This window comes from Zalophus californianus, chromosome 3, assembly GCF_009762305.2.
Source record: "Zalophus californianus isolate mZalCal1 chromosome 3, mZalCal1.pri.v2, whole genome shotgun sequence".
NCBI lineage: Eukaryota > Metazoa > Chordata > Mammalia > Carnivora > Otariidae > Zalophus > Zalophus californianus.
The window spans coordinates 149,001,275-149,138,139 of NC_045597.1; the positions used below are offsets into that span (position 1 = coordinate 149,001,275).

Sequence of the window (136,865 nt, forward strand, 5' to 3'; positions counted from 1 at the left end):
CATTTGTATTTTACTGATGTTCTATGATGTGGAGCATCTTTTCATACGCTTTTGTCATCTGTAGATCTTCTTTGGTGAAGTGTCTGTTAAGGTCTTTAACCCATTTTTTTTTTTAAGATTTTATTTATTTATTTGAGAGAGAGAATGAGAGATAGAGAGCACGAGAGGGAAGAGGGTCAGAGGGAGAAGCAGACTCCCTGCCAAGCAGGGAGCCCGATGCGGGACTCGATACCGGGACTCCAGGATCATGACCTGAGCCGAAGGCAGTCGCCCAACCAACTGAGCCACCCAGGCGCCCGTAACCCAATTTTTTTTTTAACAGGGCTGTTATTTTTCACTTTCAAATGTTCTTTATATATTTTAGATTACAGTCCCTTATCAGATGTGTCTTTTGGAATATTTTCTACCAGTTCATGGCTTGTCTTCTAATCTCTTGACATTATCTTTTGTAGAGCAGAAATTTTTAATTTTAATGAAGTCCAGCTTATCAGTTGTTTCTTTCATGGATCATGCCTGAGGCCAGGACTTTAATTCTTTTGAGGTAAGAGAATCTAAACTTTTCTAGAAAACTTTATCTGAGAGGATGTGGGCCTTAAATTCTAGAAGTCATCTTGAAACCCTGTGAGATTAAAAAATAAAGGCAAAAAATGTTGGGCAGTAGAATCAGGAATAAAGAGAGACTGTTTTCTAGACAGTATGAGGCCCTGAGTCCATCTATACTGAGGTAAAATACCTTTGGCCTTTCTAATTTTGTGATCAAATATATCCCCATTTTGTTTCAGACTTTAGGGACCAGAATTTTTTTTGGATGAGGAGTTTTGGCCAGCATTTTTGGATGAGGAGAAATTATTCATTGTCCTAATGCTCTATTTTATTATATTAGATGACTAAATGCCTGCACACCTCTCTCTCTCTCTCTCTTTGGTGAAATGAATTACCATGTATTACTACTCCCTTAAAAAATGATGTGAGTAATTCTAGCCAAGACACCAGCCATGTGATTGTAGTTCAGAGATTGGTCCTAAGGGACTGACAGGATTTGCTCTGTTCCATAGAACAGAATACAGGAAAAGCAATTTAGGTGTGTTCATGCTAAAGTTCTTGAGAAAGAACTGAAAGTCAAAAGTTGGAAACAATATTCAAATACTAACTTACTTTTTTAAAAGTAAACAAAAATATGAGCAGTTGATAAAAGAACTCAAGATTTTTCCTAAATAGGTGATTTCTTTAATGTCATTTTCTTCCTTATTCTGGTATGGAAATGGGCCAGGACACCTTCAATAGTCAAGATTGGAAGTCCCTTATAAAATGTATAGTTACATGACACATATTTAAATATACATGCCATAATTATATAATTGTATGAGATGATTGATAGAAATACATATGGAATGGAGCATGGATGGTAAAACAAGGTATATTAATTTGTTTGACAAATAAGATATCCTAGTATATGAATGCACATTTGTAACTGAAAGGAGATTATTAACAAATTCCAGTAAAGAAGGTAAAAGTCAACTGGAGCTTATGGAACAATTATTTTGTCTTAGGACTCAATCTTTGTAATGACTGAAGAACACTAAAATTTTTAAAGTATAAAAAACTTCATAACAGTCACATTTTATTATTCAGGATAATATTATAATGTAAAAACTAAAATCATTTGAGCAATTTTCAGTATGATCTGTTGATTTTGAACGTAGAATAAACAAAGTAGGTAAATATAAATGCTGTATAATGTAATTCTACATAAAATTCACAGTTAGATGTATTTGATTATGTAAAACAAAGCAAGACCATACCACCAGAAAGCTTCTTATCTAAAAACAGAGTAAAAATAATATTCTCATGATTTAAACATTGCAAACTATCTTAGTGTGAGTCTTTCTTGATTAAATAATGAGCCCATGAATGGTTTTTGGAGAAGACATTCAACTCAATGTGTTATTTATATGTTGTTGGTGGCAACTAATCACTTGCCCTAAGGAGACATTACCCTTTATTTAAAGGTGTTGCTATCCATGTATAAATGACAACAATGCATATTTCACAGGGATTTCGACTTCTAAAAGTCTCAAATTCCACAGCAAAGATCCAGTGTAAGGCAATTACTTATGTATATATTGTGTATATTATTATATTTGAAATCAAGATATAAAATTTTAAGTCAAGATATTGACACTATTTTATAATGATGTAAGTTTTATGCCATAGGATGAAAATGATTTGTAATTCTACCTTAGGACTTCATATTCAGCCTCAAAACATAGTGATTTTATAGCTCACATCAGCTGGACCCTGAATTCATGTGGATAGTTGGGAAGAGATCATATTTTTAGGTAGGAAATCAGCATGAATAAGCTGAGTAATTAAAGATGTATTCAGTGAACAATGTAGACCTTTTTACCTAAATTGACCTAGTCAAGAAAGAGAGCACTAGTTAAGTCCAAAAATATATATATCAAAATAAAATTGTGGTGAATAGGGTGGGGTTAATTACCAACTAGTGTGTCCTTAATGGATTTTGAGTGGTAGAGAAATATATTGAATTCTTAGGAATTAAATCAATAATGATGTGAAGAATGCAATAGGGGCAAAAAGCCTGGAGTTGAAGTTTATGAAAAAGGAAGCAATAGTGTTTAGAGACTGATTAGATATGTATATGAAGAAAAATAAGTCAAATTGGGTTCAAACTTTCAAGGCTGAGGAACAGGCAAAATTATAATACTATTGCTAGAGAAAATTCATAAAGCTAAACTAAGTGGATGAAGTGATTAGTTGTTTCTAGATGATAAGTTCAAATTTAAATGCACAGTTAGAGATGAACACTATAGAAACTAGAATGTCCAGGAGGCTGTTGAGAGCCTGCAATAGCGGAGCAGAGGAGGAAAGGTATAGATCTGGAGAAAGGTGAATTAACTCCAAGGAAAGGTTAAGTCACTGAGAGTGAATAACACATAGATTTTCTAGTAGAATCTTCCTCTTCTACAGCAGTAACATGACTTTTTTTCCCCCCCGCCTTAAACATGACTTACTGGATTGTACTATGTGCAAAGCCTAATGAAAAATGAGTAGATTTCGGTATGTTTAAATATTCTTACTATTTTGGGTAAGAGAAAATTTTGTTAAACAACAAAATTGGGAAGTACATAAACAATTTCCTTTTTTTTTTTAAAGCTGACATCTTTAAAATTTACTCGAATGAATTTTGTTGTTTCACAGGATTTACAGTCCCTTCTAGGATTAGATGTTGCATTCAAGAGATTATTATAGTCAGAAGGGGTTGTTATTGCTATGTAATAATAAACGAGGAATCCTCAAACTCATGGTTACAAACAACTCATAGTTCTATGAGTTGCCTGGGCTCAGCTCGGTGGTTCTTGCTTAGAGTTTCCCATGCTTCTATGGGCAGATGACATCAACATCTGTGCATCTGAAGGCTCCACCAGGCTCCTTCACAAGGCTGGCAGGTGAGGTTTTCTGGGTGCTCAGGTGGTCCGCGGAACAAAGTGAACCTCACCTCTCTATGTGGCTCAACGATTTCCTTTTGATTGCCATTGAAAACTTCCCTTTCTGGGTGCCTGGGTGGCTCAGTCGTTAGGCATCTGCCTTCAGCTTGGGTCATGATCTTGGGGTCCTGGGATCGAGTCCCATGCCGGGCTCCCTGTTCAGTGGGGAGTCTGCTTCTCCCTCTGCCCCTCCCCCCGCTCATGATCTCTCTCTCTCTCTCTCTCTCTCTCTCATAAATCGTAAAAACAAAAACTTCCTTTTCCACCAAGCTTCTTCTTACCATGATCTGTACTTAACACACAACTATTCAGCCATTTTTACTAATATAATGGGTCATAAGCAAATAAAAATAGTTTAATCAATCAAAATCAGGCACATGATATAGTTGACTCTCTTTGTTCAGATAATGGTTTGGCTCAGGACTGATATGAGGTACTGGTTTATAAAAAAGGAGAAAAAGTATGTCCAGGGAGGGAAGCACATGATGGAATTGTATTATTACCAGCTCTAGTTAAATGTATAATTGAGTGATCCTTACAGAAAGAAGTGCTTGTCACCATTTTAGATGTGAAATCCAAAAAGTGCTTGATCTTTAAGAGCTGTATTTTTTAATCTGTGCATAGGCTATAAAGGAGATCATCATCTACATGATCAAAACAAATAAATGACAACATATTCTCAGATGATCACCAAATGAAAAAATGGACTGATTTGATGTGGCCAGTAATATGATAATTTGTAGTCAATGGGAAATAGAAAGGGATTGAGAGAATAAGTAAATTCATAGTAATCAGCCCTTGAATATGCACTTTGATTAGATAAAGAAATTCTGATACAAATTATTAATAGTGGTTAATATGTACATAGAAAATTCATGGAAATATTCATTAAAAGGATTTCAAGAAAGAAAAAATAAGAATTATAGTGAAAAGTTTCATCCAAAATATTTAGAACTGATGTAATAATGTAACAAATTTATATTTTTTTAACAAAAATTTTTTCATATACTATTTTCACTGTCTGCTTCTTTCTTTTTCTTTTGGTTTTAATTAATCCTCCTTTTGATATCCTTTGGATGAAACCTACAGAAGGAAGAGAAACAAATTTATTATGTATAATAAAGTAATAATAAATAAATAAATAAAATAATAAATAAAGTAATAATAAATAAAGTAATAAAACATTTTATCTAAATTTTCTCAAATTATCTTTTAATATATAGAACCAAAAATTGGCTTAAAAGCCTTTAATTTGTCTTTATGCAGAACAACCTATTTCTAAGGAAGTCATTTCACATATATAAGAATTAGCAAAAATGGATAAGCATGTTTCTGATTTTTTATTACTCTTCACTTAGAAATTCATGCTCATTTTATTAAAGCAAACGTGGCTGAATATGGTTGGTGGAGTTATATGTGATTTTCATTTATATATTAATGCTCTCTAAACATGCATCATTTTTATAGTCAGAAGAAAATTAGTAACTACATTTAAATGTTGTGCATAATAAGATGCTTAAAAATATTTTGGTATAATTTAAAATGAAAGCTTAGTATGTAAATATTAAAATAAAATGTTTTGTTTCAAGCAGATTAGTTTTCTGTGAAAGACACATTATGAGGAATTGTAGTTAACATCTCCAGCAATATCATCTAAATGTAGTTGAAATGGGGACATATATTACCTAAATTATAATATTTTGTTTCTTATTATAAATAGAACTAATTTTATAATTTTCTCATATTAAAATTTGTTCATAATTTCAATGCAATTGTTATCTTAAACACTAGTGAATTAATGGGAAGAATGTCCTTTATACCTTTCTTACAAGTCCTAAGACATGCTTTTTTAGAAGTAAAATTATTTTCATTCCCTCCACATCCACTGTACTTAAATGGGCGACATTTCCCAATGACTGAATTGTAGTAGAATCGGCTCTCATTGGCTTGACACAATCCTCTGTCTGCTGGAGTCAGACACCAGGAAGGACCGTGAAATTCTAAGAACATCAAGAAAACATGGTAAATCATGTATGATAGTTAATCTAAAACTTTCATATTTATTGATTATTTATTCTCTTATAGTATATTTATGTAAAACAGTAATCTGCATGAATAAAAGTAGTACTCAGTGAAATTCATGTATTTCAACTCCAGGAAAATGCTTTACTAATCTCCAACTGTCCACTACAGTAAGACCTATCTCTAATAAAAAAGTAGATACATTTGTTAAAGAGAAGTACTATGGTGACTCTTCATAATGAAAAAAATAGTTGTACATAATAGACAAACCACTATTCAAAAATTGAGCTTATAAAAATTTGTTAACCATATTCACTTTAACAAATTATCAATGTTTACACATCCTTTTTGTTCATGAATGTTCAACTTCGGGAGGAAAAAGTCCTCATGAGCAATCCTTATTCATTGAATGACATCACTGAAGCTGAGGAAGAGTAGTTGTTGTTTTGTTTTTTGACTAAAGTTCTAAATGATGTAACATAGTCACAATTTAAAACACAGGAATTCAGGTGTAAGAAATTCTAACTTTAAGCTTCAGAGAAGGATCCCTGAAGAGATGGTTTGATTTAGTAATAAAGTTTTCTTGTGAATTGAAGCATCAGTTCTCGATGAGTTAGATGTTTTTGCAAAGGAAGGAATATTGCTAAAGCCAGTAAGATAGAACATTTACAGGTTTAAACCAGGCAGACAAGCTGGTCTGTCGATGGGACCAACCACTTTAGAAACCAAAGAAAGAAAATACAACCAGGATAATAAAAGTATCGCTCATTTTCTTAAGGCAAAGCAGAGAAATAGTGTCAGTACAATGGTAGTTTTTAGCTCTTTGGGAATTCCTGTGAGGGGAAGCTGGTACTCTAGCAGCAGACTTAAACCGCTTAATATTAGTAAACCAATACTGCAGGCAAGTTAGTAGATGGTGAGAAATCAATATAAGAAAACTTTAGTGGCTTTGCCAAATTGTGAGCTGTGGCACAGCAAATGCAGACAAAGATGGTATACTAAATATACAAAATCAGCAGAAAATAGAACTTTGAGGAATCCAACCAATGAAGGCAAATAGGTTGGGCAGAAAGCTTAAACTGGTCTGATGGCAAGCGAACCCTAGATGAAAGACTCTAAAAGAAATAAAATGAAACAATTTGAGGGGAAAATGCAGAAATTATTTGATCTAATCTGAATTAATGAACAATAATCCTAATAAGACATGAAAAAATAAGAATCTGCATTTACCTCCTGCCTTCTTGATAATTTAAATGATTAGAGTGTCTTGATATAATGGCTCATATAATAAGAGAAATTCTGGAAAATAGGAGTGGGAATACTATAGAAAGAATATATAAGACATTTTAGAAAGATAAAAATTCTGTGTCAAAATTCAAGAACTGTAATCACCTAAAGAATATTATTTAGGTCTTTGATTAGATCTACAAACACTAATTTTTTTAAAAGATGACCTTTGGATCTGTAAAACTAAAACATTCAAAATCATGTAGTCTAATTTATCTTCTATGTCATCCTATTTGGGGGTTATAGTGCATGATTAGTGCCATCAGAAATCAAAATTAAAGTGTTATTTGGTGAGAATGTATGCTTAACTTTCTAGAAACTGTTGAAGTCTCCTGTCTCCAATAATGGTTTATGTAAGAGGAGTTTTCTAACAGTATAGTAGAGATATACTGTAATTGAGCCCTACTATTGTGCAAACTTTTCCAATGTCTATGCTCTGGATTCTCATTAACCCAGAACCTAGAATATGAGATGGTTATCGGTTGCTACCACTTCTGTCTCCATGAGCTTCCAAAGTCATCACCTGTATTCAGAAACAAAAGAAATACTCCTCAAGCAATTAGTGTAATTTGAGAAACAGAGAAAATTGCTCTTTTTTTTAATTCTCAGCAAGCACCCACAGATGCTTCATAGCTGATATAGGAGTATGATGATATGATTTATACCTCAATTTCACTTTTGCATTTTGTATACAAAATTTATTAGCCCACAGTAAGTTGAAGATAATATATATAGATGTACCTGTAAGTTGTACACTTCTTTACAAATGTTTATTATGTCTTAATAGCAACATTCTACCTAAATTTCCTTATTCCAGGACAGAGAGAATTTTCTGATAACATGAAATAAATTCATCCTTCTTTTCCCTTAAACTGTAGTAAACCTGGCCCCATAACAAAATCAAGGCTATTTCAAAATGCAAACAAGCGAGACTGGTACATCTGGGGCTACAATACCTAGACTGAAGATAACAATGGAGGAGGCTCTGAAACCATGGAGGATATACTACAGGTTTGATGGGGAGAGGTACCCTAGCTTCTGTCTTCCTTTGGTCACTGAGTCTTCCAACAATGTCTGCCACTCACCAAATCTACTCAACAGCTAAGGGAAAGAGTACAATATATGTATGGGACAGTGCAAGATGAAGGCAGGGGGATTAGTTTGAAGGCAAGATAGTTGACAGCACAGATGCCGTTAGAGAGTTTCATAGCTGTTCATCTATTTCACTTTGTTTGCCCTGATTTTAATCACTACCTGCATAGATTATCAAATACAACTCACTTTTGACCCAGATAATTATTGTGGTTCCTAACATTAAAAATACAAGTATTTTGATAGTGAGTTAAAATTTGAAATTAATTACTAAGAATGTTGTATTACAGTTAACTTGTAAAAGTTTTTAATACAGTAATTATCAGTTGTGGAGTTTTTATAAGGCCATTATTCTTCGGAAGATTAATTATACTTGTATGTAAACTAATTCATTTCTCCTAAAATCATTTGAACTCTAAGTAGTTAAGACTATCATTGGATCAGGGCACCTGGGTGGCTCAGTTGGTTATTCAACTCTGGATTTCCACTCAGGTCATAATCTTGGGGTTGTGAGATCGAGCCCCATGTTGAGCTCTACACTGGGCATGGAGGCTGCTTGGGATTTTCTTTCTCCCTCTCCCTCTCCCCCTCCCCATTCCCTTCTCTCTCTCCCTCTCTAAAAAAAAAAAAGACTGTCATTAGATTGCTTTAACATAGACAACAACAATATGATTAAAATAATGAAGCAGATAGTTTCTCAAGGACATTTTAGCTCTAACATTTTTTTGAGCCCTTGGTTATCATCCAGTTCTCTCTCTAACGGTGAGGAAATTGAAGTTCTTGCACCTCATGAGGAGATAAGCTTGACTGTTTTCAGTGAACATATGTATTCTAGATAAACATAGGCACTCACCTATTCAAAATCCAGACAATGATATCTACAATGAAAGAAGATATAAAGGTTTTGAAGTAGTTACACAATGAATTTTTTTTGTCCAGATTTAATTATTCACAGGTATTTAAGGTAGAATAAAGACACTAACCTGACTTCTATTTATTTTTCAAAGGGAATTTAATAACCAAAGCTATTCTGTCTTGATCTCACCATTAATAACAAGTTGGATAGCTTCCATTTAGAGGGTTTATGATAGGTTTCAGAATTCAGGATCCACTTATATTCTGCCAGGAACTGCCATGATCTAGTATGACTGCTAAACTGTAAGGTGGCACTCCAAAATCAGTTTTATATTTAAAGTGGTTTATATAAATTTTCTCTGAAACTTATACTGTAAACTTTAAATTTTATAGTCCCTTTAAATCCTTACCATGGTGTCTTTCTGTTCCCATTTTATATAATATTTAGGCTTTTATTTTACCAAACAATTTAGGATTTATGAATTACCCCATCACTTGCTGAGAAATTTTTTGTCTTCTGAGATTGTTTTAGGGATTGAATAATAAATCTTTCCTTTGAATAACACATTCTTTTTTCCCATAATTTTCTAGTAAAGAAAAATATAAATATTTTAACTTTCTAATTATAACTTATTGTAAGACACTGAATTAATACAAAAGTATAACAAATATAAAACAAAAGTTCTCAAAAATTTGACCCCTGACCCTTAATCATTATCAATGCTTTGTTGTATATTTTCCTCCAAATTGTTTGCCTAGGCAAACATATATTAGCATACTACTGTTTCTTTTTATACTTGATAACATTTTGTGAATGTTTCCATGTTTGTTCATATATATTTCATTTTTAATATGTACAGTTTTCATTTCTTCAATTGACTACAGTACATTTAGTCAACCCATTATGCATGTGGATGTAGATTATTTTTTTCAATTCCAGATTAATGGCTCACGAGCATCCTTGTACACTAGTTCAGATATTTCTAAAGACCTTTCTAAAATTAGAATTGTGTAAAAGCTATACTCAATTTATAATTTGGTGGATGCTGCTGAATCTTCCACCAAAAGCTTATATAAATTTATACTTCACAATGATGTTTAAAAGTACCTAACCAATTACTTAATAAAATGTGCACCTTACTGCAATGAATTTATTTGTATTCACTTTTCTTCTCTCCTCATACCCACAAAAGTAGATGATTACTATAGAGATGTTTTTATTAGGTAGGGAGCTTAGCAGTTCTCAAGGTTGCAACTCCCCAAAACAGATACTTTTATGCTGACCTTCTTCTATACTGTTAGGGATTCTCTACTAGCTACTTTCAGTCTGTATTTTATTTACTTCATGATGTGGTAGAGAACAAAGATAGCAAAGAAATATGAAAAGGAAATATGCTAGAATGTTGACAGTGATTGTCTCTGTGGAATGCAAGTATGGCCAATTGTCTTTCTTTTCTATTTTTTTCAATTTATCTGCTATTATAATATTCAAATTATAAAATAAAATATGTAATGTTAGAAATAGGATTATATAATCAAAATATTTTTTAATTCATCCCAGAGTCCTGGGGTCATAAGGAAAAGGCTGGAGATTGGAATTTGTTTGTGGTTAGAAATGGAGAGTAAACCTATCACCTGTAAGTATACTATTTACAGATAGTAAATCTATACTATAGGAAAAGCAGTATCTCCATTCACTAACATGGGAGAGTTGGTGTGAAATGGGCAGAAACTGACATTCCATATTAAAGGAAAAAACTGGGAATGGGAAAATGAGTACTGTGGAACTTTTTTCTTTTGTCTATGTGTACAGTAACTTAGCTGAGGTTGAAATGTAAAAAGCAGGCTTCTAGAACATTTGAAACTGGAAGGTCATGGGGGAATAGACTGTAAGACCCTTTGCCCCAACAGGGAAGCCTCCACAGATTAAAAAAGAAGAGAAGTTGTGTAGATATCTATTGGGTTGGATTTCTTTGCCTGGATACCGTCTGCTCCATGGGCAGAGTTCACAAAGTTATCTTTATTCAGGGATTTTTCTAAATAAAGCCATAAAGCAAGCAATCCATGGTAAAACTATAAACTAGGAAGCTGTTATCAGTATAATTTATCCTAAGATAATTGTCTCATAATTAGAAAACTTTTTCCTTAAGCCATCTGCGAAATTGAAAACCCTGTAAGATTTTAGTAAAAGGTGAAAATTAACTTATTTAGTCCCTTGATCAGCTTTTAAGGAAGAATGAAATTTTAACAAGTGGAAGAGATAGAGGGGGAAATGGGTGAAGGAAAGCACAAAAGTGAGAATATTCCTAGTGTGGGGCACTTTGCAAACTCCAAGCTACCTGAAAAGCAGAGTGCATGGAGAGTATAGTGGGATGCAGGGTTGGGAGAGTAGATATAGACAAAATTAAGAAGGTTTCTGATTACTAATATACCTAGATTTTATGATATAGACATTAATGAACAACCGAAAGTATTGAAGAATGAAAAAGACAGTTCTGCTCTTTCGTGATACATGAAGAAAGCTCAGCCAGGCATGTGTAGGCTGAATCCTGCAGAAGACTTGCAATAAAGGAGAATATAAGATGACCCTAACTGAAGCAGGTATAGTGGAAATGAATAAAATTAAGTACCACATTGACTGTGAGCAGGGAGAGAGGTAGAGAGAAGACAATTCTGGTATTTTTAGACTGATTGACTTAGAAGATGGAATATTTTTAATATACTATGAAATAGAATTATAGTATGAAATATAAGTTTTATAATTTAAAATTTGATCATGGCTTTCTTTCATTGTAGCTTTACTTAGAAAAATCCCTGAATAAAGATAGAATTGTGAACTATGCCCATGTGTTAGCCAGCATCTGAACAAATAAATCCAAGATGTTCGATAAAAGAACACAGGTTTAGAAAAAGACAATTTTAATTTTGACACCCTTCAATGGAAGTACAGTATCATGACTCTGTCCCCCCCACAACACTTGAGCAGCTGTCTTCGCATATAGTGTAGGCAACGAAGTCCTCCTTGTGTCTCTCCCTCACCGCATGTCACAGCCATGCTGTAAAGAACAACACCATCTTTCTTATTTATTATTCACAGACTCCCAGTCCCTGTGACAATTCCCATCATAGAGAAGCTACTCTGTATTTGTTGAACTGAACTGGCATTAAGAAGTATAATGGATTTGTGCCTCAGGTCATAAGATAAAATTAGAAACACAGGTTTATAAATCCTCTGAGTAGAGAATACAATCCAAATACACAAAATATGTATTGATGTTTTATAATTATGTTTGAATTTTAGAAGGGTTTTATTTTATTTCAAATAATCATAGTATTAAGTGCATCGAATGAAGATACTTCAGGTCAAGGTTACAGGCTTTAGTTATATTTAAAAATGACCACCAATAAAATGTATACAAATAATACCCCTGATTATTTTTTCCTGCTATAAATTTCCATTGACACTGGGTAATCATTAAAGCCTTCAAATATTAATACTTTTCAGCCCTTATTGTATGCTAAACATAGGGATAAGAATTTTATATATGTCATCATAATCATCAAAAATTTTATGAGCTATTACTTTCCACATATACCAAATGAGGAACATGAGGCCAAGAGTTATGTCATTCTTTCAAGGCCACAAAAAGAGTTGGCAGATAGCAGGACTGGAATTTAAACCCACATCTTTCCTCCCATAAGCCAGTGCTCTTCACCATTATGACGCATCCTCTGAAAACTACTAGAAAATAAAAATAACAGAAAAGATAATTTAATAATTATCAGATAAAGAGAAAGCTGTCACAACTTTCCTTTTATATCCAGTGTCCAAATTCTCTCTTCTTTGAAGCTCAGGTTCAGAATGTCTTCTATATTTCTTACCCTAAGTTACATGCATGAAGTTGGAGTTCATCAAGTTTGAACAGGAAAAAGATATCTAATCCAAATAGGCCATCAAATGAAGAAACTGGAAACAAGTCTTGGGAGTAAGAGTGCTGAGCCAAACAGTATTCAAAGAGCCCAAATATTTGAAGTATTACTGTGTTTGTATATTCAACCTGGACCGATTCTAGAAATAATAGACCAAAGTTCCAGGTGTTTGTATATTCTGCGATCATATTTGCATTGGCCAGTCAGCTATCCATTTAATAGCAATAAGATGTGACAGAAGACTAGAAACCACATTCTACCATGTCCCTAGAAAAGATAGAGGTGGGATTTTCCTAATACATTTTATAATAATGCTTTTCAAACCTATTCCTGCAAAGATTGGTCATTATTCAAATAGAAGTAAGGTAGAGAATTACAACATAGAGTAGCACAGGCTTTTCTAACCTATCCCTCATTCCTAACCTGCTTTATAGCAGTAAATACCAAATTCATATAAAAATAGGGATGTGCCATCTAAAATCAGACACACAGATCAATGGAATAAAAAAGCCCAGAAATAAACCCAAACTTATATGGTCAATTTATCTATGACAAAGTAGGAAAGAATATACAATGGGGAAAAGACAGTCTTTTCAATAAATGGTTTGGGAAAACTGGTCAGCTACATGCAAAAGAATAAAAATGCACCACTTTCTTTACCATATATAAAAATAAACTCAAAATGGATTAAAGACCTAAATGTAAGACCTGAAACCATAAACTCCTAAAAGAAAACATAGGCTGTAAACTCTTGGACATTGGTCTTACCAATATTGTAGGAGTTTGTCTCCTCAGGCAAAAGCAGCAAAAAGCAAAAATAAACAAGTGGGACTACATCAAACTAAAAAGCTTCTGCACAGAGAAGGAAACAGTCAACAAAACTGAAAGGCAACCTCCCATTACTGAATGGGAGATGCTATTTGCAAATGATGTATCTGAAAAGTGGTTAATATCCAAAATATATAAAGAACTTGTACAATTCAATACCAAAATAACAATTCAATTAAAAAATGAGCCGATGACCGAAATGAACCGAATAGACAATTTTCCAGAGAAGACCTACAGATGGCTAACAAATATATGAAAAGAGGCTTAACATTATTAATCCTCAAGGAAATGCAAATCAAAACCACAATGAGCTATCACCTTATACCTGTCAGAATACCTAGTATCAAAAAGACAAGAAATAACAGGTGTCGGTAAGAATGTGGAGGAAAAGGAACCTTCGTGTGCTGTCGATGGGAGTGTATATTGAGGCAGCCACTTTGGAAAACAATATGGATGTTCCTCAAAAAATTAAAAATAGAAATACCATATGATCCAATAATTCCACTACTGAGTATCCAAAGAAAGTAAACACACTAATTTGAAAAGATATATACACCCCTATGTTCACTGCAGTGTTATTTATAATAGCCAAGATATGGGAGCAGCCCAAATGTCCATCAATAGATGAATAGATAAAGATGTGTTGTGTACACACACACACACACACACACACATACACCCAATGGAATACAGTTCAGCCATAAAAAAGAATGAGATCTTGCCATTTGTGAGACCATGGTTGAATCTAGAGGGTATTATACCAAATGAAATAAGTCAGAAAAAGACAAATTCCATGTGATTTCACTTATATTGGAATCTAAAAAACAAAACAAGAAACCTTATAAATACAGAGAACAAAATTGTGGTTGCAAGAGGGCAAGGGGATGGAGGAATACTCAAAATATGTAAAGATGATCAAGAGGTATAAAGTTCCATTTATAAATAAGTCATGAAGGTGTAAAGTACAACATAGGGAGTATAACCAATATTGTAATGACTTTGTATGGTGACAGATGGTAACTAGATTTATGGTGATCATTCTATAATACATATAAATGTCAAATCACTATAATTGGACCCCTGAAACTAACAGAATATTGTAAGTTAACTGTACTTCAATTAAAAAGTGCCATCAAATTAGTATTGTTAATGCATTTGTTTGTAGCTTGTATTCATTTGTGAATAAGTTTTGATTGATAGTTGTATAATGATCAGATATATAATGAGATACAGTATTTTACTTGTTCATATACAATTAGTGTCATACAAAATAATTTGATTTACAAATTAGAAGTCTGTGGGTTTTTTCTTTTAAAAGTATCTGTATATTCAAATTTCAGAAACACTTCTCTGGAGGAATCTCATGATTGGGGCAAAAAAATGTATCCTTGTTAAAAGCAGAGATGGTCCAGGAAGAAAAGGATTAGCAAAAGTAGTCAGTGGTCACTGGAGGTGACCGTATCTGGCTGGCAGCAGTTTTGGCAGAGGGGAAGTGCTATATTTTTGTTTCTCACCAGCTCTGGTGTCAGGAAGTAGAAGGTCTTAGGGATCCTCTCCACAAGTTACCTATTTTTAGAAAGCCAGCTTGTCAGAAAATCAGTGTATGAGGCACCAGATTCACCATTCAGGCATATTTAAATTAGGAGGGAATACCTATGCTTCTGGGTCTGAACACATTATGAAAAATAGGATGCTCTGCTAGGACTATTTAAGTGGATTTTTGATGAAGTGGGGTTTTTCAGAATTGTTGACAGTGCTAGTGATTAACTGTGGAACTCTTTAGATTATGGGGGATATTTTCTTTGCAGAAACTTTCCGTGGTCAAAATGTGTAAGCAAATCTTCAACAAGAGGCCAAATAGGTGACAATGTTTTCTTGCAAATCTATAAATTAATTGTATCAGTGATGGTGTCTGACTTTCAGGCAATTTATGTAACATCCCTTGCAAAAGGCCAATGATAACCAAAAATTTGTTATAAGATATATATGTATATATGTGCGTGTTTATGTTTTATGTTTATGTTTTTCTTTTCTCTCCATTTTTTTAACATGTATATGGAATCCGACCAGTAGGTTATACATTGAATACAGTCAGGAGAGAGAGAGAGCCTCAAGTACCCAAATGGTTTGCAGAATGATACTCAATCATTTTCCCTTGACTTAGTGGCTTCCAGGAAGCAATAAGGACTACGTCAAATATATAGGTGTTCCTTTTCTCTGTCAGAGACCGAGACTGAGTTGCCAGTAGGCTTTTGAAGTCTATCAGAAAATTTTGTTTTTCCAAAATATCATGTAGCTGATGTAGTCCCAAGGCAGCTATTAAGAGTTGACATAGAGAAGTAAAGGCGCTATGAGAACCAAGGAAAGAAATCACTTTTTTAAAAAAGATTTATTTGAGAGAGAGAGCAAGCAAGCATGAGGGAAGGGGCAAATGGAAAGGGAGAGAGAATCTCAAGCAGACTCCCCGCTGAGTGCAGAGCATGATGCAGGGCTCAATCTCACAACCCTGAGTTCATGACCTGAGCCGAAATCAGGAGTTGGATGCTTAACTGTCTGAGCACCCTGGGCACTCCAAATCAGTTTTTTAATCAATGGGTCAGGTCCATTCAAAAAGCCCAGAATCATATGAAACTGATGAATCATAAAATTAACCCCTGAAATTAAAAATATACTATATGTTAACTAAATTGCATTTAAATAAACAATTACAGATAAATAAATAATTCCTTAAAAAAAAGCCCAGAATCAGTATGAACACTTGAGAACATTAATTTTTCTTTGATAGACTTTTACCAATGAGCTCCATTGAGAGGACTATATTAACTATGTGCACATAAATATTAAAACTTTATTAATTGTATGCTATCAGAGGCATCACATATACGATATAAAGCAGAAATATTAACATGTGCATAAAATGCTACTTTATCCTAAAATGGACATGGATGCATGAATGCAGAAGGTGGTCAGAAGGACTTGGTAAGTATGATCAACATTCTTCCAACTATCATTTGTTCTTTATAACTGTGGATCACAGAATTAATAAATAAAAAATGTGAGCCACCTGGCCTATGCATAACACTGATCTGAATACAAAGAAGGGAAGATCTGCAAAACATAAAACATTGGTCTCTTTCCTCAAAAAACTTGTAATCTAGTCAGTGAGGCAGAGCTAAAACAACATCAACTAATATAAGCATTAAGGGAATCAAAATAGGAAGCCAGGAGAAAGGAAGAGGAAGAAGACTTCCTTGTGGGGGTGAAAAGGCAGCTTACAAGAGGAGGGCCAGTGAATTTTAGGAAGGAGAAACCAAACAAAACATCGGGAGCCATGAGAATGGATAATTTATGTTTATTAATAACAGAGTAAATAAGTTCTACCTAATGACAATGTCTATTTGGAAGGGACAGAAAAATCTTGTATTTAGTGAGACAAAAATCTGGACTAGTTAGAGGGCCAACAGATAATGCAGACAAATCTAAGACAAGTGGATGAGGCTAAATTAACACAGAAAGAATGTATCTGTTAAGTTTTTAATTTATTTTTCTGTAAAGCAAGAGAAATATGTAAACTTGATTGATTAAAGATACTCTGAGCCTAATATAATGGATATATGAAATTAGGACAGCAATGTCAAAAACGTTATATCTAATAATTGTCACATATGACTCTCTTATTCTGTCTTTTTCTGTCTCTCCATATACACACGTAAGCACATATACATACATATATATGCATGTGTCTATATACATACATATAGCAAATGTTTTCTTTAACGTGTCTGATATATAACCATATATTAATATATATATTATGTCTGATCTCATTGATATCTATCTGACGTCTATGACACCTGGTTTGCCTAAGCCAGTATTAGTCCAAGCTCATTTTTTTGGTAGATCATGTCCCAACATGTATGTGATTTTTTAAAAATTGAAATACTTTTAAAATCTATCCACTAAAATGACAGACCCAGTTTTCTGTGTGTGTGTGTGTGTGTGTGTGTGTATTTAAGATAGATCTTTTTTTTTTTGGCATCCCCCTTTCATTTTCATTCGTGTCCCTGTTTTGATGACATAAGATGGTGGAGATACTCGAAACACGAAGGATTGCTAGTCTGAACAAGACAGGTAGACAGAAAATGGAGAGAGGACAGGAATGAATATTTCATTAGAAAAAGCAATAGAAGGACTGACTAGAAGGAGGGGATGATCAGAGGAGAGTACCAAGTGCTCCAGCTGAAATAGCTGGAAAATGGTGGCAGAACTCTGGAAGTTTGGAAAGCTGGAACTTTTGAAAAGACAAAGGAAAGTTACATAAAGTTCTTTTGGCTTCAGAGCCCCATAATACTTCTACATGACAATATTCTCAACTTGTTTCTACTAAACACATTTGAACTGTGTAAGTTTCCACAGACCTGTGTTTAGGTCTATTGTCATTTCTCTTTTAAAGGTTAATTATAGTTTTGTGACTGTATGTGTACTGAAGCACTTAGCTGAATAAGTAGAGATTGTATGAGTGTCTGAAATATCAACTTCTGCGAAGAAGAACTTACAAAGAGTTGTTTTGCAGGTTAGAAACTAAGGCCTGGGAAGTTAGGGGTATTGCTCTGAATCCCACAGGTAGTGATAATGAGTAATATTTCTATAGCATGGAATAGGTATCAGGCACCATGCTAAGTGAGCCATGTATATTGACTGATTTTACCTCACAACAAAACCTTTAAGGTGAGTACTATATTATTACCATCCTCATTTTACAGTGGGAAAATAAGGTTCAGAGAGGTTAAGAAGTAACTCAAGGCTGCGCAGCTAATAAGTGGAAGTACTGGGATTTGAGCCCAACTCTTCAGGCTCAGAGTCTTTTATCTACTATACTGTAGTGCTAGTCACAAGGGAAAAGTCAAGAAAAACTAATTGTGGTAGTTTTTCATTCTGAAGATTGTGTACAGAACTACACATGTTTAGAGGGATTGTTTTAGAATGATTTCTCTCACACATGTAGTGAGAACAAACATTTACTTTACCTACATGGATATACTCATTAATTCAGCCAATCCAAACTCAAATACTTTGCTCTCATTTGTACATATGGATGTGCTTACAAAAGATTTTATAAAAATCTCTTTAAGGAAGGGCAAGCCTCAATCTTTGAGATACCTATATAGCCTACTAATAAGGAAATCTGGAAATAAACAGAAAAATTAAACTTAGATAGCACTTGGTAAGCATTCAAATATCTTCAGTCAAGAGGGCTCACTGGAAAAAAATTCTCAAGCTTATATGTAATATCATGGTAGTTAAGAATAAACAGTGAACAAAACTTCTAAAAGGTTTCTTTCCTATTATCGTGAAGAGAAACATTAAAATTATATTTACAAATATTCTCCTTCGTAACAATAGCATAATCCAGCTATATTTTTGGAATATTCAAATACTCTAAGGATTGTTATTTAATGGAAAGAATTTTAAATGAATGCTATCCTATTTTTATTGTGGGGCATGTTATTATTCCTATGCACTGAATCAAAATTAAAACGATTTATATCTTTTCAAAAGAAACTAATGCAGAGAAGCTTATACATTTGCTAAAACCTTGAACCACAAGGTTTTACATAAACATAGAACCATATTTTCTTAAATTATAGTAAAATATATTAATATAATTGCAAGCTCTGACAGATGTAATTATTTTTGAGCTGGAATATCAACAGTGTCTTCATAGACCTCAGCAAAAGCCTTTGGTGGAGTAGAAAAGGGATAGTCTGGGTATAGGAAAAGTAGGGGCACAATTGCCTTCTGACATTATGCTACTTGGATGAGGTCGAGTAGGGCTCATCTAGGTCTTAGTGAAGAGGGATGGCTGCATTTCCACCTTCTGCATCTTGGATGGGGTGGACGAGGAATCGAGTAGATCTTAAAAAGAGTGAAGGCACAGCTTCATTGTCCCCCTTTTCATGTTAGCCACTCTTCGTATCAAACTTCCTATAGTAGCTATTGCAACATTATTTCATGCTTTAACTTAGGAATGTTACAAAACAAAAGAGTGAGAAATGAATACTCCTAGAAAAAGAAGAAAAGGGGTCAAATTGGCTAGAGAAATTTAGGTTTTGAGGCAAATATATACAATAAAAAAATAATTCTCTAGACAAAGAAAGGAGGTTTTCCCTAATTTTAAATGCACTTACTATGAAAGAATTAAATGTCTATTGTTTTCAATAAAAATCCTCTTAGTCTTATTTTCTTTTAGATTCATGTTGTGAATTTTTACTGTTTCCTTAGTTAATAATTTACTGTTATAACCATTAGTTTGTTTTTTATACTTTTCATTGTGCAACTACATAAAAATGTAGGACATTTATAAGACAGTATTTAAAACTCATTTACTTTCTCACACATATTTTGTCTCCTCCTTTCTATTTTGGCAGTGTGCATGCCAAAAATCATGATTTTTATACTTGATAAAACTTTAAGGCAAAACTTTCTTCTTACTCCATTCATTATAATAAAAAATGAATATAGATCTCTATCTGAATTAGTGAAGCAATCCAAACAAAAAATATTGAAACATATTGAAAACTGATTTCATGCATTTATTAGTAGATATATTGTATCACATGTCTCTTTAAACCCATTAAGTTTGTCATTCTAAACTTTCACATCTTTCACACAATAAGATTTAGCATGCTTTTCAACATGTGATACTTAACTGGATAAAACAAAATGTCACTGAAAGACACAGGGCTGAAAGGACACAAAGAAACAATGCAATGAAATTACTTAATTTCACAGATAATAAATCAGAACTACAAAGCTATTTATTATCATTATTACAAACAAAGTAGTGTTTAAAAACTAGACTCAAATTCATCTGGTACTGAATTCATTGCTCTAATTATAGAATCCAGTCTAAGGACCTGAAGGCATTTCAATATACTGTTTTCAAACTCCCTCTGAAATTCTGCATGCCATTCATGACATCTCAAGTGCTATTAGAACACTGCTCGAATACCTACAATTTAGGGACTCTCATTCCTATGGTACCCACTGATTTTTTAAGACCTCACATTAAAAAATAAACACTTTACAGAAAGAAACTTATACTTTAGATTTCATGAATTAATCCTGATTCTTTGACAGGGTTAAGGGAAATAAGGAAGGGTAGGGATGTGGGGAGGAGGGAGGTGAGGGATGTACAGAACTTAATTTTTCTTTCACATGATAGTGCTACAAGTACTGAGAGCATATATAATGTTCCCTCTTTGGGTCTCACATCACCTTACACTTTCCAGGCCTTCTGTAAACATGTTTCCAGTTCTCTTTGTGGCTTCTAAGGTATGGCATTCAGAGCTGAAGCAAAGCCCGCAGACATGATCAGGTCAGTGTGGCACTGAACTTCATTCCAGATAGGGAATAGTCAACATGTGCAGCTTTAAATCCATCTGGGCAGAACTTCTGTCTGCTGTTTGCTTGCTTGCTTATTTGTTTGTGTAAAGAGAGATGCTCAAAGACTTTCTGATTCTGATTCCCACTGGATTCTGACACACAGCTGCTGTGGAGAACCCCTGCTCTGCGCACTGTCTCTTTTTACCCCAGGGCTACAATTTTAATAGCTACAGAACTCCTTCAACTCATGTCAACTTTACATTTGAAACTTTCACTTGGACTGCTTTGAAGCAAAATCTCCAATTCGTGAATGAGCACATGTGATTTTTAAAATTTAGGTTGGACCTTATATTTATCCTGTTAACTTTCAGCTCTCTCAGTTTTTAACTGCCCAGATATTTGTAGTTTCCGGTTATGTTTTCCAATATTTTTACTATTTTCCAGCTCTGCATTTTTTGTGCATTTTACTATTTTCCAGCTCTGCATATTTTCTGTATGTTTGTTAAATTTGATAAATACATTGACAGGGTATAGCCCAGAAAAGAATTTTGCAGAAATCCAAAAGACAGTTCTCTTCAGAGTGACATAACCTTTGGTGATGGTTATTCAACAAATTCCTAATCTGTCCTGTGACTAAACACCTGAGACCTTGCCCAATGCCATGCTCAGTTAAAGAGCACTTTACTGCCTTTGACTCAATGCTGCCATTATAATAATTTACCATCAGACATTGATGCTGTTAATTCTGAGCATTATTTTATAAGATAAATTTGGCATAGAGTTAAATATCATAGGAAAGTTTTCATATATATAATCAGAAGGCTCCTTCAAAGCATACTTTAAAATAGAGGAAAATTATCACGCTTATGGGATTGAAAGACAAACATTTTGAATCTCAGTATTTCAACACACCCATTATAAGAGAACAAGAGCTATATATATATATTTAAAGCAAGGTTCTAATATACATTCCACTTCTATTGTTACCAAAATATTTTTCTGGGAGCAATTTAAAAAAAAAGAGAGATTCTTACCCAGAAAGCTGGGAACCTTGGTAGGCTGGGAAGTGACAGAATCATTATTCACAGAATCAGGCGGGGACACAGTATTCGTAACATTAAGCGTTGTCAGACTATTCACAGGACTAAATGGTATTGTATTACCCGTAGACTCAGGCAGTACTGTATTATTCACAGCTTGTTCCAACTGAAGATCATTCACTGGAAAAAAAAATACAGCCAATTAAAATACAACATTGTCCTAAGTTCATAATTATACACACAAAGCAAACACAGTGGTTGTGTTAAGAAGAGTAGACATCGGGGTGCCTGCGTGGCTCAGTTGTTAAGTCTCTGTCTTCGGCTCAGGTCCTGGGATCGAGCCCCTCATCAGGCTCCCTGCTCAGTGGGGAGCCTGCTTCTCCCTCTCCTGCTCCCCCTGCTTGTGTTCCCTCTCTCACTGTTTCTCTGTCAAATAAATAAATAAAATCTTTAAAAAAGAAGAAGAAGAGTAGACATCTATGGACACCAAAGTGGCTCAGTCCATTGAGACTTCTGATTTTGGTCCATGATCTCATGGGTCTTGAGATGGAGCCCCCCACTGGGCTCTGCACTCAGTGGGGAGTTGGTTTCAAGATTCTCTCCCTCTGCCCCTCCCCCAGCTCATGCACACATGTATGTACGCACACGCAATCTCTCTCAAAGAAAAAAATCTTTAAAAAGGAGTCTTCTAGAAATTTTATTCACATTGCTATGTTAAATTAATGAACAGTAAATCTTTATACATATTGTTAGTAAGATCATATTTCTGTGAGTAACTTTGTAGTTCTTGGCCAAAAAAAGGTAACAGTTAAAGTTTAAGGCATCCTTTAATAAATTTCATGGTCAGGTAAAACTGATTGATTTTAGGTGGTAGGTTCCAAAGAACTATTTGTCCTCAAATTGTTGTAAACCTAAGGGATTTCAGCAGCCCTATTCTTATGCTTACATTGTACTAAAATTCTCAGGAAAGAAAATTAAATAATGTAACCTAAAATAAGTCTCTGGAAATAAGTTCCCCTCTACATTTCTTAATTTTCTGTTCCTTTTTTTAAGTTAACACAGCGACTAATTTTTATCAGACTTAGTGGATGCTACTGTATCTTCATCTGTATGGGTGAAACAAAAATCTAGGTAAACTTGAACATCCTTTAAGTTGCCTTATTTTTTAAAGAATGCCAGTAAATGAAGTAAAATGAGATGGGAAATAAACTTACCTAAACTCTCACAGGTTTGCTTGCATTGATCCAGTGATTCAAAGTTGTTTTGATTGCCAAGGCACCCACCATACTTGAAATCTTCACATTTCTTTGACTCATTGTTATAAAAATACCTAGTTATATAACCTCGACAGACTCCACTGTCTTCCCCCAAAAAGCAGTAATCTGGCTTTTCTGGAAATTATAAAAATGTCAGAAAGCAATATACTTTTTTGTGAATAATTGAATTATGCTGATTAAATATGCGAAATAACTAAGTTGAAATTATTTAAGGAGTAAACATGAAAAGTTAAAGATACAAGGTAAAAACGGAACTTTATCCACAACTGCACAATATTAAAATTGCCCACTATGTCTGTTGTGACATTTAGAATAAGGAAGATGTATCTATTGTCACAGATTGTTGATACTGGAATTTCAAGTTCTAAATTTCTCATCATAAATTAATAGGGCACCTAACTATCAACTATTTCAGGAATTGGAAGAGTAAAAGATGTTATTTTACCTTTGGTTTGGAAGAAATATTCAAAAATTCATAATATTCCAAAATGTTATGGCAAAATTTTGGCTCAGTTATTCTTTTTAGGTGTACATGCATTGACATTTAGGAAAGAAATAGGAATATTTCATATTTTTCAGGTATAGGCTCCCATTAGGGAAAGAAGTGTAATGTGTTGCTTCATTACAATGGTTTCAATTTTAAAAATATTGGAGTAGAAGCTTTGAGGTGTATGGAAGCTTTCATGTCTATTCTTAGAAGTTCCTGAATTCTTATTCTGGAATCTGTATTAGGTTAGGCATGACATCCTCCGCCACTGTGTCTCTTGTTTTTCTTCTTTCTGGCATTGGAGTGACTCCAACAGTGCAAAGGCAGAAAGGAAATACATGTTCAGGGATTGGAGAGGCTTTTGAAAAAAAATCTAATGCCCTTTCTTTGATAGTGCTCCAAACCAGATTAAACACAGCTGTCACAGAAGTTGGGCCACTGTGATCTACATTACAGGCCTTGTCTACAGGCATCCTCTGTAAAGAAGAGAATTAAACTTATTTTCAAAATTATGATCGCAAGATATATGGGGCTTAAATTGGCGAAAGTTCCAATTTCCCCACTTTTTCCCTGCAACTGTATTATCAGGGTGGCAAAAATGAACTGTAGTATCCTTTTCCATTTTAAAGCAACCTGTTCTACCTCAGGGAAGCATCACTTGGGAGGTTACTATAAAAAAAGCATATATTTAATGGTAATGATTTCTGCAACAGTTGCAAATCTTCGGAAAGGCTGATCTCCTATGAGAGCATTGTTTTATTAATAAAACATCCCATTTTAATGTAGTGTAAAATATCTACTATAACTTCTCAAAGTACCAATTTGAGAGTTTTGTTTATTGTTTATTGCCTCTTGTTTCTCACGGTGAATATTACTATTATCCCCATAGCAACAATTTGTGGTTAAGTGTAATTTATGGGACAAGGAAAAAAACTAATTCTTTAAATTTTTGTAATACTTTTTTATAAGAGAATGAGGAAAAAATTTAATTGCTATTATTTTCATTTGTTTTGGCCTTAGTATGTACTTCTTATGAAATTTTAAATCATCTTAACAGAGAATATAAGAATTCTATGTTTAACAAAAAAGAGTAGGTAAAATATACTGCATATAAAGAATAGAAAATAATAAATTATGCTGAGAAGTATAATTAAGAAATTATGCAACTAGAAGCTGCTATTATTTATGAGGCCCTGTTCTAGGACATAAATTTATTTTAGGACAAAGTTGAAATTGCACACTTGTAAAGTAATTCCGCTTGGGCCTACAGTTTAAAATAAGGTTACAAATCAAGAAATTCATGCCCTATATTCCTCAGATAAAGTAACATTTGTACTAAATCTGCATACACAATCCTTGCTCTAGACTGATGCTTGGTTAAAACAAGAACACGGATTTTAAGCTACAAACTTCCACAAACCACATTCAGTTTTACTATTAACTGTTATTTGAGGCTGCATACTTGACAATTGTCTTAACCCAAACTATTTCAAAGAGGTTGTCTTTGTAACTGGTCCAATGTTGATACTAAAAAGCATATCACAAAGTTAACTTGAAGTGGATACGTCCAGAGGTCTTTATTCTGAATGGGTTTTGGCATCTGAACATTGTTTAACACATGTGAATAGTATTGATTAGCTTTATTCTCTCATTTCCATATATAATATCAGTTAAGAATGAAGAGAAGAGGAACTCCTAACTAGGACACTACATTATCTACCTTACTGCTCTCTGACCACCTGCTAAGCCAGGTGACTTTCCAACCTACCTCCCTGACTCTTGACAAATGTATTCATTCAAGTTGCCTCTTGATCTTTGCTCTTCCTTTGACACAGCAAATCCCTCATCCTTGGGTCTCCTACTTACTGTCATATCTCCTATAAATGCTGAAGTTGAACTCTACAGACTGGGGATTCTGGAGGCTTGGTGATCTCACTGAGCAAACAAGGTAATGAACTCAATAGGTTATAATCAAAATTGAGGAGATGTTATTTTGCTCTTGAATACTACCACTATTCTAAGATTAAGAAATCTATAAACCTACACAGAATGGAGAATAATTTTTACTTTGTATCTAAGGAAATGTCATATTTTTTTCTTAATCAAGTTAGCACCAATCTGACAAAACTCATAAAAAATGTAGATTTAGAACTTGTTAAAGGTAAAAGAGCTCTATTTCCCTGAATGTGCTCATTTTATAGTCAAGGAAATAGGAGTTCAAATAGAAGTGATTCCTCTAGTTCATAGCAGAGGTATGCCCCTTTGCATGCCATATTCTTTTTCCTCACACCTAGTAATTTATACTGTGCTTTATAATTTATAAGATTGTTTTTCATACACTGTCAGTTTTTGACTGGAGCCAATTAACTTTGGTAAAAATAAAATATTGCATTTTTGGAGAAATATCAATTAATATGAATTAGAAGAAAAAGAATGATTGAATTCCAAATCATTAAATATACATTAAATAGCATAATTTTATAGTAAATTTTATCTGCATACATTTTTTCCTAATTTCACATTTTTGAAAAAATACCCTAACATTTAAATGTTGGTATTTCCTTTCACAAAGATATCATCTTTTACTTGGTGGATAAAACCCTCTATTGGTAAATATTCTGTATTCTTGGATACTATAGATAATGAATTTCATTTAATTGAAACACTGAACATTTCTGTAAAGATTAATTCAATTTTATAGAAAGCTATTTTAAAATTTGTAAATAAATACATTCACTGATAGTGTTTGTACAATCTTTGCCACTGAATTTATTTTATAAATTTTGATTCAGTCTAGTAAGTCTTAAGTTTATCAGTCACAAAAGCATTCAACTCTTTCTCACACAATTAAATCAAAGTCAAAAAAATTAAAATACACTTTGAATTTTGTAACTCTTTCATTTCCCAAGTTAAATAATTTGATCCCTTTGTTCAGCATTTTCTCATTCAAATGTAGATGATGTAAATGGTAATTGGACCAAGTCAGCTTCTAGACCTTTACTAAAAGGAGTATCTTTCTTGATCTACTGATATATTTTTTCATGTGCTAATGTAACATATTAATCAGAAAACTATTTTTAGCTAAAACCAATAAATAATTTAAATCACAAAATAAAAGCTAAGTACACACACTAATGTTGACAAGAGCAATCACTTAGTGTTAAATATCTCCACTTCTGCATATAGGCTTTGACAACTCAAAGACATATATCAATTCAGGGAAATACTGGATATAACTTGCTAAAGATACACAATGCTGAGATTATCAAGGGAGTAGAGATCTGAGAACTAACAGCATCTAAATTACTGTTCAACAGATGTTAAAATAGCATGTGCATGGCTGTGGAATTTGACTGATCTAATACTAAATATCATTCTGCATTAGAATGAGAGTAAATATAGTGTTTGAAGACTCCCATACCAAATATCATATATGTTATTTTAAATTTTTCATTATATCCACTGAAATAAAACACCATTTCAAAGATTGTATGGATTTATGATGGAGTCCATATCAAAGGAAACTAAGAATTGAATTTCTAAGTGTCTTGCATAAATTCTAATTAGCATATAAATGAATGTTTACCTTTTTCTAATGTTGTCTCTATCTTGGCCTTTGGATAAACTGCAAGAAAAAACAGTATGTGCATCAATTATCAAAATTTATATAAATAAATTATATATAAATTTCAATTTAACAAACTAGGATGATGTATTTATTATCATTAAAATTATTCTTATACATAATACCAATAAATAGTTTAAATTTCTTATTTTCTCTAAAGATTAAATAATTTTAATTTTTATAGATATGAGGCCATCTGCACTTTAACATAATAATGTCTCAAAACTGGTGTTGAAAGTTTCTAACACATTAACAAAAATAAGAATTCATGGTGAACTACATTTGCTATTCAAAACACCTATGACTGAAAAGCATTAAGATAATGTGAAATATGAAAGTAATTCAAGCAGCATACTTTGCATATCAAAACATAATTTCTATAGAGACTTGGTAGTAGGGGTGGAAGAAACCAGAATTATCTCCTTTCCTGATTCCTTGCCCTGCTGCATTGTTTCAACCCAATCACAAGTTTTATTAGTATTTCCAAGTACAGAAGAGAAATGAAGCAAAAGGTATCTGTGACATATTTTTTGGTTCAACCTCAAAGAATTAATGGAATTTCTCCACTCAAAAACTAGAATGCTACTTGTCTTTCACCCACTATATTCAAGTACAGATGCTAAGTTCTAATTTAAATGATAGGTAATGAAATTCAAATCAATATAATAAGTGAAGTTTTAATTTGCTCATGTAAACATTAGGAAGGCTGAGTGATGTATGTTGTATAATCATGTTCTGCAGAGAAAAGCTGTGGTCAATGCAGTTTATAATTAGTTGTATGGCCAGAGAGACAGGGGGTTGGGGGAATGAGTTGGCTTATATGCCCCTTTCAGCCAAAAGTCAGCAGCTAGGTTATTCTTCGGAATATAAAATATCTTTGAAAGAGAAGGTAATGAGGCCTTTTTTTTTAAAGATTTTCCTATATTTTATTAAATAGTCTTTTTAAAAAGATATATATATATATATATATAATTGTATTTTAAATATTAAGAAAACCTCAGGAGTCTTTCTCATTGTAAATAACCAACTGTCAATGTGGTTTCAATTAGATAGTGGATTGTCATAATAAGCTTATATTGAAATATTTTAATATACAATTAATTTGTTACAGTTTTAATTTATAAGGGCAAAGAAAATATATACAGATAAATATTACATCAGACTAGAGTGCTAAATAATCATTTTTACTGTTTTGCCTACTGACAGTAGCCATTGGATGGGAACAGAAATGCTTGATTTCAATGTTCATGCAATATTAAAAGAGATAACTTGTTTTCTGATTCCATTCCAAATTGGATTAATTTAGCTGGCATGCATGTGAACTAACTCAAATATGTGTTTTGGCACACTGGAATTTAAATGTATTTGTAATAACAATGATTATCTTTGAGGATTCTGAAAATAACATGGACACCCTATTTAACTGGTATTTATGCCAACTAATTACAGTCTGAAAAAATAAGTAAGTTTTACAGCAAATTATCCAAATTATCTTTTCCTAGATTTATTTAAAACATAACATTTATTAATGATGTCTTCAGGAGTAATGAGAGTATGTTTCACTAATTCCCATTTTAGTAATTTCTTGAAACCCAACATATATGAATTCACATTTTAAATATTTTATGATGAATATTATAATGTAATTAATATACAACAAATTAATTTGTAATTTTATGACACATTTTAGTAATTGTAATTTTACCCTTATTCTTTCTTTATCTTTTTCTCTTATATTGGAGAGCAGAGGGTAAGAGTTTAAGATTAACTTTTAATGATTCTGATTTGTTGAAGTCAGCCTAGAAAATATTCTAAGCAGGTGGGAAAATGACTGTATGGGCAGAATATTCTCATTACTAAATGGGTCTTCACGGTTCCAAACAAATAAAACATGAAATGACAAATTTAAAATATAAAGAGAATGGAAAAAGTATTAACATGCTCTTTAATTCTCTATGGGGAAAATTCTCAAATCCCCATGAAAAGCCAACAAGTCACAAGTAGCCCAACCAATAAAATAGCAATTAATATAAACAGCATACTTTCTAGAACCTTTATACCTGTTTCAGGATTTGATGAAATTCTATGAAATTAATTGTACTACTTTTAACCATGCTGTAGAGGCTGATTGCTAGAAAGCTGAATGAGAATTTGATAATTTGATCTCTTTAGTCTAATTCTTTAATTTCCCACACTACATTACCATCTATTTTTCAAAAAATAACAATCAAAGATCATGTTGTTTAGGCTATAGGAAAAAAGCAACTAACCCAAAAGACAAACATTTTGAAAGACATGTATTTGAAGCCATTTTACAAACTTAACTTCTATTTTTTAAAAAAAATTATTAACCTTATTTCCATGTCTCTATTATTACATAGGTAAATACACCAAAAAATATACATATTTGGAAAAAATTAATAAAACAACTTTATGTGCAAAAGGAGAGCTGTGCCTACATAGCAAACTAAACACATTCATAGTTCCTATTCTCTGAAATATTTGGCTTGCTTTTATTCTCAAGCATGGTAGTTTACAAGATTGAGTTCTCACTGGTCTTCCCAAATAATACAAAACTTCAGCTTTCAAGCCTTAATATATAAGATATCAATCATATTTTGATTTTATGTCTCCTATGCTTATACCATCTCCCCTTTACCTAGGAAAAGCACTTAAGAAGTGATATGAATTTTGGGGGTGCCTGGGTGACTCAGTCTGTTAAATATCCAACTCTTGATTTCAGCTAGGGTCATGATCTCAGGGTCCGGAGATGGAGCCCCTTGTCCTGCTGGGCACGGAGCCTGCTTGAGATTCTCTCTCCCTCTCCCTCTGCCCCTCCTCTCCCCCTCGGTCACACACACTCTCTCCCTAAAAAAAAAAAAAAAAAAAAGCTGATACGAATTTCTATAATGAAACATTTAGTAAAATTCTGTCAACAGAATATTAAGTAATTAACACATATTAAACAAAAAAACAACCAAAAATTTTTCAAAATAATTACATTGATCTTGGCTGACTGTAAAATAATTAGGTTCTCAGCATAAATAGGGCCACTGATTTCACTGGCTGCTTCCATAATATTCATACCTTATCATGGTAACTAAGCAGCATGTTTTAGACATGTGTAAAAATTTAAACTGCTATGAACATAATGAAAAAATATGTAATTTAGCAGATAGACATATTAACAGGCATGGCAGGATAAAATGACATTTGATGTCATCATTTTCTAAAGTTTCTAAGTGCTTTCAAGCCTACAGTCACATTATTTACTTGAAAGGATCTTTCCCTTGAACAAGAAATATAAATATTAGTATACATAACATTAATGATTTTGGTCTATGTGATTATCACATCCTCAATGTGCACAGTAAGAAACTGAGCTTCAGAAAGTAACAACATTCAGGATTGAAACAAAACAAGCTTTTATCCCATTTATTTTTATTAAACTGTTGTTCTATTCATAACATAATGTGTCCATCTTCATAGAACATCAGTTAACTCTGATGGTGTAGTCTATTTTTGACTATTCTATTCCACTAATTTCTGTCTGTCCTTATTCTCACATTATTCTGCTCAATTTCGGCAGCTGTGCTATAAATCTTGAAATCGGGTAAAGTCTGGGGCACCTGTGTGGCTCAGGCTATTAGCATCTGACTCTTGGTTTCTGTTCAGGTTATGATCTCAGGGGTGTGCGACTGAGGCCCACATTGGCTCTGAGCTCAGCTCAGAGTCTGCTTGAGGTTCTTTCTCTCTACCCCACCTCCCCCCAACCCCTCCCTCTCCCTGCTCACTCACATGTGTGCATGTGCTCTCTCTCTCTCTTTTTCTAAAATAAAAAAAATCTTTTTTTAAAAAAAGGAAATCAGATAAAGTCCTCCAAATTTGCTCTTTTATTCAGAATTGTTTTAGTCATCCTAGGTCCTTTGTATTGCATATCATTTTTAGAGTTGACTAATTAATATATAAACAAAAATGTGCTGGAATTTGATTGGTATAGAATAAAATTTCCAGATCCATTTGGGGAGAATTTACATCTCAACTAAAGTGAATCTTTCAATCTATTGTTTTATATCTCTGTTCATTAAAGTCTTCTTTATTTGCCAATGAATTTTTAACAATGTTTTATGGATTCCATTGTAAATGTTATGCACTTTTTTATTTAAATCTATCACTAAGAATTTCATGTTCCATTATTTTAAATGAAATTGTCTTTTTAAGAATTTTGTCTAATTTTCTATTTGTTCATTGCCAGCATGTATGTAAATATTTACATTGTCCTTTTATCCAGTGAGACTTCTAGTCATCTGCAAGTTCCTAAAATTTTTCATATATATAATTGGGTTTTCTCTCAGTCATGTGGATGCTCTGGGAGATGTTCCATTTACAAATCCCTATAATTATTTTCGCTAACTTATGGAATTTCACCAAATGCATGCAGTTTTGTTGTTCAGTGACAAACTCAAAGGGACTCTTGTTCTGACTTTTTAGCTTTTTCTCTACATATGTCCATTCTCTCCCACATATTATGCCCCAAAACCCATTGATCTCAGTCTCCTAATCTCCAGTTTCCATATTCTCTACCAGGGAGACCACCATCTTGTGCTTGGGTTCCCCGCCTTTGGCTATGGTTCAGAAGTGCCTTCAGGCAGAAAGCTGGGGAGACTGGACTCACCTCACATGTTTCCCTTCTCTAAGGGATCACAGTCCTGCACTGCCTTTTGATCCATGTCTGCCAACAGTTGCTTCATATATTTTGTCTAATTTTCTAATCATTTATATTATGAGAGAAAGTTCTGTTTCAGCGCTTCCATCATAGCTGAAGATGGAATTTTCTCTTTAGGTGATATTTTAAAAGCCTAGCAATCCTTTTTCTATATGCTAGTTATATCCTTAACAGTAATTTACTATACATAACACTCATATATTCAAACAATAAGTGGCTCTTGAAGATGTAATAAGGAAATGGAAGCCAAAGACTCATATTTATATGCTAGGTAGTAATGAAGTTTAGAAGCTTATAAGCAAGGAGGTCACTGAAGAACCAAATAATTATATTTGATTAATTTCTAAAGAAAAGGGTAACTTTTATATGATGGTGAAATAAAAGAAACAGGTATGTATTGTGGGAAAGAGGCCCACTAATGAAAATGTTAGGCTGCTAAAGAAGAAAGTGAGAATTACGAAGAATGAGGCAACCAGGCCTCTAGCCAAGGTGCTGAACGTGAGTGCTATTCAACTCAACACAAAAGGATACTTGGCCCAGTATGGATGAGAAGGAGGTATAATGAATGGAAAATGACCAGGCAATCACCAAAACCAAAACCTCCCACCAGAGGACCACTGAACTGCTTAATCTGTGTTAGTAACATTTCCAGCACTTGTATGGAGAAGAAAGAAGGAAATAAGTGCTCAAGGTCAAAGAAATATATTCACATCAATCCTTTTCTGTCAGCTCTGGAATATACAAAAAAAGCACCTCACAGAGTCACACAGGGGAGAAGTTCTCTCTTTTCACCACAGTGAGATTTTCCGACAGGCCAAGAGCATCATGATGCCAAGGCTATTTTGCAAAAGTTGTTTGGGAAAGCATTATCAAAGTGAGAATGCAGAGCTGTCTGTTTTGCAAAAAGCAAGACACCTAGTGTTACTAACTAAAAATACCATCTCTATAGGCTACCATTTAATTCAACTAGCTCTAATAACATGCCATGGGGAAATGTGGGACTAGACACTGGGAAGATAAAGACAATTCAGATTCTTCTATCCCTTAAGTAGCTCACAATTCAGAAGAATTAAACAGACAAAAGCATTCAAAATTTTTACCAGCAATTATCTGGAATTTATCTCAGTGAGACGAGATAAAACCACATTATAGTTTGTAAAATTCAGGGGAAAATGTTGTATTAGGAGGATTAAAGCAAAATAAAAGTGTCCCATAAAGCTTACCAACAATATAATATGATATACTTTTAACCATTATAAATTAGTAAAAATTAGTAAAAAAATGAAAAGTTGGGCTCGGCAAAGTCTACATGGCTCAGTAAGGTTCATATTTTCTTTTCTTCAATATTCCAAAGCCCTAAAGAGAATGACTTAATTTTCATATATATGTTTCTGCTCTCTGATGCAGTTTAGAATTTTCTAATTAGTAGCTACGAGAGCCTCAAAGTGGATTCTCAGATTCATTACTTTGACAGGAGATAAGATCACCACACTGATAAAGGGAAGACTAAGTCAATATGACTAACCGTTTCTTTCCTGCCAACTCATACCTGCCCAGGAGGCTGAATTATACCCAATTCACCGCAGATATAAAGTCAGTGAACTTAAAGGTTTTTCTTCTTTCTTTATTATGGAGAAAAATATAGGATAACAAATGGGGCTTAATATAATTTATAATAACTGATGAAAAATGAAAAATAGTAGTTGAACATGAATGCCAAAATGTGAAAAAAATATTCCTTGGAATGTTCAAATAGTTCTAACTTCTTTTCCTAAAATTATCAAATCTATAATTAGATCTAATAACCCTAAACTTTTTTTAAAAGTTAAAGGAGCTTAAGGCTCCTGGGTGATTAGTGTCTCCAGAAACCTACCTCTCATACATTTTTCTTCGCACTCTTCCAGACTTCCAAATCGATTCTGATTTCCTTCACATCCCCCATATATAAATTCTTCACACTGTTGAGTGTGAATGTTGAAAAAAAATTGTGTAATCATTGCTCTGCATGGGCCATTATCCGCTTTCAAAGCACAAAATGAATGTAAAAGTTTCAGTGGTGGCAACTCAACATCTACAAGGTAAAAATAAAAGATATAGAACCTTTCATCCACACAGTAATAGTTTATTTCCTTTTCAGTATGTCCTAATTTTTCTTAAAAAGCACAAGAGAAATAACACAGGCTGAAGAAACCATGACAAGTTATTAAAAATTATCAAAAAGTTAAAGTTTATAAACACACCAAATGAAACAGATTTTATCGACAATTAAACTTTAGGAGTAGAATAATTTTCTAGACTCATGTTAGGGATTTGGTTTAAACATACACCAGTTGACCAGTATGGAAATGCATAGTCGTTGTAAGGTAACCAATGTGTTGACGTTACGAGTAGGTAAAGACATCTTTTTAAATTCAGGTTTTGGGGCGCCTAGGTGGCTCAGTCGCTGAGCGTCTGCCTTTGACTCAGGTCACGGTCCCGGGGTGCTGGGATCGAGCCCCGCATCGGGCTTCCTGCTCCGCGGGAAGCCTGCTTCTCCCTCTCCCATCCCCCTGCTTGTGTTCCCTCTCTCGCTGTGTCTCTCTCTGTCAAATAAATAAATAAAAATCTTAATAAAATAAATTCAGTAGTTTTTAAGGGCAGACATTAATGGACAGCTCTTTGATTTGCTCTCCCTAATACACAGTTATGTCATTTTTACACATAAACAACTTTTTAAAAGCAGCAGTACACACATATTCATATGTATGTTTTTGTGTGTGTGTGTATATATATATATATATATATATATACACACACATCACACTATATTAAGCCATTCCCAAATTATGGAAATGTTGGTGTTTGGTATTACATATATATCATGGTCCATTCTTTTACTTACCATGGTTTGTTTTTAACAATGTTGAGAAAACTTAATGCTGTCTGTATTTTAAAATAGAATGAGGCAATTCTTTTGATCTTGAGTGAGAATTTTTTTCCCTCAATATCCAATCACTTATTTTAGTCACAGAGGAATTTCATATCTTGGGAAGGGACTTGTATATACAGAAAACTCAAAAATTTTAAATTTTATGAAGTCTAATATTAATAGAGGCTTAATTTTAAGTAAGTTGCATTTGTTTATAGAATCTATCAGTAAGATAGACACTGAAAATTGTGGTTGGTACTATCAAAATAACAAAGAACAAATAATGTCATTAATACTCCTTGAGTATTGTCTATAATATCTTTTCCAAGACTTTCAGTATTCACTATGATCACTTCTGAGGGACCTAAGCCAATTTGCCCTGTAGAGGGCAGCAATATGCTGCTAAATTAAAAATGATTAAGTCTAGGTATCTTCCAAGAAAGGGTTTTAATGCACTATAAAATAATTTACTTTGAAAAAAGATGGATAGATGTCATCATTTAAAAATATATAAAACCTTTTAAAAGCATTAAGTAAAAGAACAAGTGTGAATATATAACCATCAAGAAGGAAATCAATTTTGTTTTTTGTTTTTTTTTTTTTAAAGATTTTATTTATTTATTTGAGAGAGAGAGAATGAAGGATAGCACAAGAGGGAAGAGGGTCAGAGGGAGAAGCAGGCTCCCCGCTGAGCAGGGAGCCTGATGCGGGACTCGATCCCGGGACTCCAGGATCATGACCTGAGCCGAAGGCAGTCGCTTAACCAACTGAGCCACCCAGGCACCCCGAGAAGGGAATCAATTTTGAATGTCCCATGGTTTCAAAACTTCTGTGAATTTTTTGAAAGAAAAGATATACATATCATAAAAGTTGGATTAGATAATTTTATCAAATCTCTTCTACCCTCCAGCTTTTGTTACCTTAATGATCTATATCGAATTAATGTCAAGTAGTAGCCACATTTCAGTAGTGTTAAAACTCTTTATGATAAAATAATTGGAATGTTATTTTTTATTTTCTCTATGGGTCTAAAAAGATAAGTAAGTCCTGAAATCTTAGAAGGGTAAAAATATAGCTTTCTATACATAAATTATTATTATGCTGTTTCATTCATTTGACAGTAATTATTTATGAACGTATGAATTTTATCTCAACCACTCTTCCACTTTTAAACTTAAAATCAAAGTTTAATTTATAAAATGCCATATCACCATTTTGATTTCTTTGATAACTGAATTGACAATTTTTTTCAATTGAAATAAGTTGAGCTTACAGAAATGATATAACAGTAAAATTTCAGACCCAAATTTGATAAGATAGAATAACATAAAACAGAGATTTGTTTATTATGACAAACAGGCCTTCATCTACAAAAGACATGGATATTTTTAACACCAAACACAATTTTCATGAATTGGCTAATTAGCAAGTTAGCTAATTATTACTGGTCAAACCTTTAATGTTGAATTTTATGCACCTGCGCACTTGCTGTTTTCAGCTTCCTGTGGGGTTATGTACAATCAAAAAAATATAATTTGGATGTTTATCTATGTGATTTTTTAAAATAATTTTTACACCAATTATATAGTGTCCCTAAAGCCAATCAATCTCTATAATATATATGTAAATAATTTACCAAAATGAGTAAATAATTATTCATTGACATATATAAAATTTTCTCATTTCTTTGCTTTTTAATTATGTACCTAATATTTTATGCTGATGAACTTATTTGAATATGATTGGCTTTAAAATGTCTCTCAAGGCATATCAAAAGTTTCTGGCACCTAATAATATGGATACTTCAGAATTATAATTTTCCTTAAATGTTCTTGGACTTCCCTGAAATTCTTAATTTTCTTAAATTATATACACAAGTACTTTTCTTTATGTAAATTCATTATATATATTATATATATTATAGCACTTACATAATACATTACATATAAAATAGCATTTTAGAGAGTTGGTAAAAATATCTTCCATAGATAAATAGGTGCATATAAACAAAAAAGTGATTTATGAAAAAACATGTGTTTTCCATTCATCACTGAAATTACAATTGTCAGTTTGAAATAAAAAATAACTAAAAACCTTTTCTGAGTAGTAGTACACTTGTGAATAATGATAAATGCTGCTTATATTCTCTTTTTTAAAGATTTAGAATACTCTCACTGACACTCTGACTTGTTAAGAGTTGTGAGAAGCTAGAAGACTTTGCACTTAAGACCCTAAGCAGTGCATTTTACTGAGAACAGACCCACGACAAGCATCATTGCATTAGCACGATATGTTTGTACACTCTAGACACATTTTTATGCGACCGAAAAAAATTTGACCTGTCAGTTCTATAAGTATCTGATCTTAGAATCAGATCTCAGAATCTCAGAAGTCACATACATAATTTTGAGATATGAGCTAGGAATAATAATATTCTGATATTCTGAATCTTATGGCTATATACCATTACTTCAGAAATTCCTATAGCACTCAGATAATATGATGGTCCCTGATTCCCATATTAATGTGACTTCAGATCTTTATAGACACAGTACCTCAGAGAGGAGCCTGTAGTCTAATTCTCTACCTGTAGAGCCCAGGGGGCTTTACCTAATACCTGAGTTGCTATAGATATTTAGGAGAACTAGTTCTTATAAATGGTAATTTACATAAAGTTCTTTTTCATTGATGATGCCTCTGATTTCGACTTTTGATATATTTGATAGTCCTTTTCATCATGCCAAACTTTTACATTTTCTCCATTAAGCATATACCACACCGAGTTCAACTTGCTATTTAAGAATTGTGCCACAAGGTGGTGGCCATCAGCCACAGAAATGAAACCTGGTTCCCCATATTTGTCCTTGTAGTAGTTAATACTAGCTAATATTGTTTACTAATTACTGTGCTCCAGACTTTTTGTAATTATATTATTTAGTAATCACAACAATCTTCTGAATGAGGTATTCTCTCCATTTACAAATTATAAAACAGCACTGTAGAAATTAATTGCTCTGTTCAAACCTGAAGTTTTGTACGCCACATAGTTTTATACCAGATACCTCACACAATCTTAATAATTGAGTGATATTGTCACAGTCTGTATGACTGAGATTCCTAGATTGGCATTTAGGTAAAGCACATAGATTTAATTCTAAAATTTACACTCAATACATTTTTTTCTCAAATTCACCTTATAAAAACTAAAAATGTTTCAGCTATGAAAGTAGGTGATTTTATAGCAGCTTCCCAAGTGAAACACTAAGAACTAATTTTAAACTATAGTTTATTAATTTATTATCAAATTATTCATCTTTACCGTTCGCATTTTAGTGTCTTTCTTAGCTGAATCACATATTAGAATATTCTTTCATGCAGTCAGCTTATGACCCACCCTTGGCAGAGCGTCCCTGAAGTGGAGGGGTGATGAGATGTGGTCTCTCAGATGTAGTACCGTGCCACTCCACCCAAAAGGGATGGGAGTCTGTCTTGGTTTTCATTTTTTACCTTGGATAAATCTTTTTGAATGTTAACAATTGTGTGTTGATCACGGGTCAGGCACGGTGGGGTCACGGCAGATATGATAGTAAATTCGGTGGCAGTAGCCCTGTCCTTTCCCTTTCATGTAGCATGCAGACACTGAAGACTTATAAACATTCAAGTTCAAGGTGCGGTGTTTGTGCATAATAAGATAGCTAAGCTAGTCTGGAGAGTCAGGGATAGCTTTCCTGAGACTTGAAACGGAGACTGAAGGATCTACCTAACCCCATGTAACTAGAAAACATATACAGGACAATGTAATAGGGAATTTAATCTGATGCATCCAGATGAACAGAATTATGGTTTTTTATTGTATCATTTTTGTAATTGCTTTCTTGCATTTTATGTCTCACAATCTGAGCATTACAATCTCACTCTCCCGTCCCCCTGTCCTGGGACACTGGATAGTAGGCTCATGATAATATATGGGGACATGTCATGTCCCCGACTGTTAGAGTCCTCATTCTCCTGGAACTTGTTTGGGAACCAAGAACTTTAAACTTACTATTTAAGAGCTACATGCTGTTTGATTCTCTCATGAAAAGATTTGATTTCTCTGGCAGGGAAGAACATAGCCATACACTCTTTGCCTTCTCCGTGCTGGAAAATGTGCCAGGTGCTTTTATGCAGTTTATATAACAACCACATGAACGTAGTTATTTGCATCACTTACATATCGATTAAGAAACTGGGAATCAGAGGGTTTACATAACTCATCTAATTTTGCAAAGCTACTGTGTGGCAAACCCCACACGCAAACTTAGATCTGCCTGATTCTAAATCTTACGAAAGACACATGCCTTTCTCTAAATGCTCCCTGCTAATCTTCTCTATCATTCTAAAGGGATTTTTAAAAAGAGCTTATCACTACTGTTTTTTATTATCAAAAATTTTATTATATTTCATTCTCCCTGCTGGTTAGACTGATTAAGAAAAAGCCTACTATTGCCTTGTGAGAAAAATGATAAAATCGTGTATGTTTTTCTCTAAGATGATAGTACACCATTCGATGAAATGGTATACTTCTATAAAAAGATGGCATGACCTTGGCACAGTGTGATAAATGGTATCTTCAAAACTGAATTGATTCTGATGTGGGATCATGCTATTTTAAGATTGAAAACAAAACAAAACCAAAAAACCCCAAAACTGGCTAAGACTGTGCAGCCAGTCAGTTAGGTGATCTTCAAGTCTAGCTTTCAGATAAAAATGTTTTCTTAGCCGGCTTTGTTTGTTCTGAATTTATCGAGAGATTTTAAACTCCAGCTTAATTATTAATGGGTTAACTCTGGTTTCTTGGCTGACTGTATCAGCAGCAACAATGTCAGGAAACTTCTAATTACCTGACATGCATTTTCTCAGCCTAAATGAGGGACATCAGATTAGGTGAATATTGGGGATCCTTTCTCCTCCCACTTTCCAAGATGGGTTGCCTGTTTTTTCTCTGTGGGGACTTTACTCTCTACATTTCTTCTCTTCTCAGCTTCCAGAATATTAGAAACCATCTCTTTTGATAAATGAGACAAATGAAGAATTAGAGCTTATTTCATAATGCCCAAATTCTCATTCGCACGTTATAGTATTTACTTTATTAGTGTTTCATCTTTAGGAAGTTTTTATAACAATAGTTTTTCCAGCGACAATTTAATAGTCTCACCTGTGAAACTGTGAGATTCTTCAGAACTTGGTCTGAGTCATCACTACTTCCCTAGTACCTACCAATTTCAAGCACGTAAGATATATTTATTCAATCTTTATCGAAGGGAAGTACATTGAACAAAATCCCTTTCAAGGGTGCTTAGATATATGAAATAAGAATGTATTTATGGAAGTCTTTGGTACACTATCAACATACATACCAATAGAAGCTATCACTTTGTTCATACTGTCTCACTATTACCAATGACTTGAGATTTCTATCAATAATTTACTAATTTTCCACAAAATATTACTTTTAAGAAAGAAATACATAGTGACAATCACTGTACAATCTTCTCCTTGTTCTGTTGCTGATTGTTAATATTTTATTTTGAGATATGGAGCTTTATGAGATTAGAACTAACCTGTATTAAGCCAGATCTCCTAATGTCCTGTTTTACAAGATTCTCACACTGGACTCATACGGGAAGTTCTTGAGAATAAGGCAAAAAAGGAGAGAATACTATAGTTTCCTTTCCCTTCTCATACTTTTCCCAGCCAAAGGATGGCATCAATGTTCATGGCTGTTTCTACAACACTTTGTTCCTTGCAATTGTCCAGAGATACCTCATTGTTTAACCTTATAGCCTGGAAAAAAAAGAAGTCTTCCTTTCTAAAGTGACTTTTTTTTGGTCTAAATTTTTTTTGGGGGGGGACAAATTACATGTAAGACATGTAAGTCGCTTCTGTAAAAGCTAATTTTCCCATGCAATGGAGAAAAATACATTACATTTTGGGATTAAAATTGAGATCTTTAGCCAAAAAATATGAATGCTTCTAATATTTTACCTGTAATATCTGTATATTCTTCCACTTCAAGGACAGCACTAAGAAGGGCAGAGGCACAATTAAGCAGAAGATACACAGACACCCAAAAAATCTGTTCTTTCTTCATTGTATAAACCATCTCTGAAATACAAACCCAGATACATTTAATCAAGAGTTAATGTCAAATTATCTATAGACTAGCAGGAATCTTATGCACACCTCCAAATGTAAATTTCTATGACAATCTGTACTGTCTGCAAATTCCACGAGTCCTATTTAAAACATGTGCATGTAGCATTTAATATTGTAGACACACATATGTTCAGTGCATATGTCTAATAATATTCAAGTATGCAGCTCATGTTTCAACCTTGAAAATACAAATTAAAATGGCAACAATTGATCATCATGCCTAAGTATGTATTAAGATCCATTTTCATATACAATTCTATTTGCCACATCTTTCCCACAGCTATTCTTCTTTCTCAGTCAGAATTATATTTTAATATTCCTGGCATTTTTCTATTATTTCATTAATGCAACTTTCAGTTCCTGATTTCTCTTTCCCATGGCTTGAGTCCTTCTCTTCAAAAAGAAAGACATTTTCCAAATTTTTGTCTTTGTTTCCTGTAAAATATGTTTGTTTGTATAACCAATTTCTTAACCAGATTTTCTATGAGATAGCAGACAGAACTGCTGAAAAAAGAAGTCTTTAGCATTCTAGCAAGTCCTTTACCCCAGTCTTCCACCCTCAATTTAGGCAGGTATCTGATTCAAAAGAGTTTCACAGAAAAGTGACTTTAAGTGATAAACCGACATATTTACACTCTAAAGGAAACAGATTTCAGCAGGAGAGTGAGACTTCCTTTTTCAAAATGATTTAGAGATCCACAGTAAAAAATAATGGAAAAACCACATTGAATTTTTTTTAAGGCTCTTTCTACTTTGGATTCAAGGGTGGGTGTTCATATAGCATAGGAAGAGAAAAAGAAGGAACATATGCACATGTTCAGCCACTGATGTTATAAGTCAGGAAGGAAAGAGAAATCTTATCAATAAGGATTCACAAATGCAAGAAGAGATATTCCATCTAAAATAATTTAGAGAATTCTCTGTTTACTCCTATAATGAATCATAGCTGCCATATACACCATTAAGGTATATGTAGTTTTATAATAAATAATAAAGTAATGCCATTTTGCTTTAAGCTTCATTAAAATCACTAGTGAAATGTACAACCTATTTTTTCACAACACTTTGTAAATGTTAACATGTATTTGATTTTTCTGTCAGTAGCCATGTTATATGCCTCTGTGTCATATCATAAACTATTTGAATCTACAAGTATATATGTATATATATGAATGCATATATATGTATATAGTTTTGAAGAGTCGATCAGCTAAACTTCTAGTCTTTATCTTATTTTTGAAAATGTAGTTTTTGGGGTGCCTGGGTGGCTCAGTCGGTTAAGTGTCTGCCTTTGGCTTGGGCCCTGATGTCCTGGGATCGAGCTGAGCGTCGGGCTCCCTGCTCAGCGGGGAGTCTGCTTCTTCCTCTCCCTCTGTCCCTCTCTCTGCTCCTGCTCTCTCTCTCTTTCAAATAAATAAATGAAATCTTTAAAAAAAGAAAATGTATTTTTCGGGGCGCCTGGGTGGCTCAGTCATTAAGTGTCTGCCTTCGGCTCAGGTCATGATCCCAGGGTCCTGGGATAGAGCCCCGCATCAGGTACCCTGCTCCACGGGAAGCCTGCTTCCTCTCCCATTCCCCCTGCTTGTGTTCCCTCTCTCACTGTGTCTCTGTCTGTCAAATAAATAAATAAAATCTTAAAAAAAAAGAAAATGTATTTTTCAAGGACTCTTCTATTTCCATTAGTTTCTTTGAGATATATGGCCCTGTTATATTTTGAGTGCAAAATATAGCTTATTTTTCTATCCCATCATTTAGGAAACAGACTGAAGTTGGGTGCCTAAAGACCTTGATAAGAATTTGGGCTGTAAACCCACCAAGTTACTTTCTTTAAAACAATTGGCCTATAGTGTTGCCTAATTTTAGTAGTTTAGACTTTCCTTGGTTGCAAGGATCAGAAGCCAGCTCAGACAGTTTGCTTATTCATTCTAGAGAAGATGGAACAAGCTAGGATTAGAAAGGGAGGTTTGTGGTTGGATCTGAGCGTCGGGGAGCTGAATGCCGTTAGAAGTCTCTCGTAGCTATTGCACTCCTCAACAAGCGTTAATCTCCTTCAGTGCAGCCCAGCTTTCCCTATGTAGGAGGATGCGTAGCACTGATATTTCCAGGGTTTTAAATCTTAAAAGATCCTTCCATCAAAACAGTATGACTGCTTCTCTTTATGGACTAGTGTCAAATAGCTTGAGAATAGCACTGATGGTTTCAATTTGTAGGAAATGCCCCCTTCACTTTTGGACCAATACATTTGAGGTGAAAATCTGTTAGGAGACTAGCATAGATCTGGAGGAGCTGAAATGGACTTTCTTAAGGTTGGGGAATGGGATAATGTGGTAACATTGCAAATTTCTACATAAGTATATGGTCTTAGGATGGAGTGGACAAGTGTGGCTCCCAGGAGGAGTGGATTATTGCTTCCGGAAAAAGGAAGGGTGTCGGGCAGATAAAATGAAGAGTATGCACTGTAGCAAGCCAGAGCTAATTAATGGCTGATCCAGAGCTTGAATTCAAGTTAGAATAACCTCCCAGAGTGAAAGATTGATTTTGGCACATCACTGAGAAAACAGTACAACTTCTTATGATACTGATAAAACTGTAATCTGCAAAGATCAATTAGAGTGAACTGACTTAATTACAGATCATTGTAATTAGTTTCCTTTTTAAAATTTCCAAATGCATCACTGAGTTACACTGCAAAATGGCAAACAAGACAACAAACCCAAACTGAAGCTACGCATTGGTTAACTCACTCTGCTTTTCTGCACTCTATTTCTTGAATAGCTGACTACATTAAAAATATCTACTACCCTACCTGGTATCATATAGAAAAATTGATTCAAAGAAATTCAAAGATCTGAATGTGAAAGATAAAACATTAAATCTTGTAAAAGAAACATTAGGAGAATATGTTCATGATGAGGTTGGCAAAGTTTCTGAATCAGGATACAGACAGCACCAATTATAAAGTAAAATACTGTTAATTTGATTTCATTAAAATCAACTCCTGCTCATCAAGATAAGCACCATTAAGACACTGAAAAGGCAAGTTGTGAGAAAGTGTTTGAAACTCATGTATCTGAAGATTACACATTGAAAATGTATGAGGAATTACAAATAAATATCCAACTAAAATAGGTTAAAGATTGACCGGGCACTTCTCGGAAGATTATAGGCAAATGGCAAATAAGCATATTTAAGAGATAGTCAATATAATTAGTCATCATAAAAATTAAAATTAACACCATTGTGAGATAGTATAACAAAATTTAATAAAAACTGACAATATAAAATGTTGATGACTTGAACCTTCACCATTGTTGGGATTATGCTATCTGAATTATTTGTGTTCCCCAAATTCTTATATAGAATCCTAACTCCCAAAAGTGATGGTATTAGGAGGTAGGGTCTTTCAGAGATGATTAGGTCTTAGAGTATAAGATTCATGTTCTTATAAAAGAGACCCCACAAAGATCCCTCATCCGTTCCACCGTGTGAGGACTCAGCGAGAAAGTGCGAGCTATGAACAAGGAAGAGGGCCCTCACTCTTGCTAATCCCTTTTAATTTCCAATTCAATATCAGAATTTATTTAAGCAAGAATATATTATATAAATGTGCCAGTGACTAGTTGTGTGTAATAATATGTTAGACAGTAAGAGAGATTAAGAAATCTAGAGGAAGCCTTGACCCTTAAGAATTTATATGTAACCAACTGAGTTAAATAAAAATGCAATGTTAAATACCTAGATAAATTGTCAGGGTATATTTGCATATGCCAGGCACATAGTAGTGGAAAATAAACATATGTTAAGTTATTTAACTTGGATAAAAATAGAATTTATATTTTGGGACAACAAACTAAAAATCCTAAACTTAGCTCTGCCAGCAACCTGTTAAGTAACTTTTGGAAATTTATATTTTTATTTTTTTAAAGATTTTATTTATTTATTTATTTGACAGAGAGTGAGAGAGCACAAGCAGGGGGGGCAGCAGAGGGGAAGGAGAAGCAGGCTCCCAGGGAGCCTGATGCGATGCGGGGCTTGATCCCAGGACCCTGAGATCATGACCTGAGCCAAACACACTTAACCAACTGAGCCACCCAGGCGCCCCTATATTTTTAGACCAATTTATAAAACACATGACTTTGACTACATTGTTGTTAAGTTCCATTCCAGTTCTAAAAATTTATGAATTTTAATTAACACATTTTATGTACTCCACAGAATAATTTACAGTTATGTTGTTTAACTTACATTTTCCATTCACTCTAATGCTAAGCTGCAGTGTTAATTTTATCCTTAGGTCAAGATGTGTTCTCAGAATATAAGTTCAGCAAGATGTTATTAGCTGCTACATTAAAAAAAAAAAGTGTCCATAGGCTAATATATATTTATGTCTGAATTAAAAACCTTATATGAGTTTCTCAACTGTAGGATGTTTATAGGAGCCTTATTATGGTAATGTGCAATTGTATCTTCTATGGGAGAAGAGAGTAAATGCATTTCCAAACTTATATGACAAGGGGCTATTTTCCCATAAAATATTTTTGGAAAATACCTTGACAAATAATGTTACATTTAAGGAAAAGTCAGTAGATATTCTGAACTAGAGAAATATTAAAAAGCACGATGTGATCTGTGCTTTAATAAAATCCAGCATGTATGGCAAGATGTAGAGAGGGCAAAATTTAAGTGGAATTGGCAGCTACAGTGTTGCAGAGGATCAGATTGAAATTATGAGCAGGAAACTATCAGTGGAACTACAGAGAAAAGGGCAGGTTTGATAGACTTTTTGAGTTAAGTATTGATAAAATTGAGTAACTGAGTAAATACAGGATATAAAGAACAGAGAATTCAAGTATATCCTGAGTGAATTATTGTGTTAGTCATACAAATAGGTAAATTAATATAAGTATTGATTGGTGTGCATATTAGGGAGGAATTCAGTCTGGACAGATTGTATTTGAGGTTATGTTTTCTAAGTGGACCTGTATAAAGAGTTAAAGATGTAAGACAAGAGCTGGGAAATGTTTTGCTATATCATTATCATCATTGTGAGGCAGGGTCATTTCACCAAGGGAAAGGATGCCAATAAATCATTTCCAGCTCCCCCTTCAACTTTATTTCCTATCGTCTTTCCTGTAATCATTTGGCTTTATGGACACTGCCTACTAATCCCTTGGCTTCAATGAAACTGCTAATTCTTGAACAAACCATACTCATTCTAGGTGTGGTACTTTGAAACTACTATTTCTTGTCATGGGAATACTCTTCTACAAGATAATGGAATAGCAGACTCCTTCTTTTAGTTAGGACCCTGTCCAGAAAGCCTCTCCTCCAAAAGATTTTCTTGGAGCACCATATTTAAAAAGTAACCACCACCTGTTCCTCATCATGTTCTATACCAATAACCTGGCTTTTCTTTTTTAAGGTTCTTTGCCTTTTCATTACTGAATTGTAGAAGTTCTTTATCTATTATGGGTATAAATTCCTTGCCAAATATATACATAATAAATACTTTATCTTGGTTTATGGTTTATCTCTTCTTTTTCATATAAGTGTCTTGATGAGCGCAAGTTTTTATTTCTAGTAAATTTGATTCTTAAAAGTAATTCAATAGTTCAGTAGCTATTAGTATATCTACAAGTTGTACAAACATTGCCCCAGTCACTTTTAGAATATTTTCATTATCCTATAAGGAAACTCCCCACCCTTTAGTCATCACCTCCTTGCTTCCCAATCTCCCCATTCCACATCCCTAGGTAACCATTAATCTAATTTCTGTCTCTATATATCACCTAATTCTCGACAGTTTATATAAATGAAATAATCCACTAAATGGCCTTTTGTGTCTAGTTTCTTTCATTACCATAGTGTTTTCAAGGTTCATCCATGCTACAGCATATATCAGTACGTCATTTCTTTTTATTGCTGAAAATATCCTATTGTATAGAGATGCCATAATTTATCCATTTATTAGTTAATGAGCATTTGTGTTTTTCCCACTTTTTGGGTATTATGAATAATGTTATGAACATTTGTATACAAGTTTTTGTGCAGACATATGTTTTCATTTCTCTTGGGTATATAACTAAGAGCGAAATTATTGTATCATATAATAATTCTGCTTAATCTTTTAAGAAACTGCCAGATTGTTTTTCAAAGCAGCTGTACCATTTCACATTCCTACTAGTAATGTTTTGCTTTGTTTTCTGAATAGCACTTAGCACCATTTACATATTTATTTTTGTACATGTTCACTCTCTCCATCACTAAAGCATTTTCCATTCTTAGCGTAGACACTTTATATTACATTCACAGTTCTATGTTTAGTACCCGAAATAATGACTAAGTAATACTTGGTGAATAAATGAATTAAATAAGATATATTTTGTGAGCTAAAATTAGGTTACGGTATGGATCTTTGGATATATCCATGTAGTTTTATTTATTTCTGCCAGTCCCACCAAAAAATAAAGAGATTAGAAGGAAATGTGATGGAGTGCTCATCCATCCATATTTCTTTTTTTTTTTAATTTATCTATTTGACAGAGAGAGAGAGATAGTGAGAGCAGGAACACAAGCAGGGGGAGTGGGAGAGGGAGAAGCAGGCTTCCCACCAAGCAGGGACCCCGATGTGGGGCTCGATCCCAGAACCCTGGGATCATGACCTGAGCCGAAGGCAGATGCTTAACCACTGAGCCACCCAGGCGCCCCCAATCTAAGTAATGTCCCATGCTGTATTCCCAAGTAATATCTTTCCTTCTTCCCTTCCACCTTCTTTTCTCTTTCTCTTCTGTTTTTCCTTCCTTCCTTCCTTGTTCCTTCTGCCCTCCGCTGCCACCCCCTTCCTTGTATTTTACCAGAACCTATCTCATTGGGTATGAGGATTAAAAGGAATTAGATTAGATTAGATTATAAAGGAATTAGAATGGTGACTAGTTCAGTAAATTGTAGCTATTACAATTTATATCTGTAATTCTTGACAACGTGTTGGGTACACTGTAAAAATGGCAGCTCAGTATGCATGGAGTTTATCCTTTCTTGAGAATATTATCTCAGACTCTTTGAAGGTCTAAAAAATAACTGAAAATATAGCACTGATTTGGGAAGAGTTTAGGGACAAACTGAGAGACATTTTTGTTCTAATTTGGTTAGGTATGGAAGCCAAGAATTGCTGAGCTACAAGTTATAAGGTGAGCAGTATAGATCTTAAGGTAAAGCGAATATTCTTCTAAGGATCACAGTCAATTGGAGCTAGAAATATGTTGGCAATTTGGCTTTGGTGACTGAAAGAGAACTCAAAGGCAATGGCAATGGATATTGACGAGGATGGGAACTTATAGCAAGATTCAAAGAGCAAAAAGCTCACAAAGAATGGAAGAGATGAATAGTAGGCTGGAATTACAGCATTAGATTTCTAGTACCTCATTTTGGGAAAGGCATAAAACAACATGTGGACAGTCACTGATCTATCATTAAAAACTCCTGTTATTTTGTCATTTTTTTAAAGATTTATTTATTTGAGAGAGAGAGAGAGCACACAAAGGGAGAGGCAGAGGGAAAAGCAGACTGCCCCCAGAGTGGGCAGCCCAATGCGGGGCTCGATCCCAGGACCCCAGGATCATGACCTGAGCCAAAGGCAGACGCTTAACCAACTGAGCCACCCAGATGCCCCTTATTTTATCATCTTTAAATTAATCTGGAAAAATTACATATCATGTTTACTTATATATCATCAGCATAATGCTTAGGAAATTAAACTTCCTAGTTCAAATTTTCTTTTTCACATATTGTTGAACTTCTTTTTTGAAGTTTTACTATTAATTCCTGAGATCAATGCATACTTTGCCATGTCTAAAAGAAAGAAATTTAATTTTGGCTGCTTTTTTGTGGTGTACCAGTGAAAGACAGGAGAGACAAAACGTGACAACCAGAAAATAGAAAAAAAATAGCTTGAAGAATAATTCCAATTTTCTGCTCAGCAGTGCCTAATGTTATCCTCCTGGTGTTTATTACTGCCATCCACTCAATTTGGCTTATCCCTGGGGGAGCTACCCTTCTGCCCACTAAAATCTTGAAGACTGTTTTTATCTTTAACCTATGTGCTTCCTTGGCTGTTTCTCATTTTGGGTGAGTTTGTTGCACACTAACACTAAGGATAATGAATGAAGAAAGATAAAAATAGGATAAAACTTATGGTGAGAAAGAGGAAAGATAAAAACCCTATAGAGATTCTAATAATTTTCTCTTTTCTCTTTATGTTTTGAAGTTCATTTTTCATAAGTAGTATTTTCAATGGAAAATTTCCAAATATTCATAATGACTAGGGTCCAGAAATGGATTTTTGTTAAAAATTATTCTTAATACGCTTCCAACTCTTGTTCCTGAATGCAGAGTTTCTGAACTTGTATCATCTCAGTGAGAAGTTTGAGAGCCAGACTTTTCTCAGGAAAAGAGTATTTTTTGATTAAATACATTGTGGGAATGCAAATGTTTGGGCAGTTTCCCAAGAGAGGTCTAAGGCTGTGTAACTGCACATTTGTCACATACCAAATTCTAACAAGTCAGTTCAGAGCCTTCTTTAACTCTTTATTAACTTCCCTCCAGGTCTCACATTCTTGGGACACTGAGTCATCATTATAAGCAATATGTTGGCATTAGGATTATTTACCTATGAAATAAGATTAAAATAAAGATAAAATGTCATGAGGTTCTAACTATATGGAATATATACCACATTTATTTTAAGAAATGATATTAGAAGTACAAAGATATATCATTATAAAACATTATTTTTTGTAATGTTTTATCATTTTTTTGAAGTGGTTTCTTATCTATTAGGTTTCTGTATCTTGACAATAATGCTGTACAGCCAATGGGACAGATACACTGGATTTATGTTAGAGATACATGATTTATTTTCCAACATCATATGCCTAGATGGCTAGTAAGTGACAGAGGCAGGACTTGATCCTGGACCTTCCCAAAGCTTCCTTAAAATAAGCAAGACTTATGGGATAGACACTAAATCCAATTCAGGAAAATATAATTCAATATATTAATTACTTATATCTGTCTGTATTTGTCTTTGAAATATTATCTTTATTGTGAATCAGAGACTATAAGTAGGCAATATCACCAAAGGAACTACAGGATAAAAATCAGTTTCTCTCATTTGCTAATCTTATAAGCACAATTCATTAACCAAAATAAGTTTTTACTGTGGTCATTATTATAATTTTTGATTTAGTGAGTTGCATAAATGTTTTCTATTCCTGGTTTAAACCCTATACTTCATTAGTGATTATATTTATTACTATATAAATATTTCTACATCATTCTATCCATATATATGGTAAGTTTGTTTTTGACCCAAGTCTTAGCTTTTGACCCAAGCACATTCTTGAAGGGCATTATGGGAAGTTGGTTTTTGACCCAAGCCTTAGCTTTTGACCCAGGCACATTCTTGAAGGACATAGGTCAAAGCCTTAAAAAACCTGGGTTAGGGGGAAATCTATCCCTTACACTTGAGAAGAGGACACAGAAGTTCACCCAGCAGTCAAAGACTGAATGAATAGAACAAGTCTACACAAAGGAACATCTAAAAAAGGTGCCTGAAAATCTATAAAGTATCATATTTTCTTTTTTCCCCAAACTTTAGAGGAAATAGAAGCCATATCTATAAACATAAAAAAAATCTTGACCAAAGACCAAATTTGAAGGAGCATGTGGATGGTGAAGTCAGTTGAGCTTCTGACTCTTGGTTTTGGCTCAGGTCATGAACTCAGGGTCCTGGGTTCAAGCCCCATGTCAGGATCTACTGCTCAGCAAGGAATCCACTTGGCCTTCTCCCTCTGTCCCTCTGCCCCTCCTCTCTCTCTCTCAAATAAATAAATACAATCTTTAAAAAGAGAGAGAGAGAAAGAGAGAGAGAGAGGTGTGTATGATATATATTATTATTGGAAGTGGAGGTGGGGAGAAGTGGCCTGATTTGTGAGGAAAATAAAAAGTAAATTCAAGATAATTTGATGATTAAAATTACATGGACGGTGAGGAAGAGAGAAGAATCAAGGACAGCTACAGTTCCTGATTTAACAAAGGGGTCAATGGATGGTTCCAGGCAATGAGTTGAGGAGCCTAAGAAAAGGAGCGTGTTGCTTTAGGAAGGTGATAAATTCCATGTGAGGCAGTTTGAGTTTGAAGTATTTGTAAGACATTCATTGGAGCCATGAAATAAGAAACCCAATATGTAGATGCGGAGCTCAGGGCAGATATCTCTGCTAGAGATAGAAATGTGAGAATCAAAGTATAAATGATAATTACTTCTGTGGAGTGGATGAAATTGATTTAACAAGTACTTGTATAGCATTTGCTATGGAGCAGGCATTCTTCTTCTAAGTGTTTTTATAAACTTTAATTTATGTAATCTGTGACTCTATGAGGTGAGTGTGAAGATTGGAAAGGAACACCTAGAACTAAAGTCCAAAGGATGAGGATGAGGAAAAAAGATCTGAGAAGATGACCAAGAAATAGCCAGGGAAGCAAGAGGAAACCTGGCAAGCTATAGTGGCATGAACGTTAAGGGAAGTGGACACTTGAAGAAATTGTTGCAAGTTGACAACATCTAAAGCACAAAAGGTTCAAAGGAAGGCAAGAGCTAAAAAAACATGCGTGGGGTTTAGTGACAATGACATTGTCAGCACCCTTGCAAAATTACAAGATTTAGTACGGTGGTGTGGGCAGCAGCAGGTAAACTATTGAAGGAACTGGAACAGAGGCTGTGAAAACAGCAAGTTAGGATATCATTTTATAAGTGCATCCTGAAAAATAAGAGAGAGCATTTTAAGGGAAACTTTTGTGGATGGTATAGTTTTATGTTTCTGCCATTAGAGAGAGGGAGACAAAAGCTAAAACAAAAATAAAATGAATAGAGAGACACCGGGGTGGCTCAGTTGGTTATGCGCCCAACTCTTGATTTCACCTCAAGTCATGATCTCAGAGTCCTAGTATTGAGTCCTACATCAGGCTCCATGCTCAGTGGGGAGTCGGCTAGGGATTCTCTCTCTCCCTCTCCCTCCCCCCACTCCCACACATTCTCTCTCTTTCTAAAATAAATAAATAAATTTTTGAAAAAAATAAAAATAAAATGAATAGAGGATCCTGGGCAACAGGTGAAGAGGGTCTAACTTTGGCATGAAGAAAAGAGTATATTCCATTAAAATAAGAGGTTTTCTTTTTTCTGAGGGGGCGGATAGAGGGATATGATACATTTTCAGGTATGTGCATGTACATGTGTGTGTTTTGTGAGAGAGTTGTTGAAGAGCAAGTAGAAAGTAGATCTTCTTGCTGTGACTCAATATTCTAGATGAATAAGAGGCTGAGATTGTTCAAAATGTCAAGAAGCAGTGGACTTTTAAAAATGTGAGGGTTTGATATTTTCTCTAGATGAAATAAAAGGAGATGTTGAAAATTTCTTATTAAAAGATTTATGGGCTTCTGGAATCCAAAATTATAAATTCATAATAATTTGTGCCTTCGAAAATCAGTGCTCCTTCTCTCCAGATATAAAAATTAAGCTTTTGAAGGATTCAGAGTTGGATTTTATCAATTGGACAGACATAAAAGACAAAAAGGGCAAGACTTTGAGGAGTGTTGGCAAGAGGAAATATATAAGTGGTTTATTATTTAATCATCAAATAATTTTTCCTGCATGTGTACATGCTTTGTTCAAAAATGTAGATGATATGTTAAGCAAGCAATATCACACACTTGGAAATTTAAATATATGAAAATGGCTAAATGCAAACTCATGCTTATTTTAGCACAAAGATGTTACATTTTTAATGTAGATATGCAACATCATGACAATTATTAGATATGGCAGCACATCCATCTACCAGATATAGTATTACACAAAGTTAAATTGGTAATGATAATGAGTAGAAGATAAAGTGGGGAATAATCATGATAATGTGAATTTTAAAAGCTGAATACAAAAATATATGTCTATTTTAAGGTTAACTAAGTAAAAATTGTTCATTCAGAAAAATATGTTTTAATAAGGGAAGATACATTAGGCCAGTGAGATTATGGATCTATTTTTGAACTTTTTTTTAAAGATTTATTTATTTATTTTAGAGAAATAGAAACAGAGCATGGGCATGAGCAGGGGGAGGGTCTGTTGGAGAGGGAGAGAAGCAGACTCCCAGCAGAGCAAGGTGCCTGACTCAACGTGGGGCTTGATCTCACGACCCAGAGATCATGACCTGAGTTGAAATCAAGAGTGGAATGCTCAACTGAATGAGCCACCCACGCACCCCATATTTTTGAACTTTTCAAACTGTTGTTTCAGTTATCTTGTTTGTTTGCATACTGAACAACCATTCTTTACCACTTTTGGTTGATACTAGTGACCTGAATATGTTCATAAATCCAGTTCTCAGGGAAAGATAGCCTATGTCTGCCCCAGTAAAAAATGTATAAATAATGAACTCTTCATTAATCCACATTAATCGGTGATTCCATTTCCCTCACAGTGATTGGTTTAATTATTTCTGTATGATAAATCTCTGGCCAATAATATGAGAAAGAAAGTATGCTATTTTCCAGGGCTGGGGATGGGGTACTTTTCCAAAGATCCTTGCTCTAAATGGAGCCACATGGGAAAGGCCACATGATGTCCCTGTTCACTTGTCTTTATGTGATGCCTATGGCTGAAGCAACCGTCTTGTAATATTGAGAATTCCCTTAATAAAAACTACCTGCTAGGATTGTCTGGGTGGCTCTGTTGGTTAGGTGTCTGCCTTCGGCTCAGGTCATGATCCCAGAGTCCTGTGATTGAGCCCCACTTCAAGCTTCCTGCTCAGCGGGGAGGCTGCTTCTCCCTCTCCCTCTGCCCTGCCCCCTGGCTTGTGCTCTCTCTCTCTCTCTCTCTCTCTCAAATAAATAAATAAAATCTTAAGAAAAAACTACCTGCTATAAATGATGGAAATAAAATGACAGAAGAACCTAGATTTGCCAACAAGTCTTGAAGCATATTACCTCTGTGCTTTATAGTAATAAGACAATATAATGAGATAAGTAGCCTCATTATTTAAGCTAGTGGTGCTGTGGTTTTGTCCTACCACCAGCCAAATGTAACCTAACCGGCAGTTATTTTTCTTGTTTTTACTATTTCACCAGTTTCACAAACTGTTTATTAATCGATTTGTTTCAATTGCTTTTGATTGAAGGATGCTTAGGAGATGAGAAAATAATATCACTACTACAAAGCCCAGGTCAGAATTCCCTTTTCTTATCATTAAAACTGTTTTGACATTAAAATAATGCCTGATGTTTTGCTATAAAAGAGTCAAATTTTTAAAGTTTTTTTAAAAACAGTTTTAGTGTCTTTTATTTTTTTATTTTTTAAAATAATCTCTCCACCCAACGTGGGACTCAAACTCACCACCCTGAGATTAAGAGTTGCGTGGTCTCCTCAGTCTACTGACTGAGCCAGCCAGGAACCCCTAAAAGAGTCAAATTTTTAGATTATGTGTTAGAAGTATATGCAGAGTAAAGATAAATTATGGGAAACAATGAAGCAAAACATTCTGATTTGGTAAGTAAATTCATATTAGAAACAGAGTGGTTCAAAAATAAAACAAAATCAAAACAACATCAAAAAACCTCCTGAAAAATTGCAGGCTATTGACTCCACTTATGTTTACCTAAAGATTGGCCAATCTTCTAGGAATGTGGCTCTTATTACAGGAAGTCATATTTCCGGAGAATTGTGTAATGTGAAATTCCCTAATGTTAGTTAATAGGTCAAATCATAACACTTATCTGTATTTTAGATTGTGACAGTCTCATTGATAAAAAGCTTTGCTACTCTCTTTCTTTTACACGGAGGAACAGTTGTCAGATATGATTTTATAAAGTTTCTTCTAGGAATAACACATTAAAAGCTGTTCACCATGTAGGCCTAACTTCTTGTCATTTATAATGTAAGAAATAAAAGTAAAGATAATCCCATAGAAAGGAAATGGTGACACCAGGGAGAAAGAGTGAATATCTTCACGTTACAAACAAATAGCATACATGTGTAAACGATTTATCTAAAAAAAATAAACAAAAACCGAAGTGGAGAGCATGGAGATACAACTATATACAGTTAGAGATAAAAGAAACCATAAGGATAAGCATTTTTTAATAACACTGAATCCCAGAGACAGATTTTTTCCCAAAGTCTTGTATTTGCAAATTGGCAGAACTTCAATTCAAACATAGGAATTGTGACCATTCAAGGAAAAGGCAACTTCACTTTCTATTCTCACAAGAAAGACCCACTATTCTTGCAAATATCTTCCTCTTTTTTTCCCCTAACGTGTTTTTCAGATTATTTACAATCTCTAGAAAATAACATTCATCAAATTTTAACTAGGGGATTTTTATTCTCTGTTTGGGGCCTAAGTCCTGTAAGTAAAATAAGTCAAGAAGAAACTCATCAGTTAAAATAATTAAAAAAAATTTTAGGGGCACCTGGGTGGCTCAGTTGGTTAAGTGTCTGCCTTCAGCTCAGGTCTTAATCCCAGGGTCCTGGGATCAAGCCCCACATTGGGGGGGGGGTCCCTGCTCAGCAGGGAGCCTGCTTCTCCCTCTCCTTCTGCCTGCCGCTCCCCCTGCTTGTGCTCTCTCTCTCCCCCCAGCAAATAAATAAAATCTTTAAAATTTTTTTTAATTTTGTGTGTATATTTTTAAAAAGGAAAAACAATGTCCCTCTAAACAATAATAGGAAATATTACTTCTTATTACTAGTTAAGAGAGAAGAGAGACTCAGGAAGTAGAGAAGGAAAATTGAGAAGTGATGGGAGGAAAGGGGGAGAATAAAGAGATAATTAAAAGTTATGAATAGGGAAAATGTAAATATGTAAAAATATTTCTAAAAACCTTAAAGTCTGAAGAGAATGTGATAGAGATCTCTTAATACTAAAACTACAGCAGTCAAAGGGAAACCAGGTAGAAACACATAATAAAGGAAATAATGCCAACTACCAAAGATTCTTCATGATATATTTACCCATAATCACCAAAAGTCTTTTAGAAAAATATTCATGGAATAATTTCTCTAGGTTTTTTTTTAAAGATTTTATTTATTTATTTGAGAGAGAGAGAGTGAGAGAGATAGAGAGCATGAGAGGGAGGAGGGTCAGATGGAGAAGCAGACTCCCTGCTGAGCAGGGAGCCCGATGCAGGACTCGATCCCGGGACTCCAGGATCATGACCTGAGCCAAAGGCAGTCGCTTAACCAACTGAGCCACCCAGGCGCCCATTTCTCTAGGTTTTACAGTTAAATTTGTAAGACATTTTTTTCAAAAGAAGGTGGCATTCATTTCTTTGAGTTCATCTTTCCTCATCACAGTGACACTGATTCCCATACTAACTCAGTTTAGTTAAAAGCAAAGCTTGTCATGACATACTGCTTTCATTTCCTTTCTTTAAAGGGAAAAAGCACATAAAGTTAATGTTCTATATCTAAACCAAAATCGAGGTTTCTGAGAATTCAATTCTGTTCAACTACTAATGCTAATAGCTCCAAAAAAAGTAAATGGAAAAAACACAAACGAATACCATAACCTTAGGTGTGAGGAGACAGAAAAGAACTAAATATATTAACTGTGGCTTTCTCTATTAGTAGTAGTATCCATATTAAAGAAGAGAACAATATAGAAAAATCTATGGTTGCTTCTATTTTTCCTACTGTTTGTATTTGTTTTTCTAGGTACCCATTTTAGAGTAAGATAGGAAAATGGCATTACAGACCTTGCTTCTCTATGTCTGTTTATCTATTATCTTTTGTTATATAACTAATTTATTAATTCTAACAAATCTATCATCTTTTGGCTATACAAATCATTTATTAATTCTTTTTTTTAAGATTTTATTTATTTATTTAGAGAGACAGAGAGAGCGTGAGTGGGGAGGAGCAGAGGGAAAGCGAGAGAGAATCTCAAGCAGACTCCACACTGAGCACAGAGCCTGACATGGGGCTTCACCTCACGACACTGAGATCACGACCTGAGCCAAAATCAAGAATCAGACGCTTAACCAACTGAGCCAACCTGGTGCCCCAATTATTTATTAAATCTAATGATTCTATTAACTCATATTAAATGTGACATCTATGGGCAGGGGGGTTATGAACTTTGGAAAGACATAGAAAGACAGTTGCAACCATTCAAATTAGAACTGTAATTCACAGCTAATGGAAATCAGGTTGATATGACCTTTTCTTATTTCAAGAATCAAAGTCAGGTCAATTTTCTTATTTCCCTTCAAAGTCTGTTGCAGTCCCAGATTTTTTCTCTGTTTAGACAAATATATTAGAGTCTTCTCAATTTTCTGCTTCTGGTGATCTCAATTTATATGAGAAAAGGAGGGCAAAATCTTAACCCACTTATAATGTAGGGGCCCAGAGCAGACTGCCCCAAGATGGGCCACTTTGGCATGATTCTGAGCTGAAGGCAGTCAACACCCTAAGAGCTCAAGAAAAACTTTTGTCCCTCCCTTAACTACATAGAAGAATCTAAATTGGGGGTCTTTCCCAGAATAAAGGTTATTAGCAGAGATAAATTTTATTTTGAGCAATCTATCTATATGACAGGACAAATAACTAATTACCAAACATCTGTTCTTCTTCTTATTGCTCTGTGAATTGTATTCCTTTCCTCTGAAGTCTGAGACCTCTACCCCCTTCTTCTTAGTTCAGAATGACATATAAACCTCATTTTGCCCTGACCATCTTTGGAATTTCCATGTCTGTGTGGATTCCCCATAAGTATGATATTAAATTTGATTTCTCCTGTTAATCTGTCTCATTCTAAGTCCAGCTAGAAGGGCCTTTGAAGAGGACAGAAAGCAAGTATCTTTTGTTCTGATGGAAAAGTGTTATAGTTCCAAAAATTATCTAAAGTTTTTATCCTTAGGTATAATAAACATGATGAACCAATAATGATAAATTTTCTCATTCTTCAGTGGGTTAAATTGCTGGTGAAATAAGTCCTAATGTGAAAAAATCCTGTAATTTATGATTGTGCTCTAATGAAAAGTATCTGGAAGAGTATGAGCTTAGTTCAAGATTGGAACTGCAGGGGCACGTGGGTGGCTCAGTTTGTTAAGCGTCTGCTTTCTGCTCAGGTCATGATCCCAGGATCCTGAGATAGAGTCCCACATAGGGCTCCCTGCTCAGTGGGGAGTCTGCTTCTCCTTCTCCCTCTGCCCCTCCACACCGTTCATGATGTTTCTCTCTCTCTCAAATAAACTAAATATTTTTAAAAAATTAAAAAGTAAAAAAAGATTAGAACTGCTGTTGGTGGTGACTGTACCCATATGTTTAGATGACATCCTGAGTTCAACGTCCCTGAATCATTGCTATAAAGGAACAGGGAGCCCCCAGGGAGCTGAGTCATGGACTTCCAGGAATCATTAGCATGTTGATCTTCAGCTACTTCCATTCAAGACTATAAAATGTCAGACCCATAAAAGAATGAGAACTGTGGGCCAGAGAATGAAAGGCAATGGTGCCACTTCCTTTTTTACTCAGAGCATCCAACACATAGTTTTTTTTTTTTTCTTGGCTCCTTACAATGAATGCTCATTATTTTACATTTTTATAAAGATGAGTTAGTTTGTCCAAATTGTCATTTCTTTTTTCCTATCCAAATTCAATCTAATACATCCTCATATAATCAGGAATCAGATAATATCTTCTTGTAAATGCCCTACTTAATTCCTTTTATTGTAATTTTCTAAGAATGGAGAACAGAGTTTTGATTTTTTGGTAAGCTACTTTAAATCTTAATAATTAAATTCATTTATACATTATTAAAATGTATGACATTGCATACTTTTTGTATCATGCAAAGGATCTAATATATAAAAAGCATATAGTGGGACACCTGGGTGGTTTAGGTGGTTAAGCATCTGCCTTCAGCTCAGGTCATGATCCCAGGGTCCTGGGATAAGTCCTACATCAAGCTCCTTGCTCAGCTGGGAGCCTGCTTCTCTCTCTGCGTGCTGCTCCCCCTGCTTGTGCTCTCTAACTCTCTCTCTCTCTCTGACAAATAAATAAATAAAATCTAAAAAATAAATAAATAAAAAACATATAGTTAATGTTTAGCTTTGACGATATTAAAAATTGAATGTGCTTATTCAAGTGTAATGATAGAACTGAAAGTGATCTTAAAATGATTTAATTTCTTCTTTAGCTCCTCAAAAAGATCTTTTCGCAAAGATTTCTTTTTCATGGGATAACTTTATATGGCTTATCTCACACCAAAACTTCATAAAGAGGGGCACCTGGCTGTCTCAGGTGATAGTCCATGCCACTCTTGATATCAGGGTTGTGAGTTTGAGCCCTGTTGGCTATAGAGATTGCTTAAAAATAAAAATCTTAAAAAAAACTTTATAAAGATAACTTCTTTATTTTGCCTTCTCCGGGACATATTACTACTTGATACTCCTTTTGATCCTAACTCTGTATACTGTTTTCTTTAGATATCTAATCACATCTCAGATATATCCTTCATGGTGATATGTAGGCTCCTGAGGGAAACTACAGACTTCTTTCTAAAACACAAATACACATGTACACAGATATTTTTTTCACACACATTTATGAAGACCATCCATGGATGTTCACTCATTCATGTCTTTTTAAGTGAGGCATCCAGTAACTATTACAAAGATAGATGGTCACTTGTATCTCCTTCCTGAATATGGAGATGATAATATGGAATGCAGTAAGTGGTAATGGGAAGGGTAATGTTGATAAAACAATGAAATGGCAAATAATTGTTTCAGGGACCTTTAACTTTTTAAAGGGCTTTAATTAATTAATGCAAACCTAAAATGGCTTTAAAGAAGCTGACCACAAATAGGAAAACAAAACAAAACAAAACTCTCTTGCCATGTGATTTGAGGCTAATCTAAATTCTCCTTGATTAAACATCTTTCCTCAGTTGATACATTCATCAGGATTTCCCTAAGAGAAAACATACAAAACAAACAAAAAGAGGTTAATCCTGGGAAGTCTGGAACCAGATGGAATAAAATTATTGGCACCAAAAGAAGGGCCTAGCCATTTCTAGGAAAGACTGCCTCTCTCACAATTTTTTGATAAACTACATTAACATCAGGATGTGGATATATAATGATTTCTCATTGTGTACCAGTTTCCTTTTCTCATAGACTGAACAACCTTGCTAAATGAGATTAAAACCACAGAACTCAAACAAGATATGTAGAAACTCAAATAATGTATGTGATCTTGTACATGATTATAAAATCAAATTATAATGCTAAATATAAATATAGTCTACAATATTTATCATTTGGGATTATGTTTGCTTCAACTGGTATAAATAACTGAGCTGTGAGGTAACTTTAAACATCCTAATTAATATACATATAATCGGAGTCATGGAAAGAGAGCAGTGTGCCTAAGAAGGAAATGTGCATCAGATGGAAATGTGGATCTATACAAAGGAATGAAGATGCCAGAGAATGTAACTACATGGGCAAATATAAAAGATTTTTTTAACATTTAAATTTGTTTAAAGGATAATTACCTCACCAATTTTGATAAATATATCATACTAATATGTTAGTAAAAGGAGTTTGGAGCATATGGCTAGTCTTTCTAGCTTCATAAATTTTCTGTAAATCTAAATGTATTTAATTTAAAAGTTTATTTTAAAATGATAACTCACTGAAACCAGAATAATGACATTGTAGTGTGTTACTAATAACATATATGGAAACAAAATGTATGACAACAATAGCACAAAGGCCAGGGAAGGAAAAGTAGAAGTATACTCTTTGAAATTTCTTATACTGTAAGAGAAATGGCTCAATATCTCTCGAAAGTAGACTGGGATATATCAAAGCTGTATATTCTAAGCCCCCAAACAACCACTAAAGTAAAAAGAATGATAGCAAATAAACCAACGGGGATAAAATATTATCATACATAGTACTAAATTGAAAAGAAGACCCCAAATAAGTAAAAAAGAAAACAAAAATAGATAGGACCAATAGAACAATAGCTTAATGAGAGACTTAAATTCAAACATATCAATTATCACATCAAATGTAAATGTTTTACTTTAAAGGCAAATATTGTCTGGGGTGCCTGGGTGGCTCAGTCAGTTAAGCATCCCACTCTTGATTTCGGCTGGGGTTGTGATCTCAGGGTCATGGAATCAAGCCTTGTCTTGGACTCTACACTTAGGGAAGTCCGCCTCTCTCTCTTTCTCTTTCTCTCTCCCTCTCCCCCTTCCCCTGCTGGAGCACATGCACACTCTCTCAAATAAAGAAAATCTTAAAAAATAATAATAATAAAGGCAAATATTGCCTGATTGAATAAAACATCAAGCTATCTGTTACCTAAAAGCTCATTTTATATACAAACACACAAGTTAAAAGTTCAAAGACCTTGATATAGACTGCTAAAAGAATAGATAAGGTACAAATTACTCATGTCAAGAAATAGAGGTTTCACATCATTGTAGATTCTAGTATAAGTAAATATTATAAACAACTTTATGCCTATAAATTTGAAAACTTAGATAAAAGAACCAATTTCTTAAAAGACATAAACTACCAAAGCTCACTCAAGAAGAAATAGATAACCTGAATAGCCCTATAATTATTTTTTTTAAATTGAATTTTATAATTACAAACCTTTCTACAAAGAAAACTTCAGTCCCAGATGGTTTCACTGGTGAATTCCACCAAACATTTAAAGAAGAAATAATATGAATTTTACATTAACTACTCCAGAAAATTTAACAAAGGGAGGGAATACTTGCCAACTCAATCTGTGAGGCCCAAATTACCCTGGTACTAAAACTGAAAAAGACAATACAACTAAAAAACATTAGCCATCAGTACAGCTATATTAGGTAAAAATATGTTCCTATTTTCATCAGGAAATAAAACAGAAAGAATCTATTTTGATTTTAAAAATTCAGGTATCCAACATTATAATATTTGTACTTTTATTCTCTTAATTGAGAAAACGTAAAGGGAGTATTATTAGGAATCTAGAATTCTTCAAACTGAATTCTTATTAATAGTTTTCTTTTACTATTTTCTATTGTAGTAGATACACTATGAAATATGCTATTTTAACCATTTTTAAGTGTACAACTCTGTGGCATTAATTCCATTCACAATGCTGTACAATCATCACCACTACCTATTTCTGAAATTTCTCATCACCCCAAACAGAAATTCTGTATGCATTAAGCAATAACTCACCATTCATTCCTTCTTCTAGATGCTGGTAACCTCTAATATATACTCTCTGGCTCTGCGAACTTGTCTATTCCAGATACACACATGGAATTATACACTGTATGTTCTTCTGTGTCTGGCTTATTTCACTTAGCATTATGTTTTCAGGGTTCATTCATATAGCATGAATCAGAAATTTATTCATTTTGTTTTCATGTATATTTGAAAATAGTTGGCACAAATTCAGATTTCTCCAAAGCAAGAGTAGGCTTATATTTTGATATAATTATTTTGATTCATTTTCTAAGATACTTTCAATTTTCCTAAACGAACTTTAAAAATATCAAAATTTTACAACAAACACTATTATTCTGAAGACTCAACCTATTACCAAGATTTACTCCATTTCTAAGCCTTGTGGAATGAGGAATGAGGTGATGCTTAGAGATGGGTTATTTTGGGTTTCAGGGATAGGTTAGACATTGATAAGAATCATGAACAAGAGAGATAAACAGACTGACAGCAGAGTGGTGGTGGTGCTGAGGGTGTGATACGAGTTGAAGTGTATCCGTGGCACATTATGCTTGGTAATAAAAACACTGCATTTTATTAGTGCCATATTGATTGATACTTTCACATTTCTGATGTTGAAATAGCCTAATCAACAACATAAAATATTTATTCAGTCTAGAGAGTATGCTACCATTACATTTTGATTTGCGAATTCCTTGCAATAAGTCCATGTCACCTCAGGAAACTGGCCCACCAGACAGAACAACTGGGATAGAAATATTGCATCACTGAGACTTCTGCTATGGACCATGGTGTCCTTTTACTCTTTTGTTTTTAAAATAAATTTAAAATGTGTTCATTCCAACCGAGAGAGAACACAGAATCCCAAAGGAAGGCCTGAAGAGAGATGAATAGAGCAGATTTGACATGGGTCCAGTGCTTTTTGTTATTAGTTCTGGAAAGAAAAATTGTGGAAAATACTAGGTCACCCTCAACCTTTTGGTAGTTGAATCTTTTTTTTTTTTCTCTCCAAATATTTTATCTATTTATTTGAGAGAGAGAAAGCAAGAGAGAGAACAGAGGGAGAGGGAGAAGCAGACTAACTGTTGACTGAGTGGAGAGCCCAATGTGGGGTTCAATCCCAGGATCCTGAGATCATGACCTGAGCTGAAGGCAGCCACTTAACAGACTGAGCCACCCAGGTACCCCTTGGTAGTTGAATCCTAAGCTCTGGTTCTATATGATACTTGCCACTTGGAGAAGGAAGTAAAAACAAGGAAAGAAGAGTAATGGGAAGACTGGGCTCCTGGAAATGATATATCACACCAAGAAACCAGTCATTGAGGATCTCAGCGACCCAATAGAGATGGTCTAGCATGAATGAACTTTCTGGAATAATTTGTACCTTTTCTTCATTTTGTTAAGATTTAATATTCAGAATCAAGGACTTCATTAGTTACTCGATTTCTTGAATTCAGATTTCTCCAAAGCACAAAACAATCAGAAGGAATTATAGTATTGGTATATTTCTATAAAAAGTAAAGTGCATTTAAGAATATTTTTGTAAACTAATTTCCCAAGTTAAATATTTTAGATGGAAAACAGAAAAGGGAGGGGGCTGGAGACAGCCTTTATTGAAATAGGTGAATTAGATAATAGTACAGTTCCTCGATCATGTCTACATAGCAAAAATAAATTGGTAATACAATTAATTTATTTTAACCAATATTATCATTCAACTTATCCAATGTATACTTTGAAAACTCTGTTCTAAGTACTTCCCTTCCCTTTTCATATTGTCTTTCCTGCCCTTTACTTTTTCACTTTGCATTTTTTTTCTGCTAATTAGGTAGTGATATGAGGTGAAATCTGTCTTAAAAGTTTGTGACACTGAATTTAAACCAACCATTTCTGAAGACTATATAAATATAGCACATTTACTATTTGGTTAGTTGCTATGTATTCTGGGAATAAGTAAAACCTTTGGAACTTGGTCTTTTCTTCCAGTAGTTAGTCATCTTGTCCAATTATCTTTTGAATTTGAATAATACAGATAACAAAGATCAGGAAATTAATTCTGAAGAAAAGAGTAAATTAATGTTATGAAAACTATAATTTAATACAAAAACAATTTTCCACCACATAGATTATTTTATCTTTTAATTTGCAAAAATGTTTATAATAGAAGCTTCTAGCCAAAATAGTTGTATGACCAACATGCCAGTGAAGCCCTAGAGTTACAGACAGTCAATCAGACCAGCAAGCACTAACTGAGGGCATAATTCATTTGGACAGGAGCCACATTTCCCAGAGGGATTTTGATCTAGTCATTGGAGATAAAACAAATTCTTAAATATATCAGACTATACCCTTAAAAAAAAAAAACTTGTGCCATTCAGCACACCTATAGAAAGAGGAACCAAATAGTAATGGGTATGTCATTAAAGTTCTCCAACAAGATTCTATGGTCAGTCACCTAAAGGCAAATTTGGTTTCCCAGTATAACTATTCAAATTGTTAAAAGTATTTTAAAGTTTTGGTTTTATGTCTATAATGTTAATTATCTGTATGTACATTAATATTTTTAATCTCTGTTGATCCCTATGAATAATTTATATCATTTTTATTAACCCGTAGTCTCCGAATTAAACTGCATACTCCAACACACTTTCAAAGACATTATTCACTTTTTAGTTTAAAGATTAGATGAGATACAAATAATATGTCTTGAAATAATTATCAGTAGATTTGATGAATTACAAAAAAATCTAAAAATGTTTAGGAAAGGATTTTGTTAGGTTTAAAAACTTTGCAATATCTCAAAATTGACACGTTTCCCTTCTGACGTAAATATTATGCTTTTACACATAAAATATGACTCTCTGGGCTGTATGTTTCCTGCTTGGGTTCTGCCCTTTGTGTTTATCACACAATTTACAAAGTCATTTTGTGACTAATTTCCAGAGCACTGTGACTCAGTGTGGCTGTTGCTTATCTTTTCTTTTTTTCCTACATGGCACTGCTCTTGGCCTTCATTTTTTGGTAATAACAAATGAGCTTTCTCCATAATTAAAATAACTTTGTCTCATTATAGTTCTGTGGTTGTGTACTTCTATATTATGTGCTTTTATTTACTACCAGAAGCAAATTTTAATGTCGTTTCACAACCAACATGAACATGACAGTACATCATGTAGGTATGTGATCTATTGCTTTAATTAACATAATTGCACTATCTGTAGTGCAATTCTTATTCTTACATATTCTTATTTAAGTATCTTAGGATATGAGCTCTGGTCTTCAAAGACTTGTAAAGCATTTCCTTAGACAGATTAGTTACTGTAGGTATAAAATATTTAATTTAGATTACAAGACTTCTAATGTTTATACTTCATTCTAACTATCAACAATTAAAAGCAATGAAAAAACTTTCTTTAAACATGCTAGAGAGTCTCCTGATCATATTTCTTTGTGTGTTAATAAATAATATTTAAAAGTAAACCAAATCTTCAGAAAATTCCAATTAAACAGATACAATAAGAATTGCCACTACAAGCTGAAAATTGTAAGAAAGGCTACATCTCACCAACTTCCGACAAAAATGTTCAAGGATTTAAAAGCATAAAGATATACTGCATATATATTTGCTTAAGAAAACAAAGTGCTGAGAACTTAATTTTGCATTGCAATATGAGTTTACTTTGTTTACAGAGAAGGGTCAATTTTCATTGTAGGTTAAATGACGATGGTACTCCCCTACCAGGCTTTGCCTCTCAGGACCCTGCTTTTCTCCCAAGAAAAGAGAAATAAAGGTTATTTCTCATGGACTAGAAAGTATATTGCCAAATACTCACGAGTAAAATCTCTGAAGAAAGTTCTTGGAAAGATTTTTTTCAAAGCCGAGTTGAAGTTATTTTGTTTTCCCTTCCAGGCGTTGAAGAGAGGATTTATCTTTTCTACTTCTTTTCAACAGATCAAGGAACTGGGGAGTGGAGAATAGTGAAAGAAATGTAATCTGATCCTGCCAGCAGTGAAAGGGCGAGGTAAGAATTTGACGATTATACAGCCCAAAGTCGCTCCTGTCTATTGGAGCAAAGGGGGAGCCTCACAGCTGCTTTCAGAGATCACTGGCTTCCTGTTTAGGTCACTCCAACAGTATTTAGGCTAATTTTGCCAAACTCTTTGAAAGGCTTTTCTTTTATGGACTAAACAAAGGAAACAGCTTACACTAAGAATTCACAATTACTCCCCTTGAAGAACTCTTTCTTTTACTTTCTAGGATTCCTTTTGTAATCAGTTAAAAAAACGAAACACTTTTTCCCCCAGAGTTATATATTTCTCAAGCAATATATATATAGTATTTTTACACTGTTACTTAATAAAATAAACTTTTTTTCCTTCAAATTATTTTATCCACATTATCGGTATACTTAGGAAAAAATCTGGGGGGTACTGAAGTTTCCTATGATTAGAGAGGCAATGTACTGCATTTTCTGTTGCAGCATGTCAGGCTGTGAACCCTGCATCTCAGCTAGTTGCTAGTTTTGCAACTTTGGTCAATTATTTAAACACTCTGTGCCTCTGTTTCTTTTTCCCTAAAATAATGATAATCAAAATTCCTAAGTTTGATATAAGTTAAGTAGTAAATGGATTAATACATATAAATATATGTATACATATAATGTATGTAAAGTGCTTGAGACAGGCTGCCACACATAGCAAATCTTCAAAAAATGTTAATTACTGTATTTGTTACTACTTATTGTTTGATGATGATGATATTAACATTTCACCTGATTTGTAAATACTTAAATATGTCCGTTTGCTCTGCTGTAGGCTGCTGTCATTTACGTTAACCTTTAGTATTTTCATAATGAAATTATGGTTAGATCAGACTAAGATCACTAGAGCTTTCCCAGCATGTCATAATTTACTATGCCATGAAGGCTTAAGTCATTTGATCAGAAAATCCATCAGTTTCTTGTTTTTTCCATTTCAGATTGTCTTTGTGCCTTCAACTTTTTTTGCTTCATTTCTTCGATCTGTGGGTAAGGGGTAACTTTTCTTCTGTGTTTTTAATATTTATCAAATAACTATTAGGTGTCTAGTACATAAATTACCTCATCTAATCCTCACAATTAGCTTATGAAGAAGGTCGTCTATGATGTGTGTGCCCAGGGCAGGCCACCCCAAGATGGCCTACTTTGGCATGAAGATTACTTTTTAGTTAAAAGCAATCAAAACCCAGCAGATTCAGAAAAGGCTATTTACCTCCAAAACAATCGCCTAAAAGAATTTAGATAGAAGACCTGCTCCAGGAATAGAGCTATTGCTAGAAATAACTACATTACGACATGAATAGGCATGGTAGAGAAGACCCTAGCAAGATCTGTTGAATCAAAGTCTACTAGGTCTCATTGTTTCTGATAATCCTGCAAACATTTGTTTACCAAACATTTGCTCTTTTTTATCTTCCAGTAAATTGCATTCCTTTCTTTTGAAGTCCCAGACTCCTACTCCCTTCTCCTAGTTCAGAATGACACATATACCTCATTTTGCCTGACTGTCTTTGGAATTTCCATGCCTGTGGATCACCCATATGTACAAAATTAATTTGATTTTCTCCCATTAATCTGTCTCATGTCAATTTAATTTTTATTCCGGCTAGAAGGACCTTGAAGGACCAATAAAATTCTTCCTTCCTGCCAATGGTATAGGAGAAAAAAAAATAATTTTCCCTCTACCCTTCTAGGTTCTTGGCTGAGACAACTCTGTAATAAAAAGATTAACAGGAAAAAAACAAACAGAAGTTTAATCACATGTATACCTTCTGTATACCTGGGGGATACCTAGGAAAACTGAATAAAACTGAAAAACTGAATAAACTGAAGTGGCCCAAGCCACCACCTTAAACATCTCTAAAGACAAAAGATAATGTTGGGGGGGTGGGTGAGCCAGTTATGGGAAGCTATTGGGAAAAGACAGTAAACAAGGATTAGGTTGCTATGCAAATTTAAGTCCTTGCCTTCTCCATTGATTAAAAAAAAAAAAATTTCTAGAGATTTAGTTATCCTCCTCTTTCTGCTACAGAGAGGTAGAAACCTGGATAGACATAATGTACATGTCCCTTAAGAAAGGATAACTTCTCCACTTTCAAAGCTTTTCCTGTGTCTGTCATTTTTTAAAAAAAAGAATCACCCTAAGTGGGAGATACAGACTTTCAGTTATGGAATGAATAAGTCGGGGATAAAAAGTGCAGCATAGGGAATATAATGGTGTTATAATGGTGTTGTATGGTGATAAATGGTAGGTAGCACTCAGTGGTGAGCATAATGATCAATCACTGTGTTGTACCTGAAACTGGGGTAAAATTATCAGCTGTATGTCAATTAAATAAAATTAAATAAAATTAAATAAATAAATAAATAGTTATAAATCAGGCCAAGGAAATATTAAAGAAAATATGTTCTAGGGCGCCTGGGTGGCTCAGTTGGTTAAGCGACTGCCTTCTGCTCAGGTCATGATCCTGGAGTCCCGGGATCGAGTCCCACGTCGGGCTCCCTGCTCAGTGGGGAGGCTGCTTCTCCCTCTGACCCTCTCCCCTCTCATGCTCTCTCTCACTTTCTCTCTCTCTCAAATAAATAAATAAAATCTTTAAAAAAAATATGTTCTATCTTTCTAACATGGCAAAAAACAAAACAAAACAAAACAAAAAACCCAAAAAACGAAACAAACAAACTGAAAAAAACAGCCTCAATAATCCTTATGCCAAAGAAGCTTATTTTGGGGATGACAAATTCCACTCCCTTTCAATGGCCATTTCACAGGTTTGGGAGGGTGAGTATGGTTTGTGGAGCTCTGATTCAAATCATGTGGTCTGACTTCAAAGTACAGATGTTTAAATATTCTTTTGTGCTCCTTTCTCACACATATTCTGTATTTCACACCAAAATAAAGCTTTGCTGTGTGTTGAAATTTCAGTTTTAACAATGAAACGTTGCTGTATAATTGTTATCCCTTATTACCTCATACCCTGCCACTCAAGCACATTCAGTGTTCCCTTCTTATTCTGATTGTTGAGGAGAGTTGCCTGTTTTTGCATTGGAATGAACACTGATTAATTTTTTGGCTAATCTACAGTCAGGCTTCTTTTTTGGAACTTGAACTAAGAGCTATAGAAAAAGTATACAGGAAGTGCCAAACTCTTAACTAAAAAGCTGAGAGAGAGAAAGGTCTGGCAGCTGTAGTGGTGTGTGCAAGATGATTATGTGCAGAAAGCCAGGTGAGAGAGAATGGTGAAAAGAATAATCGAAAGAGAACGTGAGGCCTCCAGGAGTCAGGGAAAGAATGAAAGTAAGAAGAGCAAGACTGGGAGCAGGAGAGGTGAGAGAGGATGCCTGAGCTCTACAGCAAAGTCCTTTCTAGGTCTAGTTCAAGTTCTTCTAAGTACTCAGAAACATATATCCTTGTATCAATCCCTTTTCCCCTTGTTAAAAAGAAAACCACAGGCCCAAAATGGCATCACTTAGGCCAAGTCACTAAACTGGGGCTTAGTACCTAACTAATTGCAATTTCAACCTCCCCCCAGAAATGTAAATCTTAACCGGTTAGTCAGGAACTTCCTGATAAGCACCAGTGAGGTGATCTGTCACCGGGGCCCTCCACATTCCCCAGTGGCAGACAGTTCACCTAATAAGACCTCCTGCCCTTAAACCTAAGGAAGGATGACCTTACCTGAAACAATCCTTTCTTTTCATTTGCTAACAACTTTCTTGTTCCACCGTCCTTCCTATAAAAACCTTCCATTTCGTACAATTTCTTGGAGCTCTCCTCTATTTTCTAGATGGGATGCTGCCAAATTCATGAATTGCTTGATAAAGCCCATTAGATCTTCATATCTACTTGGTTAATTTTTGTTTTTTAACACCCTAAAGTCATTTAAGAAATCTGTTTTTTATTATGTAAAGAACTCTATCTGAAAGAGCGACAGCAGAGCTGAAATAAATTTCCTAGAGATCATCAATTTCATATTTATGCTGCACTTAGCATCAATGAAAACTTTTTACCATTTTGTTTCCATATAACTTACACAAACTGGCATATTCTTGTCCTGAAGAGAGCCTGGGGACATGATGGAAAATTATTGTTAAGACAGTCTGTCACTAATGGCTCAGTGGACTCAGCTTTTCTCTTCCCTGAGCTTTGCCTGAGCGCCTTCTTATGGTTTTACCACCAGTTTGCATTCCACTGTGTACAAGTCTAAGTCGAAATTAGTTGGATAAAAATTTTTTTTCTCACCAGCAATTCAACTATTTGCCCTTGTGTCTTAAAGCTCTTTGTATCTATTGGTATCTGGAAGTTTCAAGTACCTACCTAATACTAGGTACTTTCCTTTTCATTCTTTACCATTCCCTGTTAATTTTTTTCTTCCAACTCTGATACAATTCAAATAACATTTCAGGCTTTTACTATGAGTTTGGTTATTTCAAGAGTACACATTGTTGCCACATAGAAAACCACAAAATTAGACAGGATGTTAGAAACCAAATTATGCAGAAGTTTTTATAAACATCTTAAAATCAAATTTTATCACATAGAACACTCATTTCATGCATTTCTGTCTACTCTGAAGTATGTGAAAGATTAGATATTCTATTGCTTTATATTTCAGCCAATTACTTATCACACAGTGTGACTACACAGATCTTTAATTGGATTAGGTGAGGGATGAGTGCTTGAGCTTCTTTCTTCATCTCAGCCTTCATCCTTTTTCCAGAATCTAAACCATGTACTGCTTGTAGTTCACTTTCCCGAAAGTGGATTTCTGAAAACTGATCAACAAATGGAAACCCTATATGTTTTCAGATTTCAAATGTAAAAAAGAATGATATCTAAATTTTATCAAATTGTATTCATAGAAACTGTGTAATAGGTATGACACGTACCGACATGGGTGCAAAACTGCCTCTATTTCATTATGAACAAAACAAATTTAGCTATGAAGCCCATATTTTTACTAATGTGAAGAATTTGTTTTGTTTTATCCATTAAGTATCTCAATTTTCTTAATTTCCAAAAAGATTTAAAAAAAAAACAATTTCAAAAGCAATTCTTCTCATAGGGAAGCAGGGAACTAAATATATGTCAGGGAGAAAGGGAATACTTAACTTCTTTTTCTACTTTTCTCTGTGGTAGATTATATTATTTGTTCAAACATTCTTGCTGCTCCTCCCTTGGGGTCCCTCTTTGATTAACCAGGGACAAGAGTCTATTTTCCCTCCACATTGACATCAAGTTTTGCTATATTGCTAGCCTCGGCTAATAGAATGAGCAGACAAAAAACAAATAAGCAACAGCTAAACAGATTTTTATAAGCTTTATGGGAAGTTTATGAATTTTCTGGTTCTATAATTTTTTTTTTCATTTTCTCTGACCAGATGACTCTCATGTCCCACGTGAGGGTTATTCATTTGAACCCTTTATTGTGGATTCATAAGAAAGAAGAAACGGAGTACTAACACAGATGACCCACAAAAAATGACTGAAAATAAACTCTTTCTTGGTAAAAACCCTGTAGATTTTGGGGGTAGTTTGCCCTCAAGCGTAACTTAAGCAGAAATGAATAATACACTCTCTACTTATATACCTTCTTCCCTCAAAGATATATTATCTTCACTGCATCCATATTATTATATTATGTAACCATAGATACTGAACTAAATTGGACCCTTGAACTGCATTCCTTCTGTCTCTCTGAACCCTATTCTTTTTTTCTTTTTTCTTTTTTTCCTATGAACTTCATTGCAGGATATGAAGTAATTTGGGGGGAATGTTTTCTGGAAATTTACTGATGATAAGCAGCAGCATAAACAAAATTAAACACCAATCAATTTGAAATATGTTGCAGCTTGAAGTAAACTCTTGTTTAGGAATAAAATAGTAACAAAAGGGTTTTTAGGAATTTTATGGTCACAAACTGCCTAAAGTTATAGAAAAACAAGTTCTCTAATTAGGTTGAATCTTCACATGGAAATCAAAATAAGTGCTTACATACAAACTTGAGAACTAGAGTCATTATGTTACTTTTGTTTTATCTAGGTCATATTTTTATTAATAGTATAATTCTTTCTTTTCTTATGAGAATGATTATTGGGAAGTAGTGGTAACAGTGGGACCTTGAAGGTCTCATCATGGCTGAGGGTTATTTAGTGTTCTCTGGAGATCTTCACAGGACTCTCAGTCATAACTTGCATTATTAACAGGCAGACATCTTGTGCAAATGATTTTCCTTATCAGACAAAACATATTAACTAAGAATACAGGGAAAGCTACATTTTTGTGTCATCTATGCTTAGGCATTGCATTTCATAATTATTGCTACTTATTGATATTTTTAAAATGTAATGTCTTAGAGGAAAATTAAAACAAGTTGAATTCCTAGTTTTTTCTTTCTAGATCTCTAGAATCAGATATTCTATTAGATAGCATGGTGAGATTACTTAGAATCTTCACTTTCATTAATATGTTTCTTTCCTAATCTCATTTAGTTTGTCTAACTCCTTCCGTGAGAATCTGGAATGTATATCTGTATCACTAACACATGAATAAAGAGGTAAATTCCTTTGCTTCTCATTCATGAGTATAGGATTTGTTATACATCTACTTCTGTGAAATAAGTCCCATGGAAGTGACACATCTGTTAAAAAAAGCATCATACCATCTTAGGTCACAATAATTGATCTATATCATCTAGCATAAAGAAAGTAACATGCCCACTTCACTTTGCAGTATTTTGCTCTCATATCTGGACCAAATTTTAGAGAGCAATTGCCAAAGCAGAGTGTGTTCAGAGTAGTGAGATAAAACCTAGTTTTTTAAGGCATACACATTGATATATCTTAAAAATACGCACGTCTAAAAAAATATTGATGAGACCTAGGATATTTAATTTTTAGAAGAGAAACTCAAATTGTGGGGAGTCATAGTATATATTATCTTAAAGTATTCAGGAGATGATTGTGTAGAAACGACAGTAAATTTAATCTATACTGCTCCAGAGAGAATATAATTAGGTGGATGAAGATATTGGGAACACATATTTTTAGCTTAAAATTAGGATAACTTTCCTGCCAATTGTAGTTTAAAAAGATAGAATGAGCCGTTCTGTGATAAGGAGTATGTCCATTCCTTGAAGTAATAAAGGAGGGAAAGTGATATGTGGAAGCTCTTCCAAAGACATCCTGACATTGGATGAGAGAACTGGACTAAAAGACAGGAAAATCACCTCCAGTATTCAAAACCCTTGAGCCCTCTTACTCCTTGATTAACAGTAAGGTTAATATAGCTACACATATAAAAACAATAATATAAATAACAAACATAACAACAAGAATTAGTGTTTACTTAAGGCTTACTTGCTGCCAGACATTATTCTCCATGTGTTATAGTTAAGAAACCATCATGAAATGGGTAATGTTATTTTCCCATTTGGAGATAAAGATAAATGGCTCATTCACTTGTGCAAATTCAAAGAGCTAATAAATGAAAGTGGGATTTGAATCCAGATAGTTTGAATTCTGAGAATACAATTTAACTATTAGGTCACACTAACCTCTCTCTTTTAGACATTGTGTTACCTTTCTTATACGTTTCCATAGCCATAAAAATAAATACTTATTGTCCTTGTTAGTAAAATAGAAAAAAATTTTCTTAAAGCCACATCTAGCAATTTCTAAATTATATATAATCTAGAAATAGAGAAATTCTACATCTCTTATGCAAAAAAATTACACACTGCTTTGTGCATCAGTAGATATTTACAATGATATCAAGTGCAATATTTTTTATAAAAATGTAAAATTAAAAACAATTAAAAAAACCAATCAACATGGAATAGATAAATTCATTGTGGTAATCATTTGATAGAATATTATTTGGAAAAGTAGGTATTCATGAATATCTGTGAACATGTTCAGAACTCAAAAATAAATCACTAAGTAAAAAACGTGGGGCGCCTGGCTGGCTCAGTCAGTAGAGCCTTTGACTCCAGGTCTTGGTGTTGTAAGTTCGAGTTCCACACTGGGTGTAAAGATTACCTTGAAATCTTAAAAAGAAATGCAAAAATCAAGAACATCATTTACCTAACTTTGGAAACACACAAAAGTGATACTGTATATTAAGTAAAGATATATATGTAGTGAAAGGACATGCATTTATGTTAGTTGGTTGTTCTGGAAAGGAAAGAAGAAAAATACAACTGGGAAAAGCTATAAAATATAGTACAGCCTTCAACTGTATTTGTAACATTTTATATCTTTTACATAACAATACTGCGTAATACTATATTTTATATAAAATACTATGCAGCAAAATAGAAAATATATAGAAAATATGATAATGTTAGCATTTATTAATTGTAGATGGTCATTACTTGGATTCTTGATATTTTTTCTTATACTTTTCCTTGATTATGAATATTTAAGCTAAAAATCAATTATAACATATAACAACAAAAGACTAGAGAGAGAACATTTCCACTGTTCATTGTCCCCAAAATGTTTAATTTTTGAAATTCTAAAATCTGCCTAAATGAAAGCAAAAAATACGGCATCAAGGCAACATTAAAAAAAGAGTAAGTTCTTGAAACATTATTCTATTTGGCCATTTTTATTACAATGTGACTAAAAGAATAGGGAGTCTTTTACTTTTGTATGAGGCTGTTCTCTTTTATAATTTTCAAAGTCAATTTTCATGAAAGGCAAAAATGTTTCCTGGCTAACTTCACTACCAGTTTCACAGAATGGATAATCGATAAGTGCTAATGTAATAACTACATAGAACTAATAAAAGCACCCCTCTTCTAAATGTACTGATTTTTCTTTTTAAGGAGCCTTTCTCACGAAGGACGTGACAAGACTTGGCAGACTGTATGAATTTGAACATAGCACTCTCTTTGGCTGTCTGTCCCATGCACAAATACCTTTAGAATTTTACTGTCAGAGAGGGTTTCTTTTTTGCCTCTATTTTGCTTTTATTGTGAGAAAAATGAATAAATAAAGTTCTTTCGGGGGTAGGGCTACTTACTCTTTATAAACAGAAGCATCAGCTTAGTTGAATGTGAACTGTCTGACTAATAAATGGAAAGCTGAAATAGCATTCTTGATATGTAATCTTGATACCACTTTAAGTCTTGCAACATCAAGTATAAATCTTGGAACAGATATAATGCAGCACAAGAAGAAGCACATAATCTCTTGATAGACCCTGCCCTCAGAGAGCCTGGCTGACTAGATAGTGTGATCTTGCCCCGCACTTCAGAGCACAAGAGAACAGCCAACCATCCTCATTCTTTCTCTGACTCTAACCGCAGCTCTCCACACAAAGATCAACTAACTTGAGGAAGACCCAGGTCCTTAGACTCTTCACTCATTCTTTCAGATAAGAACAGAATTTCATTTTGAGAAAGGTTGGGTTTCTGCAAAGCAGGTAATAACATAACTGACTTATTACAACTTTCTCCAATTTATTGGCCTTCTCAGCAGTTAAATTATATATTTATCCTAGATTCCTCAACCTTTCCGCTCTTGACATTTTGGGACAGACAATTCTTTGTTGCAGTGGGCTTTCCTGTGCATTGTAGCAACATCACTGGCTTTTATATATCAGATGCCAGTAGCAAACTCCCCCTTAATGGTGATAACTAAAAAGGTCTCCAGACATTTTTTTTAAGACAGTGAGAGAGGGGTAGGGCGGGGGCGAGGGAGACAGGGAATCTTAAGCAGGGGCCTTGTACAGTGTAGAGCCCAGAGCAGGGCTTGATCTCATGACCTGACCTGAAATCAAGAATTGGATGCTTAACCCACTGAGCCACCCAAGTGCCCCTCCAGACATATCTAATATCCCCTAGAGGGAAAATCTACTTGGAGTTAGAACCATTGTTCTCCCATGAGCCCAATTCTGCAAACCTAATCTCATTCGGGTGTTCTGTCCAGCTGCCTGGTCCTACACTGACTGATGGCATATCCCACGTTCTTCCTCTGAAATTCTACTCTGCAAGTTTTGGGCCTGTCAGATGGCTTCTCTGCAAAGTTCGTCTAGATATGGAAAGTGGGCATTCTTTCAATTGATTTTTATTTCAAATAAAATGAAATATTGGTAAAATAAAATAACTGATTAAATAAAAGTATCTGTTATTTATAAAACGTAGGAAAAGTATAGAAAAGACCAAACTCAAATAAAACATTACTCATATATATTGTCCAACTATAGGCATTACAAAAATTATTCTATATATTCTCATAGATAGCTCTATATAGGTGCATGTACATTATATGTTTGTGTTTTCCAAATGAGATTACATTGTGTCTATCCATATGTAGTCTGTTTTTAATCATTTAACATCTTTTTTCACAGTATATTGTCTTCTAATACATTATTTTAATAGTTCATGCTATTTAATTACAAATGTTTCATTATTTAGTAAACCAATGTCCTATTAGAAAGCTTCAACTTTTAAATGAATGTAAAAGATCTAAATTCCACAGGAAATATATTCTAGAAAGCCTATAGTCCCTGACATCATATTGATACCAATTATGGATTTTATGTCAAAGGAATTAGGCCTGTTTTCTTCATGAAGTCAGCCAGGTTGTTGCCATAGATCCATGGACCTCTGTATCTTATTAGGCAAATGGCTACATCTTCCAGTAGTACTTTGACATTAGTAGAAGATTTATCTCCCAGGAACTGAGATTCTTCTCTTGGAATGTGACCGGAGGGAATTTAAAACTATGGAGATGCTTATCTGATAATATTCCTTCTAGTTATTACAGTATCAGTAAAAGTTATAAAGGCAGAATAGGGTTGTTGAGCTTTAAATAGAGGAGGAAATGTACAAAAGTTTGGTAAGTCTATTTAAAAATAAGACATAGACCAGAGTTCAAGTTCTTCTGAGTAAAAGTTAGTCTAACTGCTATATGTAATGTGTGCATAGGTGCATTAGAGTGTATCTGTATTGTATTAGAGTCTAAAAGTTGTGTTTATGACAATTATCTCAAAAAAGTTTTAAGTGGTACCATGTAATGGGTTAAAAAGAAATTGAGTGTACTTTGTTATTTTTATTTGATCCTGATCACTTAAATTTCTAAGTATCTTATATGAAATAACTATATGGGTAATAACTTTTCATTCAAAACATGTATTTTGTTTAAAATAAAAATATTTTTATTTTTATCTCTTTGTTAAGTATATATTTATGTTTTCACTAATCTTTTCTAAAAGAAACCAAAAAAACCATGCTGCTCAGTGTCATTTGGAATTCTGAAGAAAAATGGCTCACTAAGGTGGATTTATGATTATCTATCTCCCTTTGTCTGATGATATAGGACACAGCTACCCAAACAAGAATGGTTGGCAGGCAGAATTTGATGAGATTTTTTGTAAGAATCATAAAAATATTGCTAATAGATAAACTTTGTTTTAGAAATTTAAAAGTTATTTCTCATAAGTTTACATATGTTTGTTAAAATATTCTCACAAATTTCTTAGGAAAAATTTCAAAGTGCAAAATAAGACAGCATATAAATATACAACATGGACATATTTACTGAGTATTAACCATAGAACAGTCTCTGTTCTAGGATTTAAGGAAACGCTAAAGAACGAGGCAAGTAAAACCCTTGTCTTCTTGAAACCTTCATTTTAGAGCAATAAACTGAATGTCACTAATGATGTAATGATGATTACAGAGAACAAACGAATGTCTCACCTTATAAAATATCTCCTTTTAAAGCTGCTTAGAAAAAAATTATTCCAAGAGCTTCATGTAAAATTCTATTTCTTTAATTTATACAAAATTGTGTTAGTTTTTCTTGTAGAGGTTTTCACTAATTACAATATCTGAAATGTAAAAACAAATTTTTATTCATTTCACATCTTGATTAATTTCTTAAAACTTTTAGAATGGAATTTTCTGGTTAAAATTTTTAAATCAGTGTTTAACCCGCTGACTTCAGCGCTTATGATAGTACCTATCTAACAACTCCCTCAACGATACTTTTAAAGGTTTTGTTCTCAGTTTTACAGGCAAAACATACAAAAATTTTAATTTGCAGCCCACTGAGGAACAAGGAAGCTGTTCATTTTCTTATTAAACATTTTCATTTTTCTTTCGTGAAGTGTTATTTGTATTCTTTGCTCATTTTTTACATATTTGGTGTGCATATTTTTTGATTTATAAGAGTTCAAACTTCATATCCCAGATTTTCCCTTTTAAAAATCTTAAAATTGAGGTAAAAGGTAAATGGACGTTTATTTTTAATTATTAAAACGTGCCAAATTGCCAAAATTTGGCTCAAGAAAACAAAATATTAGTTATTATTTGTTAAAGGAATATATACATATTATAGGTGTGTATATATATACGTACATATACATGTTTAAGGATAAAATGCAATATTTTCTCTATTGCATTGTACTAAAACAAGGAAATCTGTATGATAATATAACAACAGTAATAATAATGATGGTATTAATAAAAATTATTGAGCACCTAGTATATATATGCCTTGTAATCTGCTATACCTTTTACAAATAATTATTTTAATCCTTAAACAATCCTTTAAAGTAGCCATTTTTTACTATTTTAAAATTGAAGGAATATGAACATCAGAAAGCTTAATTCAATTGACCAGAGTTTAGCACTTACAAAACCAAATCTCCAGTAATCCCTCATTTGTGATCTTTCCCGTGGGCACTACTGTAACAACATCCACCATGCAAGTGATTAGAAGGCAGAGCAAATGACATTGATTCCCATCAACAAGGCTTTGTCTTGTCATCACAAAACTCATTTTATGTTCTGCCCTCTTTTATGTCTCATCTTCCTAATGAAGATTGAATTTGGGAAAAAGCAGTGTTTGCTTGGAGTCTTTATTTGAATGGGAGAAAACTGGAATAGAATCAAAATTTTCCAAAAATAGTGAGAAAACTGTGATATTCTGTATACCATCGTCCTTCAAATTCTATGAATAGGATTTATTTCTGGCTCATGGAAAACATGGGGGCTATTTGTGGTTAATTACTGCCCTCTGTTGACAACAATGTTAAATGTCTTAATTGTTTAAGAGTATTTAAGGTGAGAATTACAAGAAATTTCACCTATAAAGCTCATCTACAAAGATGAATAATTAAATCTAAAAGAATTGAAGAGTCTTGCCTAACAGCCATAGCTAGCTAATGATTAAGGACAGAAAGACACCTCATGTATCATGGTCAGTATTATGATGAGTTTTGTGTTGACTAAATTTAAAACAATATTTTTTCCCTGACAATATTTTCCATTTTCTGAGACTCAGAAACAAAATTTACAATAGCCAAAGAATTTTTTACAGTTATTAAATTTTTTTAAAAATAAAATGTCCAGGGGCGCCTGGGTGGCTCAGATGGTTAAGTGTCTGCCTTTGGCTCAGGTCATGATTCTAGGGTCCTGGGATGGAGCCCTACATCGGGCTCCTGGCTCAGCGAGGAGCCTGCTTCTCCCTCTCCCTCTCCCTCTGCCTCTCCCCCTGCTCATGCTCTCTCTCTGTATCTCTGTGTCTTAAATGAATAAATAAAATCTTTTTAAAAAATAAAATATCTGTTCGGGTGAAAAATAAATCACAAAGTACAGAAAAGTGGGAAATAGAAAATAAACATCTTTCTCCCACTCTCCACCTGATTCCACTTCCGGAGGTGGGTACTATTAACTCTTCGTCATTCTGGAAATTATTTGTATGTGTATATAGTTTTTTTTTTTTCAAAATTGAAGTCCTGTGCTCCATCTTTTAAAAAAAATTTAAAACCTATATCTTAGAGCTAATTCCATATTATCACATAAAGATATAAAGTATTTTTTTTAATGCCGCGGACTTTTATTGACACTTTGAGAATTAAGGCAAGTTTTGAATGTCCTTAATTAGGTTTGCTGATATTTCCTCATTATTAATTTAAGTTGTGCATTCTTGGACTGTTAACATAAGTGAGGCTGTTCTGTTCTGATTTCATTCTAGCAGGGGGCAGGTGATTTTGATTTGTCTCATTACTGATGATGGATAGTCACTTTGATCATTTAATCGAGGTACTACCTGCAGACCTCTCCATTGTAAGCTACCCCATATTTCTGCTCTGTGCACTGAGAGGATTTGAGTGGCAGAAGTGCTCAGCTAAGATATAAAATCAAAATGATTACTTTGTCAAATCCTTTCTCTCACATGGAAGGAATGGAATAGATCTCCATATGTAAGTATTATTTTCACAGTAGTACTGAGTATTGGTTTCCTGGCCTCTCATTTGATTCCAGCTCCCATTTCCGGAGGGACACACAGATTAGTGGGGTATTTGCACAGTTACACATGACTGTGAGGAATAGTTTGGTATATTAAATAATTTAGATAGGTCTGAAATTTGTTAATAAGTAAGACTATAGGTAACACGTGAAGCATAAAATAATATTTTCATTGGCAACTAGATGAACCAGAACTGCTGACAGTTTTTTCTTAAAACATTTAGTAAGACTGTCATATTTTCAAAAATCATATTAAAATTTCAGTCATGTAAATGTTTTTAAATTTTGATACTCATTAAAATTTTTCACTTTGCAACATTTTAATATTTTCAATGCTCTAGAAGAAAAGACTTTTTGAAAATATGAAATTTTTAAATGTTCAGATTTCATTTAATTTTAATTTGACAAAATATTTCAAATTGCATACACTTAAAGAAGAACAAAATTATACCAATATCTTGATTATAACATAATTATTAACTTTGTTGAAATGAAGGCAAGAAAGATCAATGGCATGGAATATAAATATAAATACTTATGAATCATGTATGTATTTAGTTTGTTATTCATCCAAAACATCACTGGCCAATTAACCAAATACCCAAATATGCAGAATAAAAATTCAATTGAGATGTCTTGGTATTTTGTCAACTTTCAGCCATATAAAAATGATAGATTTACAACATATTTTACAATTTCATCTTTATGAAGTGTATTTGTCTCAGATAGGAATATTTTATGCAATAATGTGCTAATTTAATTAACAACATATGGTCATCATTAATGCCTTGCTGCTTTCCACTTCACCTTATACAGAGGTGTTTTCTGAATAATCCATTTATCAAGTATTTATTGACCACCTACTACGTGGCACTACTGGGACTATAAGCAATAAACAAACCAGATAAACATTCCTGCCTTCTTGGAACTTAACATTTTTCTTCAAAGCGTTCAGGGCACATATTCAGGCGTATGTCATAGCTCTTGCCCATGTGATAGCACACACAAACTCTCTCAATTTTCTTCATTGACATGGCAAATTTTGGCTGAGTTAACATGGTTTTCGTAGGATGAAGTCATCATTGTAGAGAGATTTATCAGAAGACTTGAAGAAAAGGTCTGGCCTTGGGGAAAATGTTTAGGGAGCAAAAGGAAGCAGAAGAATAATAGGAAAATGTCAATGCAACCAACAGTATTCCCAAAATTTAATGAGTAGAATTAAAAGAAGAAACAAGGAAAATACAAATTGAGTTTTGTTTCAGGCTAGACAGACATTCTAGAAAGTCAGCAGAATATGGTTGATTAATTGATATCTCAACATGTAATAAGCAATCACAAAACCACATCCTCTATATCCCTATGGAAACATAGTGATAAACAGGTGTTGTCCATTTTGCACGCACAGCAAAGCAAGGCTAATTAAAAGTACTATACTTGCAAGTTCAATTCCCTTAACAGCAAAGCCAATTCAGAAGAGGGTATTTTCATGGCATGATTTTCTTTTTCTGAGTTCTATTAGGATTGTGTCAGATCCCTATAGTAATGATTCATTAGAGAGCTTAGAAAGTGGGGTGCCTGCCAAAAACTCACCTGGACTGAGAAGAGTATTTCCACTTTTTTGACCACAGTCATTTTTCTCTCTTTTGATGTGGAAGTCATTCAGAATCCAGGTGACATTCATTAAAACCAAAGTCAGACTAAACAATGAAAGCATAACAATACTTGGTTTTCTTTCTCTTGCAAAGTAAGTAATGAAATGCATAAATGACAAGAGCAACCTAGATTTTTCATGTTTATCTGAAAGTCAGCGAGTGTACCTTTCCTTTCACAAAAATGGATGACAACTGATATGCATTTACTTTGTGTGATATTTCAGGCATCATTACCTACATGTCACTAAGCATGGAAATTATTTTCAGTGAGTTTTAACATTCCTTTATGCCACCTGTGTTAGGGGGCTGTTTTCCATTTTGAAACATTTCCCATGCTACTTGTTTTATTAATGCTTTGTGGACAGCGTTTATCACTCATAATCAATAAGGACCCAAATTCATTTTACTGTCTGAAACAACCTTAACTCCGGTCCATTCCACTGTCTCTCTTCCTCTTTAGAAATAGTCAATAGCCTGAAGTTGGGATGAATTTCTCCTATTTATTTATTTATTTATTTATTTTAAAAATATTTTATTTATTTATTTGAGAGAGAGAGCGTACACGCAGGGGAGGGGCAAAGGGAGAGGGAGAAGCAGACTCCCCGCCAAGCAGGGAGCCCAATGCAGGACTCCATCTCAGGACCCTGGGATCATGACCTGAGTGGAAGGCTGATGCTTAACCGACTGAGCCACGCAGGGGCCCCTCCATTTACGATGTTGTACAATGCTATGTATGATTTTTACACAAATAATTTATCCAGTTGCTTTTTATTTTATTTTATTTTTAAAAAGATTTTATTTTTAAGTAATCTCTACGTCCAACATGAGGTTCCAACTCATAACCCCAAGATCAAGAGTCGCATGCTCTTCGGACTGAGCCAGCCAAGTGCCCACCCCACAGCCAAGTGTTTTTTGAAAAAATACATAGTTTTTTGTTTTATGCTTTTAGTTTCTTGTTTTTTTATTTAATGATTTTACACATACTTATTTTCTGGTCCTTTTATTTCTTTGGTATTTTTTTTCTATTTTCTGAGGTTTGGGGGACTCTAATCATCCTGTTGGCTACATATGTGAAGGGTTGCTTATGATGCTAATAATTTTGAAAATGTTTTTAGCTTCACAGTGAGATTACTTGTGATAATCCTGTCTTGGATTACATATCTTTTTAGAGTGTGTACATTTGCATTTGCCCGGTATTCCAAATGACAGTTGTTATCCTACCTGCAAACTTTCTGTCACCCTTTTATTTTATAAAGGCATTTTATTTCATAAAATTGTCATAATGTATTGACTTTATTAGGACAACATAATTTACTACTGTTGCTGGCAAATTGTTAGAGAAACGTCCCCAGAATACCCAAGCAGATATATCCAGTAGGTAATTATATATATAACATTCATGTTTAGAAGAGAAGTATTAGAAACAGAAAAATATTTGGGATTCATACATATTTGTTGTATCTGCTAACAAGGATGTGAGAGTGATAACTGAGGTGCAGTCTTTAGATTAGAAGAAACAAATGTGTAAAAACTAGGGAAAGATCAGCAATCAGTGGATGACCAAAGAAAGAGGAACATGTATAAAGCTGGATTGTATCATTGATTTCCTAAATCTATCCTTCTTGATACCCTAGAAGTTTCTTAACTCCTCTGTCTCTCTTAATGTCTTGTGGATGGTAGCTCCTAAACAGTATTTTGATCTTTTCCATCTCTTCCATCCCCTAAGCTACCACCTTGGTTCTTCATTTCTTATTCAATTATTGCCATAGTTGTCTCTCTGACTAAGGGTTAGTTTCCAGTAATTTAGTTTCCAGATTGATATCAATGTGATCCTTTACAAACAAAACTCTGATCATGTCACTCCCTATGTAAATATTTGGTGCAGTAACTTTACAAATGTCTATTAAACACTTACTATGTTCTAAGTGCAGTACAAGATTTCATAATCTAAAATAATCATTCCAGTGGTCTACCTAGTATGTGACACCCAGAGTAGATTATTTTTTAACATCTCCCTCTCTGACAAATTTTTTTTCATTAATAACCTGAATTTTTCTGGAGCAGTTTAGGTTCTCAGCAAAATATGACAAAATTATTTTTTAAATGACCATGAAGCTAAATTATACATAACATTGGGGATATTGGATGTTCAAAAACAGATTCAGACATTGCCGTGATTGCTTTCCAGTGTGGGCTTTTTGGTTTTGCTTTAAACGCTTCCTTGTTGAGCTCTACTGGATTGCTGAGAGGAGAGAGGTTTCGTGGGGAGTGACGGAATTAACTTTGAGGAGGCTACAGTGGACCCAACCTCTCCCAGGTATGAGAAGACTGGAAAAGAAGGACTTAAGACTCTCGAGACTTAATCTATGGAAAACAACATAAAAAAGGAACTTTCAGCTCACTGGCTTTCTAATGTTTATTTTACCTACAAATAAGAGCTTTCCCGCTTCTCTCTGATAAGACCATGGTTAGAAACGAAACATTTCAAGTAAAAACCGATTTTAATTGTTTCATGTTGGTACAAGTGTCACATTCAATTTTCTTTCTGAAATTTAGAGTAATTATGAACCAGTTGCTGGTTACACAAAAATATTGCAAATGATTACAAGTTTCTCCAGATTTCTATAGAAGGAAAAGAACCAATATTTTTACAATAGTTTTTATATTTACTTAAGTTTGATCTGTCATCCTTTGTTACATTGTTACAAATGTACAATGTACAAATGTTACAAATCTTATAAAATAAGTTTTATGTAAATAAGTGTCCAATAATAAGTGAGTTTTAATACTACTGGAAGTTCTGCAAAAGAACTGCAATTTAAGTAACTACTACACTGTAACTCTGATGTAATGTTTTATTTTCTTGATCTGTTCTTTAATTTCTCAGTAATCAATTAGAAGTCAAAAAGAGGAATATATTTTAGTTTTAAAGATATTATTTAAATTTATTTTTTTAAGATTTATTTATTTTAGAGAAAGAGAGAGAGAGAGAGAACATGAGCAGGAGGGGCAGAGGGAGAGGGAGAGAGAATCTCAAATAGACTCCGCACTCAGCGTAGAGCCTGACACAGGGCTGGATCCCACGACACTGAGAGACCCTGAGATCACAACCTGAATCAAAACCAAGAATCAGATGTTTAACTGCACCACCCAGGTGCCCCATTATTTAAATTTAGTAAAAACTTTCATGCATGGAATAAAATTTTCACTCACTAAAAAATATTATTCTTCCCAGTTCATACTGTTTCAGTGTTTTAATTTTTAATCACAAATGCAAAAACAGGTCTCTTATTGTTTACTAACTGAGCTCTGTTTAAACATTAAAGCTTTATTACTTTTCAAAAAATAAACATTAAAGCTTTATTAAAAAAAATCCTTAAAGCTTTATGTAATATGAAATCTTCTAGAGCATAGAAAAATGGAATGTTTCTTAAGTCATTGTATCATTTATCATAACCTTAATAGTATAACACATTAGGAAGCTCTAGGATAATTCATTTAGCACTATTATTTTTCTAAATACATTGATTAGAAATACAATTTCTCATAGTGTGAAAAGAATAACACCAGAAACAGAAAGGATTTAGGCAGAAATGTTAGTTTTGTTCAGAATTAGGGTACCAATCTTAAGCAATTACAAATACACATTAAAAAAGAAAAACCATATGCCAAAAATATTTGCTTAAATTCTGCATCCAATCTGAATTAAATTTCTAGACATTAGTAAGGAAAGAGGAATGTACAGAAACTGTTTAAAAACAATGAAGAATATTCATACACACACATATACACAGATAAACCAGCAAACAACACATAAAATAGTGAAATGCTGAGATAATTAAAAATAATGAAAAGACGGGAATGTCCATTATCATGATCTTTTTCAATATTCTTTTTGGTACTTTAGATCTGCACTGTCCAACACAGTAGCCATTTTTCATATGTGAAAATTTAATTTAAATGATTTATGATTAAATGAAATTTAAAAGTCAATTCCACAGTTGGACTAGCCATGTGGGCCTAGCACCTACCCATTGGTTAGTGAAGATTTAAAACATTTCCATTATCACTGAAAGTTCTGTTGGAGAGTGCTGTTCTTCTAAATAATGCAAGAAGACAAAAAAATAAATAAAACCCAATTTGTATATGCATTAAAATAGAGAGAGAAACTTACTCTTAGGTGTAGGTAACTGGAGTGCCTACCTAGAAAACTGAAGAAACTGCAAGTACATCAATAAGGAGATTTGTTGATTGTTTAGGTTAATACACACAAAAAAATCAGTGTAGCATTTTATCTCTATTAAAAATTACCATTAAGAAATGGAAATAAAAATACTGATATGGTAGTAAATAATAAACACATAATTAGTAAACGACGGAATACCATAAAGAAATTTAATGGCAAAAATGGAAAATCTGTATAATTTGTTTTCAGTGTATTATTGATGGATGTTAAACAAGACCTGCACAAAATGGAGAAACCATGTAGCTAAATAGAAGTGATTGCAAAATTAATAATTTCAAGCAATTCCATAGTAATTTGATTTTACTTTAGATTTTAAATAGGATTTTGTAATTCAGAAGAATTATATCTAGCAAAATTATGAAGAAGAACTGAAAGAGCAGGTTCTGTTCTTGCCTTACTAGATATTAAAATTGAGTATGAAAACATCATATGCAAAAGGAAGTGTATTGTCTCATTAAGGTGCCCAGTAAATAGTGGAATATATAAAAAGCCTATAAAGGAATTTAATATAGTGCTATAAAGGAAACATTTTAATTCAGTGGGAAATTGCTTATTTAAAAATGTTGCCGTGCATTTATTAATCATCTGGCAGAAGAAAAGCCAGATTTTTACTTCATCATTTAAAAATCAATGTCAATGAAGTAAATATTTAAGTGTAAAGCAAATGAATAAATATTCTACAAAAATAATAGAAAAATGAAGTGCTATAGATCTTACCGAGCACAGGAGGTATTCAGAAAATATAAAAGGGATAAAAGTATAAAAGGGATATATTTAAGTATACATTTTTATTGTATGTCAAAAGATACCACAAAACAGCTGATGGCAAATAATAATAAAGGCTAAACAAATTTATCTTTATAACATAATTATACAAAATTAATATCTCCTACAAATATTTCTGATAAATTGATTTAAGAAAAGACAAATATCAAGCTAGAAAAATGGCCGTTGTTGCAGACATGGTTAATAGCATCAAATATTCACCAAATATAGCTCCCTTATATTTCCCAGACTTACTAACAGATTGGTACCATAAAACTAGTTAGCATAAGAAGTCATAGATACTATTTGAAAGCTAAGGCTGGGAAGAGCTGATATGTCTCCTCTATAATTCTTTGAGTTTTTGGAAATTCTCTTAGACCAAATACTATAGGTGGTTCAGATACAACACTGTAGAGCCTTTTTCAGTCTAAGTCCCTTAGTGACTGCAGGTCTAAGTTTACTGCTAATCCACTTTGGGCATGTAACATGATTGAGAAATAAAATTCTCTTGCATTAAGCCATCAAAGTTTCTGTGTTAATACATTACCAGAGCATATCCTAGATTACCCTAATATAGTAGGCAAGGCACAGAAGAAATAAAACAATAACAAAATCTCTAGGAATATTTTCAACCTCATAAGAATGCAAGTTAAAGCAATAATTAAATAATACTTTTGTCTTCAGATTTACCAAACTTGATAATATCTAGTGCTATGACACAATAGGGAAAATGAGACTCTCATTTTCTTACATGATTTGCTACAATTTTTTGAAAAGTAAATTGTAATATCTATTAAGCAAACAAAAAAATAATCTTTAACCCAGCATTTCTATTTTAAAAAATGTTTCTGTAGAATATCATGTAAAAATTAAAGCAATAGTAATTAAATACACATACAAAGATGTTTGTTGCAGGTAGCATGATTTCAAAGTAAAACCAAAAAACTGGAACAATGAGACCATCCATCAACAGAAGAAAAGTTGAATAAGGCTTCTGATCTGAGGAATGGTTAATATGTTTGTCAAGAGAATTTTTTCAAAGTTAAAGTGTACTATTTGTAATCCACACCTTACCTCTTCTCAAGATGCTTTAACTTGTCAATGGCTCTCTTAAAATAAGGCAGCAAGAACTGAACACCAGACGCAGTCTAATCAGCTGGAGTTCACCAGTTGGCTTATTTCCTCCCTTTGTTTTAAAAAATAAATAAATAAATAATAAAAACAGAAGAAAAATAGAAATTAAAAAAATAAGGCAGATTAAATAAAAACCCTTGTTATGAATAGGCTATATTAAACTTGTGGTCAGCTAAGAATCTCTTAACATTTACTTTTCAGTGTGAACTATTATCAAATTATATCTCCCTTATATTTTTGTAACTGATGTAACATTTTGTATGTACCCATTAGTTTCATGGTGAGCATTCCATTTTTTTTTCATCTCATCATGATTGCATCAAGTTGTGATTTTTTTATCCATTGTATTAACTTTTCCCACAATGTTTTTAGGAACTGTAAATTACAGTAAAAATATTGAATTACTCAAGGACACAGAACAAAGTAGCATGATTGTGAAGTCCTCCACATCCCAAATACATGCAACACCCGATTTAATTTTTGCAATTTTGCAATATACCTACACATTCACCATTTCATTCAATATTCTCTGCCCCATATATTCAATCAGAATTATGAATAATGCGAGGTGCCTGGGTGGCTCAGTCGTTAAGCATCTGCCTTTGGCTCAGGTCATGATCCCAGGGCTCTGGGATCGAGCCCTACATTGGGCTCTCTGCTCAGCGGGAAACCGGCTTCTCCCTCTCCCACTCCCCCTGCTTGTGTTCCCTCTCTCGCTGTCTCTCTCTCTCTCTGTCAAATAAATAAATAAAATCTTAAAAAAAAAGAATTATGAATAATGCCACGAAACATCTTGGCGATGATCGACCACTCAGTGAAAGACATTAATTCGGTGAAAGAGATTAATATTGTGATTGTTGTTTAATTGACTGTTTTTTAATTAATAGACTACTTTTTTCTTTTTAATTTTTAAAAAATATTTTATTTATTTATTTGACAGAGAGAGAGAGAGCAAGTGAGCACAAGCAGGGGGGAAGAGGGAAAAGCAGGCTCCCCACTGAGCAAGGAGCCTGATGTGGGGCTTGATCCCAGGACGCTGAGATCATGACCTGAGCTGAGCCACCCAGGAGCCCCAATAGACCACTTTTGAGGAGAGCTTAGATTTACATTAAAAATGAAAAGATAGTACAGAGTTCCAAATTACCCCACACAAACAGTTTCCATCATTATTAACTTCATGCATTAGTGGGGTGCATTTGTTACAATTGATGAATTAATATTGATACCCTATTATTAACTAAAGTCTGCAGTTTACATTGAGGCTGACAATTGTATTGTACAGCTCTATGGGTTTTAACAATTGCATAATGTCATGTATTCAACCTTTATAGTGTCATACAGAATAGTTTCACTGCCCTAAAAATCATCTGTTCTTCATCTATTCATCCCTTTCTTTCAATGACCACTAAACATCTTAATCTCTCTATAGCTTTCTTTTTCAAAATGTCATATAATTAGAATCATACAGTACATAGTCTTCTTAGACTAACTTCCTTTTCTTGGAAATACGCATTTAACTTTGCTCCATGCCTTCTTGTGGCTTGATAGCTCACTTCCTTTATGGCTAGATAACACTTTGTTGTGTGGATGTACCACGATTGTTTATTCACTCACCTACTGAAACATATTTTGGTTGCTTTCAGTTTGGGGTGGTTATGAATAGAGCTGCTATAAATATTTGTGTGTAGGTTTTTGTGTGGACATAAGTTTTCAGTGTATATCAGTAAATACCAAGGAGAACAATTGCTGGATCGAAGGGTAAGACTGTTTTTAGCTCTGTAAGAAACTGCCAAACTTTGGCAGCAGGTGGCTGTAACATTTTGTATTCCCACCAGCAAAGAATGAGAATTCCTGTTGCACTATATATACTTACCAGCATCTGGTATAATCTATTTTGCATTTTAGCCATTCTAATAGGTGTGTAGTGATATATTGTTGTTTTAATTTGCAATTTCCTTGTGACATAGGACATTGCATTTTAAGAGTTCTTTGTATATTTTGGGTGCAAGTCCTTTATCAGCCATGCTTTGCAAATATTTTCTCCCAGTACATGGTTTATTTTTTCATTCTCTAAATGGTCAACTGATTTTTATTTTCACCCAATGATTGATTGATTGATTGATTGATTATTTATTAACATATGCTCCATATGGATACATTCTTAAAACATTTAAAACAAAAAGTGTGCAGTATAATATTTACTGACACTTTTTCTTTTGTTCGTATGGCAAATCTAAACAATATTCCTTGAATAAATCTCAGTTGTCACTGGATGTCACTGTTGCTTTACCAAATATGACTGTTTTGTTCATAAAGACAACGATTTAGAACATTTTCTAAATAAGCACTTTATTAAAAGAAGAAAATCCACAATGTTAAGTAACTGTCAATTAGGTTTAGGTCCAAGCTATATAGGATATCAATAATTAGGAAAACATTTGTTTAATTTATAAGATGTGAGTTTCTTCTTAAACTTACAGACATATTTCAAATCGTACAAATAATTCATTAAGAAGACTATGCAGAACTAAAAAAGTTTTTTGAACAATAATTTTTTTTCAAGATAGAGGATTTAGTCTATGTATGGTACATGGCTAATAGGTAGCACATTTAAAAATTTGAAAGTAATTTATTAATTACAAAACATTTTAAATCATATATGCACATAAATATATATACACTTAAGTACTAAAAGTTTATATGCTTAATATGGAATAAATTCATTCTATAGACACTTTTCCATTGCAATCTGATATATATACTGAAACTTTTACTTTTAAATTTTTTTTCCCTTTGAAAGAAAGCACTTTATCACAACCTCCATATAACCAGATACCATAACCACTAGCTAAAACTGCCTATACAGATCAGTTTCTCTTGCAAAAGTGCCTTAGGCTGAAACAGTTTCTGTACTTGTCCTTCCATGCTTTGAACATGTCCCACGCACCACCCCATTGTCAGGCTAAACTATTCCACCTTAAGCATCCTTTCCTCAAGGATTCCTATACTCAGTTAAAACCTCTTATTTTACATTATCTTAGATCTGCCCTATGGGGCTATAAACTTTCTGAAGGCACCACAGTATCTGCTTTATTGATCGCTAATGTCCAATAGCACATATAAAATTGTTCATAAAAATGTATTTAATTACGAAACTTTGGTTAGGCAATGACTAAGACTGTAAAATGTTTAATATTAAAAGTCATTACAATCATAAGGAATATTATTAAGAATTCATTTTGAGACAGGGATAAAGATTTAAATCTAAAATAAATTATAATTGATAAACAGTTTACTTAATTAATCCCTGGACTGAAGGACATAACTAATTACTCTGTTAAATATCTATCCCTAAGTCTGAAATGGATGGCACTTCCAGTGTGTTATATTAGTCACATAACATGATATTTCTGGGTCTTGTTAATTGTTTATGCAAGTTATTTTGCTAGGCACCTGATTATATTTACATAACAATGAACCCCCCATTTTCTCCATGCTAGTTTTTCTCAGCTTCATAGGTTTTGTAGGCACAAAAGAAGAAACAGTTTGCAGGGGACACTACAAGACTCTCAGAATACAATTAATTCTGGGATTGCACGGAACTTTCCAAGGGAAACAAAATTGTTCTAGGTATTTGCATTTTCATTTTGGAATTGGAACACAACTTTAGAACTCTGTATTGAATGGAAATGCAACAAGACAAAAATACTCTGGGATTTCCAGCTCAGAATTAGGATATAGGGTTTCTGAACACCTAAATTTAACATAATGAACACAGAATCAAATAAAGCAGACAAAATAAAACAACCAAGATTCAGTACATTCTCTTAATATACCACAAATGCTTTCCTATGTATGATCCCTTCTAATTTAAAAGATGCTTTATATAACAATCAATTATCTAGCTATGAACCTGATTTGTTGAGTGTTCTATAGAGGGTAGATAGAAGAGATATTGTCCTATCTGTACAAAGCAATATCCATCAGTAGCATTCATTGTATGTCCTTGGAAGATGATTTTGAACAAAAGTTTTCAAAAATATAGACTGACAAAAATGATACTCTTAAGTCACAGATAGGAAAACATATATGAAGTAGTATACTTATGCACAATGAATCAGAAATTTTATGACCATGATGTTTTGGTGAGACAGTTGTTTGCTAGCAAATACTTGAAACTCACAGTATGTGGTCAACTTTATGTGATAAAGTTGTATGAAAAATGGGTTCACTTCAAAGAATAAATATTTTGGAAGGAACAAAAAAGAAAATAAAAATCATGTGAATTACAGTGTTGGTCACTTAAGTAATATATATTCAAAAACAGTTATGAAATTTCTTTTTGTAATAAAACCTACACATAAAAATCTCTTTTGTACACTAATAAAATCTATGGCTTTTTTAAAGGATAGGTTGTGTTTAATATGGATAGAGAGTGACTCATGCAACCATCCACCATGATATTCTGTTGATTTCTAAAGCGTTGCATACCAGAACCTCATTTGCCATGGTAAAATGGGAATGAATACATTTCAGTTATGTTAATAAGGGAAATGGTAATGAGGGTTTTTGTCCTGCAACTATCTATAATTAATTTATTATCAATGGAAAGAGTATTTCCATCAGTATAAATTATCTGATAGTCATGTGGAACAAACAGGATCAAATTTGAATTATAATAGTAGATAGAGAAAAGAAGTTGACTTTATATCTGAGAAACAAGGGATATATAAATATAGGTAATGAAAGACAATTGGCAATTGAAAACTACTTACCATGGTAAGTAGGTATAAATCTAAGATTTATTGATACTGGTACTAAAGAGAGCATTTTTAAATATAATACTGCCTGTAGGGGAGATTGTTACTTTATTAGAGTAACCATATAATTTATTTTCCAACTTGGAAGTGTTCTGACAGTGAAGGAGCTTAAATCTGAAGGGATTCCAGAAGAATGGGTATATTTTTACCTGAACTTACACAGCAAACTGGGATACGTGTTCAGTCTACTGAAGATCTAGTCTCTATTTCGCTTATAATAATAACATTTTTAAAACTAAACTATGGCCTCTAAAATAAAGGTCATTTGTTCTAAGCTCCCTTGTACATACTTTTGGGAATGCCAGTGATGGTGAATCACCATACAGCATGTAAATAAGGGCATCAGCTAAGCATGGCAGAAGTTGGAAGGAACCTCATATCATGACACGATCTCATACCTACTATCCTGATTTTTATGGAAAATAGAACATATTAATGTGCATAACAGAATTTGTATAGCAAAGAATGCATAGTAAAAATGTGCATTTTGTAATATTGGAAATATTTATATAATATGCATTTCTTCAGATAAATGATGATTAAGGTCTTCAGGTCACAACTCGGAGCAACATAATTAAAAAGCTTATGCTGGGAATCCAAGCAGTTAATAATAACTTAAGGAGCATATTAGTTTTTTGAAAATGATGGTAACCAAAGAACAACTAAATTTATCTATCTATCCATTATCATCTATCTTTAAAAAAAAAACATGTAAGGCTAAGTGCTATTAATAGAAAAGTTGCACACCCAACATTAGCTAGACTAAATTAAGCAAAATTAATATGATTCAACGTGTATGTCTGTGTAGCTGATATAAGCAATTATTGCTTTAATTCTTGACCATGCATTAAAAAGTAGGAAATCAGTGGAAAATATGTAAAGCATTAAAATGTGTCTTGAAATGAATTTTATGTTTTCCTTGGCAGATTTATTTTCTCATGTTTTTCTTTTTTTTAGATTATTTATTTATTTATTTATTTATTTGACAGAGAGAGAGAGAGAGAGAGAGAGAGAGAGAACACAAGTAGGGGAGTGGCAGGCAGAGGGAGAGGAAGAAGCAAACTCCCCACTGAGCAGGAAGCCTGACACGGGGCTCAATCCCAGGGCCCTGGGATCATGACCCAAGGTGAAGGCAGATGCTTAACGAACTGGGCCACCAGGTGCCCCAATTTTTTCATGTTTTGATAAGGCTAATGCTAAGTTACTTTGGCAACTACCTTTGCTATACAGTCCACTATGATCCAGAAGCTAGTGATCATTTGCCTATTCTCAAAATCAATCATCACACCTTATATTTTATAGTATCTTATAATTTATAAAATGTTTTTATAGCCATACATGATCTTGATAGTTTCATTATAAATGACATATATGAGTATTTATGGATGCAGTTTGAGTGAGAAGGAATAAAATTCCCTTCAATGTGCCCAGATTTTCTTTTAAATTTAGTTCTATCAAAGAACCACTTTGCTTCATTTGACAAGCAAGTTTCAAGATTTGACATGGATTTTATGTATTTCTGCGTATAAACAACCTAAACATAGTGGCCTAAAACAGGTGTAAAAGGAGAGATAGTAAATATTTCACACTGTTTGGACCACATGCAGTTGCTTTTGCACGTTATTATTGTTGTCTCTCTAAAATATCAGAATGATTCTTAGGTTGAAGTTCCATACACAAATAACTTGAAAGCTGGATTTGGCCTGCAGGTTGTAGTTTTCCAAGCCTTGCTTAACAACAACCATTTTATTTACTCTAATTCTGTGGATCAGAAATTGGATAGGTTTTGCTATGTGGTCTTTTTCTGGTCTCACCAGGATCATGGCTTTGGTCAACTGAGAGCTCAGCTGGAGCTGTATGGCCTAAGACAGCCCAATTCACACATCTGAGTTTGGTGCTGATTGTAGGCCATGTTGTCATCTCTCTTATTCTTCAGGAGTCTGCCCCCCCTTCTTCAAATATGTACCTGAGATTTCTAAGATCATACTGGAAACTGCAAGTTAGAAGGCCAGCCCTGATTCAAAGGAATGGGAAATAAACATCAGCTGGCAATGGGAGAATATAAAGCCATATTAAAGGTACATGCATGCATTAACAGAAGAATTATAGCAGCTATCTTTACAAGCACTATATCTCATTATTTTAAGATCTAGAAACTTGATGTTTTTATAATGTATAATGATAAACGTTTGTTTTTCTGGAAGTCATTAACAAACTAACATAGAATACCAATTTACTAATTTGTAAAGGGCTTTGACTGCCAAGAAATCCAGAATGCTTGTGCTAGCCAAAAATATACATATATTTTTTCTCTATAAGCAATCAACATGGGAGGGAGAATATTTTCCTAAAATTTGCTTCATAAGGAGGAAATTGGAGTGTCTTTGGGGTAGGGAAACATGAGACATAGGTAGGAGTAAATTTTTTTAATTCTTACTCTCGTTGGGTCAGATGCTCTGAAGTGGGACTCTTACATAGATACCAGCTTCCCTAGCTTATCTTCTATAAAACATAAACAGAATTTCTTGGACTCTCCTAAGCTAGATATGACCTGGGTTCTACCTTGCAGTTGTTCCACCATCAGATTTAGAAGGAAAAAAATAAGTATGAATCACGTGTGAGGATATTAGCTTATCTTCTGAACACCATGGTGGTGGTGTTACACACCCTGTAAAGCTTCTGGCATTCAAACTAATGTACAAATTCAATAAATTTAAAATGAACATTCCAGAAGAACGTTTGTCTAATTTGATTACTTGATTTAAAATTTTTCATGTAAGAGTTACTGCCCACAGATAATGAAGAGAGTTCTAAACAAAGGATATCTCCTTTGTCAGATATTAAGACACCATGTAAAGATATAACAACCAAAACCTCATATATGTGCATGTGACAAAAAACAAACAAAACACTAGAACAATGTAACAAAACAGTCCAGAAACCAATGTTCCATGAATACAAGGGAATTTGGTGTATGGTTGTTGTGGCTTAACGAATTTGTAGGGCAAGGACAGATTGTATAGGAGGCGGGACTGAGAAACTGGCTTATTATATCTGTAGAAAAATAAAGCTTACCTGGAAATCAAATCAGTGTAAAAGTGTATATTAGGTGGATCCAAAATCTCAATGTGAAAAGTAAAATATAGTGCTCATACTAAAATTAAGAGAGACTTTTTGTTACTACGATGTGATGAAGTATTGTTTAAGTCCCCAAAGAATAGAAATATATCTACTCACATTTCTCTTTAGTGAAGGAAACAATAGAGAATGCAAGCAGGTAAATTACAGAGTGGGAGAAGATAACTAATGCCCAGGGATCAGAACCTCAAATATAGAGTAAACTCTGCCCACTAATAAGAAAAAGAGACAGGAAAATAGGAGAAAAACAGAGACAAGTATTTATTAGAAGAATTAATCTGCTGGCTAATGTGTTTATAAGAAGATGTTCAACTTTACAAATAACTAAATACAAATATTTAAAACATAAGTGTGACGGGTGAGTGTCCTGGCTTGCCTAGCATAACCTGTTTATGATTTATATCTCTGCAGTTAACTTTGCAGGTATCTTAACTATTTCTTATAATAGTTACATAGTAACTATAATAGTAACATAATTTTTATCTTTTCAGTCTGATTGTTCAAAATGCTCTGGTTTGGATAGATGCAATTATATATTTTCTTACTAGCTATCAGGTTATAAGCATTGGGAATGAAGTAAATAACAAGTCAGATAATACCAGGTGCTGAAATGAATACAGAAAATTGAGAGCAGGTTTATCTTGCTGATGAGCATGTAAACTGGAAGACCCACTATGGAAGGCTAACTGCCAAGCCTTATTGGAATTGTGACTGTGTGTTTCCTCTGATGCTGCAATCCCACTACTGAGGGTTTGCCCAAATGTTGCTGGCATTATCCATTATTGCATGACTGTGGTAGCAGGAAATTGGGGACTCATGTGTCCATGAACAGAAAAATTAAAAATGCTTTGAAATGGAATACTGAGTGGAATTGAGGACTTGGAACTAGATGAACATAAAGCAAAGATCTTCAACTATAATGTTGAAAGAAAAAAAAATTGGAGAAATTATATTGTAGGTAAATATCATTAGTCCAAATTAAAAACATATACATCAAATAACGTCATTAAAAAAATAAGGTACATACATATGAAAGACCTATGGCAAGGACATTAGAGTGGACAGCAATGGGAAGAGGCAATGGGGGCAAAAACTAATGGTGAAGGCAAAAGCATGAAATGTAAATTGCAGAAGAGGAGCACCTGGGTGGCTCAGTCAGTTAAGAGTCTGACTCTTGATTTTGGCTCAGGTCATGATCTCGGGGTTGTGAGATCGAGCCTGGTGTTGGGCAGAGTCTGCTTGGGATTTTCTCCCCTCTCCCTCTACGCCTGTCCCTGCTCTAAGTAAGTAAGTAAGTAAGTAAATAAATAAATAAATAAATAAAATCTTTTTTAAAAATTGAGGAAGAGTCTTTATGTAGCTGACAATTTTGTTGCATTGGATGAGGATACAATTAACTCAATTCTGCCCCTTACATGATCATAACTCATGTACACATAGTGCATATATGTATATGCAGGTGGCATTCATATATGTGTATGTGTATGTTTATACTGTCAATGTTACACTATATACAATAATTTGTTATGCATTTATTTACTTCCTGTGTAACTTAGCAAATGGCTTTTATTTTTTGTTTTCTTGAGCCTTTATGTCTGAGAAATAAGACTATATAAACAGCCATCTATTTATTTATTTTCCTTCAATTATTGGAAGTAGTTTCATAGTCTATAATTCTTCATTGGATGCAAGGAAGAGCCAAACAAAATTACTTTAAATATGTGTTTGAAACAATTCCAGATTTTAAAGATAAATATTAGTATATATATAACACAGTGAAATCAATGAATTACAGTGTAACAACATTGATCAGTTACAAGAATAAACCACTTTTCAATTTATTTTTTGACAATCTAAATCAATTACTGACCCCATCAGCAATGACCCATCTAGACTGATTCTTCAAATTTCAATTGGCTTGGCCATGTTTGCATTAGGCTTTTGTGGAGACAAAATACATAATAAAGAGAAGCAAAATCACACCAGCCAAAAGTAAATATAACTTATTGACATTGGAAAATTAACTCAAAATTCTGGCAAAACATACAGAGAATCTTTGATTTTGCTTCCGTAATAGAAGAGATATAGTTATACAAATAAAATATATTCACTAAGAGATGTGTCTACTAATTTTTCTAACATTTACTGGTGGCCAAGGACTGAACTCTGAATTGCTTTATATTCATCACCCACATTTTATCTGCTTAATAGCCCCATGCATTAATGTTTAGTATGGGTTCAATTGAGGTTAATGGTGATCCTCCTATCTAATTTAAGCAACGAGAGATTTAATACAGGGAATGGTACTTACACAATCATGGAAAAGGCTGGAGGATCAGTCAATAAGCTGGACTCCTAAGAATCACTTCCAGCAGAACACCACAGAACCAGCCCACTGAAGGTTCCATCTATGACAAACACAATCTGAGGAATCTGGTCACTGATTCTAGAATCACACTACTCTTGTCAGTCTTGGAGCAAGGTAACAACCAGCAGAATTAATGACTCTAGGAACCCACTGCCTTGGCTAGAGATGAGGAATCCGAAAACTGCTGTCTAATGGTTGACTTCTCCTTGATCCATTTAAGGAAAAGAGAAACCTTAGGCTTAACCTCTCTTCTCTAGTGATTTTCTTCTTGAGACTGAGTCTCAAATGAATGCATCTGTTTAGAAAAATCTAAATCACAACCAGAGCCATAGTTGCAAGGAATCTGGGAAATGTAACTTTTTAGTTTCCTGCCTAGATAGGACATTAAACAGATTGGACTGTATGCTGAAAAAGCTGATACAGAAATCAGACATGGACAAGTTAAGTCAGTTGTCAAGGCTACACATTTAATTAATGCTTTGCAATTTAAACATAGGTTCTAATTATAGTAATTGTCACAAAGAATTATTTTCAATGGGAGAAAACTTCAATGCAAACCACCAGTTTTCTAAGAGAGGGGAGAAGTTATAAGACAACAAAAGTTACAAACAATTCTGTTCTTCATATGTAGGTGATTAACTAATATGAAGCTGATAGTATAACCTCCTACTATCTAAACTAGGCAACATCTGTAACGTCCCAGGTTCTTAAAATGCTGCAATAAATCACAGCAGTTATGTATACATTACTTAGATTTAAAAATATTGATGATGAGATTTTAGAAAATAATTTTAGGTATTGGCCACCTCACTGCTTTCTAGTAGTCAAACCCCCCCAAGATAACTGCCTTACCTCTCTCTCAGACTCTTCCTGAGAGAGCCCTCTGAAGTTTGGGGCCTCTAACTCAGTTGTTTCTCCCTCTAGTATTCTCTCAAAATAATTTTATTTTTTATTTTTATTTTTATTTTTTTAAAGATTGTATTTATTTATTTGACAGAGAAAGACACAGCGAGAGAGAGAACACAAGCAGGGGGAGTGGGAGAGGGAGAAGCCGGTTTCCCGCTGAGCAGAGAGCCCAATGTAGGGCTCGATCCCAGAGCCCTGGGATCATGCCCTGAGCCGAATGCAGATGCTTAATGACTGAGCCACCCAGGCGCCCCTAAAAGTAATTTTAATTCAAGTGTCAAACTATAATATAATTTTGACTTGGAAACTTGAATTGTGTATTTTACTTAATAACAATCATTTATCAATGCATCTGTAAAAATTATTGACTAAGGGGCATTCGGGTGGCACAGCTGGTTAAGCCTCGGACTCTTGGTTTTCCCTCAGGTTGTGATCTCAGGGTCGTGGGATCAAGCCCTGGGTGGGGCTCTGCCCTCAGCGTAGAGTATGCTTAGTGTTTCTCTCTCCTCCCTGTGCCCTTCCTCCACCCCACCTCTCTCTCTCTTTCTCTCTAAAATAAATAAATAAATCTTTTAAAAAATTGTTGACTAAAAATTGAGATATTTGTTCTTAACTTGTTGATAAAATTGATAGTCTATTTTAGTTTGACTTTTGAAGAAGTCAGCATTATTTATTTTTAGAAGTTTAGAATATAGACATAGCATAAAGTTGACTTTTATTTTACATCAAGTAGTGACTGAAATTAAAATTCTCTTTCTGTATCTCTATCTCCATCATATCCATATCTATTTCCATATTCATATATATTTTTTCTATCACCAGTTTCACTAATAACTTCAGTTCACACCATACTTTGCCCTTTTAACGCCATAATTATTGTTATGAATTATGAGGTCTACCCAGCACATAGAATAATAGATGAAGCTATTGTACAGCTTAACCATTTTTAGAGAGCTTGTTCAATTTTTTTAAAATAAATCTGTCAGATAATATAACTGAGTCAAAACTTCTTGCTTTAAGAGAAGTAAGTCTGTAACTATTTCAGAGATAAGATAGAAAACATTCAGTTCAAGATAAGAAATTCACAAGCACTAATTTCATGGGGGTATATTAAAGGGAAAGTAAATATGCTTTGTCTAAAAACTACAAAACATCACACTAATAAGTAAAATTATTATATAACTTGTTTAATCTTGTTTCATATATACAGAGAGATAAAAATTGAAGTGCAATAGGAAATGAATATGATCAGGAACTCTTAGAGAAATGTAAGTTTTCAATATTAGAGGCAGACTCTTATCATTTAATGGAGTAAAGGTAGTTTGTTTGTTTTTTCCATAAATAATATTTTTTATTTATGAGTAACTTCCAGCATACCTAGATATTTGTAAAAATTCTTAAGAAAATATAAAAATGGTGCTATCATTTCCCTCTCCAACTTAATTCTAGAACACAATATCTTAAGAGTAAAACACAATATGGTCAGGAACACACAGTTCAGATGATAAACCTATTAACCTGTACACTATTTACACTATTTGCATCTACTTACTCTACCTGTCACAATATCTGGGTTTTTTCCAAGTTGTTTTTTTTTTAATTTAGAACTTTATGAATACAAACTTAAGAAGGTTTGTAAATCAAAATGCAGTGTATTGTGGTCACTGTAAATCACAGTGTAATTTATACTGTAAATCAGGTGTCAATCACATTACAGTCAGTAATGTTTAATTGAAAATTCATATCATACAAAAGAATGTAATATTTATTCATTTACAGTTTTGTACACATTAAGAGACTGAGATCCCCTTAGAAAGATATAAACATGAGTAGTCTTGTACTGTCCTGATGGGATGTCCTTTGCTTATGATATTAATCAAGTGTTGCTGATTCCTTTTTGTCGTGTGTTATTCTTCACATATGCTGATTTGAGTTGCAAAGTCTCTTTTACATGAATCATTTTCAGCACAAAGTTCCTACCATAAGTTTATGTGATAACTATTGATTTTTAAAAGAATGTTTGTTTATCTATTGTTCCAATATATTGTATAAAGTGTCTGCTACAAATCATGTTATACAACATACACACACACACACACACACACACACACACACACGCACACAACAAGTTGTGTTTCTGCTGGTGAAGTACTGCACTTTGTGAATTTGTCTCTCTGCCCTGGTTTCCCTGTTCCTTCATATATATTCTGCTTGCTGATTTTTTTGGGACCCGAATCTCCTCTGTCTTCAGCATGTTCTACTCTTAGGGTGAAATGAAAATAGATGACCAGAGTTTGTACAGGAAACAGATGGCTCACATACATTTAGATAATTCAAAAAGAGTTTTTTCCCAAAAGTACTAATTACAAATTTGGGGGGGAGACACAAGAATAATGTGGGATCTTGACCAACAGCAGCTTACTATCAGTACCCCTATGCCTAAAGTGGCAAAGGGAGGGAGGAAACTAGAATCCAGAAGAAAAAAAAGTCATGATAGAACAGACCACCTTGAGAGGAGTCACCTTGTGACTTTTTATGTGAAGGACATTGACCATTATGTGACTTTTATGTGAAGGACATTGACCATTCAAGGGAATTTCACATGGAGAGAGCCATGGAGATACATACTTTGATATTTCTCTCCTCTCCTCTCTCTCCCTGTCTTTCTCTGTATTTCTGTCTCTGTCTCTCTGTTTCTGTCTCTTTCTCACTTCCTGCCAGGACTCCCTTAAGACTGAATTTAACCCCAAACCAGGATGAATGGTGATCTCATTGATGTAGTCCATAGGCATCAGCCTCCTGAAGAAATAGGGCAGAATGGAGAAAGGAGATGAATTGAATCCGAAGGAGCAAAGATACCTAGGACAGTCTTTTCTTTTTGCTTTTCAGTGTTCACTCTTGTTTTCTTTCTAAAGTTTGTCTCTACATTAGAAAGCATGAAGTTTGATCAGCTACCTTATCATAAGAGAGTGCCACCAATGAGTTCTTATTCCTACCTAAAATCTAAAACTTTAAATACTCTTGTGTTCTCCATATAAGATGGTAGAGAAAAAAAAGGATGTTGTAGAAAATTACTTATTAAGTAATATAAAAATATAGCTACTATCTAGTCCTTTTCTCTGTCATCTTCAATGAGGCCAAAGTTGACAATTATAGATGCTTTCTGCCACTATTCAATGTTTCTCCTACCCCTTGCCTCAACCAATGAGACTCTTTACCAGTGGATAAGCCAAACCTTCATTTCTGCTGAAACTGAGTCCTAACTGATCTTGTATCTACTGGGTTCTTAGAGTTTTCTAAGAAGGAACACTACTGGGCAGGGAAACACTAAAAGACACCCAAGCTAAGGGCGTCTCATAAACAGAGTTCTCATTGACCTCACTGAGTAGGAGTAACCCAGTTTTCCCCTCGTCATCAGCATCAAGCACCCTGCACAGTATAGTGACCTTTTCTCTTCTTATTGGTTCAGTGGCATAGGAGATCAAAATGGCCAGGGATAGTCTCAGTTCCTAGTTCTTCAGAAATATGACCAAGTCCAGGGAAATATTCTTTCTTTGGGAAATGGTACCTTTAAATCTATGGAACCAGGGGTCCTGTTGATGGAAGATATATAAATTTTAGTAGTTATCAAAGAGAAGGTCATTGCCTTGGAATCACAGATCTGTGCATACTGCCAATGGATAATTTGGCACAATATGTTGGCCACTTGTTTATGGCATATTTAGCAATCTGTAGGATAGATCCTGGCAGCACAGGGTTTAATCACTCAGGAATCATTTTAATTGAGTCTTCAGCTTACCATTCCCTAACAAGCATGTTCCTCCTAGGATATGTGACATATGGCAAGCCCAGTAAATTTTATGGGCATGAGCTCATTGCTACACCTCATTTGTCAAAATATATGCCCCTAGCCTGTGAAGATTTTGTGTAGCCTAATATAATTATAACAAAGGATTCTATAAATCTACCAATGGGTGGTGCTTGCAGAAGCACTGCAGTTCAAGAAGGCAAATCCATATCCACGTAGGTGTCAATCCATAGGAAGATAAAAAAAGAGAAAACAGAAGATATCTGGCATTAGTTACTTTATATATATTCCTTTAACAAAAAATATATGTCATACTAATTTCTGTGTAATACTGGTTCTTGCATTTTTAGATTTGTATAGTCAAGTACCATATTATTCAGAAAATAGGTGCTTTACAGAGAATACTAATTTTTAATTTTTCTCAGGCAACTGAAAAATAACACTTCCATTTACCTTAATCACATGAAAGAAAAAATATTTGAACATCTAAAAAGAAGAAAAAACATAATATCAGAATAAAAGGTGATTATTTGAAAGAAATAAGGAAAAACTTTCTATAGTGTCATTAGTTTTCTTTTCTGTGAATATTTTGAAAATCACAGACCAATACCTGACTGAAATATTAGAAACACTGGTCTGTAACATTATTTAAGATTATGATATTGTCCTAATATTCCACTGCAACTCCAGCATGGCATAAGGTAAAACCAGTGAATTCCATGGGCATGAGCGCATTGCTACGCTTCTTTTATCATAAAAGTGACCTCTTGGGAACTAACAGTTCAAGGATGTTACTAATTAACATTATACCTATAAGTATAGTGTATATTTGTATTGAGTGATGTGAGAGAAAAAGGATTATTTAAAGGGTTACTAAGACCTGTTAAAGAATCTCAAGTGTTATGGCTACTGTTTTGTATCAATGTAATTGTTAGATAATTGATAAATTCTAAAATCTCCTGCTTATCTGACGTATACCCTAATGGTATAAGAATATAAAGGAACACCAGACTACTACCATGCCTTCTTCTAGCCTGTCAAGTTACATAAAATTTTAAATGTCTGTACACACTATGAGAAATAAGTTTAGTGGAAATATTCATATTTCCCACCAACTTTATTCTGGTCTCAACATTATATCAAGATACATCGGGCATGAATTCACTTTTTCATTTATGTTCTTAAGGGGAGAATCATCAATTTACTTAATTTATATAAGCAATACTATGCCACAGGAAAGGTGGTTGTATGGAGACTTATAGTAATGAAGCAATTTCTCGGATTCTAAAGTTGGAACAAAGCTTGTCTATATCTCCAAAAATAGAATATTTATATTATGGTGGATTTTTAATTTAAAAGTTGGAAAGCTTTAGGATAAAAGTATGGAATTTTTTGGTTTAGAAATTTCAAATACTCTATGACACAATAGATGTCTGGTATCTGTGAAACTGTGTTGCAAATCAGAAATATACTGATACCTAATGTAAAACATATCAAAGTAAACTGCTTATGTGCCCTTAGAAGATAGCCATTCATCTTTGAAATTAGCCTTATTTCCTTCAGGGTCTAGGCTAACTCTTATTCTTTTGATTCTTTGATCAAAAGCAATGAAAATCTGAAAAAAAATTCAATATCCTGTGCTAGAATTCTTCATGAGTTGGCATCAAAAGCTTAGTGTGGAGTGTATGAACTTTAGAATTTGACAGATCTGGGTTTTAATCTTCCCTCTGCCACTCAGTAATTCTGGGACCTCTGGCAAGTTACATAAACTCATTGAGATTGAGATTCTCATCTGTAAAATGAAAGCACAATACCAGCTTTGATGTCTATCTCTAACATTCACCAGCTGTGTGACTTTAGTCACACTATCTCAAAACTCTGTGGCTCATGTTTCTTATCTGTAAAATTATGATGATGATAGTACCTCCTTCCAGAGGCAGACTAACCAAATGGCTAATAAAGAATCCTTCCAAGATCCTGTAGCTAATTATATATTCATAATTTTATATTATCTCTTAACCTCTCATATTAAAATCTTCAGGCCCCAGAAAATCTGGATCCTCTTCTGCCCACTTCCTTGGAAAGTTTTGATATTATTATTTTTCCCAATTACCATTATCTTTCAGGATTAGAAGGCATTACAGATTGTGTCTGGATCAAAATAGGTGTTCATGTAAACATAGTTTTAATAATAATATTAGCAGTATTATTATTGTTATTCTAAAAAGGCAAAGTGAGTTCATTCACCCTGAATGTACAATTTTTGCATGTGTGATTTATAATACTTAGTTATTTAACTAAAGGAAGTTCCTAGTCCAGTTATTTCTCATTTGCAAAAATATCCATTTGTATATATTTTGTTAATTAAACAAATAATGGTTATTTTTACTGTCATTAAATTTAGCTAGCACTTACTGTGTGCTTGCTTGGTGCCAAGTACCCTATAAGTGTAACCTATAACAATGATAGATAACACCAGTAATAGTAATTACTACCTAACTAATTAGCTGACTACATTTGGAATTATGTAGTTTTTTAATCTTCATGATGACTTCTATGAAATTAATGACAGAGTGCAATAAGGCACAAATAAATTATGAAATGTGCCAAAGTTTTACCACTTGAAATGGTAGAGCTAGGATGTGAGGCACATCTGTCCGACTCTAGGGCCTATATTATTAAAATACTAATGTATAATGGCGCTTCATATTTATGGAGAACCTAAAAGTATAACCATGTCAAACAGAAGCATTGATTTACTCTAATTATGAAATATCCATTTTTTTTTTTTTTTTTGCCATTTTGGCTGTTCAGCAGTCATTTCCCCTTCCTTGGCGACCCTAATTTCCTTTCCAGGTGTTACTTCATTCTCACTTTGGATGGTCTTAGTGGAATGTCAATCATCGTGTTTTGTCCTCCTCTAGGATCCATGTTGGAACCTAGTAAGGTAGAAGGATCTTTCTCATGGGAAGGACTATCTGATTGAGTCTAAACCCTGGACTTTAGCGTCTAGTGGGCAGCTTTGCCATATTTTCAAACCCAGGACTGATTGGATATTTGACAATCACATAGTAATTCTTTATAACAGCTTTCAATGTGGGTGAATAATAATGATTATAAAAGACACTCTGTAAACATAAATTATCCTTGGTGGTAAAGGTAGTACAAAGTGAAACTCATATGACAACTATTTTTGTTAAAATATTATTGCTTAAAAAAAAGTTAATAATAAAAAAAGTATAATGTGTCTTGGATGAATGAAAAGTGCCATGGCTTTACCCTACAGTAAAAAAATGTATAAAAATAAGACTCTAGAATAATTTCCAACCAGAAAGGAAAAGCCATCTCATACTGAAGTGAAGGCTGTTTTCTATGATGCCACATAGCTCATTACATAATTCCTAAACATTGCCATGTTTAGGAAAACCTAAGTTCCTTTAAGTCCCCACATTGTTAATATAGTACACAATCCCCAAACTATATAATCCTCTGCCAAATTGCATAATCCATTGGAAACATTTGGGATCAAAATTAAAATTCCTCTGAACAATCATAGAGAAGTTAATGAGCAGTGGAAGGATCTTTAACGAAACTGTGATGTGTGAGGTTGGTAATTGCTGTGGGCAAATTCTTTTAAATCACAGCAAGGCTTCTCAAGGCAGATCCAAATGCTCTTGATTAAAGGAGGCATGCTCCAGCAGATCTGCAAGGAGCATTCAGCTGGGTGGCATTCTATGACCACTCATGAGTTATCTTACAGCATGTTGTGTATAAAATGTAGACAGAATTTCTTTTAATAAAAGGTATTTTATTTGGTAGCATACAGTATTGACTTCTGGAAAGATAGCACTTTTTACCCTTTTTTTTTTTTTTTTTTACCTTCCACAATATGAACTTATGCAATAATTATCTGCAGAGTCTGTGAAGCAGAGCAAATTTATTTTTTTGTTCATGTTCAACAACAAGATTGCTCCACTACACCGTGTTCTACTGGCTTTTAATGACCTGAGAATGCTCAGAAGTGATTGCTAAGCAAACTGCATTAGGTAGTTACACCAATGGCCAATATTCCTGATGGAATATATCTAACAAGCAAGTGGTAACCTCTTAACAATGGCTCTTAAGGGGAAGAATAAAATCTATTTCACATGTAGCCTTAAACATTTCCTAGGACTCTAGAGTTTACTCTCTGGTAAATGGCATTTTAGAAGTTATTGGGGTATGAGACACAATAGACAGGATGGAAATCAAGTGCAAAATCACAGAGCATTAAAAAGATTTTATTTTAAAATTTGTCTAAAATAAGCTGTAATTTGTTGTATTTATATTTGTTCACCTTATTTGTGCCTTTTCTCTATAATATATGAGTATATGAGTCATATACCTAAGGGGCATATAATTAATTTTGATCTGTGTAATAAATTAATGGATCCAATTTGCAGGTTATCCATGTTAGTATATTTTTGAGCATGACATGATCATAACTGATATGGAAATATGAATTCCCTAAAGAAACACTATGTATTTCTCTACCAGCAGATGTATTAATATCAATATCTATATTATTATCAATATTGTATTAATACTTCTCTAAAAATATTACAACAAAAAAATCAGTGTTTGCAATTTGAAAACAATATTTTGTTTTTAGTAATTTCTTAGATGAGGATTTGTGAGATGTGTACGTACGACATCAAGACACATCTTTTTGTCTATATTATGTTCCTGGTATCCCAACCTGCTCTGGTGTCCTGCATATAGGACAGCACCTAGATTTGTGGATGAACTCTATACCTCTGTTTGTCACAGATCCTTGAAGAACTCTTCCTTCTATGGATATTGTGTCAGAGTTAAGCATTCTCAGTACATATATGGTCTGAAAAGAAAAATGAACAAAATCTTGTAACTCCTCTGAGAGGATAAATATAGCCTGAATGGAACATTATAAAAAAGGAGATTAAGTTGTTTTCTGGAAATCACAGGTAGAAGGTGAGAAGACTAAACCATAAAATTGTGTTAGAGATTTCTTTCTTATCTAGTCAGTAAATTCTGGCCAAATGGTCCCTGCATATGATTCAGGGTTTAATTCTTTAATAGTATAGACAACTCCAGGGTTACAAAAGAAGTTAAATAAAGCAAAGGCTATTTACACAGGCAGACAACCAATTTAATTCTTTAATGTTTAATTGTCTGAAAGAAACCTGGTATATTTATATCTTGCTAGCTAGCAAGCTATTGATATTTCAAAAAATAGGATTAAAAAAAAGACAAGGTGTATTTTATGAGTAATTGTTATACCAAAGTAAGAGCTGAAATTTCTGAATGTTAGCAGGGACAACAGTCAGAAGCTGCAAGGTTTCAGCAGTATTTATTCACACACAATATTGCAATATTTTTTTTTGCATACAATATCCACAATACTTAATCTGAGAGTAAGAACTCCTTTATCAGTAAGAGGCCTGTAGCTGCTTGATGCAAATTCCCAGATTAGGTGAATTATCTCCTGGTTTTGAATTGTAGTAAAAACAAATGCAGTACCATATCAGTAAGAGTAATGGCTGTTAAGAGAGTAATAAGACCAGCCAATGAAATATTTGTAAGAATGAAAGAGTCAAGAGTAGCTCTTATGTTAATACCGAATGATTATTACTTCCATTTTTCTGCTCCTTTGTTGGGTATTCCTAATTTAGGACATTTTTCTTCCTTTCCAAACACATAAAAGTGTAATTTAGAAAATTACTTCTATGTCTGGGAATTATCCTTAAATTAAAATGGGAAAACTCTTGATTTTCAGTTTTAGCAGGTATTTTGGTAACAGCCAACAACACATTTTACTTTGGGAAAAAGTGAACTTTAAAACTATGTAGGTAAGTTGACAAACTATTTGGTTGCTCTGTGAATTTTTATATCTGAGTTCTTCTGGTGAGACTACTTTAGGGATTTGCAAGGATGTGATGTCATTGAGTCTAGAGACTGTTTTCTCTCCTAATTGATTCCTCAGCACTTTATGTGGTCACCCAGCACATACTATGGCACACAGTGAGCACGGAGTTTGTTTTTTTTGTCATTATTCTCCATAAATAGAAACAATTTCCAGAATTTCAAGTTACTTTTATATAGTAATATTTTATCCCTCTTCAACTTCTAGAACTTTTAAATGCTCTTAGAAACACCAGAGAAGAAGACAAGTTATTTTTATGTTTCCCATTTAACTTACTTTTTCCTTGAACTGCTGGGCAAACTCGAGGAATGTGAGTTGTTATTCTCAGCAGAGAATCTCCAAAATGACCAAAGCCAGGCTTAATTTGTAACCCAGGGGCAGGTTCTCAGGATACTTGGAAATATGGCCTCACAACTCTGAGTGTATGCACCAGAAGAAAAAGAAAAATATATTGTTTGAGGGAGCAAGTCTCTCTTTGTCTGAACAGTGAAATTATTGTCTTTGAAGTTCAGTTGAAAACACATAATATTGAATAATGTATTTCTATGGTGACAACCTCTGGGAATGCCACATTGTACAAAAATTGCCGAGACAAAATTAAAATTTCTATATTGTAATATTTGTGATTTGGAAACCCCTGCTAAAAAATTTATGATGTGGTCAGGGGAATACAACACATGGAAATTTAATAAAAGCAAAACTTCAACAAATTGAAGAAGTAATCGGCTACACAGTTTTTCTTTTTTAAGTTTAGGTATTTATTGATTATTGCTTAATCAATGACTAATATTCTGTCATACATTGATATATTCTGTTATCTAATGAAGAAAACACTTTGCCATTAAAAGTGTTTGAGGAGGCCTAAACTGTTCAAAATCATAGTCGTTAATTATAAGGGCTAATTTTTGATGTACGGGTTCTTTTCTTTCTAGTTCCCCATATTACTCTTTATTGGAATATTAAGTGAAGTAGACTATGTTGACTAAATCAGAAAGGATAGCTGCTTGAAGCAAAGATTGCCTTGCCAAAGTAAATAGCGGCTAACCAAGCATAACAAAGATAACAGAACGGTCAAAGTGATAAGAGCAGCAAAAATAAAAGCAATAAAGTGTGAAATTAAAAGTTAAACTGAGGAGGTAAGATGCGCAGAAATGGACTTCTTTTTAAATCAGAGTAAAACCAATTAAAGCCATCTCTTTGCTAACAATACACACTTTTTGCATACTGCTGGTGATGTATTTGAGAGTCTCTCCTTAAAACCTGATGGTACAACTGTGACATTTTTGCATCTGTTCCTGGAGCAAATATCCAGAGCAGAGGTTTTACAATCCAAAGTAAATTATAGGTTCCCCCATTCTAAAGCAAACTAGACTCACAGAGTTGCCACAGAATCTCAAAGGCAGGGAGGGGTAAGAGTGGGTACCTGCCCTTCTGCGCTTAGGTATATTGGAGTTAAACACCCATGGTGCCAAGAGGGCGGGGTTGGAAGAGCAAGCAATACGAGCATAGCATGAACATGATGGAATAGGTATAGTGGCCCACTTCCTGTGAGACTTCTGCCATTCAGGCCTGATAGTCTGCTTCCTGTGGAAATTCTGTCATTCATGTTGCAAGGCCTCCCAATGGCACTCTGTTTTTCCGATTGTGAAATGACAGTGATGGAGATCATTAGTTGATTTTACATGAACCACTAGTGACTAAAGAACACAGTCAAGCATGGTGGTTTTAAGCACACTAGCTAGATGGGTTTCCTTATTAATTACTTTTCTGACTCTCATTTTCCCTCTTTTGGAACGTGAGGTCCCTAATACAGGGTTCTGTGTGGGTTAAACAAAATGGAGTAACAAATGTAATATCCTTTTGCTAGTGTCTGGAATTTGGGGACCTTTGTTAAAATACACAAATGCCTGGGATCCATAAGACCTATTTGTATTATGGGTTGACTGTTCATACGGATTTTGAAAGAAGAACCTGGGAGACTTTGAGTATAAGCATAAAGAAAAAAGCATTTAGGAGAGAGGGTCACAAAGTAAACTCTTTTCACATGTCCTCCAGAAGGTAGTTATTAGGACTTTCACATATCAAAGAGAAACATTGATTTTGATCATTGAACCTTTATATTTGAAGCTGTTTCATTTCCTTGTATGCTCTTGCTGGCTCAGCAATCCTGACTGTGGCATCGCTGTGCACTCCTCTGAATTAGCTACCGCCTATCAGTGTGATGGTTATTGGTTTGTAACTATTGGCCATTTTGCCATCTCCTAATTTTAGTCTTGACTGTCATTCTTTTTGTGTCCTTTAGCATTCATCTAGTAGAAGAATGTATTTTAAAATATATTTCCACAAAAATGAGTTATACAACTCCTAATTAATGACCAACAGGAATATCTGGATCTGCAAAGCATTCCAATTTTTAAATTTATGCATGATGAGTAAGTAAATGATTCTTAAATAACACATCACAATATTTTTAAAGAAACAGAATTTTGGAATATATTATATTTTTAAATGTATTATAATTAAAAGTATTCTTAGAAACAGCCTAAAAAAATGTTAGAGAAAATTAAGACGTCGGTTTTTAAGAGATTGTGTGGTGTGGTTTAGTTTTATGGCTCTCTAGTTCTACTTATTAAAGTATGAGGAGCTATATATTTCATTAGTGATACTTGGTGACTATGAACATTATAGATTTCTCTTAAAACTGTTACTTTTAAGGTGCTCCTGGATGGCTCAGTCTGTTAACCGTATGACTCTGGATTTTGGCTTGGGCCATGATCTCCAGGCTCAGTTTGTCTCCCTCTCCCTCTGCCCCTCCCCTGCTTGCTTGCACACTGACACTCTTTCTCTCCCTCTTAAATAAATAAATCTTTTAAGAAATGTTACTTTTAAATAATGGTGAACAATACGATATATAGGGAGGCAGTGGAAGACATAGAATGTAAGAGCAGTAATGAAGACTGAATATCTTAGTGAGGAATATGTTCTAAAAACAAAAATTACAAAGAATAAACCTAATAGAAGAACGGGAAACAACAAAGCGATACTGAGAGAAATTTAAAAGACTTAAGTAAATGGAGAGATACTTGGAGCTCATGGATTAGAAGTCTCAATATTATTAAGATCTTAATTCTTTCCAAACTGATGTATTGATTCAATGCAATTCCACTAAAATTTCCATCAGGCTTGTGTATACAAATTTATAGGCTAATTATAAGATTTTATGGAAAAGCTAAGAACCTAGAATAGCCAAAACAGCTTTAAAAAATAACAGAGCTGGAGAACTTGCTCTACCACACATTTAAGACTTACTAAAACTTATAGTAATCAAGACTGCAAGGTACTGGCAATGATAAATGAATGGAAGAGAATAGAGACTCTAGAAACAGACACATACATATATTATCAGTGGATAAGTAATGAAGGTGCTAAGAAAGTTTAATGGGAAAAGAAAACTCCTTTCAACAAGTGATGTGAAGATATAATAGCACCTACCTTTCAGAATTGTTGTGGATCTATTATTGCATAACAAATTACTCTAAAATCTGGCAACTTTAATACAAAAACATATGATCTTGCACAGCTGCTAAGGGTTAGGAATTCAGGAGTAGCTTAGCTGGGTTCCCTAGCTCAGGGTCACTCCAAAAGTTACAGTCAGGGTTACAATCATCTCATGGCTCAAGCAGGGCGGGAGGACCACTTCCAATAGAACTCACATGATTGTTGGCAAGTCTCTGCCTCTCTGGCTGTTGACTGAGGTCTTAGTTCTTTTCCATATAGCCTTTCCATAGGGACACTCACAACACTGAAGCTTACTTACCTCATAGTGAGTGATAAGAGAGAGAAAGAGAGAGCACCCAGAATGGAAGCTTTGCCTTTTGATAATCTAGCCACGTAAATGGCATGCCATCATTTACTCTGCCTGATACTGGCCAAATAAAACAAAACCAGTACAACGTGGGAGGGCACTGAACAAAGGTATGAATACCAGGGATGTGGGCATCATTGACGACCATCTTGAACGCTGGCTGCCACAGCGGAATAAAGGAAATTTAATACATAAAGCACTCAGAATAGGGCCTCACACAGCAGAAGCACCAAACAAACATTACATTTTCCTATGTGACTGTACCAATTATTTTGATTATTTAGTGACAAAATATAACAACACATTTAGGGTATTTTTTTAAAGATTTGTTTATTTATTTGAGAGACAGTGCGCATGCAAGTGTGGGAGAGGGGCAGAGGGAGGTTGAGAGAATCTCAAGCAGACTCCCCACTGAGCCAAGGGTCTGATTGGCTCAATTCGAGGATCCTGAGATCATGACCTGAGCCAAAATCAAGAGTCAGGGGCTTAACCAACTGAGCCACCCAGGTGCCCCTACATTCGGGGTATTATTGTGTTTATGACATATTTATAATTATGACTTTCTTTTTACACCAGTTGAAGTATAATTAGTAGTTAGATGTTACTCCCAGATTTTAAGTTCACTAAATTGATGTTAATGCAGAGAAATTATTTTAGCATTTACTATAAAGTTCTCAGAATGTGGTTATTGCATGAATATAGGGACTGTCATTTCGGCACCAATGAAAATTCTGAAAATTATCTTCATAACTACAGGCTGACCCTGGGATTGTATTGCATTGCATGTTGAACCTTTATCCTTCTAGACTTTGATAGATAATGCCAAGTGGCAGTTTCCAGTTTCAGTGTCAGCAAGTAGAGTCAATGTGCCAGGTGCAGGCTGAGATGATGTTTCAGTACAAAACAATTTGGATGCCAGTGTTGGTGCTTTTCCGGGTCAGCTCATCTTCCTGACATTGAGCTGTTACTGGCTCAGTGCTCTCATGATATGAGGTCATAATAAATGGAAGTCATTGTGGATGATTCTTGCTGCACACATCTTCAGCAAAAAGCTGTTCATTTTATTGCCACTTAATATCTTCCTTTTCAAAGTCAGAATCATGACCTCTTGGAATTTTCATAGGTCGAATGAGTGGATTTACAGTGTCTGTGAATGTAATAGATCTACTTAAAAAGTGAGGAATCATAAGACTTTAGATTTGAAATAAATTGATCCAAAGTTAAGTGAAGTGTTTTTCAAACAGTACTTCTATAGGATGTAAATAGCTGTTACATGATGTCATAGGCATTTGTAATTTCTTGACCATCTGCAAATCATGTTCCTTTCACAAAAACTCTTAAATTCTTTTCAGTAAATTACTTTTCTCTCAGGGTGCATTAGCCTAAGCTACCTAGAAAACATGGCCTGAGGCAAACTTTCATGCTAATGTTTTATTGGTGAACGTCATTCAAATGAGGAAAATTTAGGAGAAGGGAAATGAGGCAGAGAAGGAGGAAAAGACAGCACAGGCATTTCCAACTCCTAAGAAAACTCAGATGTTGGCTCAGTCATGAAGAATACCTCCAGAGAGGCACTTTAAAACCACTGTTCACTGAATAGAACTATATCCTGTCTCTCATGAGATAAAGTCCATCCTGTAGTGTTATGTGCTCCACACTTCTGAGTCATGCTTTCTATCTCCTCTTGACAGCATCTGGAGGAAGACAAGCTTCCATTGTTTTTGTTTCCTTGATGCTGGAATTTCTAGACTCCTTCAGTGATGATTTTAATGGAGGCCATGGGAGACTGTTCCTCACCCCATGACAGGCTGAGACAATGTTATATGTTATAAGACTGTAGCTTTATGACTGTGTAAATTATGAGAACTGCCGTGTGAGGCTACTGACTGGGAAATAAATCAATGAGAAGAAGCCCTAAATGCAGGTGGTGCCAAGCTATTCTGTAGTAGGCATAAACCAGGTCCATATACAAGATGTGTTTTGGGGAGGGACGGGGGAGGGAATTTCTACTGAAGTCAAAGGACCAGTCATTCCATCCCCTTGTTTAGGCAGAAATAGTAAAATGAAGTACTTGTTCACATATCACGATTTGCAAGAGTTTTAAAAAAATTGTGTTTGCAGCCCTTGGTTTCTTGGCCACTTGAAGATATAAAAGCAAAGTTGAAAGGATTTTCAAGGTAAAGTTGTAAATTTGCTACAAGGAGATCATGCTTCCCCCTTACCTCAGACATAAGGATAAAGACTTAAATAAGACTACTTGGAGAATTTGATAGATTCCTGAAGTTTAGAAGTTTAGGGGACAAATGAAGTCCTATTTCCTTCCTAGGAAAAATAAGAGTTTGTGACAGTAAAGTAGTGGTCTGGGGTGGTTTGGAAAAGGAATCCCACTAATGACTGGTCAAAGGGCTGGGTCTATCATGGACTATTAGAAAAGGAGAGAAAATGAGAAAGAGAAGGGCCCAATTAAGAGAGCTTATTTGGACCAAAAGCTGATGGGGGCGGGGGGGAGTCGTAAGTGTCCAAGTAGATCTTATATATTTCCTTTACACTGGAACAAATAGATTAGAAAACTTCATTTAAGAAAGACCCCACTATCATTTACATCTTCTCCCCCATATCTCTCCAACCCTGGAGTTGTCAGATGGGGTAGGAGAAACTGATCTGGCTAGGATATGGAAGATTTTTAACTTTGAAATTGCAAGTTTTATTATACCTGTTTGTGTACATTAATTATAGACTGAGACTGTTTCAGCAGTAAAATGATAAGGGTGGCTTTGTTACAAAGAGTGAATAGCAATGGGGCTGCCCAGATTTAATTCTGTACAGAAATGAAAGGTCTCATTTAGTGAGTTTTCAGGAGCAGTCTTAAGAAAAAAAAAACAAAGATTGTTTTATATTGTTTTATGATTATGCCCTAGGACTCTTGTTCTTCAATTTGCTGAGTAATGTAATATTCATATTCTTCTTTCCTATTTGTAGAAATGAGTTAAGGAGCTTTCTGTATTGTTATCCTTTAATAGTAAATTATTATTCCCACAATGGGCTACTTTTTTATGCTCTTTTGCTCCACTATTTCCATTAAAATATTTTTAAAAAATATTTATTTTTGACTGCAAAATTTATTTACTGTAAAGGAAGTTTAAAAATACAGAAAGTCAGGGGTGCCTGGGTGGCACAGGCAGTTAAGCTTCCAACTCTTGATTTTAGCTCAGGTTGTGATCTCCGGGTCATGAGATTGAGCCCTACATCGGGCTCTGCGCTTAGCATGGACTCTGCTTAAGATTCTCCCTCTCCCTCTGCCTCTGCCCCTCCTGCTCATGCTTGTGCTCTCTCAAATAAATAAATAAATAAATAAATAAATAAATAAATAAATAAATCTTTTAAAAAAATACAGAAAGTCTGTGAAAAGTATGCAAAAATAACTCACAAATGCTTTATCCTGGGAGAATACCTATTATCATCTTGTTTTATCTTTCAATAGATATGTTTATATATACACTAAATGAATATTTTATACACACTATCTTTTTAAACATCACTAGTGGTCATTTCCCCCATCAATTTTAAAGGTTCTATTGTATTTCAGTGGAGGGACATCTCAGTTTATTTAATATTTCTGTATTTGGGGGCATCTTAAATGCTTCCATTTTTAAAAGTAACACTGACACAAATATTCTTGAAGAAATTTACTTTGATTTATGCAGTAATACTTTTCCAAAATTCATATTTATTTGCTTTTTGTATTTGATGCTAATGTTTTTTGTTTTATTCTTTGTTCATATCCTATTGGCATATTCCTTGACTTCACCGTTAGGTCAATATTTTTTTCTTACTCATTCTTGGATAAGGAGAATTCTATCAGATGTGGGTAGGGCTGTGCCGGACACTATAAACCATTTACTTGATAACTTGGGAATCATTTTAGGTCTTAAGCTTTAGGTTCTGCTCTTTTTTCCTGTGATCCAGCAAGAGTAGTTTCAAGGAAAAAGCTGTAGCTGTTGTATTCCTAGAAGGAAAACTTGATCTATTTTTTGTCTCTAAACTTTAGTAGTATGGACAAAACGTATATAACTTGGCCTTGCCTCTCCTCAAGGTACATGTTTTGGCCTCTTTCTTATTCTATTAATAACAAAAACTAAATTAATTCAGGGGCACCTGGGTGGCTTAGTCGGTTAAGCATCTGACTCTTGACCTCAGATCAGGTAATGATTTCAGGGTCGTGAGCTGGAATCCTGTGCTGGGCTCCATACTGGGCACGTAGCCTACTTTAGAAAAAAAATAAAAGGAAAGGAATAAAAACCACAACTAAATCAATTCAATATTCCAGCAATCTATCCAGAATTAACAATGAGAGTGTCAAATAGCGATTCAGTTGTTTACTTGCCTGATACAAAACTTTTGAATATTTAGAGATAACATTTTAAAGATTTTTAAATTTTTCCCTTCTTGTCAGTGCATATTATTTCCAAACATCCTATTTCAAACTAGTAATCTGTTCTTAAACTGATAAAATACCTTAAATAATTTTGGTAAATGCTTCTTATATTAGAAAAAAACAATGATGTGATTACTCGCATTTACCGCATCATAATCTGGCTTTGTTTCTCATTTCTACCTTTCCTGAAGGTAGTTCTTTACTAATACATTGTAAATTACACAGTTGCCCTTCAGAATCTTTTTTTTTTTTTTTTTTTAAACCTCTTTGGGAGAGGTCTTTTTTTTTTTTAAAGATTTTATTTATTTATTTGAGAGAGAGAGAATGAGAGATAGAGAACACGAGAGGGAAGAGGGTCAGAGGGAGAAGCAGACTCCCTGCCGAGCAGGGAGCCCGATATGGGACTCGATCCCGGGACTCCAGGATCATGACCTGAGCCGAAGGCAGTCGCTTAACCAACTGAGCCACCCAGGCGCCCAGTCCTTCAGAATCTTAATAACCATGTCATTCTGGATTAAGATGCTTGCCAGTCATTGATCTCAATTTCACATCTAATGTCGGAATTCAGTTTATCATGATTCATGATTAAGTTTATTAATGATTTTATTAAAATTAAGTTTATTCATGATTAAGATGCAAATTGCTTCTTGATTGGGCCCATTTTGATCTCCCTATTTCATACACAAATGCTATATATGAATCATGTGGCATGATTCATAAACAAAATTTAGCATAAATTAATCATTTCTATTATGTTTATAACATAAATTTATATTACAAGTATAATATATTTAATCCATATTTTCCAAAAAGAGGCTTTGTTGAAAGCAGAAATAACAAATTTTAGCAACTTGTTTAGATGAGAGTAAATGAAAATGTATCAAATAAATGCATTAGGATAAAACATTATTGTTAACTTAGGGGTCACACATAAAGACATATTCCTTACTGGAATTCTATAGACCTACAACGTAGTAATTTGTCTTATAAGGTGTCACTGGTATTATCATTTGAACAATTCACATGATAAAAAATGAATTAATACATTTTAAATATAAATCATGTTCTTGTAATTTGTATCTTTTCCTGATGGAAGGCAGAAGGAATTCTAACCCTGAGAAAAATTAATATTCAAGAATAAAGTTTAGTTATATTTTAATACAGAAATTCATAGAGATCTTTCAGAGAGTTTTAGCAACAAAAATTTTATCTTTAAAATATAAGATATAAACAAAACATAGATGGCTTCACTGAAGCAAATCTTAGATGACTTAAAGGGATAAAATGAGCTAAATATACCATAAAAGATGCAATTCTTTTTTTAAAATGTGATTATCCAAATTTTGAAAAAAATTGCATTCTGTCTTTGCAATAAATTGATTATATAAAGTAGCAATGTATAATGTAACATAAAACAATATGGAAAACATATAGAGCTAAAATAGAACAAATCAATAGTACACTTATTTATGGAAGTATGTTTTAATTTTAAATGGTGTTTAACTTTGATTTGTAGGTAAGCGGAGTAGATACTAGAGTTAAAAAATTCATATAGCAAAATTTGTGTTTGGCCATTTTTATGATGTCACAACGTTTTTTTGCATCCTATATAGAATATTTCATTAATGAAATTCACTATTTATGTTGCAAGGCATCAGTGTATGATAAACTGTGATTCAGAAGAATTGGCTTTTATTGCTGATTTTATGACTAATTCCCTAGGTAAAACAAAAAAAAAAGAGGAAGAAAAACAACAAAAAAACCTAAGCAATTCATTTTTTTTTCTTAAAAGACTATTTGAGAGAGAGAGAGCACGCACAAGCAGGGAGGAGGGGTAGAGGGAGAAGCAGACTCCCCACCAAGCAGGGAGCTGGACATGGGACTCCATTCCAGGATCCTGGGATCATGACCTGACCCGAAGACAAATGCCCAACCAACTGAGCCACCCAGGCACCCCTAAGCAATTCATTTAACCACTCTATTTGGGGGGCCAAAATATATAAAATTACATAGTTTAGGCTTGATAAGTCATATCTAAGATATATTCTGTTTTTAGTAATCTGTGTTGAAAGATGGGAGAAGGAAAGCTAGCTCATTATGTATAGTGTACATGCTATCACTTGATCAGATGAAACCAATGCAACTGGGAAGAATTTTAGGATAGATCATTACTAAAGAAGCAGAACATGAAGAACAACAAAGTAAGGTATAATTCTGACTATTGCTTACTGCTAATCTGTTAGGTTACTGAAAATAAGTCTATCCAGTTATTTAAAATATGCCTCTTTCTTCTTGATTTTAATTTATAATTGATTTTCATTTTTCATATATATATACAACACATTAATTTAAATATGGAATATTTGCTAGGATGCAAAAATTATATAAGCTGTACTTTCTAGATGAGAAAATACATTTAATGATCTTGGAGATAATTCAATAATAAATTGTAAGAAATATAATTTAAAAATCTAATGTTGAAGGAGATTTCTCAAAAAAGTTTTTTTCTCTGCAAAGACATATTTAGCAATACTGTTGTTATGTTCTGATGAATTGAGTCTGTTGAAGGAAATGCTTATCCCTCAAAACTCATTTTTCATATGGGAAAGGGAACTTGCTGCTACAAAGTGGAAAATGTTGGAGAGTATGATGACTATCTTCATCCTCTTTCTCCACATCCTCACACTTAACTCCTCGTAAGTCATGTCTTAATTTGAGTAGTGATCGTGGCTTAAGATTGGGCATTGAGAAATTAACCCTTCTGGGTTTTTTTCTTTAGGAAATCCCTATTTTCAGATGCACTTGTTCTGTGCTCATAAATGTGAAAAATTATCCTGAACAAGCTCTATTCCTGCAGGGTGGGGGGCACAATTTAAGGGTTTATTTGAGAAGAAGAGTATTTGCAAGTGCATTTGGCCTGGGAATAACACTTCTGTCACCAATCAGCTCTCTGCATTTGTATCTCTGATTATCTGACCTCCTACTTCCATATTTCAGATGGTTCCAAACTGTTTAATTATCTCTGACTACAACAAATATACTTGAATGTTTTATACCTTATTGTGGTATCATGAAATCTCTTGTGTTAACACCCACCTATAAAATTGTTCATACTCCTGGCTTTTGGGAAAACGGACTCTGAATGGGGAATAATTTAAGGAAGTTTGGGTGAGGAACTTAATGTCAAGATTGTGAGTCAATTTTGCACTTGGTTCTTCTCTTCCCTAGCCCCTAATTGAGTAGTTTGCCCTTATTCCCTGCTCCAAAGCACATACCCAATACCTTGGGGGTTTGTAATACTTTTCCCCCTATACTTAGTCCTTGCAATATTTCCCCCCCACTGTTTAGCATCTTTATTTCTGTAAGCTGGGTTTTTGTCACCTATCATAAAAGTTCTCTAGGGGCGCCTGACTGGGTCAGTTGGTAGAGTGTACAACTCTTGATCTCAAGGTCGTGAGTTCGAGCCCCATGTTGAGACTAGAGCCTATGTAAAAAACAAAAAACAAAACATTAAAAAAAAAGAGGTCTCTATTTCTGATGTCCTATTATCTACCTATTTGTACTATTATAATACATGTATTGTAAACATGATAATACTGGTATTGATTATCATAAATATGTGAGATAGATTTCAGTTACAGATGAATTGGAAACACTAATTTGGGGGGATTCCTGAATGTTTGGTCTTTGATTCTTTGTTAAAGTAAGGGGAGTGGGATTTATGATGATTTATTTAAATTTCTAAACTTCTCCTAGAAATCCTCTAAGCTTAGTTTCTTTACTGAAGGTTTGCAACCAACCTAACAAGTTAAGTCAGCCTGGCAGATTATGTAGCCAGAGAGGCGTGAAAGCTATGCTTGGGACTTTCTATTTGAGGTCTCCTAAACTAAGATTGCACAGATCTTGGTGGTTTAAGCTGGAGACAGAGCAAAGTCAGGGTGTGTGAATAAAGAGTCCTGGGAAGCTTGCTCATAGGATGTTTCTTGGAAACCCATGCTTGCCTGTATTCTCTCTTTGTCATTTTTTTTTAAGTAAGCCCTATGCCCAATGTGGGATTTGAACTCACGACTTTGAGATCAAGAGTCTCGTGCTTACCAATTGAGCCAGTCAGGTGCCCCATCTCTTTCATTTGTCTTTAAATAAAAGCCAACATAAGTGTGCTGTGTGGAATACAGTGAGTCTTTTCTAATATCTGAATTTGCAATATATACCAGGAGATCGAATTAAAGCCCTCTCAGGATATTATCCTTATGGGGGACAATTGGCCCGAAGAAGTCTTAGACTTAATTAATGCTAGATTGATTGTTTTCTTAACCATTCAGTAGATGTATACATAAAGTAGAGAAAGCTCTATAATTAGGGAGGTGAAAATTATAGTTACTACAAAAATAGGAAAAGGTTTATGCTGGTATTAGACAGTGTAGCTGTCTCTTTAGTTCCATACCAGACCCAAACATTTGGGTATTACAAATGTTTGGAATCTGTATATAGCCTTAATTATCTATATAATTTCTTACTATATAACGTTATAAGTCAAGTACTATTGACAAACTAAGAATTTTGAACCTTTTGTCGTAAGGAGGCCTTGGCTATCAGTTGGCAGGTTGACTGTGTTGGGAGAATTTAAGGAAGTCTGGGATTAGCCTTAGCTCTCCAGCTGAAATAAGAAATACACATTTATGACACTGCTTTCTGGTCACTATATGAGACATATTGATTAACGGTGTTGCTTTGTGACCATGGGTCTGAGGAGAGCTATAGGTGTTTGTACTAGCTTGTTAGCATTGTTTATTGATTACTGAGAGACTGATGATTTGAATTTGGTCATAACGAGATCCCTGGAGGGCTCTGTTCTTGAGGTTGGCATAGCCTACAGAACCAGCACTTGCTGAGTATGTATCAGGCTTCCTGGTTTTGAGACATTCTATGCATATCTGCTTTCTACTGTCTGATGATGGTTTCCTTTTGCTGTTTTGCTCTATCTACATGAAGCATATATCTGTCATCTTTCACAGTGCTTTTTTCATGCCAAATTCCTACCCACTTGGATCCCTTTATGTTGCCTTTTCTAAACCTGTGGATTCATCTAATCTTGAGATCTTAACTTTTACTAGAACAACTTTATTAGGTTCATTCTGTGGAGAATAAGATCATGTATCTTATAAACCTAATTAGAAGAAAGAAAACTAAACAAAAAATTTTGCTCTTTTAAATCCACTACTATGCAACACCTAACTTCTTAAAGGGGCCTAGAATTAATCACCTTTGTTATGCTAAGGCATCTATATTAATATCAGAAACCAAAATGTATAGATTTCTGATTGGAACACTATGTTAATTTGGAATTTTGGATCACAAAACTTAAAACTGGAAGAGATAGTTGTATTGATAATTCCTAAAATAACTCCTTTGGTGAATTAATTTAGGATTTATCTAAGAAGTCAATCCCAAAGTTTGTACCTTTGAATTGCCACTTGAGAAGAAAAGAGGGACTTCACAAAATTTTATGAAAGCTCTAATTGTTTGGTTTATTAATAATTTCAAAAGAGAACATATTTTGGGCTGTAAAATTGGTTGAAACCTGATAAATTTAACTTTATTCTAAATTTGTATTTATATTTAATTTATTTTTATTTTTTTCCTTCATTTTATTTTTTAAAATTTATTTTATTATGTTATGTTAGTCAACATAAATTTATATTTATATTTAATTTAAATAGGACTATGCAAACTTGTATACATTGTCACTTCATGTGAAAAAATCCTAAAGTCATTTCATGTCTTCAAAATATATTACATTTAAATTAATCAATTTAATTTAAGTTGATTCATGATCTATTAAGTTGATCATGATTATATGAGAGTAAGAATATCTAAAAATAATTTTGGGAGTAAATTAGTATAAATTTATTCAGAACAAAGAACGGATGTTTAAATTATTGCAAACATCTTAAACAGAATAAAATAAGAGAAATATGTTCAACATTGAGCAGTTAATTTAAAACATACTTAAAATTCACCCATAAATGGTTTATTTCCTTTGAAATAATTTTCCTTCTACACTAGCTAAAATTTTTATTATTTTGATTAAAAAAAGTAAAGCAATCAATCATATTTTTTTAATTGCATAATCTAAAATGCATTTTCTTTGGCCAAATCTAGAGATTCCTATCAAATATCAAAGACTCTTATGGAGATTTTCAAAGGGAATTGACTCTGGGATTGAGATTACAAAATGGCTTAGCTTTATTTCATGTCGTTCTTAAGAACTAAATTATCTTTTTGAAATGTCCATGTTTTCTTACATTCCGCAGGCTATTTAGTTTCTAAATTCTTAGTAAAATGAGACTTCTTAGGACAAATATTTTTATAGTTCTATGAACTTTCCTTAAAAACTTACTTCAAAGCATATAAAACATGGTTTCCTAATTGCTATTTCAAACTACTGCCTAAACAAAGTACATAAAGTAGTTTTTAAACAAACAGAAGAAATGGAAAAAACCCCAAGTAAACATAAGTAAAACTTAAACCATAAGAGAATTTTTGAAATTATAGATGATAATATAGGCAATTCCATTTTAAAATAGCAGAATTCTGCTATATTTGAATGTCAAGTGTATTTCTCCTAAAAATTCCAAATTTATTTCTCCTACAAAACCCAATTAGTCTGAATTTCATGTTGTACAAACAAGACCAAGAATTTTGTAAAAAAAAAAAAAAAAGGCAATTTTTTTTCCTTTGTTGCCCACAAACTGAACACTGTGGATTGAACTTCTATCTGATTCCTCCAGAAAGAGTGGCCCAGACTAGCTTGGTCCTGATAACACTTAAAAACTAAAGGGAGATCCACTCACCCTTCACAGACAAACAGAATCCTGAATAACAATAAATGCATTCTCTTTTTCCTGTATACTCTGCTAAAGTGTTTGAGAGAGGAATAACTACATTTACTTCTCCTCCTTTCTCCCTCCTCCTCTTTTAACTTTTTATTATTAGATATCATTAACCATAATTTGACATTATACTTATTATTACTGTGTTAAATTAGTTCTGACCGAAAATCCAAGGTGATTCACAAGTTAAAGAACTTGTCTTTACCTTACTTTATCTGTTAGAAAATTATGGAGCTACCAAATCACCATTAAAGAATTGAACTTCAGTCACCTGATGCTCCGCTGTTGAAAAAGACTTGAGGGTTATAGGTAAACAATGGGCACTTCATCTATATGACAAGGAATAGAAGCTTTCAGTAAATATTTTAGGTTTTGTTGATTATGTGGTCTCTGTCATGACAACTAAACTTTGCTGTTGTAATGCAAAGCAGCCACGGAGTCTACATAAATGAGTAAGTGTATTACAATAAAATTTTATTTACATAAATAGGTGACAGGACAGATTTGTCTCTTAAATCCATTTACTTTTTACCATTTCTATCACCACCAATCTAGTCCAGTCCTCTCCATTCTAGATCACTACAATAGGTACCTGTCTTCCTTATGTAATGATGAACTCTCTTTTGAAATATAGTAAGTTGTTTTATTTTTGAGTGTCCCTATATTCAACTTCTGTTTGGTTAAGTAATATCATATACATGGTATGTATGGGGTAGAAACAGAATAAGTAGAGAGAATTAAAACTTGTAGAAATGCAAAGAGAAAAAAAAAAGTCAGCGCTTTGCTTTTATGACCAATGAAAAAACTTCTAAAAAATTCCCTAGTAATATAATAATGTCAAGTTGGAAGGTTTCTCTAAATTCATTAACCTCATATTAACAAATTCTGAGCCAGGACTAATGCCCTTGAATTTTTTCAATATTTGTTTCACTATAAGCAAGAGATAAAAAGAAGTCAGAATATCATGGAAACGGGGTGGTGTGGGCAAAATCCTGTCCTTAGTAGAGGATGAAGGCAAAGGATCCAACACCAATTTCCTTACTATGTCCTTTATGTGAAGAAACTCAAGGATATGTGTACATTTTGTGGTTCTGGTGGATGGATTTGATGGTATTTCTGGAGATACAGTAGAAACTTCCAGAAGGGTAAGAGGAAACATGAGAACACTGGAACTAGTGACTCAATTCCTTGTGCTATATTCTACAATTGTAGATAAGAGTGATGGCAGTGGGTATAGAGAAGAATGTAGGTGACACAAATGATCCCACATGGGGTACACACGTTCCACAGAGCATCTGAATGCATTCTCATTTCCTAGATAGCAATGGTGGGGGGATTGTTGAGGGATGGAACAGAAATGCAGAGAATATTTATGGATCTGAAGAATGTTGGAATTAAAATAGGGAGCCACAATGTTTGGGGCAGTATAGGCAGATTTGGATGAGAAGTTTACAGCAGAATAGAACCATTTATACTTCAGTAGATACTAGGTCAGGAGCTTATGAGGAAAACCATTCTGCCACAGAGACCAGTGGGGACTCAAAGAGCAATATGAATGCTTGAACCCAGAAACCCTCTGGAGAGAAGCAGAGGAAGCAAAAAAGAAAACCAGAGTGAGCATTTAATCAGAAGAAACTGTTTTATGTTTCTAAAATACAAAGAAGTGGTAGTATTGTGTCATTTAAATTATTATCCCTTTTACTACATTCTTTCTGGTATCTTTTTAGTAATTGCTCGCATTAAAGCATGCAATCATGTCATATTACAAAACTACACCTGTCATCTCTCCATTGAAAATGCTTAATGGTTTTCCCATTGCTCTTATAAATACAAAAATTCTTCACATGGTCTACATAGTCGCACAGAATCCAATGCCCACTCTATGTCTAGTCTTATATTTCACCCTGCTATGTACCTTCATTTCAGCCATAATGGCTTGCTTTCTTGTCTGTGCCTGACATGAGGTACTTGGCCTTAATGGACCCTCACATAGAATGAAATGTTCTTCCTTCTTTGCCTAGATACTCTTCCACCAAATCTTAGTCTTGATTATCTTAATCAAGAAATTGAATTAATTGTTATAATTACTTCCACATCTTAATCCCTCATACTCAAGTTTCATTAATTTTGGAGCCATCATCTTAATATTTGACATGACCATGTACTACTTGTTTTGTTATATCTGTTGAACACCTTTATTGTTACTTAAAATGTGCCTTTTAAGTTAAATTTCCATAACCAAAAAAAAGTTATTAAACAAGAGAAAATTCACTTTCCATAAATAGGTATTACTACTTGGACATAAAACACTATAGGAAAGTCATGGAACAGGATGAGAAGAAAGTAGCATCAACAATCTTCCCATAGATTTAGAAACAAAACCCAAGTAAGTCACCCTCGTTCCCTGGCCCACAAATTTATTCAAGGCCCTATATCTCCTTTATAATCTATCCCTTATCTGATGATAGCCAATTATCTTTGCTTCACCCTTATGAGAATTATCACATGTAAACTGCATTAATTTTAAGTTGTTTCCCCTACTTTATTATACTCTGTGAATCTGATGTGACACTATCTCATGCAGTGAAAAACTGTAGCTAGACAATAGATATTTAACTATTTTAAGTTAAAAAATTAAAATTACTTTGTTTCAGGTCTTTTGAAGGGAGAAAGAATTTTTTAGGATCATAAGAACATACTCATACCTTACTGAATTCTACTCCAGAAACCAATATTGCACTGTACGTTAACTAACAAAATTTTTAGATAAAGAACATACTCATATCTTAACAGCATCTTTATTTCAACCTAAATACCCTCCATGTATCATGTTTGGAAAATAATAAGCATTTGATAAAGATACCCTTAATGAGTTAATGGAAATGATTTCTCATTTAAATGGGAAATTTTTGCAATGATTGCTAAGATTACCAAAATAATTTCAAGATAATCATAAGCCATGTCATTCACACAAAGTGCATATTAGGAGAAATGATATTTTGTGGAAGTAATCATAATACTGACAATACTGATCCTACTGATCATTCAAAGTTCAGCTAAGTTTCTTAATCTTAATAGCATTATTACTCCAGTGAAAACTTAGCTTCCATTTCACATAGTATATGTAGTATATGCACAATTTTATTTATCAGGCAAAACTCTTTATAATAAGATAAATATATAGCTAGAAAACAATTTGGGGAAATTTCACAGTAGATCGCTTTGTGAAAATTAATGGTCTGTAAGTCTGATATGTATAAATACCTTTCTTATCAGAGAAAAGCCAAAATATTTTAGTAATATACAGTGTAGTTCACTCACTTTTCTACTCAATTTTAGCAATAAAAAATATAAAATAAAATCCACCCTTCAAACCATAAATTATATCAAAGGCAGCTCTTTAAAACCCATAAACAGGGGTACCTGGGTGGCTCAGTCAGTTAACTGCCTTCAGCTCAGGTCATGATCTCAGGGTCCTGGGATTGAGGCCCCACACTGGGGTCCCTGCTCAGTGGGGAGTTGGCTTCTCACTATCCCTCTGTGCTCCCCCTGCCTGTGCTCTCTTTCTCTCTCTCAAACACATAAATGAAATCTTTTTTTAAAAAAACCCACAAACATAGTTGATGTGGAAATGTTGGGGTTCAGAACAAATGGTCAAGAAAGAATTCTTGAGACCTCTTTTGTGCAAAAGGTGCTTTTATTAAAGCATGGGGAGAGGACAGGAACTGTGGGCAGAAAAAGTTACATGGGGTTGTGACGGGTGACTGATCATATACTTTCAAGTTGGGAGGGGGTTAGAGGCAGGACAAGCCTCCAAGGTATTTAGGAAACAGGGTTTCCAGGACCTTGAAGGAGCTAGCCATTGTTAGGAAAAGGTCATGTATTACGGTTTAGTAAAACCTCAGTCATGAGACCCTTCAAATGTATGTCAGTGGGCCATGTGACTGGGAAATGACTGCCAACATATATGTGGGGGGGCGGGGGTAGAGACAAAGGAAGTTTCCAAAGGAATATCCATATGTTTAAAGTAGACTCACAGGATCCTGGGGTGTTAGGACAATGTTAAGCCACGACTGCCTTTTGCCCTTAGCAAAGTGTCCACACTGAGGCAGCTGAACTCCCAGAAGAAGGTCACTCTACCTGTTTCAAGGACTTGTCAATGGACTGGAAGTAGTAAGGAAATTTATTTTTTTCTTTTACTTTTGGTTCCCACATCAATAGTCATTAAAAAGCATCCATCTTCAGAAACAGAGTTTTTGAATAGACAGCATAGTCTTTCACGCACTGTTTATATTTCTCTTGCATCATATCAAGTTATATATTATACCAATACAGATTTATGTGTATATTTAATAAATGTAATGAATTTTAGATCAAGCAAAGACCAAAAATATATATTCATGCTTAGTAATAGGATTGAGAGTACAATTAAAAAGTAAACACCCATCCTTTCATTTATGCCTGAAAAAGAGCTGATACTGAAACACTGACTGATTTCACCCAGTTGTGACTCTGGAAAGGATCATCTATGTAAACTATGATTCCTTTAAAAAAAAGCCAAATTTGAAATCAATAAGTTATTTAAATGATTAAAAAGGGGGTAAAATGACCTTATCAATGTAGGTTTCCCCTATAAATTCTAGGATTTTAAAAAATTATCTCAAACGTACAGAAAAGTTGCACAAGCAGTACAAAGGAGTTTTCTTCCCTCTTAACCATTTGAAAATAAATTGCAGAGCTGAAGCCCTATCAGGCTGGAATATTTTCTTGTAAACAAGGACATTCTCATAAATAACCATATTACAACCATCAGAAGCAGGAAATTAATACTGATATATCACCACGACCTAAAAATCATCCCATTCAGTTTTCACCAAATGTCACAATGCCTTTTATAGTGAAAATTCCAGTTCAGAATTACAAATTGATTTTAGTTGTCACATCTCTTTAATCTTTGTCTCTTTATTCTTCAATCTTTCCTTGACTCCTTTTGTTGCAGGGTGGCGGCGTTCTTGTCCCGCGGAGTTGAAGAATGAATCTCGCGGACAAAAAAGGGTGAAGTGATAGTTTATTAAGTGAAGGTGAGAACAGGAAGAAAGCTCTCTAGAGTGAGAGGGTTTCCTTCACGGTCACCAAATGATGTAGTTTTAGAATGTTGGTGAGGTCCGGAGCCGATGGCCAAGAAAGAATTCTTGAGACATCTTTGCTGCAAAAAGGTGGTTTTATTAAAGCACAGGGACAAGACCCGTGGGCAGAAAGAGCTGCACTGGGGTCATGAGGAGTGGCCCATTATATACTCTCAAGTTAGAAGGGGGTTAGGGATAGCATAAGTCTCTAAGGAGTTTTGGAAACAAGGTTTCCAGGACCTTGAGGGGGCTAGCTATTGTTAAGAAAAGGTCATTTATTACTGTCTAATAAAACCTTAGTCATGAGACCCTTCAGATGTATATTGGTGGGTCATATGTTTGGGGGATGATTGCCAACATGCATCTTGGGGGGTAGAGATAAAGGAAGTTCCAAAGGAATTTTTATATGTTAAAGTAGACCTACAGAATCCTGGGGGTGAGGCTAAGATTGACTTTTGCCCTTAGCAAAGTATTAACATCCAGACAGTTGAGTCCCTAGAGGGATATCACTCTGCCTGTTTCAAGGACTTGTCAATGGGCTGTAAGTAGTAAGGAAATTTAATAGTTTTTCTTCTGCCTTTTTTTCCCACATCACTTTGACTTTGATATATTCGAAGATTACAAGGTATTTCCTTTGTAAAAGATCCCTCTGTTGGTGTTTGTCTGATGTATCCTCAGATTAGATTAGATTATTTATTTTGGCAGGATTGTTACAGAAATAATCCTATGTTCTCATTACATTCTATCAGTTTGCGCATGATTTTAATTTTTCCTCTTATTAATGAGTCTGTTTTGATGAGAGCAGGCATTCTTATTTCCAAATTTATAGGAAAAGTTTTCAACATTTCATCATTATTGATGGTATGTGCTCTAGGATATGTGGACATAATATGATACCTTTGTAAAATTATAGAATTTTCATTCAATTTATAGCAAGCTAAGCATGAAAGCATATTGGATTTTTCAAATAATTATTTTGCATGTATTGCATTCATTGTATGATTTTTCTCCTTCATTCTGTTAACATGGTGAATAATATTGGTCTTCAAATTCTTAACTACATTTATATTACAAAGGGTATGATCCATTGTCCTCATTTATGTATTATTGGATTCAGGGCTAATATTTTGTTTAGAATTTTTCATTATCTATATTTGTGAGACAGACTGCCCCAATTTTCTTTTAATCTCCTTGTCAGGTTTTGATGTCAAGGTTATGCTCACTTTATATAATGAGTTTGGAAGTTTTCCCTCTTTTCCTATTCTGTGGGAGATTTTGTATATGATTAGTAGCTTCACTTATGAAACCATATGGCCTGGAGTTTGTTGTGAGAGGTTTTTAATTACAGATCCAAATTACTTGAAACTATATGGGACTGTCTTTCCCTGTGCTGGAAAAAAAAAAAAACCCACAAAAAACAGCAGATCCTGAGACAGAGCCTTAGATGAAGGTAATTTAATTAGTATCCCATAAAACAGGAGTGAGGGAATTAAGAGGAAAAGGAAAGTCAATGCAGATTTGCATAATTAAGCTGTTAAATACCCTGAGGTATGGTTTCCTGGAACCTGATAAGTAGGTATGAAGAATGCACCTCAGAATTGTCTGCCTTAGTCCTGGAAATAAGAAATGTTCCTTCATTTGCTCTTATGCAACATTGGTTAAGGGTTGTCAAATGGAATGTTAACTTCCTCAAACTTGTACTTCTGAGTTGTATATACTTGGGAGCCTATGAAAAGGTCAACCACGTGGAGGTGAGGCAGGACAGAAGTAGTTAAAATAAACATTTTTCAAATTTTCTATTTTATCTTGTGTCAGTTTTTACTATGGTATAACCGAAACCCCCCCAAACTTTTGGTATTGTTAATTTTCTCTGTTGGACATTTCTTTGGCATTTCATAAATTTGGCTTTTGTATTTATTATTGCCTCCCTTCTATTTCATAGTGTTTAATTTTTGTTTTTCTCAGTATTTGACATAATTAGATCTGATTTTCAGTTCTCTTCATTCTTGTGTAGTCAGTAAAGTCTGTACAATTGCCTTTAATGATATCAGTGCTGACCCTTCTGTTTTAATGTGTTCCATCTAATGATCATTCTTTTCAAAATACTTTTTAATTTCCGTTATGATTTCCTTGTTGACCATAGCTTTTTATTTTGAAGTAAATAATTTAATCACAACCTTTTGGGTATTTTCTAGTTATATTTTATTTCTGAGTTCAAGCTTAATACCATTTTGGTAAAACAATATGCTATGCATAATTTAACATCTGTTGAGGGGTATAATCTAGCCCAGCATTTGGTCAATTATGGTAAATATTCCAGTGCTCCTGAAAGGAGTATGCATTCTGAAATTGTTTGGTATAATGTTCTATATGTCAGTTAGGTTAACATGATTAATTTTGTTTCTCAAATCTTTCATATTCTTAATAATTTTTTTTGTGTTGGCTCCCTCAATTCCAAAAGTAAAAAGTGCTAATTTTTCCAGTATGATTGTTGTTTTGTCTCTTTCTCCTTGTGAATTATGTTAATTTGTCTCCATTATACATTTAAGACTGTTATTAGCACATGAAATTTTAAGACCCTTTCACCATTACTGCATACCCCTCTTTATTACTATTTTTTTTATTGTTGTTTAAAGCCTATATCTGATATTAATGTAACTATGATGTGGGAAACAAAGGCAAAAGAAAAATTAAATTTCCTTACTACCTATAGCCCACTGACAAGTCCATGAAACAGGCAGAGTGATATTCCTCTAGAAACTCAGCTGCCTTGATGTTAATACTTTGCTAAGGGCAAAAGTCAATCTTAGCCCGACCCCCAGGATCCTGTAAGTCTATTTTAACATATAAAAATTCCCTGAGAATTTCCTTTATTTCTACCCCCCCAAGATACATGTTGGCAGTCATCCCCCAACCATATGACCCACCAATATAAAGTGTCTCATGACTAAGGTTTTATTAGACAGTAATAAATGACCTTTTCTTAACAATAGCTAGCCCCCTCAAGGTCCTGGACACCTTGCTTCCAAAACTCCTTAGAGACTTATGCTATCCCTAACCCCCTTCTAACTTGAGAGTATATAATGGGCCACTCCTCATGACCCCAGTGCAGCTCTTTCTGCCCACGGGTCCTGTCCCTGGGCTTTAATAAAACCACCTTTTGCATCAAAGACGTCTCAAGAATTCTTTCTTGGTCATCAGCTTCGAACACAATGTCTTTTCTACATCAACTATATCATCTTCCTTTTGGTTGAATTTGCATGCATTAAAAGCTTACTTTCAATATTTATGTATTTTTGTATTTAAGATGCGCCTACTGTAAGCAGCATATGATTGATTTTTTTTTAATCTGATATTTCTTTCATTTGAAATACAGTTGACCTTTGAACAACATGAGGATTAGAGGCACTAACCCCTGCACAGTTGAAAATCTGCATATAACAGTTGACTTCCCAAAAATTTAACTACAAATAGACTATTGACCAGAAGTCTTACCACAAATAATTAATACATATAACACACATTTTGTATGTTATATGTGTTATATATTGTATTCATTCAATAAAGTAAGCTACAGAAAAAAAGTGTTATTAAAATCATAAGGAAGAGAAAATATATTTACAGTACTGTAAAAAAATCCATATATAAATAGACCCATGCAGTTCAAACCCATGTTGTTCAAGGGTCAAGTATATCTGTTTTTTTATTAAAAGATTTTATTTATTTATTTGACAGAGAGAGTGAAAGAACACAAGCAGGGGGAGCAGCAGAGGGAGAGGAAGAAGCAGGCCTCCTTCCAATCAGAGAGCCTGATGCTGGACTTGATCACAGGACCCTGGGATCATGACCTGAGCCGAAGGCAGATGCTTAACCATCTGAGCCACCCAGGTGCCCAAGGGTCAAGTATATTTGGTTCAATTGCACTTATTGTAGTTACTGGTATATTTTGTTTAAATGTAACATCCTGTTATATTTTTGCTGTTTGACCCATCTGATTTATATTCCATTTTACATCCTTTATTACTTTTTTGCTTTAAGTAACCATAGACTTTAGTTTTTTTTCTACTATCCTGATGTTTTAACAACCTTTAACAATGTTTAATGATTATGATAGAGATTCCATGTCATATCCCTGATTCACTGCTATTTAATATAGAAATTGGTACTTTTATCACTTCTCAGCAAAGACACTGGAACATTTTACTTCCACTTATCCTTTACCCTATTAAAAATTATTTTGTGTATTTTAAATTTTTAATATTCATGAAGGAGCAGAAATAAGCTACACCCAGTTTCCTTTACTTGAATTTGTGAATCTCAAAATTGTGATATAATATTTTGAGGTTTTGTTTTGTTTTATTAAATGCAGCAATAGCTGACTGGTAGAGATTTTGATACTAAAAGTAGTATGGTCCCATAACAGAAATCTGAAACATAATACATCAAGTCTGAGACTCAGCAATAAGGAGAAGCTGGCAGGGCTGCCACGTGACTTAGTAAATTCTGGAATCTCCTCAATGTATTTCTTGGTGAATTTGAATGCACTGTAGAAATTGTTATCACTAATATGAAATATGGGATTATGACTAAAATCCTCATATGGTTTGTTCTCTTGGTTTCTATAAGGATTATTTAATAATCTGATCCATATAAAACTGAACTCACTTTCAGTATTAAATGGAATGTATATTAGGCCTTGATCAGCATGAAGAAAACATAACCCTAAATTGTCCATTAGCCCTATGGCATAGTTTCAAGTTCATCAATAATCTATTTGAACTCATAATTACTAACATTATATCTTAGTCACCTTTCTACCTTTTTAGTTTTCCTTTAAATAACTGAGGCCAAATAATGCTATGCAATTAATAAAACAATGAAAGAGGTTATTCAAATAAATGACCCTTTAAAATCACTTGTATATATATTTCATACATTAGGCATGTGAATTCTTAGAATGTAGAAACTGAAGCTCCTCTTAAACTAGATAAACATTTTAAAATTATTCCTTTGTAAGCACAGTGTGAAAACTTTCCGATTTTTAAAAAAATTTTATTTTATTACGTTATGTTGGTCACCATACATTACATCATTAGTTTTTGATGTGGTGATCCACGATTCATTGTTTTCGTATAACACCCAGTGCTCCATGCAGAACGTTCCCTCCTTAATACCCATCACCAGGCTAACCCATCCCCCCACCCCCTCCCCTCTAGAACCCTCAGTTTGTTTCTCAGAGTCCATAGTCTCTCATGGTTCGTCTCCCCCTCTGACTTCCCCCCCTTCATTTTTCCCTTCCTTCTCCTAATGTCCTCCCTGCTATTCCTTATGTTCCACAAACAAGTGAAACCATATGATAATTGACTTTCTCTGCTTGACTTATTTCACTTAGCACAATCTCCTCCAGTCCCATCTGTGTTGATGTAAAAGTTGGGTATGTACAGATAAAGGGCTGGTATCCAAGATCTATAAAGAACTTCTCAAACTCAACACCCAAAAAACAAATAATCAAGTGAAAAAATGGGCAGAAGACATGAACAGACAGTTCTCCAAAGAAGACATACAAATGGCTAACAGACACATGAAAAAATGTTCATCATAATTAGCCACCAGGGAAATTCATATGAAAACTTTCCAATTTTTTACTGACATTAGTTTCTTTTAAAGAACTGAACAGATTCAGATATACGCATTAATAAGACAAAAATAGACAGTTGTTATAATGACTCCTCATTTATAGTGAAAAGGTAGTGTCTTGATAATAAAATAAAACTAAACAAAATTATAAAAGCAATAGCATTATTTTAAAAGAGTGAAGAAGAAAGTATTGCTTCAAAAGATAAAGAATATCACAAAATTTTAAATGGAGTCTAAATTTTAGAGGAAAGATGTATTTTTTTAGGAAAGAAATTATGTTTTAAAAAATCAGTTATCTTCCACTATCTGAACAAATTTTATATTGTTCTGTGTTGAATAACTGTTAAGGCAAATCTTTGACCTCTTTCCATTCCTTAAGTTTCTCTTGTTTAGTGACAGTGATGCAGAAATTCTAATTAACCTAATCAAAAGGCAGTTTGGGATGATGAATTTTGTCTACAGAAAAACTAGTGAAGCTGCACTGGTCAGAAAATGAGTCATTATCTAGTAAAAAAAAAATTAGTCAATAGGACAAGTTTCTATGTCAATAATATGCACAACATCTTTCAATAATTAAAGTTTCTTCCTTCCATTTCAGCAGATTTTACATTTCTGCCATCTGTTTGAAGTAGACAGTGTTGATATTTAAACAGCTCATGCACAGCATTTTTCACGTATAGATTTCCCTGAGTCATAAAGTGTCTTTAGCAGACAGCTAAATGGTTCACTGATGTTCAAGCCCTAGGCTTTAGGAGCAGTTCTCAGAAGAGAATATGGTGACTTGTGGTAGTCAAAATTGCCGTTAGCCAACTATTCCCATTTTCCTCCATCTCACCACCTTTCAGACTCATAATAGGATTGCACTCCTGTCTCATGTTTGGAAATAGCTAGGTACCTCGCCTTGGCCAATGAGTCACAAGTATTTAATTGCTGAAGCCAGGATTTGGTATTTACTTGCAACAGCAAGAACTCTTAGAGCCTTCCCCTTTTGTCTGACATTGAGGCCAAAATCCCGGTGCAACAGCAGCTCCTCCATCATCCTGAGTCCCTGAGTGATTGCAATAAGCAAAGATCCATGACAGACGGAGCATAAACAAGAAGTAAATCTTTGTTGTTTTATGCCTCTCAGATATTAGAGTTGTTTGCTACTGCAGCAATCCTTAGCTCTAGCCTGCATCACCCATGATTTTCAAACTGGGTTTCTATCCCTGAGAGTATAGTACTTTGTTTTGCACAGACACAGTAGCATATTGTTTTGATGGAGTGATATTTTGTGTCAAGGGCTCCAATATCAGGTGAATTTACTGTCCCCAAAGCACCTATATATCTTTTTTTTTTTTTACATTAGTTCAGC

The 136,865-nt window shown here is 34.0% G+C and overlaps 1 protein-coding gene across 7 annotated transcripts; it reads right to left on the minus strand.

The window, feature by feature from the left end:
• Positions 1–4,101: 4,101 nt before the first annotated feature.
• On the minus strand, positions 4,102–88,611 carry TFPI (tissue factor pathway inhibitor). Of its 7 annotated transcripts, none has more exons than XM_027588236.1 (9): positions 88,515–88,611; positions 66,310–66,437; positions 41,000–41,119; positions 33,938–34,135; positions 27,300–27,338; positions 23,164–23,340; positions 21,944–22,129; positions 5,330–5,509; positions 4,102–4,592 (listed from the first exon to the last, which is right to left on the minus strand). In XM_027588236.1, exons 3-9 carry the CDS (start codon positions 41,115–41,117, stop codon positions 4,486–4,488), a joined length of 1,005 nt encoding a protein of 334 aa, XP_027444037.1. In that variant the 5' UTR covers positions 41,118–41,119; positions 66,310–66,437; positions 88,515–88,611; the 3' UTR covers positions 4,102–4,485. The 7 variants fall into 7 exon arrangements, with proteins under 7 accessions (XP_027444037.1, XP_027444038.1, XP_027444036.1 ...); XM_027588237.1 differs by lacking the exons at positions 66,310–66,437; positions 88,515–88,611 and adding exons at positions 44,679–44,681; positions 49,232–49,239; XM_027588235.2 differs by lacking the exon at positions 88,515–88,611 and having other exon boundaries at positions 66,310–66,468.
• Positions 88,612–136,865: the final 48,254 nt, after the last annotated feature.

Bases quoted from the DNA above. Each gene is read 5' to 3' on its own strand.
- TFPI (XM_027588236.1), bottom strand. From the start codon at position 41,117: ATGGTTTATACAATGAAGAAAGAACAGATTTTTTGGGTGTCTGTGTAT. The intron at 22,130-23,163 runs GTAAGTTTATTT...TTTTTTTTCCAG, and splicing joins GCAAACCTGTGAGAGTTTAG to TGAATGATCTTCAGTTGGAA. The intron at 4,593-5,329 runs GTATAAAGGACA...TTCCTTCTGTAG, and splicing joins TCTTAGGACTTGTAAGAAAG to GTTTCATCCAAAGGATATCA.